Raw genomic sequence first — 128,998 nt, 5'->3', positions numbered from 1 at the left:
CGGCACTGCGCCGCTGTAATTTCAAATCACATGCTGTTTGCAAGCCAATCAGGAGCTTCAGTGACACCTGATTGGCTGCCGGTCCGCGAGTTCCATTTGGCTCGCAGACAGCGCCAGATTTGAAATTCCAGTGGCTGTTTCTCCATCCATGGATGTCTGCTGGTGCACCAGTAATCAGCTGGCGGCCAGGCACCAGATCTTTCGCAAGATGGACGTTACTATAGGGGATCATTGAGCTATATATATATTAAGTGCAGCCTCTATAAGAGCAGGGTACACCCGCTAAAATAATACATACATAATTTTAAATGTGAGAATACAGAGGTTGTATTGCCATATATTACCTTTATAGTGAAAGTGATCAATTATGGTGATGGATGAAGTCAGCTGGCAGTGTACTGCCCCCTGTGCCCAGTCTTTGCAACCCCCTCTGCATGAGGGCTTGGTCTGACACTAAACAGTAGGACAGTGTCTGTAGTGTAGTCTAATGGGGATGAAAAGCAAGGGACTGACCTGATTTAGAGGTCCAGTGTGGCTCCAGGATCACACACAGTCCGGGAGGGAGAGACTGAGTAGTCCTGTCTGCAATCCTCGCCCTGTTTCCCTGTCTCCTGCACTCTCTCCCCCTCCTAGTGACTGGCTTCTTCTTGTCATGTGGACATAATATTGATTATATTGTAGGCTCCTGATATGCAAAGAGCCCATTTATAAGAAGCTGAGGACACCACCTGGAACCCCCCCCCCCACACACACACACACACACACTACTGCCAGCACCACTAACAACCTCCGCCCCCTCTACTACTCCCACCATCACTAACCCCCCCTTCTCCCTGCATCACTAAACCCCCCATACTCCCTGCATCACTAAACCCCCCATACTCCATTCATCACTAACAACCCCCTTCCACTACTCCATACATCACTAACAACCCCCACTACTCCCTGCATCACTAAAGGAATCGGTATGAAATACCGGCTGACGCATGGCCGGCAGTTTGATTCCCGGCAGCGTCAGTCCGACAGATGCAGAGATCCCGGCAGTGGCAGCCCGACAGCGCTGGAAATCCCGATCGTACCTAGGTAAGTATAAACTAACCTAACCCCCCTAACCCTCCTTAGGGGTGCCTATCCCTAACCTCCCCCCTGTGCCTAACCCTAATCCTCCCTCTAAGTGCCTAAACCTAAACCCCCCCTTCCCTGCTGCCTAAACCTAAGTCCCCCGGGGGGGTGCCTAACCTCCCCCCGGGGGTGCCTAACCCTAACCCCCCCTTCCCATAGCCTAACCCTAACCCTCCCGGGGGGGTGCCTAACCCTAAGTCCCCCCCGGGTGCCCTAAAACTAACCCTCCCCCCCGCAGCTGTCCGCTTGTGGTGCCCGGCATCCCTTCAATCGGGATGTGGGCGCCGGTCTCCCGCCGCCGGCGTCTAGATTTAGGTGCCTGTCATTTAACCCTCGCCGGGATAAAGCATTCGGGAAACCGGCTGTCCGGCTTACGTCAGCCGGTTTCCCGATTGAATACCTCACTAACAACCCCTTCCCACTGCTTCCAGCACCACTAACAAAACCCCCCACTAATCCCAGCACCACTAAAACTCCCCCACAACTCGCAGCATTATTAACAACCCTCCTCCCCACCCCCACTACTCCCTGCTTTACTAACAAACCCCCCGCTCTACTCCCTGCATCACTAACCAGCCTCCACCGCTGTTGCTCTAAGTTTCTTTAAGGAGGAGACAGGAGCTGAGGAGGACCGGCGGTGAATCCAGCAAGGGACGCTGGCTGGAACAACAAAAGTGGAGGTGCAGTCACGCCACCAAGCACCATGGTTTTGCTTGGCGGCGCAGTCTTGCAGCAATGGCCATTCATGGTGGCTACAAAATGAGTTGGTGGTGTGGTGTACCAGCGGGCAAATTCTTAACGGTACATCGCACCCGAGCTTGGAACTTGTGAAAAAAAATAAAAAATGTTTAGTGCTTGAATGCCATTCCATTGCATACTGACACACTTTGAGCACTGAATGAATGTGTTCTAAGTAGAGATGTGCGTTATAGATTCCTTGGATTCTGAACCCAACCGAACTTTGGGAATCCGAGTGGATCCGAGCGGCGCTCGGATCGTCCTGTCTTCGAGGTAAAACGTCATCCTCATGGCATCGGATTCTCACGGGTTTTGGATTCTGTATAAGGTGCCACGGGCGAGTGCATTTCCTTGTTAAGCACACTGCTGTATGCTGTGCTTAACTCTGCTGTATAGGCTGTGTTGTTTAGTTAATGTGTATATATATATATATATATATATATATATATATTAGGGGTGAGCGGGTTCGGATTTCTGAATTCTGAACCCCCCCGAGCATCCCAATTGGAGGCTGATCCGAGTCAGGCTCGACTTTTCCCGCCTGACTTGGATCTGAAATTGAGGCAAACCGTCATCATCCCGCCTTCTGGGTCTCGAGGGTTTTGGATTCTATATAAGGTACCCGCGTCGGCGCCATTTTCTCACTCGGCTGTGGACAGTGAAGAGGGAGGGTGGGAGTTGGGGCTGGCTGGGCTGTGTAGTGTAGTGTAGTGTTGTGCTGTGCTGTGCTGCGCTGCTGTTGTCCATAGGGGCTGTGTCCACTCCTCCAAAGTCCATAGGGGCTGGCTGTGTTGTGCTGTGCTGCTGCTGTCCATAGGGGCTGGCTGTGTTGTGCTGCTGTTGTCCATAGGGGCTGTGTCCACTCCTCCAAAGTCCATAGGGGCTGGCTGGGCTGTGTTGTTCAGTCAGTTGTCCATAGGGGCTGTGTCCACTCCAAAGTCCTGTGCAGTGTCCCAGTCCTAAAGGGGTGCTGTAGTGTTGTCCAGGGGGTGCTCTGTCCATCAGGGGTGCTCCCCCCAAGTGCAAAAAAAAAAATAAATTCTGTGTTTGTGAATTGTGTGCGCAGTAGCCGCACGTGCATCAACAAAGTAGCGCCAAGCGTGCACCTGTGTCATAAGTAAAGGGCCGGCTGGCTCATCCATTAAAGGGTGCTGTAACCCCCAAAGTGCACTCCAAATAATATATATTTTTTTCTGTGTTTGTGAATTGTGTGCGCAGTAGCCGCACGTGCATCAACAAAGTAGCGCCAAGCGTGCGCCTGTGTCATAAGTAAAGGGCCGGCTGGCTCATCCATTAAAGGGTGCTGTAACCCCCAAAGTGCACTCCAAATAATATATTTTTTTTTCTGTGTTTGTGAATTGTGTGCACTGTACGTGCATCCTCAAAGCAGCAGCGCCAAGCGCGCGTCTGTCTGTTAAAAGGTGGTGTAACCTCCAAAGTGCGCTCCAACAAAAATAAAATAATCTTTTTTTCTGTGTTTGTGTGTGAAATGTATGCGCAGTGGCCGCACCTGCATCCTCAAAGCAGCAGCGCTAAGCGTGCGTCTGTATGTTAAAGGGTGGTGTAACCCCCAAAGTGCGCTCCACAAAAAATAAACAATTCTTCTTTTTTCTCTGTCTTTGTGAATTGTGTGCACAGTAGGCGCACGTGCATCAACAAAGTAGCGCCAAGTGTGCGCCTGTGTCATAAGTAAAGGGCCGGCTGGCTCATCTGTTAAAGGGTGGTGTAACCCCCAAAGTGCACTCCAAACAAAATAAAAAAATATTTTCTGTGTTTGTGAATTGTGTGCACTGTGGCTGCACGTGCATCAACAGAGGAGCAGTGCCAAGCATGCGCCTGTGGCCCATAAGTCTGTTAAAGGGTGGTGTAACCCCCAAAGTGCACTCCACAAAAAATAAACAATTCTTTTTTTTCTGTGTTTGTGTGTGAAATGTATACGCAGTAGCCGCACCTGCATCCTCAAAGCAGCAGCAACAAGCGTGCATCTGTCTGTTAAAGGGTGGTGTAACCCCCAAAGTGAGCTCCACAAAAAATAAAATAATCTTCTTTTTTTCTGTCTTTGTGAATTGTGTGGGCTGTAGCCGCACCTGCATCCTCAAAGCAGCAGCGACAAGCGTGCGTCTGTGTTAAAGGGTGGTGTAACCCCCAAAGTGCACTCCAACAAAAATAAAACATTTTCTTCTGTGTTTGTGAATTGTGTGCACTGTACGTGCATCAACAAAGGAGCAGCGCCAAGCGTGCGCCTCTGTCCCACAAAAAATAAACAATTATTTTTTTCTGTGTTTGTGTGCGAAATGTATGCGCAGTAGCTGCACGTGCATCAACACAGCAGCAGCGCCAAGCGTGCACCTGTGTCATAAGTCAAAGGCCGGTTTGCACATCTGGTCCGGACTGAAGAACGTGCCAACAATTTCTGACAAGTCTACTGTCACTGCATATGATACTGTCACCATTGACAGAATGGTGGAGGATTACATCGGTGACAGCATCCAAGTAGGCATGTCAGACAGTCCGTACCTGTACTGGCAAGAAAAAGAGGCAATTTGGAGGCCACTGTACAAACTGGCTCTATTTTACCTGAGTTGTCCCCCCTCCAGTGTGTACTCCGAAAGAGTGTTTAGTGCAGCCGGGAACCTTGTCAGTGAAAGGCGTAGGAGGTTGCTTCCACAAAATGTGGAGAAGATGATGTTCATAAAAATGAATTATCAACTCTTCCAGGGAGACCAGCCTCCAGAACGTACAGAGGGACCTGTGGTGGTGGATTCCAGCGGGGACGAATTAATACTCTGTGAGGATGAGGATGTACACAACACTGAAGAGGGTGAGGAATCGGTGGATGAGGAGGACTAGGACGACATCTTGCCTCCGTAGAGCCAGTTTGTGCAGGGACAGATTAATTGCCAGCTTGTTTAGTGGGGGCCCAAACGAACCAATCATTTCAGCCACAGTCGTGTGGCAGACCCTGGCGCTGAAATGACTGGTTTGTTAAAGTGTGCATGTCCTGTTTATACAACATAAGGGTGGGTGGGAGGGCCCAAGGACAATTCCATCTTGCACCTCTTTTTTTCTTTGCATTATGTACTGTTTGGGGCCTAGTTTTTCAAACTGCCATCCTGTCTGCCACTGCAGTGTCACTCCTAGATGGGCCACCTGTTTGTGCCGCCCACTCGTGTCGCTTAGCATAGTCATCCAGCTACCTCGGTGCAACCTTTTGGACATAAAAACACTATTGTGAGGTGTGAGGTGTTCAGAATAGACTGGAAATTAGTGGAAATGAAGGTTATTGAGGTTAATAATAGCATAGGAGCAGAAAAACCCACAAATTCTGTGATTTTAGCTATTTTTATGCTTTTTTCCAAAAAAATACACATCCAAAACACAAAACCCAGAACCCAAAACATGGAAGGGTGGTTTTGGCAAAAACAATACAGATCCAAAACACGAAGAAAGATCCAGATCCAAAACCAAAACACGAAAAGTGGCCAGTGCACACCCCTAATATATATATATATATAGGGGGTGCACGCTGCTGTGCTGTACTCTGCTGTATAGGCTGTGCTGCTTAGTTAATGTGTATATAGGGGGGTGCACACTGCTGTGCTGTACTCTGCTGCATAGGCTGTACTGCTTAGTTAATATGTATTTAGGGGGTGCACGCTGCTGTGCTGTACTTTGTTGTATAGGCTGTGCTGTACTTTACTGTTTAGATTGTTTCCAGACTCACAAGTCACAAGTGGCTGTGCTGCTTCATCAATGTGTAGTGTATAGATGTGATCGTGGCTGTGATTATGCACGTAGTCTCACTGCGATAGTATGCTAATCACTACGATCGCAGTGCATTCTTAGCAAAACATAAGGTGCTCGCTTCCCCTTACTCACATCCGTAATACTTAGCAAGTCTGTGAAAGCATCGGTAACATCGGATCCCCATGCACACTTGCACAAGGTCAGACCTTACTCAGAAATTACTAAGCTGATCACACGCACTGAAAGCCCAGGCTGCATATGGCATTGTAGCAGCTAAATAATGCATGCCCCTGCAACGGCGTTCAAACGCATTGACACGCCTGCGTTTTGCCGACCACCCACCCGTCACCACCTCCAAATGGTACTGCCTGTCAATCACTATGCGATGGGTCTGCGTAGTGACTGTGATCGCAGTGCCGATCGCAGTGGAGTTTTCACGCACGCACAAAGGGCCTGATTCAGACTTGGGAATAGAGTGAGATATCTCTCTCAACTGTGAACCTGAACAAACCATATTGCAATGCAAGGAATGTAAATACATACATATTTTTACATGTAGGGTAAATACTGGCTGCTTTTGCATGTAGCCCACAAATACTGCACAGCTTTATTATTACTCTACAATATAGATGTCAATTTGGACACATTCCTCCCAAATCTAATTCTCTCTGCACATTTTAAATCTGCCCCACCTGCAGTGCAGCATGCTTTCACCAAGATGACCAGTTGAGAGAGATATCTCACTCTATTCCCAAGTCTGAATCAGGCCCAAAAAATGCAAAAATCAGCTGATTGCGTGCATAATCGAACTTACGATCCTTGTTGAATCAGGCCCTGTGTCCACACTCACAAGTCACAAGTGGCTGTGCTGCTTAGTCAACATGTATAGGGGTGCACACTGCTGTATGCTGTGCTGCACTCTGCTGTACTGGCTGTGCTGTGTCCAGATTCCACCAGTAAGACATTCACGTGCATATATAAGCTCTGTGACCCCACATAGTTTGAATAGAGTTGCACCTGCAACATAAAAAAATCTAAACAATTGTATTGTTGTACTGTTTGTTGCACTTTGTTTTGCTCATGTGCATATTTGGCTCCAGTCCACGCAGGAATAGAGCTGCACCATAAAAAAAAATTGTATTGTTTGTACTGTTTGGTGCGCTTTGTTTTGCTCATGTGCATATATAAGCCCTGTGGCTTCAGTCCATGTAGGAATACAGCTGCGCCATTAAAAGAAAAATAATTGTATTGTTTGTACTGTTTTGGGTGCTTTGTTTTGCTCACATGCATATATAAGCCACGCAGTGATTTGCAAATTGATAAATGGATAACGTTCCATGTAGAGACGACGAGCAACCAAATACTGTTGCTGCAGCTGTTGCCACCAGTAATGATGACGATGCTAATCCTTCAATGTCATCTACTAAAGCCAATGCTCAAGGGCATAGAGGGTCTAAGTCAGAGCATCTAAAATAAAAAAAACAATATACAGTACTAAAGAAAAAAACACATCTAATAAAGGGAAAGTGTGGTGCAGAAAAACATAAAATTGGCAACATGCCACTCACCACACACAATGGCAAGGAAAGACTGAGGTCTTTATTTATGAGTGGTGGTTCTGCAAGTGTCAGTAAGGCAACTTCCACTGCCTCTCATGACGATGCAAGACCTTATCATTCAGTGTATAGAAGAGGTGTAAAAAAATGAAAACCACTAATGCAGAAGAAACAAACCGTGCGTTCAGAAACAGAAATGTCACAAAAAACAGGGTAGAGTCTAAGTGCGTCCACGAGTGCCATGTGTGAGCCTAACCTTTTTGATAGCGTTGTACTCACAGAGAAGCCACCATCCATTTCTGCTCCCTCTGCAAATATGGGGATGAGCAGCACAAATCTAGCTAATGACATAGAGATTGAGGATGCCACCGAGGAAGAGGAGGATATTTGTGGAGCTAACGCCAGTGCTAATAAGGATGTTGAGGATGCTGTTGTTTGTGTAAATCAGGTACCAGTGGAAGCAGCTCTTGGCCATGATAAGAGGAAGGCCATTGTCATGCCTGGGCATATGACCAACAAATGCACCTCTTATGTGTGGAATTATTTTTACCCAAATCCTGACAACAACTGTCAAGCCATCTGTAGCATTTGTAAAACCACGGTAAGCAGAGGTAGGGATGTTAACCATTTAGGAAACTCCTCCCTGTTACGTCAATTTCAGAGAACTCATGAAATGTTTTGACAACATCAGAAACTGGTGCTAAAAAATAACAGGCAGTCCAGCATCAGCTAGCTCCCTTCTCTCAACGAGATCACAGCACCTGCAATCTCTACCACCAACATCTTCTTCCTCAATATCCACAGTAATTATCAGTGGTAGTCCTGCATCCAATTTGTTAAGGCTAGGTGACTCCTCCCCTATCCAGGATTCCTCAGAAGAATCCTTCAGTGTAGGCCTGCTGCTGCTGCTGGGGATGGATCTTCATCCCAGAAGGGGACCAAGAAGACTAGTATTAAACAAAACATCTGACTGTGAACCATCCTTTGCAAGGGGAAGCAAGTATGATAGCTCTCAACCAGTCACACAGCAGATCACTGATGCCATCACGGCTATACTAGTATTAGTATATGCCATTAATGTAGTGGGTTTAACACAATTAATTGAGGTCCTGTGTCCGGGTACCAAATTCCATCTCGGTTCCATTTTACCTGAAAAGCCATTCCTCGGCTGTACCAGGATATTAAAATAAACTAATTATTGGCTTATAAAATGCCAATGTACCCACTGTCCACTTAACCACAGATATATATATATAAGCGGTAGTGGGCAAACTAAAGATTAAATGACTGTGACAGCCCACTGGGTGGGTGATTCATCAGTAGCAGCAGTAATAATTTATGCATGGCCATGCAATGGCATTGAAATGCACTGGCATGCCTGCATTCGCCCGACAAGCCCCGTCACCACCCACAAACAGCACTTCCTGTCAATCACTCTGCCATATGTCTGTATAGCCTCTGCGATTGCACTTCTGATCAGAGCGTCTGCCTGGCGGACGCGCACTGCAATGCATATGTATGCGCGCTGTGAATTAATCAACCGATTGTGTGCGTATAAGCAACTGCGTTCCTTGCTGAATCAGGCCCTAAGCACGCATAATTAAATCTAATGTTTTATGACTATTTGAGTCATTTAAATTATTTGTGTAATAAATGTATTGAATTCTTGACGGCACTATACTTTTCATTTTTTCTACTATTGTCTTTGTGGGGAGCTGAGCCCACTGTGTAAGCTGCCGTTTTGAATTCAGGGTAAATCTGGCTCGACACCAGCGCACCTACTTTTTTCCTTTTGAAAAATCAGCTTGAGAAATTGAAGGAAGAGATTAAACCAAACAATTTTGCTAAGTATGTCGGACTTGTAGATCAAGTCCTGTTTTTCGCTATGCCAGGATCCAAGAGTTGCCAATAGTTTTAAATCGGATAACTACATTTTGGCGACTGTGCTTGATCCTAGGTTAAAGTCGTGTGTCGTGTCTTTCTTTCCAACTGACCCAGATCTATCTGGTGAGCAAGGTAGCAGCTCAAGTGATACATGACACAACAAGATCTCCTCCTTCAGTTTCTCCAGCAGCTGCCAGGAAAAACTCAGCTTTCCCAAAAGACCCAGTGATGATGCAGAAAAGTCAGTTTGTTCCATCTGATAGGGTCACCATCCAAAGAAAGGTGGAGGATTATTTTCATGACACCATACACATAAGCATGTCACAAAGTCCCTTTGACTACTGATAAAACAAAAAGGCAATTTGGAGGCCCTTGTACAGACTGATTTTGCAATTCCTAAGCTGCCCAGCCTACAGTGTATACTCTGTGTATTTCAGCACAGCCGGTACCCTTATGGGAGATCATCGTAGGAGGCTACTTCCTTAAAATGTGAAAGAGATGATGTTCATCAAAATTAACTGAAAATTCCACAAGGAAGACCTTTACCGCCAATTACGTCAAAGAAATACAGAGGTGGATTCCAGCAGGGATGAATTAATATTGAGTGAGGATGATGTACACACTGATCAGGGTGAGGAATCAGATGAGAATGACCTATTCTAGCTCCAACTACAGAGAGGATTAACACAATACTGTTAGCTGGCTTATGGCCATTGGTAGCATTTTTTGTGGGAGCCCAAACAAACCAATCACTTCAGCCACAAGTGGCAGTCCCTGTCCCTGAAACGATTTGTTAAAAAGTGCGTGTCCGGTTTTATATATACGACAGAAGGGAGGGTGGATGGGCCCAATGACAATTCCATCTTGCACCTCTTTTCCTTGTATTATGCGCGGCCATTCTCCCAGTGACCAGCGCATCCTCTATAGACTCTGGGCGTACTCTAGTACCCAGAGTCTATAACTCCGGCGCTGACCGCGCACAGCTCAGTGTGCTGCCGGCCACTGGACAGAGAGAAGAGGGCTCGTGTTGAAGACTGCACACGGACCCCCTCCTCTCTAGAAACGCCCCTGCGCTGTGGGGCCTATTTACTAAGCCTTGGATGGAAAAAAGTGGACGGAGATAAATTACCAGCCAATCAGCTCCTGCCATGTCACAGGCTGTGTTTAAAAAATGAGTTAGGAGCTGGCTGGTTGGTACATTATCTCTCTATACTTTTTCTCCATCCAATGCTTAGCAAATAGACCCCACTGTTTGCTACTGCCGCACAGCGTCAGTCTGCTGCGTCAGCAATTTTTTTTTTATGTTAAGTACCCCCGAAAAATTTTCCCTGTCGCAGCGATGAACAGAAATAGAATAAAAAAAAATTTTTTTGGGGAGCGACTAAATAAATAGACCCTTAAGAGCGTTTAGCGCTGCTCTTGGATGCATTTATGTAATAAAATTTTTTTGCCATAATAATAGCGCTCGCATGGTGCTATGAGGTCACCGCCGGTCATACCTACCCCACCCGAACTGCCATTCCTGGGGTAACAGCAATAAACAGCAATAAATCAAAGAGACATTTCTGGAGAAATATTATTTATGACAGATACAATGAAAGACAGTATTATTGGTAAAAACAGTTGATTCCTTATAAGTGAAGTGAAGTTGGCACTGAACACTTGTTGTTCCATTTGTGGCCTATTTATACAAAACAGTGACGTTATTATGAGGTTCACTTCCCGGCTAACACAAAAGGACAGGAGCAGCACCACCTGTGAACACATCCCTACGCCATAAAGTGGCTGATAGCTGAGAACAACAACCTTTGGTCTATTGTGCAATACATGTAGATACAATGTCCGGGTATGATGACTTTTGCATATATACTTGTATATGTTAACAGTAGATTTTTAGTATATATCAGGTAGCGTGAAATTCAGGCTTATTCGTCTTTGTAATAAACACATGAACATTTCCTTGCGCGGCAAGTATATAAAATCACGTGTGCGCAACTCAACGGACTATCATCAAATAATTCTATAATATTGCTAGAGATGTGCGGCTCGGTTCTCCAGAGATCCGAATCCACCCGATTTCGTGCAGCCGGACAGATCTGTGTTGCGGTTCTAATCCTCCAGTGGTTTGGAATTCGGATTTTAAATCTGAATTTTGGGGTTTGGATTGCATAAATTACATGATTTTATCTATTTCTAATTAAAAAAAACCTAAACACAAAGATCATTTCAGATCCAAAACAAAAACACGGGGTTCAGTGCACATCACTAATTATTACTAATTTATCAGAAATAATAGGAGCAAAGGAAGCATTTCTATAGACGTTTAAGCAATGGACCTTCAAGGGAAAAAAAAAAAATTAAAAAGTATGAAAAGAGTGATAAAAAAATTGGGGTTGTGCTTGTAAGACACCATACAATCGTTATTATCAGTGCAATGCTATGTCGGTCCTGAGTACAAGTGCTTTGACACAGGGCCGTAACTAGGGTAGTGCGGCCTGTGGCATGGCACAGGGCACCGCAGGGCAGGGGGGCGCTGTTCGGGCCTGTCACTTTTCTGTTTATTATCAGTCTCACTTGTAGCTTCCTCAACTTTTATCCCCAGCATCTCCTGGCCTCCTCTATCTCTTCCCTGGCCCTTCCCCATGAGGCCATGCGCCTTTTTCGGGTGCATTTCTTATGTCCCTATTTGAAAAATAATGGGGGGGGCGGCAATGCTCTTTCTGGCACAGGGTACCAAAAAGTCTAGTTACAGCTCTGCTCTGACAATTGGCTCAAATACAGGATTTTTATTTGCGATACCACTTTCATAAGCCTTTCGTAGCTGGTACATGCCCTTCTGCAACCTATGCATTCAGGCATTCTTACGGCTTTCCAGACCTGCTTTTAAATCATCAGCCAACGTTGTTTGTCTTTGTTGCCCTGGAGCCAAGGCTGTTACATGGAGAATATTGTATCTGATGTAGAGATTATCATTAAGGACCGGATACAGAAAGTAAAAAAAATAAAGCAAGAACTAGAGCAATTTGCAAATTAGCAACCCTGTTGCGCTGCAGGTGGGGCAGATGTAATAATGTGCAGAGATATTTATACGCGGGGAGGCAGTGTGTCTTATCTTAATGTACATTTCAGTGTAACAACAAAGCTCCCCTGTATTTGTTCTTTACATTTTAAAGCAGTCTGTATTTACCCTGCATGCAAAAATAAAAAAAAATTATGTATCTGTACCCCTGGCATTGCAGCGTGGTTTGTTTCAGGAGCAAATTACTCCTTTGTTTGCTCATTTTAAAAAAAATTGCTTCTAACTCTGTATCCAGCCCATGGTGTGAGGCCACAAAAATAATCAACTCTGCCAGATGATATAAATACATTGCTAAAGAGACCAGAGCGAAAGTCTAGCTCTTGCCAAAAGTGAACAGATAGTAACTGAATCCAATCTATTGGAGGAATAGTCCTTTATACTGTGCGTGTAACATATATAATTCATGCCATACTCAGCGGTGATGCTTTATCCTCCATATAACATACTTTACAGTGTCTGGTCTTTCCATTGGATGTGCAGATTGATGATCACCCTGTGGTCCTGAAGGTGAGCTTACCCGTTAACGTGTAGACACAGTGGGGTGTATGTAAATTGTGCCCTTCATAACTCACCTTAATTGTGCTCAAACTATACTCAATATATTTATTTCAGCTGATGAATCGCAGGGTCATCCCTAGTGGGGATCGGTATGAAATACCGTCGGACGGCGGTTCAAATCCCGACGCCGGAAGACCGGCAGCAGTGAAGATCCCGACAGCTCCAAAAGGTACCTAACCCTCCTTTAGGGGTGCCTAACCCTAACCTCCCTCCCTAGTGCCTAACTCTAACCCCCCCTCTAAGTGCTCTAAGTGCTTAAGCCTAACCCCCTCCCCTGGGGGTGCCTAACCCTAACTCTCCCTTCCCCTAACCTAATCCTAACCCTCCCGGGGGGATGCCTAGCCCCAAGTCCCCCCAGGAGCCCTAAAACCCAACCCCACCACAGCTGTCCAAACCCGGTTTACCTTTGTTCGGTATGCCCGGTGTTGGGCTCCTGGCGTAGGTCTGACAGGCGTTGGAATTTCGATGCCTGTCATTAGTACCTTGCCGGTATTTGACAGTTGGGAAGCCCGGCGGTCGGCATTTCAACCGTCGGCTTCCGCTGAGCTGGGGGCTCAGTTCCTGCACTGAACGGTGCTGTTGAATTGACGTTACGCCAGATCGTGCACAGCATACATTGAGCAAACTCACATGTCGCCTGCTCTGAAAGAGAGCTGACACATACGTGTACATGCAGACTTGTGTGTATCTGGCACCTGTGGCTCCTTATAAATGGAGAAGCGGAGCAGGGGAGAGAAGGAGCGGTCTGAAGAAGGCTTAATACAGTAGGGGTGAGTTTATGCAAGGACGGCTCTTGCTGACCTGCAGAAACGGGTGTATGTGCCTATTGGGGGGAGTATTCTCTGCACCTGCTACATGGGAGGAGCACATGCACCGAATGATGAGGCCTCAGTGCTAGTGATGGCGACGCATCTGGAGATATATACTGTACGATTATGAACATGGGAATATCCTTTACTTTATGCCCATGTTTCTAACAGCTCTGCTGACGTTATCTCCTGCTGCACAGAGATAGCTACATAGACTTCCTCCTATCTCACAGGCTAAGCTCTGGGTGCTTGTAGTACTCAGCAATGGCAGCCCAGTATTATACTCTTCACCTGTGTGGTAATTGTGGGAGGGGCGGCCATCTTTGTTTTTATGTTCATCACGGTATTATGACTTTTTGGTTTTACTCCACTGTGCGCAATTTCCCTTCATACACAGGACACAGATTTACGCCATTTCTGTGTGTGGCACAAAGCACGCAAGGACCCGGCCTTATGAAGCCCAACACCCAGGAAAGAGCTTATTCATTGTTAACGTAGCTGTGTAACCAGCATCAGTCCATTTGCCCCCTACCTTACCAGAATACCCCACAGCACCGGTTCATTATCCCCCCCCCCCCAAAAAAACCTGAGATCTGCCCAACATCCAGCCGTTTCGCTTGTCCGAGCATCATTGCCCTGTAAAACTCTCTCTGCATATGTGGACAGACGGGGCTGCGCTGTGTGAGAGCTGATCAGACCCAGCAGACGTCAGGTAGAGTTCAGGGTGCATTTCCCGGTTTGGGAGGAGTCAGTCTCTTGGATGGGGTAACTTAGGTCTTTTCCCACCTCTTGCATGGGCAGGACAATTGTACAGGCATCGCTTCTCTGCTGTAAAAGGGGGTCCGCCTGGCATCCATTAGCACCTCCCCTATGCCCTGCAGATAAAATATAATTAATGCTGTGAATTTATGCAGAGATCAGTAAAACATTAATATGATGAAGCCAATAATTCCCTGACGTAACATAACCCCCACATGTACATCCCTTTTGGTTGTGACCTAATGTATGTAATATGGGATGGCCTCTAGAGGAATTTCAGCAAGCGGGAGACCATCCAATCAGGTGTCTTCATACTGCTCCTAACACCAGTGTAAGACGTTTTATCTCTGCGATGGCGGAATTCCACTCATGGAATTGGTCTCCAACGTTATCTGAGGCGTGAGCTACTTTAGAAAAATGAAACCTCCTTAAGAGTTACTAAAATTGTAGTAAAAGAAAAAAAAATCTGGCTAAAAAACCCGAACAATTGAAGGTAATTTAATGAAAATTAAAATAAAAATGCATTTAATTATTACAACTAGAGATGAGCGGTTCGGATTCTGTGGAATCAGTAATGCTCCGAACATAGGGGATCCGAGTCCACCCGAACCCTGTTCGGGTGTTCCCCGCCTGACTCGGATCCCCGTTCGGGGCCGAACGGCGGCTGCCTGATGTCGGATTCTCACTAGAGAATGCGACATCAGGGCTCCTCGAGTGTAGGGCAGAGCGCTGTGATAGCGGTCTGCCCTACACAGAACAAACACACAGCCGCCGGCGGCAGCTACGTGTTTGTTACAGCAGCCAATGAGAGTCACACAGACTCTCATTGGCTGCTGCACGGAGGGAGCCGGCTGGAGCTCACTCATGAGCTCCATCTTCCGGCTCCCTCCTCGTCGCATGGCAGCAGAGCGGACGGCGGCTGGAGCGGGGATACAGGTAAGTTTTTGTTTTTTTATGTGTGTATGGGAGCCTACTAATGGAGGGGCCTACTACTGGGGGGTGCATACTACAGGGGGCCTGCTACTGGGGGGCCTACTACTGTGCAGCATACTACAGGGGGCCTGCTACTGGGGGGCCTACTACTGGGGGGTGCATACTACAGGGGGCCTGTTACTGGGGGGCCTACTACTGGGGGGGCATACTACAGGGGGCCTGCTACTGGGGGGCCTACTACTGTGCGGCATACTACAGGGGGCCTGCTACTGGGGGGCCTACTACTGGGGGGTGCATACTACAGGGGGCCTGTTACTGGGGGGCCTACTACTGGGGGGGCATACTACAGGGGGCCTGCTATTGGGGGGCCTACTACTGGGGGGGCATACTACAGGGGGCCTGCTACAGGGGGAGCATACTACTGGGGGGGGCATACTACTGGGGGGGCATACTACAGGGGGCCTGCTACTGGGGGGCCTACTACTGGGGGGGCATACTACAGGGGGCATACTACAGGGGGAGCATACTACTGGGGGCTAGCTAATGGGGGGCATACTACTGGGGGCCAGCTAATGGGGGGCATACTACTGGGGGGGCATACTACTGGGGGGGCATACTACAGGGGGCCTGCTACTGGGGGGCATACTACAGGGGGCATACTACAGGGGGAGCATACTACTGGGGGCCAGCTAATGGGGGGCATACTACTGGGGCCCAGCTAATGGGGGGCATACTACTGGGGGGTCATACTACTGGGGGCCAGCTACTGGGGGCCTGCTTATGGGGGCATACTACTGGGGGGGCATACTACTGGGGGGCATACTACTGGGGGCCTGCTTATGGGGGCATACTACTGGGGGGGCATACTACTGGGGGGCATACTACTCGGAGGCATACTACTGGGGGGGCATACTACTGGGGGCCTGCTTATGGGGGCATACTACTGGGGGCCTGCTTATGGGGACATACTACTGTGGGGTCATACTACTGGGGGCCAGCTAATGGAAGGCATACTACTGGGGGGGCATACTACTGGGGGCCTGCTTATGGGGGCATACTACTGGGGGGGGCTGCTAATGGGGGGCATACTACTGGGGAGGGCATACTACTGGGGGCCTGCTAATGGGGGCATACTACTACTGGGGGCACTGCATAGGGGACCCTACTACTAAGGGTACTACATGGGGGCATTGTGTAAGGGACACTATTGCTGTGGGCATTGTATAAGTGGCACTACTACTGCGGGCATTGTATAAGGGGCATTACTACTGTGGGCTTTGTGTATAAGGGTCACTACTGTGGGCATTGTGTAAAAGGGGTCACTACTGTGGGCATTGTGTAAAAGGGGTCACTACTGTGTGTCGTAACATAAATAAGAGACACTACTTTATGGTGTAATGTGAATCAGGGACACTATGTGTGGTGTAATGTGAATAAGATTGTGCACTGTGACTCCTAGGGCGGTAGCCCACTTTGTAAACAAGTACTGTGACTCTGCTGGCCATACCCCACTGTGTGGGTGCACTACTTTTCATTTCTGCCACTGCTGTGTGGCAAATGTGTCATAGATGTGCTTTATACTGTGGTGTCTGTGTCGCTGCTCTGTCGCTTAGTAACCAGTCAGCTCACTGCAACCTTTGGCCAATAATGTTGAAAACAATATTATAAGCTGTGAGGTGGTCTAAATTGACTGGAAATGAATGTTATTGAGGTTAATAATACTCTAGGAAGAAAAATAAAGACCAATTTATGTGATTTTAGCTTTTTTTGTAAATTTTTGTAAAAAAATCCAAATCCAAAGCCAGTCACCGCAGTTTGGCAAATCCAAATCCAAAGCCGGACGACGAATTAGAACCAAATCCAAATCCGGCAAAAATGTTCCGGCTCACACCCCTAATTACAATGATATATTTGTGGGAGTTTGTAAATAAAATTTAAGCACAGGCAAATTTCACTGTTAATTACCAGCTCCAAGCAGGTACGTGCAATAGAGCAGTAAAAGATATAGGCAGGGTTGCTGTGTGATTTACCGGCAGGGCTGGAACTGCCAGGAGCTGTCAACCCCACCCTCCTCCGAGCAGTGTGGTGCGGCCCCCGGTTTTTGGGCACTGTCCCGCCACTAGCTGCAGTGTCTCGCAGGGAGGGGAGCACTTTTTTTTCTCACATCGGGTCTGGTGTGCAGAGCAGCAGGTGAATACTGTATATGCCATGCACACAACATCTATAAAGTGCGGGGAGAGCCCCCTTATTGCTAGGCCCCTTATCGGCACATACCCGGTGCCCTTAGACTCCCTACTTTCATCACCCAGATGCTGAGAGGTTATGCACCATGTCAGAGGGAGCACAGACAGTCAGACAATATTGTATGGTTTTACCATTTGTTTTAAATCTATTGGCCAAATCAAATACATTTTGCAGATGTCCACAACCCGCAGGCTATTACGTTTGGGTCATTGGGTCTGATAAATCAGTAGGTATCTACGCCTACATGGGACTAGTCCTGTACACTTATCACTGGTTACAGGACCTCATTCAGAGTCGGTCGCAAGCGTCGATGCGCTCGCAACCAATTCGATGGTTAGTCCTGCTCACGCGCAGCTGCCGCACTGTGTGTGCGCAAGCCCCGGAGCAACAGAGAAACTCTGTCGCTCCGGAGCTCTCTACAAAGGGGCGGCTGTCGATGTTTATTGACAGCTCGCCCCGTTTTGTAGGCGGGCCGGGGGGGTGGTTTCCAAAACGGAGGGGTTCCTTAACGAACGCCTACCGTTTTGTGAGCGTCCACACTGACATCATCAGTGATGTCAGTGGGGAGGTTCCTGCTCTTTCAAAGCAGGAAGCTCCCTGGGGCTTACGAGTGCCCAGACCCAACCTTAGGGTCTGGTCGTAAGCCCTGATGGTCGCGATAGTGTTCACCATCGCGACCATCAACCTGGTCAGTCATTAAGCTGTGGGTGGTAACCCACAGCTTAGCGATCGACAAGGAGGCGGTCGTTCAGGATGCAAGCGGCCGCCCTGATTCAGTGCGACCGCTTGCAACTAACGACCGCCTCTGAATGAGGTCCACAGTCCCTCCGCTACTCACAAAAAGGCCCTTGTCCATGTGGTACTAAATCCGTCCCTGATGTCCCAGATGGAATAAGACGTGCATTATATACATCATACCCCCACAGCTTTGCCCCTTCGCCTCACCTGTAGCCTGAGATTCAGTTGTTGATTCAACACATTTCTAAAAAAGGAAAAAAAGAAAAGATGATACAGTAGCAGACGGCGACCAACCTGACTCACTGGCAGATATCTTAGTAAATGTTGTATAAGCTGCCACTTCGGGAAGCCTTAGGCCCTCCACTGTAAGACAATCGGATACATTCACATTCACAAGCCCCCTAGGATGTTGGAGGATATTCATGAAAATTAGTGCACAGTAAGGTACTGTATTGTTTATAAGGGGGGCCGATTCAACTCAATAGCGCCAGGATGTTGTCCCGGAGCTACAGTATTTAGGGCCTGATTCAGAGCCGGACACTCTGACAGAGCGCTCGCTCTGAATCAGGGCCGGCCTTCTGTTTTTTTAGAGCGGCCTCCTGGCCATTCGCATAGCTGTGGGTGATCACCCCACAGCTATAGCGAGCGGCCAGGAAGATGGTCGCGATGATCAAGACCATCGCGACCATCGGGCTTGCGACAAGACCCTTGTGGTAGGGTCTCATTGCCGCAAGCCCAAGAGAGCTTTCGGCTCAAACAGAGCCAAAAGCTCTCCCACTGACATTACTTGTGATGTCAGTGGGGGCGGCCCCAGACGGTAGGTGTTCCCATGGGAACGCCTCCGTCTGGGCAGCCACGCCCACGGCCCGCCCACCAAACGGGGCATGCTGTCACTCAACATCGACAGCATGTCCCCTTTGGTATGAGACCCGGAGCGACAGGCTCCGTCGTGCGCATGCGCACTGGGCCACCATCGACCCGCTTGCGAGCGCATAGCGCTCGCGAGCGGGTCTGAATCAGGCCCTCAATCCACAGTGATGTGAAGTCTGACTAGAAGCACTTAAGTCGGAGAATGCCGGTTCTCGCGACTTAAGCAGGGTGTTAGTCACAAGTACCGTGCCGCCCGCGAGGCTGTTAGCGCCACGCTATGCCAGGCATACAGCTTTGCGGCCAGCACTTTAGTCGGATTTCTCATCACACCCTCAGGAGGGTGTGATGAGAAACCATTAGTCATACTAAACAATACGATCAAATGAATAGCGCTGGGAGCACCCTCCAGGCGCTATTCAATTCATGCTGAATTGAATCGCCCCCATAGTGACCAATCAGATGTCTGCAATCATTTTTTTAAAGTACGCTACAGAAATGGCAGCTAGAATAAATGTATTTCCTATCTTCACTACCAGTCTCAATATGTACAGATTTTCATCTAAGCCCGCGGGTTGTCACCCTGCTCCGTATGATACAATAACTGTATCTGCAACAATATTAAACCCATTTATTGCATGTTCATAGATCAATCCCAATATTGTAACATGTTCCAGTTTGTTTACATAAAAGGACAGATATAAAATTCTGACAGATCCAGCGGTGACACACTAGGGCCATGCTAGTTTAAAGCCATTTTATATTGAGCAAGGTAACAAAAGGGATTTTCCATAGACCCATAATGTACACACATGGAAGACAGACATTTTATAGTATGAATTACTATGTAACCAACTTTAATTATGGGCCTGATTCAGACCCGTTCGCTAGATGCGATCGCTCGCTCCCAGCGTATGGAAATTCGGCTAAGTGATGTCAAGGCAGCCGCTCGCATGGCAAGTCATAAGCACACCCACTTTGTTTTGGCGAGCGATCACTTTTTGCTTGTATGCGCCCACCAGCCTGTCTTAATACGCCCACTTGCGTACGTCATCTCCAGGAAGTGCAAGATACTATTGGTACATCGAGCACCATCGGATGCAATCGCAGCGCTTGAGGTTGACTATGCCGCAAGCACTGCGAGCACTTCAGTGTAGATTTCAAGCAAGTGACGTGTCCTATGACGCTGGCTGTTAATTATGCACGCCTCTAAAACGACATTGAATTTCTCCGGCACGTCTGCGTTCGTACCTCCACTCCCCTGTTTCCAGTGGCCCGCCCCTGTTACCACCCACAAACATCTTCTCCTGTCACTCATTCAGCTGGGCTGTCTATGCTTGGCGAGCGAGAGTTTCCCCATCGCACATACCAGTTCGCGTACGCGCAATACGAAGTGCACGCATACGCAGATTGAAAAACATCGCTCGCTCCGAGCGAGTGGCCGCTTGCGAGAGGGTCTGAATCAGGCCCTATGTGTGAGTGATGGGTACAACTTACCGGTGAACCATGTAATCATCACTGCAAACTATCATAGCCCAATATGCATACAGTATAAGCATTTCATCACTCAGGACAGAAACTCACCTGGAATTTTAACACACGACCTGGAAAACAGAGAACAGAAGAGATGTGAGTGACAGTGATACTCCTAAACACCGTATACCAGAGGTTTTCAACCGCTGTGCCGCGGCACAGTAGTGTGCCGCGGGCGGTTGTGAGGTGCCGGTCACATTAAAGAGCTGCGGCCCGGGCAGCGCTGCCACTGAGCTCCTCTGGGAAGCTCAGGGGCACACCCGGGCCGTGACCTGCCTGAACGCGGCACCGTGACATCACAGGTCACGCATGCCGCGTTGCCTGCCTGGCCTGCCTGCCCGCCCCAACAGAGTCTCAGCCAGTCCTTTCCTCCCGCTTGCGGCCAGCCAGTCCTTCTCTCCTTCCCGCCTGCGCCCAGCCAGTATTCCCACCTTCGCCAGCGGTTAGCCACCCCTTCACTAACTCCTGCCTGCGGCCAACCAGTACTACCCGCCCGCAACCAGCCACCCCTTCTCTCCCACCCGCCCGTGGCCAGCCAGTACATCTCTCCCTCCAGCGGCCAGGAAGCCCTTTCCTCCTAGCCACCCGCGACCAGCCAGCCTCTGCTGACAGCTCTGCACCGTGGGAACCTGCAGCCGATGACAGACAGGTAAGTCTAAAAAAATTTACATTTATTTTTGATGTGGTAGCCAGTATGATTTGATTTTGTGGAGAGCAATGTGTTGTTGTTTTTTTGTTTGTTTCTGTGGGGGTCCTTGTTATTTTTTTTTTCTGTGGTTGCCTATGTTATTTTTTTTCTGTGGGGGGTCTATTATTTTTTTTTCTGTGGGGGCCCATGTTATTTTTTTTGTGGGGGTCTATGTTAATTTTTTTCTGTGGGGGCCTATGTTATGTTTTTTTATGTGGGGGCCAATGTATGTGTGTGTTATATCTTTGGGGCCATTGTATGTGTGTTTTATTCCTGTGAAGGCCAATGCGTGTGTTTTTTTATGTGAGAGCCAATGTGTATGTTTTTGCATAGGTCGCGCACGCCGCATCGCCGGATGGTGTGCCTTGGCAATTTTAAAATCTTGCCGTGTGTGCCTCGAGTTGAAAAAGTTTGAAAATCACTGCCGTATACAGTAACCAGTTATCGGCTATAAGCACATAAAACAGCTATCTTTTCATGTAGAGATGTGCGCTTCGGTTCTCAAGAAATCCAAATCCACCCAAATTTTGTGAATTACATGATTTTAGCTGTTTTAAAAAAACTTAGATTTTTTTATTTTTTATTTTTAAACCAGATCCAGAACTGAAACACTTGAGGGTTGTTTTGCAAAACCAAGACACGAAGATGAATCTAGATCCAAAACCAAAACACGGGAGTCAAAGCACGTTTGACCTCAGCAAATCACGGCTTCCTATGATTAGTTTACATCTTTTGTTACAGTATATGCCTGTTGTCTCACCTGCATTCCTCCCCCAACTATGCGAAATGCTTCTAAAGCTGGGTACACACTTTTTCGATTGCAGGCTGATCAGGTAAAACTGATCAGCCGTGCAGTCTGTCCCCAGTGTGACCCTGTCAGCAACGTACATACTGTGCAGACATAGCACAGTGTGTACGGGCTTCTATGGGATCGGGAAGTCGAACCGATAAATATTAAACAGTACATAAAATGCGACCTCCCGCTCCCGACCGTTGGAGCGTTAAAAGCAGTTTATCGGCTAACGCTCCTGCATCGGAACAGCGTACACAGCTATACAATCCAATGGCCGTTCTCCGGATATTGGATGAGCGGCCCGATGATTGTATAGGTGTGTACCCAGCTTTATCCGGAGAAAACGCACACAAGGAAATGGTTTTATGGTTATTCTGTTTATTTATTTTATTTTTCACATTGCTCTTCCCCAATCACTAATCCTTTCCAGGTAAAAGTGATGAAGACGGTGTTGTCTGTAGTATTAATTGAGATCATTAAGATAAAATTCATGTGCAAATAGCAGTTTCCACATGACTAAAGTATTGGGTTATTTAACAAAATCCTGGTGCAGGAAATATAATAATAATAATAATAATAATAATAATAATAATAATAATAATAATAAAAAAATAATACATTTTATTTATATAGCGCTCTTTTTCCAATAGGACTCAAATATCAGAGATGTCGCATGGGTTAGGCAAACTAATGCTACAGACCACTGTACCCATATTATCAATTATCAAAGAGGATTGTGGTCTGGGCCAAATTATTAGGCCTTAAAAAGCTCTTAGGAGCTGGACCCCAATAGCTAACACTATCTTCAACTTATAGGCTACAGTGTCGCCAGATTGGGATCCACCCCTGGCTGCCTGAAACCGATGACCGCGTATGTGCAATCCAACCATCTCCTTCCCCACGCCGATAAGCCAGCAGTGAAGGAGGTTATAAGGAGGCAAAGTAATCTCCAAAAAGCCTCCCATCGGCAGGGCTGCCCTGGCGTGACATCTGTTATTTATGCCGATAGCAGCGATAGCCGATGTTATTTAACAAAATTATTAGCCTGCATTTAAAAAAAAAAAAAAACCACGATGACGCCCACTTACATAGACCGCCACAATTATGGGGGAATAGAGATTTACAAATAGGATAATAATATACCTACCGATCTTCCTCATTATGTCAGCTCTGTAGTAACAACCCACGGCCAAAATAATCGCAACCAATAAAAACATAGGAGGGATGATCCAGAGGGAATAATCTGTGCAGATGAGACAGGTAAAAACAGATCAATTCAAAAGCAAAGATGGTCAAATCAGGCAAATTCATTCAATAATATACATACTGTATGTGAGAGAGGGAGAATGAGAGATAAAGGGGAGACAGACACAGGGAGAATGAGAGATAAAGGGGAGACAGACACAGGGAGAATGAGAGATAAAGGGGAGACAGACACAGGGAGAATGAGAGATAAAGGGGAGACAGACACAGGGAGAATGAGAGATAAAGGGGAGACAGACAGGGAGCATGAGAGATACAGGGGAGACAGACACAGGGAGAATGAGAGATAAAGGGGAGACAGACACAGGGAGAATGAGAGATAAAGGGGAGACAGACACAGGGAGAATGAGAGATAAAGGGGAGACAGACACAGGGAGAATGAGAGATAAAGGGGAGACAGACACAGGGAGAATGAGAGATAAAGGGGAGACAGACAGGGAGCATGAGAGATACAGGGGAGACAGACACAGGGAGAATGAGAGATGAATGAGAGACACAGGGAGAATGAGAGATAAAGGGGAGACAGACACAGGGAGAATGAGAGATAAAGGGGAGACAGACACAGGGAGAATGAGAGATAAAGGGGAGACAGACAGGGAGCATGAGAGATACAGGGGAGACAGACACAGGGAGAATGAGAGATAAAGGGGAGAGACACAGGGAGAATGAGAGATAAAGGGGAGACAGACACAGGGAGAATGAGAGATAAAGGGGAGACAGACTCAGGGAGAATGAGAGATAAAGGGGAGACAGACACAGGGAGAATGAGAGATAAAGGGGAGACAGACACAGGGAGAATGAGAGATAAAGGGGAGACAGACACATACAGAATGAGAGATAAAGGGGAGACAGACACATACAGAATGAGAGATAAAGGGGAGACAGACACATACAGAATGAGAGATGAAGGGGAGACAGACACAGGGAGAATGAGAGATGAAGGGGAGACAGACACAGGGAGAATGAGAGATAAAGGAGAGACAGACACAGGGAGAATGAGAGATAAAGGGGAGACAGACTCAGGGAGAATGAGAGATAAAGGGGAGACAGACACAGGGAGAATGAGAGATAAAGGGGAGTAGTGGTCCCCCTTATGCATGCCCCAGTAGTGAACCCCCTTATGCAGTGCCCCATGTAGTGGTACCCCCTATGCAGTGTCCTCAGTAGGGCCCCTTAAACAGTGCCCCCAGTAGTGGTCCCCCCCTATCCAGTGCCCCTTATAAAGTGCCCCCAGTAGTGGTCCCCTTTATGCAGGCCCCCAGTAGTTGTTTATTATTATTATTATTATTATTACCAGTTATTTATATAGCGCACGCATATTCCGCAGCGCTTTACAGAGAATAGTTGGCCATTCACATCAGTCCCCCAGTAGTGGTCCTCTTTATGCAGGCCCCCAGTAGTGATCCCTCTTATGTAGTGCCCCATGTAGTTGTCCCCCCTATGCAGTGCCCCCAGTAGGGCCCCTTATACAGTGCCCCCAGTAGTGGTCCCCCTTATGCAGGACCCCAGTAGTGATACTATCCAGTGCCCCATATACAGTGTTCCCAGTAGTAGTCCCCCCAGCAGGGCTGCCATCAGGGGGGGTCTGCCGGGCCTGGAGTCCCGGGCCCGGAGAGAGCAGGGGCCCAGTGACAAGAGGGCAGTGAAATCGGGCTTCGGCAGCCTGGGAGAAATGGCGCAGCGCAGCCGCCAGTATTTGAAGCATGGCACCATCAGCGAGCATTACAGCTCGCGGACCGTTGGCCAATCAGGAGTGGCCGCTATACTGTACACTCTGTGGAGGAGAGAAGATTAGGAGATAGTACTGTACTTCTGTGAAGGAGAGAAGATTAGGAGATAGTACTGTACTTCTGTGGAGGAGAGAAGATTAGGAGATAGTACTGTACACTCTGTGGAGGAGAGAAGATTAGGAGATAGTACTGTACTTCTGTGGAGGAGAGAAGATTAGGAGATAGTACTGTACTTCTGTGGAGGAGAGAAGATTAGGAGATAGTACTGTACTTCTGTGGAGGAGAGAAGATTAGGAGATAGTACTGTACTTCTGTGGAGGAGAGAAGATTAGGAGATAGTACTGTACTTCTGTGGAGGAGAGAAGATTAGGAGATAGTACTGTACTTCTGTGAAGGAGAGAAGATTAGGAGATAGTACTGTACTTCTGTGAAGGAGAGAAGATTAGGAGATAGTACTGTACACTCTGTGGAGGAGAGAAGATTAGGAGATAGTACTGTACTTCTGTGGAGGAGAGAAGATTAGGAGATAGTACTGTACACTCTGTGGAGGAGAGAAGATTAGGAGATAGTACTGTACTTCTGTGGAGGAGAGAAGATTAGGTGATAATACTGTACTTCTGTGGAGGAGAGAAGATTAGGTGATAGTACTGTACTTCTGTGGAGGAGAGAAGATTAGGTGATAGTACTGTACTTCTGTAGAGGAGAGAAGATTAGGGGCACTGACTGTATGTCTATGGAGGAGAGAAAATTAGGTTCCCTATATATACTGTATTAAAATGGTCTGCAGCAGATATCAGAGATATCTGCTGCAGATGGGTTGGGGACGAGATGCTAGTGCTCGGAATCCCTTGGTCAGAATCCCGGCGCCAGCATCTTAACAGGTTCAGGATACCAAAACCTTTCAGTCGGTATCCTAACCCTTCCCCTCTCCCTAGCCTATCCCTAACCCTCCCTCCCCGGTACCTGAACCCAACCTCCCTACCAGTTCCTAAACCTAACCCTCTCCCCCTTAGTGCCCAACCCCTAACCCTCCCCTTAACCCCTCTGCTTACCTTCGGGATGCCGACGCCTGGATTCTGACATGTATTGTGATGCCGGCGGTGGCATTCTGAGTGCTGGAATCCCCACACTATAGAATTCTATAGTAATGCGATGTGCTGCTATGCAACCAGCTCTGTAAAGCTTAACTTTCCGGAGCTTGTGCCCAACTGCCAACACTCTATAGATGGCGTCGCCTATACAAGACTATGGGCTCATTAATGTAAAGAGTCCCAAGAGAGGGATCCAAAGGATCCCTCTCCCCCCCCCCCTTCCCCTGTGGCTTGCACCCAGTAGTCATAACTTCCCTGGGATAGCTCTACATCATCGGAGGGGCTGTCCCAGGAGGTAAGTATTCATGCATACTAGGGTTAATAAATGCCGGTAATAGGTAGTGGAAGGTATAGTATATGCGATATATAATACATCCCGCCCTAGGAGTACTTTTGTACTGTACTTTTGTGGGGAAGAGAAAAAAATAGGGGCATGTACTGTACTTCTGTGGAGTAAGAGAATACTGATAGTAAGTAGTGTACTTTTATATCAAGTAAAATAATGCGGTCAAACCTCCAAAAAACGCCTTTTTCGGAGGTTTACCTCAATAGATATGGTTCCCCATATGTATGGCCTGCAGCAGATGTCATAGATATCCGCTGCAGACCGCGACACAGCAGTCCGCAAAGAATTGTATGGGGATGCGATGTGCCGATATGCAGCAAGATATGAGTCTGGTAGGAAGCGCCATCTATAGATGGCATTGCCTGTAGAAGACTATGAGCATCTTACCGCAACGGGTCCAGTGGCTGAGGGCCACACATGCACTATAGGACACCTGGGTCCTAAACCTGGGAGTCAGTGCTTTGCCAAGACAGCTTTACAGTACATGAGAAGAGCTGTGCCGGGAGGTAAGTATTTATGCATACCGACGTCAATAAACGCTGGTATGTAATAGGGGGCGATATGTTTGCTACATCCCATCCACTATGAGCACTGATTTAAAAAGAAAAAGAAAACAGAGAAACTTCTGTATTTTTATAAAACAAATGCAGAATGACAATAGTAACTTTATATAGAGAACAAACCATTCATGGAAAAGCTGTACGGTATCTGCGTTGGTAGAATTTCAGTCGCCGCTGTGGCACTAAGCCCACATTCTGTGCAGGCGCCCAATCCATTGTAACTTGTACAGTCATACCCATCATTGCAGCCGCAGACCGTTGCGTTAGTGGCAGAACATTGTTCCTTCGTTACCAACCCTGGGGCTGAAATAGAAGAGTAGAACATAGAGGGATTGAGCTGCTTAGGCATCACGGAAACAGTGCTCATTTACTAACATTACATTTTACCGTCCCCATTTTCCAAAGAATTCCAGGCTTGGGCTGACCGATTTGGGGTGGGGGTAGTTAATGTTATAGCAGGAGGTTTTTACCGCATTTAAATATGTACTAAGCCCCGGTCGCCCGATTTTCAGTGCGGAGGAAAACACCCTATGGAAAACACCCGGGAAGGAGCAGCCAGAAAGTCGGCAGGTATGATATAAGGTGTGTGATATAAGTGTGAGTTGTGTATAGTGATCAGTGTATATTAAGTGTGTGGTATCAGTGTGACTTGTCTATAGTCCGAAGTGTGTATCCAGTATGTAATATTAGTGTCACCTGTGTATAGTGACCAGTGTATATCAGGTGTGTGATACCAGTGTGTCCTGTGTATAGTGACTTGTGTATATCAGGTGTGTGATATCAGTGTGACCTGTGTATAGGGTGAAGTGTGTATCAGGTGTGTGATATCAGTGTGACCTGTGTATAGGGTGAAGTGTGTATCAGGTGTGTGATATCAGTGTGACCTGTGTATAGAGATCAGTGTGCATCAGTTGTGTGTTATCAGTGTGTCCTGTGTCTAGTAGCCAGTGTGTATCAGGTGTGTGATTTCGGTGTGACCTTGTATAGTGATCAGTGTGTATCAGGTGTGTGATATCGGTGCGACCTGTGTATAGTGAGCAGTGTGTATCAGGTGTGTGATATCAGTGTGAGCTGTGTATAATGATCAGTGTGTACAGATGTGTGATAGTGTGACCTGTGTATGTCATGTGTTTGATATCAGTGTGACCTGTGTATAGTGATCAGTGTGTATCAGGTGTGTGATATCAGTGTGAGCTGTGTATAGTGAGCAGTGTGTATCAGGTGTGTGATATCAGTGTGACCTGTGTATAGTGATCAGTGTGTATCAGGTGTGTGATATCAGTGTGAGCTGTGTATAGTGAGCAGTGTGTATCAGTTGTGTGATATCAGTGTGACCTGTGTATAGTGGGCAGTGTGTCTCAGGTGTGTGATATCAGTGTGAGCTGTGTATAGTGATCAGTGTGTATCAGGTGTGTGATATCAGTGTGACCTGTGTATAGGGTGAAGTGTGTATCAGGTGTGTGATATCAGTGTGACCTGTGTATAGAGATCAGTGTGCATCAGGTGTGTGTTATCAGTGTGTCCTGTGTCTAGTAGCCAGTGTGTATCAGGTGTGTGATTTCGGTGTGATCTGTGTATAGTGATCAGTGTGTATCAGGTGTGTGATATCAGTGTGACCTGTGTATAATGATCAGTGTGTATCAGGTGTGTGTTATCAGTGTGTGCTGTGTCTAGTAGCCAGTGTGTATCAGGTGTGTGATTTCGGTGTCACCTGTGTATACTAGGGGTGAGCGGGTTCGGATTTCTGAAATCCGAACCCCCCCGAGCCCCCCTGATCCGAGGCAGATCCGAGTCAGGCTCGACTTTTCCCGCCTGACTCGGATTCTGAAATCGAGGCAAAACGTCATCATCCCGCCTTCCGAGTCTCGCGGGTTTTGGATCCCATATAAGGTACCCGCGTCGGCGCCATTTTCTCACTCGGCTGTGGACAGTGAAGAGGGAGGGTGGGAGTTAGGGCTGGCTGGGCTGTGTAGTGTAGTGTAGTGCAGAGTAGTGTTGTGCTGTGCTGTGCTGTGCTGTGCTGCGCTGTGCTGCTGTTGTCCATAGGGGCTGTGTCCACTACTTCAAAGTCCATAGGGGCTGGCTGTGTTGTGCTGTGCTGCTGTTGTTAATAGGGGCTGTGTCCACTACTTCAAAGTCCATAGGGGCTGGCTGGACTGTGTTGTGCAGTCAGTTGTCCATAGGGGCTGTGTCCACTCCAAAGTCCTGTGCAGTGTCCCAGTCCTAAAGGGGTGCTGTAGTGTTGTCCAGGGGGTGCTCTGTCCGTCAGGGGTGCTCCCCCTAAGTGCTAAAAAAAAAAAAAAAATTCTGTGTTTGTGAATTGTGTGCGCAGTACCCGCACGTGCATCAACAAAGTAGTGCCAAGCGTGTGCCTGTGTCATAAGTAAAGGGCCGGCTGGCTTGACCGTTAAAGGGTGCTGTAACCCCCAAAGTACACTCCAAACCAAATAACAAAATATTTTCTGTGTTTGTGAATTGTGTGCGCAGTAGCCGCACGTGCATCAACAAAGTAGTGCCAAGCGTGCGCCTGTGTCATAAGTAAAGGGCCGGCTGGCTTGACCGTTAAAGGGTGCTGTAACCCCCAAAGTACACTCCAGTCCAAACCAAATAAAAAATATTTTCTGTGTTTGTGAATTGTGTGCGCAGTAGCCGCACGTGCATCAACAAAGTAGTGCCAAGCGTGCGCCTGTGTCATAAGTAAAGGGCCGGCTGGCTTGACCGTTAAAGGGTGCTGTAACCCCCAAAGTACACTCCAGTCCAAACCAAATAAAAAAATATTTTCTGTGTTTGTGAATTTTGTGCGCAGTAGCCGCACGTGCATCAACAAAGTAGTGCCAAGCGTGCGCCTGTGTCATAAGTAAAGGGCCGGCTGGCTTGACCGTTAAAGGGTGCTGTAACCCCCAAAGTACACTCCAGTCCAAACCAAATAAAAAAATATTTTCTGTGTTTGTGAATTGTGTGCGCAGTAGCCGCACGTGCATCAACAAAGTAGTGCCAAGCGTGCACCTGTGTCATAAGTAAAGGGCCGGCTGGCTTGACCGTTAAAGGGTGCTGTAACCCCCAAAGTACACTCCAGTCCAAACCAAATAAAAAAATATTTTCTGTGTTTGTGAATTGTGTGCGCAGTAGCCGCACGTGCATCAACAAAGTAGTGCCAAACGTGCGCCTGTGTCATAAGTAAAGGGCCGGCTGGCTTGACCGTTAAAGGGTGCTGTAACCCGCAAAGTACACTCCAAACCAAATAACAAAATATTTTCTGTGTTTGTGAATTGTGTGCGCAGTAGCCGCACGTGAATCAACAAAGTAGTGCCAAGCGTGCGCCTGTGTCATAAGTAAAGGGCCGGCTGGCTTGACCGTTAAAGGGTGCTGTAACCCCCAAAGTACACTCCAGTCCAAACCAAATAAAAAAATATTTTCTGTGTTTGTGAATTGTGTGCGCAGTAGCCGCACGTGCATCAACAAAGTAGTGCCAAGCGTGCACCTGTGTCATAAGTAAAGGGCCGGCTGGCTTGACCGTTAAAGGGTGCTGTAACCCCCAAAGTACACTCCAGTCCAAACCAAATAAAAAAATATTTTCTGTGTTTGTGAATTGTGTGCGCAGTAGCCGCACGTGCATCAACAAAGTAGTGCCAAGCGTGCGCCTGTGTCATAAGTAAAGGGCCGGCTGGCTTGACCGTTAAAGGGTGCTGTAACCCGCAAAGTACACTCCAAACCAAATAACAAAATATTTTCTGTGTTTGTGAACTGTGTGCGCAGTAGCCGCACGTGAATCAACAAAGTAGTGCCAAGCGTGCGCCTGTGTCATAAGTAAAGGGCCGGCTGGCTTGACCATTAAAGGGTGCTGTAACCCCCAAAGTACACTCCAGTCCAAACCAAATAAAAAAATATTTTCTGTGTTTGTGAATTGTGTGCGCAGTAGCCGCACATGCATCAACAAAGTAGTGCCAAGCGTGCGCCTGTGTCATAAGTCAAGGGCCGGTTTGGACATCTGGTCCGGACTGAAGGACGTGCCAACAATTTCTGACAAGTCTACTGTCACTGCATATGATACTGTCCTCAAAGCAGCAGCGACAAGCGTGCGTCTGTCTGTTAAAGGGTGGTGTAACCCTCAAAGTGCGCTCCACAAACAATAAAAAAATTCTTCCTTTTTTTTCTGTCTTTGTGAAATGTGTGGGCTGTAGCCGCACCTGCATCCTTAAAGCAGCAGCGACAAGCGTGCGTCTGTCTGTTAAAGGATTACATCGGTGACAGCATCCAAGTAGGCATGTCAGACAGTCCGTACCTGTACTGGCAGGAAAAAGAAGCAATTTGGAGGTCCCTGTACAAACTGGCTCTATTTTATCTGAGTTGCCCCCACTCCAGTGTGTACTCCGAAAGAGTGTTTAGTGCAGCCGGGAACCTTGTCAGCGAAAGGCGTAGGAGGTTGCTTCCACAAAATGTGGAGAAGATGATGTTCATAAAATGAATTATCAACTCTTCCAGGAAGACCAGCCTCCAGAACGTACAGAGGGACCTGTGGTTGTGGATTCCAGCAGGGACGAATTAATACTCTGTGAGGATGAGGATGTACACAACACTGAAGAGGGTGAGGAATCGGTGGATGAGGAGGATGAGGACGACATCTTGCCTCCGTAGAGCCAGTTTGTGCAGGGACAGATTAATTGCCAGCTTGTTTTGTGGGGGCCCAAACGAACCAATCATTTCAGCCACAGTCGTGTGGCAGACCCTGGCGCTGAAATGATTGGTTTGTTAAAGTGTGCATGTCCTGTTTATACAACATAAGGGTTGGTGGGAGGGCCCAAGGACAATTCCATCTTGCACCTCTTTTTTTTCTTTGAATTATGTACTGTTTGGGGCCTAGTTTTTCAAACTGCCATCCTGTATGCCACTGCAGTGTCACTCGTAGATGGACCACGTGTTTGTGCCGCCCACTCGTATCTCTTACCATAGTCATCCAGCTAAATCGGTGCAAACTTTTGGATATAAAAACACTATTGTGAGGTGTGAGGTGTTCAGAATAGACTGGAAATGAGTGGAAATTAAGGTTATTGAGGATAATAATAGCATAGGAGCAGAAAAACCCACAAATTCTGTGATTTTAGCTGTTTTTATGCTTTTTTTTAAAAAAAATACAGATCCAAAACACAAAACCCAGAACCCAAAACACGGAAGGGTGGTTTTGGCAAAATCAATCCAGATCCAAAACACGAAGAAAGATCCAGATCCAAAACCAAAACACGAAAAGTGGCCGGTGCACACCCCTAGTGTATAGTGATCAGTGTGTATCAGGTGTGTGATATCGGTGCGACCTGTGTATAGTGAGCAGTGTGTATCAGGTGTGTGATATCAGTGTGAGCTGTGTATAATGATCAGTGTGTACAGATGTGTGATAGTGTGACCTGTGTATGTCATGTGTTTGATATCAGTGTGACCTGTGTATAGTGATCAGTGTGTATCAGGTGTGTGATATCAGTGTGAGCTGTGTATAGTGAGCAGTGTGTATCAGGTGTGTGATATCAGTGTGACCTGTGTATAGTGAGCAGTGTGTATCAGGTGTGTGATATTAGTGTGACCTGTGTATATCATGTGTTTTATATCAGTGTGAAGTGTGTATAGTGAGCAGTGTGTATCAGTTGTGTGATATCAGTGTGAGCTGTGTATAGTGAGCAGTGTGTATCAGGTGTGTGATATCAGTGTGACCTGTGTATAGGGTGAAGTGTGTATCAGGTGTGTGATAGTGTGACCTGTGTATAGTGAGCAGTGTGTATCAGGTGTGTGATATCGGTGTGACCTGTGTATAGTGAGCAGTGTGTATCAGGTGTGTGATATCAGTGTGACCTGTGTATAATGATCAGTGTGCATCAGGTGTGTGTTATCAGTGTGTCCTGTGTCTAGTAGCCTGTGTGTATCAGGTGTCTGATTTCGGTGTGACCTGTGTATAGTGATCAGTGTGTATCAGGTGTGTGATATTGGTGCGACCTGTGTATAGTGAGCAGTGTGTATCAGGTGTGTGATATCAGTGTGAGCTGTGTATAATGATCAGTGTGTACAGATGTGTGATAGTGTGACCTGTGTATGTCATGTGTTTGATATCAGTGTGACCTGTGTATAGTGATCAGTGTGTATCAGGTGTGTGATATCAGTGTGACCTGTGTATAGTGAGCAGTGTGTATCAGGTGTGTGATATCAGTGTGACCTGTGTATAGTCATACTTGCCTACATCCTGGCTGCTTCCTCCTGGAGGAAGCAGCCAGGGTCGCTTTAGCAGGGGGTCGGGGCCTGTATAGAGGGGCGTGGCCAGGCACATTACCAGTGATTGGGGCGGAGCCACAAGATCGCATCATTTAGACTCCGACGATATTTCCGGCATTGCGAGGCAGGGGGCGGGTTATGATGACGCGATTCAGCGCAAATCACGTCATCAGCCCCTCCGCAGCGGTGGTTTAGCACTACATTGCGGGGGGACTGGAGAAGTCGGGAGGCCTGCCTACTTTTCCGGGGGGCCGGGGAGGGGCACCCAATTTTCGTGAGGCTCCCGGCCAAATCGAGAGAGTAGGCATGTATGTGTATAGTGAGCAGTGTGGATTAGGTGTGTGATATCAATGTGAGCTGTGTATAGTGGGCAGTGTGTATCAGGTGTGTGATATCAATGTGAGCTGTGTATAGTGGGCAGTGTGTATCAGGTGTGTGATATCAGTGTGAGCTGTGTATAGTGAGCAGTGTGATATCAGTGTGAGCTGTGTATAGTGAGCAGTGTGATATCAGTGTGACCTGTGTATAGTGAGCAGTGTGATATCAGTGTGACCTGTGTATAGTGAGCAGTGTGTATTAGGTGTGTGATATCAGTGTGAGCTGTGTATAGTGGGCAGTGTGATATCGGTGTGAGCTGTGTATAGTGAACAGTGTATATCAGGTGTGTGATATCAGTGTGAGCTGTGTATAGTGAGCAGTGTGTATCAGGTGTGTGATATCAGTGTGACCTGTGTATATCATGTGTTTTATATCAGTGTGAAGTGTGTATAGTGAACAGTGTGTATCAGTTGTGTGATATCAGTGTGAGCTGTGTATAGTGAGCAGTGTGTATCAGGTGTGTGATATCAGTGTGACCTGTGTATAGGGTGAAGTGTGTATCAGGTGTGTGATATCAGTGTGAGCTGTGTATAGTGAACAGTGTGTATCAGTTGTGTGATATCAGTGTGAGCTGTGTATAGTGAGCAGTGTGTATCAGGTGTGTGATATCAGTGTGAGCTGTGTATAGGGTGAAGTGTGTATCAGGTGTGTGATATCAGTGTGACCTGTGTATAGTGATCAGTGTGTATCAGGTGTGTGATATCAGTGTGACCTGTGTATAGAGATCAGTGTGCATCAGGTGTGTGTTATCAGTGTGTCCTGTGTCTAGTAGCCAGTGTGTATCAGGTGTGTGATTTCGGTGTGACCTGTGTATAGTGATCAGTGTGTATCAGGTGTGTGATATCAGTGTGACCTGTGTATAATGATCAGTGTGTATCAGGTGTGTGTTATCAGTGTGTCCTGTGTCTAGTAGCCAGTGTGTATCAGGTGTGTGATTTCGGTGTGACCTGTGTATAGTGATCAGTGTGTATCAGGTGTGTGATATCTGTGCGACCTGTGTATAGTGAGCAGTGTGTATCAGGTGTGTGATATCAGTGTGAGCTGTGTATAATGATCAGTGTGTACAGATGTGTGATAGTGTGACCTGTGTATGTCATGTGTTTGATATCAGTGTGACCTGTGTTTAGTGATCAGTGTGTATCAGGTGTATGATATCAGTGTGAGCTGTGTATAGTGAGCAGTGTGTATCAGGTGTGTGATATCAGTGTGACCTGTGTATAGTGAGCAGTGTGTATCAGGTGTGTGATATCAGTGTGTCCTGTGTATAGTCATACTTGCCTACATCCTGGCTGCTTCCTCCTGGAGGAAGCAGCCAGGGTCGCTTTAGCAGGGGGGCGGGGCCTGTATAGAGGGGCATGGCCAGGCACATTACCAGTGATTGGGGCGGAGCCACAAGATCGCGTCATTTAGACTCCGCCCAGCTACACAATGCCGATATTTCCGGCATTGCGAGGCAGGGGGCGGGGTTATGATGACGCGATTCAGCGCAAATCACGTCATCAGCCCCTCCGCAGTGGTGGTTTAGCACTACATTGCGGGGGGACTGGAGAAGTCGGGAGGCCTGCCTACTTTTCCGGGGGGCCGGGAGCGGCACCCAATTTTCGTGAGGCTCCCGGCCAAATCGGGAGAGTAGGCATGTATGTGTATAGTGAGCAGTGTGTATTAGGTGTGTGATATCAGTGTGACCTGTGTATAGTGGGCAGTGTGTATTAGGTGTGTGATATCAGTGTGAGCTGTGTATAGTGGGCAGTGTGTATCAGGTGTGTGATATCAATGTGAGCTGTGTATTGTGGGCAGTGTGTATCAGGTGTGTGATATCAGTGTGAGCTGTGTATAGTGGGCAGTGTGTATCAGGTGTGTGATATCAGTGTGAGCTGTGTATAGTGAGCAGTGTGATATCAGTGTGAGCTGTGTATATAGTGAGCAGTGTGTATCAGGTGTGTGAGATCAGTGTGAGCTGTGTATAGTGATCAGTGTGTATCAGGTGTGTGATATCAGTGTGAGCTGTGTATAGTGATCAGTGTGTATCAGGTGTGTGATATCAGTGTGAGCTGTGTATAGTGGGCAGTGTGTATCAGGTGTGTGATATCAGTGTGAGCTGTGTATAGTGGGCAGTGTGTATCAGGTGTGTGATATCAGTTTGAGCTGTGTATAGTGAGCAGTGTGATATCAGGTGTGTGATATCAGTGTGAGCTGTGTATAGTGAGCAGTGTGATATCAGGTGTGTGATAACAGTGTGAGCTGTGTATAGTGGGCAGTGTGTATCAGGTGTGTGATATCAGTGTGAGCTGTGTATAGTGAGCAGTGTGATATCAGGTGTGTGATATCAGTGTGAGCTGTGTATAGTGAGCAGTGTGATATCAGGTGTGTGATAACAGTGTGAGCTGTGTATAGTGAGCAGTGTGTATCAGGTGTGTGATATCAGTGTGAGCTGTGTATAGTGAGCAGTGTGATATCAGGTGTGTGATATCAGTGTGAGCTGTGTATAGTGAGCAGTGTGATATCAGGTGTGTGATATCAGTGTGAGCTGTGTATAGTGAGCAGTGTGATATCAGGTGTGTGATATCAGTGTGAGCTGTGTATAGTGAGCAGTGTGATATCAGGTGTGTGATAACAGTGTGAGCTGTGTATAGTGAGCAGTGTGTATCAGGTGTGTTATATGATAGATTCCAATGTTGTTATTGTTTGAGAGTTTTTGTTGCCGCCCAGCCCTGGTTGTTGGGTTTTCTCCATAGTAATTTCTGGCTCTGGTCATATCCATAAATAGATTTGGGGATACGTTTACTAAGCGGCGCTTTTCAAAGCATGACCCTCAGCAGTTTCTGACATTGGGTTGAAAGGGGCAGAATAAATATTAAACATAAAACCGGGCGTATTTTGTATAAAAAATTATTGCCCCTTTAAATCCACTGGCTTTGAATAGTGACACCTAGTAAGTTTAGCTGTTAAGGTACGTACACATGTAACGATTTTTGTAATCAACGATTTTTGTTCAGATTTTCCCTTGAAAAATATGACGATTTTTTTTGAGTGTAATGAGCGATTTTATCAACGATTAACGAAGAACTCCTTTCCTTAATATAAATCGTCATTTTGGACAGTCAGAAGGGACGATGAATGAAAACTACAAACTACAAACGGTAGCGCGCATTGGTGATTTCCGTTCATCGTTATAACTCTGAAACTGAACGATTTTTTGAACTACTTAATGATAACAACGTCGTTAACAACAAGCCGTTCAAAAAATCGTTACGTGTGTATGCACCTTTAGTTTTACAAGTGATTAGCATAAATCCATGACCCAGGTCACCATGTTGGAAACAAAAAAAACTAAAAACGTATGGACGGCGAAAACCCTCCATAGGAAAAATTAAGTCTTTTTAAAAATATAACAAATACTAATTATTAAAGAAAATGTATAGAAGTTGGAATGAGATCTTACGACAAGGATAGCAGCGTCTGCATCTTTCAGCGTAGTTCCAGCTAGCTGCATACATTCCTTCACTACAGGGCAGGCATTGTGTATCAGATGAAGCCGTACATCTCTGCTTTAAGAAGAAACCTGTTGGAATAAATCAGTTAATTACTAAGATGTAAAATACATTCTCCTGTTATGTAACACCATATCAATAATTATATATATATATATTAGGGGTGAGCGGGTTCGGATTTCTGAAATCCGAACCCCCCCGAGCCCCCCCGATCCGAGTCCGATCCGAGTCAGGCTCGACTTTTCCCGCCTGACTCGGATCTGAAATCGAGGCAAAACGTCATCATCCCGCCTTCCGAGTCTCGCGGGTTTTGGATCCTATATAAGGTACCCGCGTCGGCGCCATTTTCTCACTCGGCTGTGGACAGTGAAGAGGGAGGGTGGGAGTTAGGGCTGTGTAGTGTAGTGTAGTGCTGCTGTTGTCCACTACTTCAAAGTCCATAGGGGCTGGCTGTGTCGTGCTGTGCTGCTGTTGTTAATAGGGGCTGTGTCCACTACTTCAAAGTCCATAGGGGCTGGCTGGACTGTGTTGTGCAGTCAGTTCTCCATAGGGGCTGTGTCCACTCCAAAGTCCTGTGCAGTGTCCCAGTCCTAAAGGAGTGCTGTAGTGTTGTCCAGGGGGTGCTCTGTCCATCAGGGGTGCTCCCCCCAAGTGCTAAAAAAATAATATATTTTCTGTGTTTGTGAATTGTGTGCGCAGTAGCCGCACGTGCATCAACAAAGTAGTGCCAAGCGTGCGCCTGTGTCATAAGTAAAGGGCCGGCTGGCTTGACCGTTAAAGGGTGCTGTAACCCCCGAAAGTACACTCCAGTCCAAACCAAAAAAAAATTATTTTCTGTGTTTGTGAATTGTGTGCGCAGTAGCCGCACGTGCATCAACAAAGTAGTGCCAAGCGTGCGCCTGTGTCATAAGTAAAGGGCCGGCTGGCTTGACCGTTAAGGGTGCTGTAACCCCCGAGAGTACACTCCAGTCCAAACCAAAAAAAAAATTATTTTCTGTGTTTGTGAATTGTGTGCGCAGTAGCCGCACGTGCATCAACAAAGTAGTGCCAAGCGTGCGCCTGTGTCATAAGTAAAGGGCCGGCTGGCTTGACCGTTAAGGGTGCTGTAACCCCCGAAAGTACACTCCAGTCCAAACCAAAAAAAAAATTATTTTCTGTGTTTGTGAATTGTGTGCGCAGTAGCCGCACGTGCATCAACAAAGTAGTGCCAAGCGTGCGCCTGTGTCATAAGTAAAGGGCCGGCTGGCTTGACCGTTAAAGGGTGCTGTAACCCCCAAAGTACACTCCAGTCCAAACCAAAAAAAAAATTATTTTCTGTGTTTGTGAATTGTGTGCGCAGTAGCCGCACGTGCATCAACAAAGTAGTGCCAAACGTGCGCCTGTGTCATAAGTAAAGGGCCGGCTGGCTTGACCGTTAAGGGTGCTGTAACCCCCGAAAGTACACTCCAGTCCAAACCAAAAAAAAAATTATTTTCTGTGTTTGTGAATTGTGTGCGCAGTAGCCGCACGTGCATCAACAAAGTAGTGCCAAGCGTGCGCCTGTGTCATAAGTAAAGGGCCGGCTGGCTTGACCGTTAAGGGTGCTGTAACCCCCGAAAGTACACTCCAGTCCAAACCAAAAAAAAAATTATTTTCTGTGTTTGTGAATTGTGTGCGCAGTAGCCGCACGTGCATCAACAAAGTAGTGCCAAGCGTGCGCCTGTGTCATAAGTAAAGGGCCGGCTGGCTTGACCGTTAAGGGTGCTGTAACCCCCGAAAGTACACTCCAGTCCAAACCTAAAAAAAAATTATTTTCTGTGTTTGTGAATTGTGTGCGCAGTAGCCACACGTGCATCAACAAAGTAGTGCCAAGCGTGCGCCTGTGTCATAAGTAAAGGGCCGGCTGGCTTGACCGTTAAAGGGTGCTTAACCCCCGAAAGTACACTCCAGTCCAAACCAAAAAAAAATTATTTTCTGTGTTTGTGAATTGTGTGCGCAGTAGCCGCACGTGCATCAACAAAGTAGTGCCAAGCGTGCGCCTGTGTCATAAGTAAAGGGCCGGCTGGCTTGACCGTTAAGGGTGCTGTAACCCCCGAAAGTACACTCCAGTCCAAACCAAAAAAAAAATTATTTTCTGTGTTTGTGAATTGTGTGCACTGTGGCTGCACGTGCATCAACAAAGGAGCAGCGCCAAGCGTGCGCCTGTGTCCCATAAGTAAAGAGCCGGCTGGCTCATTTCTTAAAGGGTGGTGTAACCCACAAAGTGCACTACTCTCCAGCAAAAATAAAATAATATTTTCTGTGTTTGTGTGCGCTTTAGCCGCACGTATATATATCAATATAACATAAATGGAGGACCAAACTTTCTCCGATAAAAATAAAATAGGGAAAGATCAAAAACCTCTTCCTCCTAGTGCTGTTGCTGCTGCTGGGAGTTGATCATCATCCCAGAGAGGAAGTAGGAACATCACTACTTTTACTAAACAATTGACCCTCCAACAGTCCCTAGCGATGAGGATGAAGTACGACAGCAGTCATCCTGAAGCAAAACGTATAACTGAGGCCTTGACTGCTATGTTGGTGTTAGACGTGCGTCCGGTATCCGACATTAGTGCAGTGGGATTTAGACAATTGATGGAGGTAGTGTGTCCTCGGTTCCAAATCCCGTCTAGATTCCACCTGCATCCTCAAAGCAGAAGCGACAAGCGTGCGTCTGTCTGTTAAAGGGTGGTGACACCCTCAAAGTGTGCTACACAAACAATTAAAATATTGTTCTTTTTTTTTCTGTCTTTGTGAATTGTGTGGGCTGTAGCCGCACCTGCATCCTTAAAGCAGCAGCGACAAGCGTGCGTCTGTCTGTTAAAGGGTGGTGACACCCTCAAAGTGTGCTACACAAACAATTAAAATATTGTTCTTTTTTCTGTCTTTGTGAATTGTGTGGGCTGTAGCCGCACCTGCATCCTTAAAGCAGCAGCGACAAGCGTGCGTCTGTCTGTTAAAGGGTGGTGACACCCTCAAAGTGTGCTACACAAACAATTAAAATATTGTTCTTTTTTCTGTCTTTGTGAATTGTGTGGGCTGTAGCCGCACCTGCATCCTTAAAGCAGCAGCGACAAGCGTGCGTCTGTCTGTTAAAGGGTGGTGACACCCTCAAAGTGTGCTACACAAACAATTAAAATATTGTTCTTTTTTTTTTGGTCTTTGTGAAATGTGTGGGCTGTAGCCGCACCTGCATCCTTAAAGCAGCAGCGACAAGCGTGCGTCTGTCTGTTAAAGGGTGGTGACACCCTCAAAGTGTTCTACACAAACAATTAAAATATTGTTCTTTTTTTTTCGGTCTTTGTGAAATGTGTGGGCTGTAGCCGCACCTGCATCCTTAAAGCAGCAGCGACAAGCGTGCGTCTGTCTGTTAAAGGGTGGTGTAACTCTCAAAGTGCTCCAAAAAATAAAAAACTATTTTTTTAATGTGTTTGTGACTTGTGTGCGATGTAGCCGCACCTGCATCCTTAAAGCAGCAGCGACAAGCGTGCGTCTGTCTGTTAAAGGGTGGTGACACCCTCAAAGTGTGCTACACAAACAATAAAAATATTCTTCTTCTTTTTTCTGTCTATGTGAATTGTGTGGGCTGTAGCCGCACCTGCATCCTTAAAGCAGCAGCGACAAGCGTGCGTCTGTCTGTTAAAGGGTGGTGACACCCTCAAAGTGTTCTACACAAACAATTAAAATATTGTTCTTTTTTTTTCGGTCTTTGTGAAATGTGTGGGCTGTAGCCGCACCTGCATCCTTAAAGCAGCAGCGACAAGCGTGCGTCTGTCTGTTAAAGGGTGGTGTAAGTCTCAAAGTGTTCCAAAAAATAAAAAACTATTTTTTTAATGTGTTTGTGACTTGTGTGCGATGTAGCCACACTTGCATCCTCAAAGCAGCAGCGACAAGCGTGCGTCTGTCTGTTAAAGGGTGGTGACACCCTCAAAGTGTGCTACAGAAACAATTAAAATATTGTTCTTTTTTTTTCTGTCTATGTGAATTGTGTGGGCTGTAGCCGCACCTGCATCCTTAAAGCAGCAGCGACAAGCGTGCGTCTGTCTGTTAAAGGGTGGTGACACCCTCAAAGTGTGCTACACAAACAATTATAATATTGTTCTTTTTTCTGTCTTTGTGAATTGTGTGGGCTGTAGCCGCACCTGCATCCTTAAAGCAGCAGCGACAAGCGTGCGTCTGTCTGTTAAAGGGTGGTGACACCCTCAAAGTGTGCTACACAAACAATTAAAATATTGTTCTTTTTTTTTGGTCTTTGTGAAATGTGTGGGCTGTAGCCGCACCTGCATCCTTAAAGCAGCAGCGACAAGCGTGCATCTGTCTGTTAAAGGGTGGTGACACCCTCAAAGTGTTCTACACAAACAATTAAAATATTGTTCTTTTTTTTTCGGTCTTTGTGAAATGTGTGGGCTGTAGCCGCACCTGCATCCTTAAAGCAGCAGCGACAAGCGTGCGTCTGTCTGTTAAAGGGTGGTGTAACTCTCAAAGTGTTCCAAAAAATAAAAAACTATTTTTTTAATGTGTTTGTGACTTGTGTGCGATGTAGCCACACTTGCATCCTCAAAGCAGCAGCGACAAGCGTGCGTCTGTCTGTTAAAGGGTGGTGACACCCTCAAAGTGTGCTACACAAACAATTAAAATATTGTTCTTTTTTTTTTGGTCTTTGTGAAATGTGTGGGCTGTAGCCGCACCTGCATCCTTAAAGCAGCAGCGACAAGCGTGCGTCTGTCTGTTAAAGGGTGGTGTAACTCTCACAATGCTCCAAAAAATAAAAAACTATTTTTTTAATGTGTTTGTGACTTGTGTGCGATGTAGCCGCACCTGCATCCTTAAAGCAGCAGCGACAAGCGTGCGTCTGTCTGTTAAAGGGTGGTGACACCCTCAAAGTGTGCTACACAAACAATAAAAATATTCTTCTTCTTTTTTCTGTCTATGTGAATTGTGTGGGCTGTAGCCGCACCTGCATCCTTAAAGCAGCAGCGACAAGCGTGCGTCTGTCTGTTAAAGGGTGGTGACACCCTCAAAGTGTTCTACACAAACAATTAAAATATTGTTCTTTTTTTTTCGGTCTTTGTGAAATGTGTGGGCTGTAGCCGCACCTGCATCCTTAAAGCAGCAGCGACAAGCGTGCGTCTGTCTGTTAAAGGGTGGTGTAACTCTCAAAGTGTTCCAAAAAATAAAAAACTATTTTTTTTATGTGTTTGTGACTTGTGTGCGATGTAGCCACACTTGCATCCTCAAAGCAGCAGCGACAAGCGTGCGTCTGTCTGTTAAAGGGTGGTGACACCTCAAAGTGTTCTACACAAACAATTAAAATATTCTTCTTCTTTTTTCTGTCTTTGTGAATTGTGTGGGCTGTAGCCGCACTTGCATCCTCAAAGCAGCAGCGACAAGCGTGCGTCTGTCTGTTAAAGGGTGGTGTAACCCTCAAAGTGTGCTCCACAAACAATAAAAATATTCTTTTTTTTTTTCTGTCTTTGTGAATTGTGTGGGCTGTAGCTGCACTTGAATCCTCAAAGCAGCAGCGACAAGCGTGCGTCTGTCTGTTAAAGGATTACATCGGTGACAGCATCCAAGTAGGCATGTCAGACAGTCCGTACCTGTACTGGCAGGAAAAAGAAGCAATTTGGAGGTCCCTGTACAAACTGGCTCTATTTTACCTGAGTTGCCCCCCCTCCAGTGTGTACTCCGAAAGAGTGTTTAGTGCAGCCGGGAACCTTGTCAGCGAAAGGCGTAGGAGGTTGCTTCCACAAAATGTGGAGAAGATGATGTTCATAAAATGAATTATCAACTCTTCCAGGGAGACCAGCCTCCAGAACGTACAGAGGGACCTGTGGTTCCAGCAGGGACGAATTAATACTCTGTGAGGATGAGGATGTACACACTGAAGAGGGTGAGGAATCGGTGGATGAGGAGGATGAGGATGACATCTTGCCTCCGTAGAGCCAGTTTGTGCAGGGACACATTAATTGCCAGCTTGTTTTGTGGGGGCCCAAACGAACCAATCATTTCAACCACAGTTGTGTGGCAGACCCTGGCGCTGAAATGATTGATTTGTTAAAGTGTGCATGTCCTGTTTATACAACATAAGGGTGGGTGGGAGGGCCCAAGGACAATTCCATCTTGCACTTCTTTTTTTTCTTTGCATTATGTACAGTTTGGGGCCTAGTTTTTCTAACTGCCATCCTGTATGCCACTGCAGTGTCACTCCTAGATGGGTCACGTGTTTGTGCCGCCCACTCGTGTCGCTTAGCATAGTCATCCAGCTACCTCGGTGCAACCTTTTGGACATGAAAACACTATTGTGAGGTGTGAGGTGTTCAGAATAGACTGGAAATGAGTGGAAATTAAGGTTATTGAGGTTAATAATAGCATAGGAGCAGAGAAACCAACAAATTCTGTGATTTTAGCTGTTTTTATGCTTTTTTTAAAAAAAATACAGATCCAAAACACAAAACCCAGAACCCAAAACACGGAAGGGTGGTTTTGGCAAAACCAATCCGGATCCAAAACACGAAGAAAGATCCAGATCCAAAACCAAAACACAAAACACGAAAAGTGGCCGGTGCACACCCCTAATATATATATATATATATATATATATATATATATATATATATATATATAAATATATATAGCAATTCCCTATATTATTTAATCTACACATTTTCTATCCCTCCACAGTGCAGTTCTCCCTACACATCTGTCCATCTACAGCAGTACAGTATAGTACTCCCTCCCAATCTTCTAGCACAATACATCAGTATAGAACAGTTGGCCATGATTCAGAGCCGGACGCTCTGAACGAGCGCCAGCTCTGAATCAGGGCGTTTTTTTTTGTTGTTGTTGCGGCCTCTTGACCGCTCGCATAGCTGTAGGTTACCACCCACAGCTTATGCGAGCGGCCATGATGATGGTCGCGATGGTCAAGACCATCGCGACCATCGGGCTTGCAACGAGACCCTTGCGGTAGGGTCTCGTGGCCGCAAGCCCCAGAGAGCTTCTGGCTCAGAGCCGGAAGCTCTCCCACTGACATCACTGGTGATGTCTGTGGGTCCGCCCACAAACGGCAGACGTTCGCATGGGAACGCCTCCACTTGTGAAGCCACCCCCCGCCACGCCTACAAAACGGGGTGAGCTGTCAATCAACATCGACAGCCGCCCCTTTTGTTGTGAGCCACGGAGTGAGATAAATTCTCTCTCGCTCCGGGGCTTGCATACGCGCAGTGCGGCCTCTGCGTGTGCGCAGAGCACACCATCGACCAGCTCGCGAGCGCTCAAGCGCTTGCGAGCGAGTCTGAATCAGGCATAGGAGTACAGAACAGTACTCTCTCCCAATCTTCTATCACCATACAAGCAATACAGAACAGTACTCTCTCCCAATCTTCTATCACCACACAAGCAGTACAGAACAGTACTCTCTCCCAATCTTCTATCCCCATACAGCAGTACAGAACAGTACTCTCTCCCAATCTTCTATCCCCAAACAGCAGTACAGAACAGTACTCTCTCCCAATCTTCTATCTCCATACAGCAGTACAGAAAAGTACTCTCTCCCAATCTTATATCCCCATACAGCAGTACAGAACAGTACTCTCTCCCAATCTTATATCCCCATACAGCAGTACAGAACAGTACTCTCTCCCAATCTTATATCCCCATACAGCAGTACAGAACAGTACTCTCTCCCAATCTTATATCCCCATACAGCAGTACATATTACAGAACAGTACTCTCTCCCAATCTTATATCCCCATACAGCAGTACAGAACAGTACTCTGGGTCTCATTCAGAGCCGCTCGTAAGCGGCCGTTCTCTCGTTCCGAGCGATGTTCGCACATCTGCGCACGCGTACGGTTTGTAATACGCATGCGCAAACCAGTCAGTGCGGCCGAAAATCGTTTGTTCGCTAAATAGCGAATGCCTGCTATTTTGAGTGACAGGAGGAGGCGTATGTGGGTGGTAACAGGGGAAGGTGCTTGAAAACGGGGAGTGGAATTCAGAACGCAGGCGTGCTTAAAGGTCAAAACGGGCGTTTTAAGGGAGTGCATAATTAATACAGCAGCGTCATCGACCACGTCACTTGGTTGTTTTATAGTCAGAACTGCTCGCATGATAGCGGTAGGAAAAACCAACCACAAGAATAGCGAGCAGTTCATACGCTGTTCGATGTACTCGATTAATCTAATAAATAGCGGACATGACGTATGGTGCGAGCGGCCAGGGGGCGTATCTTTCAAAATTACGACCGCATGTTTTGTTCGGTTCATTTGAATAGCCACCCCCTTTCTCTGAACGAGCGAGCGCAAATAGCGTCCGGCTCTGAATCAGACCCACTCTCCCAATCTTCTATCCCCATACAGCATGACAGAACAGTACTCTCTCCCAATCTTATATCCCCATACAGCAGTATAGAACAGTACTCTCTCCCAATCTTCTATCCCCATACAGCAGTACAGAACAGTATTCTCTCCCAATCTTATATCCCCATACAGCAGTACAGAACAGTGCTCTCTCCCAATCTTCTACCCCATACAGCAGTACAGAACAGTGCTCTCTCCCAATCTTCTATCCCCATACAGCAGTACAGAACAGTACTCTCTCCCAATCTTCTATCCCCATACAGCAGTACAGAACAGTACTCTCTCCCAATCTTCTATCCCCATACAGCAGTACAGAACAGTGCTCTCTCCCAATCTTATATCCCCATACAGCAGTACAGAACAGTACTCTCTCCCAATCTTCTATCCCCATACAGCAGTACAGAACAGTGCTCTCTCCCAATCTTCTATCCCCATACAGCAGTACAGAACAGTGCTCTCTCCCAATCTTCTATCCCCATACAGCAGTACAGAACAGTACTCTCTCCCAATCTTCTATCCCCATACAGCAGTACAGAACAGTGCTCTCTCCCAATCTTCTATCCCCATACAGCAGTACAGAACAGTACTCTCTCCCAATCTTCTATCCCCATACAGCAGTACAGAACAGTACTCTCTCCCAATCTTATATCCCCATACAGCAGTATAGAACTATACTCTCTCCCAATCTTCTATCCCCATACAGCAGTACAGAAGAGTACTCTCTCCCAATCTTATATCCCCATACAGCAGTACAGAACAGTACTCTCTCCCAATCTTATATCCCCATACAGCAGTACAGAACAGTACTCTCTCCCAATCTTCTATCCCCATACAGCAGTACAGAACAGTACTCTCTCCCAATCTTATATCCCCATACAGCAGTACAGAACAGTACTCTGGGTCTCATTCAGAGCCGCTCGTAAGCGGCCGTTCGCTCGTTCCGAGCGATGTTCGCACATCTGCGCACGCGTACGGTTTGTAATACGCATGCGCGAACCAGTCAGTGCGGCCGAAAATTGTTTGTTCGCTAAATAGCGAATGCCTGCTATTTTGAGTGACAGGAGGAGGCGTATGTGGGTGGTAACAGGGGAAGGTGCTTGAAAACGGGGAGTGGAATTCAGAACGCAGGCGTGCTTAAAGGTCAAAACGGGCGTTTTAAGGGAGTGCATAATTAATACAGCAGCGTCATTGACCACGTCACTGGGTTATTTTATAGTCAGAACTGCTCGCAAGATAGCGGTAGGAAAAACCAACCACAAGAATAGCGAGCAGTTCATACGCTGTTCGATGTACTCGATTAATCTAATAAATAGCGGACATGACGTATGGTGCGAGCGGCCAGGGGGCGTATTTTTCAAAATTACGACCGCATGTTTTGTTCGGTTCATTTGAATAGCAACCCCCTTTCTCTGGACGAGCGAGCGCAAATAGCGTCCGGCTCTGAATCAGACCCACTCTGCCAATCTTCTATCCCAATACAGCAGTACAGACCAGTAGTCTCTCCGAATCTTATATCCCCATACAGCAGTATAGAACAGTACTCTCTCCCAATCTTCTATCCCCATACAGCAGTACAGAACAGTGCTCTCTCCCAATCTTATATCCCCATACAACAGTACAGAACAGTGCTCTCTCCCAATCTTTTCTCCCCATACAGCAGTACAGAACAGTACTCTCCCAATCTTCTATCCCCATACAGTAGTACAGGACAGTACTCTCTCCCAATCTTCTATCCCCATACAGCAGTACAGAACAGTGCTCTCTCCCAATCTTCTATCCCCATACAGGAGTACAGAACAGTGCTCTCTCCCAATCTTCTATCCCCATACAGCAGTACAGAACAGTGCTCTCTCCCAATCCTCTATCCCCATACAGCAGTACAGAACAGTGCTCTCTCCCAATCTTCTATCCCCATACAGCAGTACAGAACAATACTCTCTCCCAAACTTCTATCCCCCATACAGTACAGTATTCCTTCCCATCTTCTATCCCTCCACATTAGTACAGTACTCTCTCCTAATATCCTATGCCTCCACAGCAGTACAGCACAGAGGGCCTGATTCAGAGGCGGACGCTCTGACCAGAGCGCTCGCTCTGAATCAGGGCCGGCCTACCTAAAATTGGAGCGGCCTCTTGGACGCTCGCAGAGCTGTGGGTTACCACCCACAGCTTATGCGAGCATCCATGATGATGGTCGCGATGGTCAAGACCATCGCGACCATCGGGCTTGCGACGAGACCCTGCGGTAGGGTCTCGTTGCCGCAAGCCCTGGAGTGATTTTGGCTCTATCAGAGCCAAAATCACTCCCACTGACATCACTAGTGATGTCAGTGGGGCCGGACCCAGACGGTAGGCGTTCTCATGGGAGCGCCTCCGTCTGGCAGCCACACCCCCGGCACGCCCACCAAAGGGGGCGTGCTGTCGATGGTGAGTCGCTCGCTGGGTCTCGCGCATGCGCACGACGGAGCTCCCTCCGTCGTGCGCATGCTCACTTGGGCACCATCGACCGGCTTGCAATGAGACCCAGTATTCTCTCCTAAGATCCTATCCCTCCACAGCAGTACAGCACAGTGGCCCTGATTCAGATCCGGACGCTCTGACAGAGCTCTCGCTCTGAATCAGGGCAAGGCTTCTTTTTTTTTTGGAACGGCCTCTTGGCCACTCGCATAGCTGTAGGTGACCACCCACAGCTATAGCGAGCGGCCATGATAATGGTCGCGATGGTCAAGACCATCGCGACCATCGGGCTTGCGACAAGACCCTTGTGGTAGGGTCTAGTGGCTGCAAGCCCCAGAGAGCTTCTGGCTCAAATTGAGCCGGAAGCTCTCCCACTGACATCACTTGTGATGTCAGTGGGGCCGCCCCCAAACGGTAGGCGTTCTCATGGGAACGCCTCCGTTTGGGCAGCTACCCCCCCGGCCCGCCCACCAAAAGGGGCAAGATGTCACTCAACATCTACAGCTCGCCCCCTTTGGTGCGAGACCCGAAGCAACGGATTGCCTGTCGCTAGCCGGGTCTCGCGCATGCGCACGACGGAGCCGGCTCCGTCGTGCGCATGCACTGTGGGCCACCATCGACCCGGTTGCGAGCGCTCAGCGCTTGCGACCAGGTCTGAATCAGGCCCACTATTCCTTCCCATCTTCTATCCCTCCACATTAGTACAGTACTATCCTATGCCTCCACAGCAGTACAGCACAGTATTCTCTCCTAATATCCTATCCCTCCACAGCAGCACAGTAAAGCACTTTATAATATCATATCACTCCACAGCAGTACAGTACTCCCTCCTCATGTCATATCTTTCTACAGTAGTACAGTACTCCCTCCTAATATTCTATCCTTGCATGGTAGTACAGTACAGCACTCCCTCCTAATCTTCTATCCCTCCATAGCAGCACTGTACAGCACTCCCTCCTAATCTTCTATCCCTCCATGGCAGAACAGTACAGTACTCACACCTAATATTATATCCCTCCATGGCAGTACAATACAGTACTCCCTCCTAATCTTCTATCCCTCCACGGCAGTACAGTACAGTACTCCCTCCTAATATTCTATCCCTCCATGGTAGTACAGTACAGTACACCCTCCTAATCTTCTATCCCTCCATGGCAGAAAAGTACAGTACACCCCCCTAATCTTCTATCCCTCCATGGTAGTACAGTACAGCACTCTCTCCTAATATTATATCCCTCCATGGCAGTACAGTACAGTACACCCTCCGAATCTTCTATCCCTCCATGGCAGAACAGTACAGTACTCACACCTAATATTATATCCATCCATGGCAGTACAGTACAGTACTCCATCCTAATATTATATCCCTCCATGGCAGTACAGTACAACACTCTCTCCTAATATTATATCCCTCCATGGTAGTACAGTACAGCACTCTCTCCTAATATTATATCCCTCCATGGCAGTACAGTACAGTACACCCCCCTAATCTTCTATCCCTCCATGGCAGAAAAGTACAGTACACCCCCCTAATCTTCTATCCCTCCACGGCAGAAAAGTACAGTTCTCACTCCTAATATTCTATCCCTCCATGGCAGTACAGTACAGTACTCACTCCTAATATTCTATCCCTCCATAGCAGTACAGTACAGCACTCTCTCCCAATCTTCCAATCCGCCACGGAGGTACAGCAGATTACTCCTTCCCAATACACTATTCATCCACAGTAGTGAAGTCCTCCCTCCCAATCTTTTGTCCATTTAGAAGAGTGAAAGACAGTGGTAAATCCCATTCTTCCAATTGTAAAGCGCAACAGAATATGCTGCGCTATATAAGAAATTGTTAATAAATAAATAAATCCTATACCTTCTTAGCAGTACAAGGCAGTGCTCCCTACTCATTTATCTAACCCTCCACAGCAGTACACATTACAGTGCTCCCTCCCAATATTATATCCATTTAGGGCAGTGCAGGACAGTGCTCCCTTTCTCCCAATCTACTAACCCTGCGAGTACATTACAGCACAGGACAGTGCAGCAGGGCTAATGCAACCCGTACTGACCACGTTTTTAAGTTATCTTCCCCGGCGGTTTGTCAGAGCAGCCGATGGTCAGCAGGTTTGATCGATACTTTCAAATCCTGAGCAAGCCTTGGTTTAGCACTTATTACAGTTGGTGCTTTAAATCCATCGGTCAAAGTCGCCACTTTTATATATAATAAAACATTTTCTGATGTCACTAATGTTACTGAATTAGGAATAACATGCAGATATAAGTGCGGTGCACAGCTCTGGTTTTTGAAACACAATTTCTATTCTTTGTCTAACACTTTCTATTATCTATCTTATTTTAACTATTTCACTGTCTGTCCCTATATTTTTAATAATACACTCAATGACAGCTATATTTTATGAACGTGCATTATCATAAGACAAATTTTTTTTCGCTTTTGGTTTTTACAATAAATTGTAACTATTTTATTTTGGCAGTGATAGCGCCCTAGAATTTTTTGACGTACATAAGGACGTATATTACTACATCAGGGGCGCATGGCCATGCGCTCCGCAAGGCCGCGGCCCTAATGTGTGCCCAATTTTGTCATGCCCCCCCGTTGTCATCATGGTAGGAGCTTGCCCAGCTCTCCTGGGGCTGCTTGGCAGCCTCCCAGCCAATCCCAGCGCAGTGGATGACACGCACACATAAGTGCGTCATCCATCAGCACTGCTCGACGGTGACACCATACGCGGGGGTGGCACTTGATGGGGCACGGACCCCCCCTGGTGATGCTGCTGAACACCCCTGTCCTCCATGAACATTTCACATTTCCTAGAATTGCAGGTCAAACCATTAAGTAGAAATGGAGATTTCCCCTTTCAGACTAGAACATAAGAACTCCCCGGCTTACAAAGTGTCCTGTTTCTTCATCGTCTAATACGTCAAAGTGACCTTTATAGTACAGTAGGTGTGTGACACTCTGGGGGAGATGTATCAAACCTTAGAGAGAGAGGAACTGGAGTAGGTGCCCATAGCAACAAGTCAGTTACTAACTGTCCTTTTACAGACTGTGCTAAATAAATGACAGTTACAAGCTGATTGACAGCTATGGGCACCTTCTTCATTTTATCTCTCTCTATGAGGGGTATTCAATATGAAACGTTAACTTCACTGTCGAAGTTAACGTTTCATATCTGAGTTTTTACCTGCGTTAAAGTATCGGGCGCGTGCCCGCTTATCCCCGTATTCAATATAAAATTAAGGAAAACGGGAGCCTCCGAAGTTGGATTTGCGTAAAGTTACGAATTTTTCCTTAAAAAAATTGTAAGACCCCCCTAAAGTTGTAAAAACATGGGGGATCACTATGGGTACCCCCGTTTTAGCCTTTAAATGAAAGTCGGGGATTTAAATAGCCGCAGCAGGTGTTTTTTCCCGACATTGAAGAAGTGATGCAGAAGAGCACTTAGGTTATTTTTTTCATTTTTTGAAGTGGTGCCATCAAATTTGGGGTACATGAAAATGGGTACTAGCATATTTTTAAGTCCCTAAAGTAAGTTTTTAAAAATTCTGCAATTGTGCACCTGCCGCTATAAATCTATTCTAGAAAGCACCTGCCGCATACTTGCAGAATAGCCCTGAACCTATTTCCCTATTGTTAATAATTATTAATTTTTTCACCCCAATTTTTAAATTAATTTTTTGGGGTGTCCCTATTTTTTTTTTAAAACTTTTTTTGACACAGTTCTTTTTTAAATGTCATTCCCAGGGGTGCAGGCTATTTTTTTTTAAGCCTGCACCCCTAAACCCCAATTCTGCACTTTTTTTCGACACCTATTCAATGGTGAAAAGTTATCTCCGTTTTTTATCAAAGACTTTTCAAAACTGCGATAAGTCTTTGAAATTGAATACGGTGTAAAACTAAAACCTGCGATAATGACGTCATAAGTGCGATATTAACGCAAAAATGATGTTACCGCTCCCATATTGAATACCCCTCTAGAGTGATAAGGTGCCAGCCAATCAGCTCCCACCTGTCATTTTTCAAACACAGCCTGTGAGATGGCAGTTGGGAGCTGATTGGCTGGCACCTTATCACTTTTCACTCTGTCTCCTAACACTGCTTAGTAAATAGACCCCTAAGGCTTGATACATCCCCCTTCAGTCATTTTTACTTCTGGAGAAAAGCCTGTGCTTGTAGTGGAGTCATACATATAGTCAGTCGCCGCCTTGCCCAGGGAATGAGGAAGTGACTGCACATACCACATGGGCGATGCTTACAGGCCACAAAAATCTGACATTAGCCCAATATCTGGGGGGGGGGAGAGTCATCGGTACCCAATGCTGGTAATACGTGCGTCATGTTCCTCTCACTTCTCTGTACAGCACTGCACAAGTGTTGGTCTTATATAAGCAGTGTGTCATAATAATTTCATAATAATAAACTTAAATTCCCCATTTTTATTTAGCCTTGTTGGGACACTCGCTGTTCTGCTTGTTGTATAGTAGTAATAGTGATACCTTTGTACATTCCGCTTTATTCCATTCCGACGCAGTGTACGGGAGATGTGAGGCGAGCACAAATCCCGTACATAGGGGGGGGGGATACATTTTGTGCATTTTCACACACACCCCTATGGGACTGTGAATTAAAATGAGCGATTTAGGAGTAAAATTGGGGCAACGCAGGGTGGCGCTGCCAGCGTTCCAATGCCGTTATAACAGCAGACTGAATCTACTTTATAATATTTACATGTACTGTACACTAACTAGAGAGGCATCGGTACATCATTACTGCTAATTATTGCAGTGCTTCCATCGATGTGTCTTACAGTTCACTCCAGTTGGGTCCAAATTAAAGTATACTAGTTATAGGGGCCAATACCCAAGGGTGTAGCTATAGTAGATGCAGATAGTGCTGCTGCTATGGGGCCCGGGTCGCCTCTGGGGCCCGGCCCTCTCCCTGCACAGAGTTACACTGACATCTCCAGAGCCCCGGATTTTCTATTCTCACCAGAGAGCTGCTGCAGGGCATCTGGGCCCAGAGCTGATCCAGGCTACAGTCGTCTCTAGCTGCTGCCTGCATGCATTGTGATGTCACAGTGCAGGTCACAGTCCTATATAAAGGATGCCCAGCTACTGGCAGCCATTTTGTGGCTATAGCCATCTCTAACTGCTGCCTGCATGCATTGTGATGTCACAGTGCAGGTCACAGTCCTATATAAAGGATGCCCAGCTACTGGCAGCCATTTTGTGGCTATAGCCATCTCTAACTGCTGCCTGCATGCATTGTGATGTCACAGTGCAGGTCACAGTCCTATATAAAGGATGCCCAGCTACTGGCAGCCATTTTGTGGCTATAGCCATCACTAGCTGCTGCCTGCATGCATTGTGATGTCACAGTCCTATATAAAGGATGCCCAGCTACTGGCAGCCATTTTGTGGCTATAGCCATCTCTAGCTGCTGCCTGCATGCATTGTGATGTCACAGTGCAGGTCAGAGCCCTATATAAAGGATGCCCAGCTATTGGCAGCCATTTTGTGGTGACATTTTGTCCTACATTGATACTCTGAGTAGTTCCTGCTTTATTTAATCAACTTTGGATAACGACTACTGATAAGGACTGGATGAAATCTTCCAATACGGTCTTGAACAGCAACATCTTCAGAAAAAGAATCCATACTTGCCTACAACCTGGCTGCTTCCTCCGGGAGGAAGCAGCAAGGTCGGTGTAGCAGGGGGCGGGGCCTGTATAGAGGGGCGTGGCTGGGCACTTTACAAGTGTTTAGGGGTGGGACTGGGGCGGAGCCACGCGATAGCGTCATTTAGGCTCCGCCCCCACAACGAAATGCTGATATTTCCGGCATTGCTATGCGGGGGGTGGGGTTATGATGACGTGATTCAGTGGGGGTTTAGCATTACATTGCGGGGGGGACTGGAAAAGTCGGGAGGCCTGCCTACTTTTCCGGGGGGCCGGGAGCGGCACCCGATTTTCGGGAGGCTCCCGGCCAAATCGGGAGAGTAGGCATGTATGAAAGAATCTAAATAACATCTTCAGGTAAGGACTAATTTTGGCCTGTCACCCTGCCCCCTTCAGACACCTCCCTCCATTTTATCTGCAGTTTTTCAATTTAGAAACGTATGATGGGTGCACATTTGTCCAATCCCCTGGGGATCCAACTCCAGACCAGACTGTTGACACAATCCTAATGGAGACCTGGACGCAGAATCAGCACCCAATATGTGTCTCTACACCTGTCCAAATTGGTGAAGATCTCAGATCTGCATCTGCTGAAAAAATCTACTGAAAGGATTGTGTCACCGTACACACTCGTCCAATCTCTGGCAGACCAACTGCCACTCACAGGCAAGGGTGTAGCTACAGTAGGTGTAGAGAATGGGGCTGCTACTGGGGCCCAGGCCGCCTCTGGGGCCCAGGCCGCCTCTGGGGCCCGGTCCTCTCCCTACATCCCTGCACAGAGTTACACTGCCATCTCCTGAGCCCCGGCTTTCCTCACCAGAGTCCTGCTAAGGAGCATCTGCTGTCACTGGCCCAGCCGCCTCTCCTCACTGACTGATTTATTAGTGAATCATAGCCTTCTTATATAGAGTCGATTATCGGATTCCTGAGTAACCCTATGGTTACACAGAATGGCCGCGTTATCTTAGACGCCGGAGCCATTTTCACTGCGTACGGGATGGCATTTGCAGGCCATAGTGATGATGCAAGTTTCGATTGTGCGAATGATGGTGGCGTCTAAAACGCCACAAGCTGTATCTCAGCATCTATGGACGCTGACAGTAGGCACCTCAGTTCTTGCACATTCTGACGCCCGGCTGTGCACCAGGGAAGGGTTTTGTAGCGGTGTTTGCATAAATTCGCCAAAGTGTAACCGCCAAAAAAAAGCAGACATGGCCGCGACTTCGTTGGAATCAGACCCTATAGGTGCGCTAGACAACAAGCCAGTTTCGTGTAAAGGTTCCAGCAGTTTCTATAGTATGCGAAGGCTGGATAAGCGTGAGAATAACTAAGAATACTAGGTTTTTTGCTGTTTGGTTAATGTCAGCCTTGTTGCTGGGCAGATTATAAGGCTGTCTGGTCAGCTGGTTGAGTGAGCCAATGATATTGCTGGAGGGAGTGGTCAGATGATCAGTATATATTGGCTTATGTGAACATAGACAGCCTCTTGGTTTCTAGAACTTTGAAACCCACCATCCCACCCGTTACTGTTTATGTTGTGTCATACTAACTATTTCTTCCCAATTCAGGGGAGGCGCAGCATGGCGGGAGTACGCTGCAGCTCAGTGGCTTTATGTGGCGTAAGATACGTTGTGGGTGCACTTGCCCTCGATGAACCTGGCGAATTTGTCCTGCTCCGCACGGGGGGACCCGGGCGCTTTTTGTACGGAAGCGTCTCGGATTGGCCCAGGAGGGAAGTGGGACCCTCGCAGCGTTAGTGCGTCTAGAGGGGGGACGTGTCAGTCGTTCCCCGAGTATTTGAGCAAAGTAAAAGCTAGAACTGAGCCCGCAGCGTCTCTTTGCCACCCTGGTTAGGTTAATTAATTATAAACAAAAGCTGTGACCTTTTAGCCAAGCTCTTGTTGTCTGTGTCGTTATTTATTAGTTTAAGTTAAGTAAGCTATACAAGGTTGTTAAGGGTTAGAAGCAATAAACCAATGTATATCTTATAGTACATGTGCACTTAGGTGCTGAAAGGAAAAGAGATACAGTAAATCCTTTTCTACTGGATGAAACCTGCGACACATCTCCTCAGACACAACTATAGGTCTTCTTCTTACCTGGGGGACAGCGAGCACAGCATTTATTCAGCTCTTCTTCATTGTACTGAGTCCCCTCGCATCGAGGTTGCTCTTCGGCTACTGTGAACTGTATGGAATAAAAACAAAATATCAGCCAATACTCACGAGGGTGCAACATACAGTATCATTCACAGTGCCTCATGCCTCAGTGATGTCACTAGTCATAGCATGGGTTATTAGTAGTCTGAATAGCAATTCAAAAAAACTGTATAGCCCCAGGCCCTTGGAAAGGAACACAATTTAAGCATCATTAATAATATTAAAACAATTCTTAAATAGATATTCCCTTGCTGCAGTTAGAAAATGGTTGCTGGCCAATATACATACATATAAAAAGGATAAAAATAACAGCGCTATAGATGTGTCTAGTGTGCGATCAGATTCAATTACTGTATGTTCATTCCAAAAACTGAAAAAGTCTATAGAATAAAAAACTTCTGTTTAATTTAATAATAATTCATATTCGTCTAGCGACCTACAACACAGTAAGTAAGGTGTGCATGCAAGTAACTAAAACAATGTATCAACACTTGACACAAAAAGATACAATTATAAATAATTTAGCTGCAAAATGTCCGTTATTCTGTAACACAACAGTTGCCTTTCGGCCTAAAAGGATCACAGTTCAAATTGAATGTTTATTAGTGCCCTAGTTGGGTGTTAACTTATATCAGATAGATTTATAATCCAATGCAGCCGTGTCCAGCTGCCAAAAGAAAATCAAATGGTTTTACTTTTACAGTTAAATTGTTTATTGAACTGGTAACAAAAACATAGTTTTGATCAATGCAATGAAATAATTATACAGTACAAACACATGAAGAGCATCCACCCGCTAGGCACAACTATAGGCCTAAATAGCATGAAGGAGAAAGATCGGATGCTGACTTGATCATAATTTGGACAACCAAATGGTAAGACAGAGAGAATTATTTCATGTCTCTAGCAGTTGATGCCTGTGGCTTGTCACGGTCCTCTGGCCCAATCAGGAGAAAAGAATAGAGGTAGGGTGGGTGCTGTTGCTAGGTGTCAATCCTATTCCCTAGAACAAAGAAAGTTTGCAGGTCATAGATTCCTGCCAACTACTGTTTGTTCGTTGGGAGATTTGCCGCCTAGCTACAGCTGGTGGGCAGACAACCACATACCTGGTGGTTGCTCGGAAGATCAGTTGGTCTCCAATAATGCTTGGCAAATGTATGCTCAGAGGACTAACAATTGGCAAACATTATGGAATGTAGGAACGTAACTTATGATACTGCACTAGAGGTGGCAACTACACAGATGAAAGTGTCCCTCAAAGGAGTTAACTGCAAGTGATAAATAACCTCGAAATAAATAACCTCACCTTTTAGTGGAGCAGTAAGTTCCAATTATGAGATAAGTTACCAAACGAAAAATTGGATTTGTCCCATCTTTGATCATAACAAAATCAACTATACGATTTTCAAAGGAGGGTGTTTTGGATCGGTAATATAAATTAAGGTTAGCCCAGCACCCCTGGCCCCTGAGGCTAAATCTAGTAATGCAAATTTTCTCAATAAAAGTACACTCTCTAAACTTGTGTCCAGGGCAGCTTAGAGGGTTAGAACAGGTTCTATATTCCAAGTACTAGAATACTGTAGATTAGAAGCGCTGGGCAGGAAATAACTCCTCTGAGTAAGCGATGGTAAAATGTCTTTTAGCCTTGGTGATGAAAAGGGAAGAAACCATAATAGCATATGGTGGCTGACACAAGGCCTGCATTATATTTGGCAGCCAGAAGTCACAGCGAACCGCATCATTGGCCACCTGTACTGCCCACTTAACTCAGAAGTGGGCGGCAGCGGCCAGGGAAGCAGCCGGCACCGGTAAACTTGGCTTCTTTTCCTGGCGGTCAGGAGCGCCATCCGATTTTTGGGAGCCTCCCGAACGTTACAGGAGAGTAGGCAAGTCTGGCCAAGTAAGTGAATTTTTACCTTGTCCCCGCAGTATTCGGGAGTCTCTCTCATCCACCCACCAGCTGTTGCTAGGCTGCAATCCTCCCGACAACCAAATGGCTGGTGAGGGATCCATGTAACAATATTATAGTATCCTGCGCTGCCTCTCTCCAGCATCCTGTTAGTAACACTGAGCCGGTGGTCACCAGGACCCATCGGGGCTCAGGGCCTCATTCAAACCAGCTTGCGTGCCCAGCAGCAGTGCCTGAATCAGGCCCTCAGTCCGAAGCGTCCCATCTGTGACATTCACTACTGCACATGCCTCCCGAAAATCGGGTGCCGCTCCCGACCACCCGGAAGGCAAGGCAAGTCTCCCAGAACCAGCCGCAGCCATCCCGCACCCCCCATTGCCGGCCACTTAGTATGCAGCCCGGGGATCAGATGACGCGATTCGCATTAAATCGCGTCATCGAAGCCCCGCCCCCCGCAGTACAGTGCCTGTATTACGGACTCTGCACAGCGGGGGGCGGGGCCACGATGACGTGTTGAGCCGTTACACCCCCCGCTCCGCCAACACCTGCTGTGCACAGAGTGTCATCCAGGCTGTCCCCTCCCGGAAGGGACAGCCTAAAGGTAGGCAAGTCTGACATGCGCGTCTTTACTACATCGCGTCCATCAGGACAGGAAGTACAGCCAGAGCCATTTCAGTGTCCAAACATAACCGCAAATGCCCTATACCAAAACAAATATACGTATAGTAGGATACCAGGTGTATTTGCCCAGCTTACATACGGGCCACTACAATACCCAGAATTACCCTAGATTCAGGCTGCTATATTTCACACAGATTACCTAACACTGTTACACCTGTGATATCCCTGTCATTTGTTACTTGCTGTTCTGCCAGATTACAATAGATCTAAGAACTGGTTAAACTGTACCACGTGTGTACTAACCGCCACCAGCACCAACACCCACATTACACACACAGTGCAATCAGTAACCTGGCCAATACATGTGTACCTGGGGTCAACTTCTTATCTGGAGGACTAATGCACTCAGCACATGCCACTGCGCATATCTGTGACAGTTTACTCTGCTACTACCTGCTATCACCATACTGCTCTGCTACTACTTTCTGGTGTCACCATACTACTCTCCTACTATCTGCTGTCACCATACTACTCTGCTATTGCTCTCTGCTGTCAGCCCTCTACTCTGCTACTACTATCTGCTGTCACCATACTAATCTGCTACTACTATATGCTGTCACCATACTACTCTGCTACGACTATCTGTTGTCACCATACTGCTATGCTACTACTACTATCTGCTGTCACCATACTAATCTGCTACTACTATATGCTGTCACCATACTACTCTGCTACTACTATCTACTGTCACACACACTACTCTGCTACTACTATCTGCTATCACACACTACTCTGCTACTACTATCTGCTGTCACCATACTACTCTGCTACCACTATCTGCTGTCACCATACTACTCTGCTACTACTATCTGCTGTCACCATACTACTCTGCTACTACTATCTGCTGTCAGCATACTACTCTGCTACTACTATCTGCTGTCACCATACTACTCTGCTACCACTATCTGCTGTCACCATACTACTCTGCTACTACTATCTGCTGTCACCATACTACTCTGCTACTACTATCTGCTGTCAGCATACTACTCTGCTACTACTATCTGCTGTCACACACACTACTCTTACAACACTTCCCCAATAATCTAAGAGATCGTCACGATCTTAATTTGTCACCCTCCCTAACCACAAGATTATCAGGAAAGGTTTTGCTAAGGGAGGTATAAAGGGTGACTTTGAAGATGTGAAAGTGAATCTTATTAGGGTGTATCCAGTTTCTGTTTTACACCAACAAGGTGCCAAGATCAAAGTGTATTAAATAGCCATAAGACGTTCGGCGTACGTGCTGAAAAATGTAAATTCAAGCGCTCGCTCGTAATTTCGGACGCAGCTAATCTTCCGCCCCATAGTCTCCCAACCCCTCCTCTAGCTAACGAGCGAGCCAAATTGCGATCATACATCTCCAATTTTGCATGCAGGGAACGCTCGCACAAGTCCAAACCGGAAGTGGGCCTGTCAGATTTCGATTACCTGCTCGTTCATTCTGCATACATCCTTTAATCGTATCATGCCAATCAAGAGATCAATTAGCTTAATTGCTCTTCACATGTTTGAAATTCGTTTTTTTTTCATTTTCAATAAACTTTACTCTTGTCTATGTTTGTTTTTTCACGCAGAATACGTACGGTTTAAACAATGGTTTCCTTTATCCGAAATACATGTTTTTGTCATTTTTCCTATTGTTTTCCGTGTTTTGTCTGACGCATATTTTACTTGTTTCATTTTTTGATTTAAATTAGCTAACGCATGTCACTGCATTAAGCCAATCATAACTCACATTAGATTTTTAAGCCTGTCGAACACATGACTCATACACTAACCAATAGAATGGTTCCTGTTAATTTTCCAAATACATTAGCCAATCAAAATTATTATCTTGTCTTTATTAAAACTGTTTTTTCTAAAATCCACCATTGCCATCATGAGAGCCTCTGCGTTCACCAGGCGGGAGCTTCCTGTACTGACGGAGGTAATGGACCGGCGGATAACCAGCCAGCCTCCCCCCATCAGCAACAGAGAGAAGCGATCTGCCTATGCGGAGGTTCGCCGCCGCCTGCGCTCCTTCGGCTCACGACGACAGATTGGCCAGCTGGAGCGCAGGTGGTCGGATCTTCAACGCCGCACGCCACGCTTGCTGGCATGTTTTAGACAGCGTATAGCTGAAAGTAAGATTTTTTTTTTTCGTTTTCCTTTTTTATTTTGCGGCCCTATCTGCGTGTGCATGTTTTCATTCTTGCCCTGTTTGTTTATTTACTACATATCTGCGTGTGCATGTTTTCATTCTTGCTGTTTGTTTATTTACTACATATCTGCGTGTGCATATTTTCATTTTTGCCCTGTTTGTTTATTTACTACATATCTGCATGTGCATGTTTTCATTCTTGACCTGTTTGTTTATTTACTACATATCTGCGTGTGCATGTTTTCCTTTTTTTTTTTTTTTTTGTTAATAATTTTTGAGGATGTTTTCAAGGTTAAAAATTAATCAAACCTTAAATTGTTATCCATCATTTAGGGGCAGAGCGCAGACTACGCTGTCATTGGCAGCGACGCCGTCGGCCACGTCCCCTATCCCCAACTCCCAGCCAATCCTCCTCTCCCCACCCTACCCCTAATTCACCCTCCAACCCAGCCTGGCCAGACCCAGACGCCCCTCCCTCTAGGATACTTCCCATCCCTCAAAATTCCCCCTCCCCTCAACCCCCTCTCTTTTCATCACCCTCCCCTCCAACCACCCCTCTCTTTTACACCCCCTCCCCCCCCTTCAGAAATCACCCCTCCTCCAACAGACCTGCATTGGCCTACCTCCGAGGAGGACGATGGTGGGGCTACAGGTCCAGGCGGCATTGTCAACGGTATGTTTCCCTTTTACCTTTTTTTTTTTTTTTTTTGGGGGGGGGGTGTTATCCTTTGCCTGTGCATTTTTCAAATTTTACTTATTTATAATGTTTGTTATATATATCTTGGTTTAAAAATGTCTATGATGTTTGCCCCTTACACATATCACACATGTCCAAACACTCATACTTGTATCTCTTGTTTACGGTACCCACCAAAGTAGTTTTTCTGCGTACTTCTCATTTTTTACAATTTTTAGTTTTCTGAGTCATTTTTGGGAATTTACTTGGGCCAAGAATGTTGGCTTTGAATTGTAATGTTTGACCAAATTGTCACTTTTTGTAAAGTTGCATTTCCTTTGGCAGTTGTTTGTCAAACAAAATTAAGTTTTTTTTTATTAAGCACCTCAATTTTTTAACCCACAGAGGACCAGAAGCGGCTGACGGAGGCAGCAGCGTGTGTGCAGAGGCTGAGGGGCCATGTTATAGGCATGCTGGTGGTCCTCGATCACATGGCGGGGATCCTGCGCCATTAATTTTTTTGTTTTTTCAAAATTTGGAAATTTTTTCAAAAAATAAAAAAACAAGTTTCGTTTAAAGTCTCATTCCTTCTCTGTAAATGTTATATTGTTTAACCTTACATAAGTCGACTATTGCAGCAAGTATTTTAAAGTAATGTAACTTAGATTGTAGAAAGCTGAATTATGTAAGCAGGCACATTCAACACCTAACAATACCAATAGGTTTGTAGAATATTCTTTTTTTTTTTTTTTTTTTTTGGGGGGGGGGTAACGTAAATATTAAATGAAACCTGTTTAGGCCGAGATTTGAAAACATACTGATTCACCATAATACCTTGGGGTGTTTGATTTGAGCCACTAAGCATGGTAAAATACTGCACAATTTAAATAATTACAGGATTAGCCCTTAAGCAAGTTTTCATTTTTTGAACCAGGTTACACTTGCATGTAATTTAGAAAGGAAATGTTTTTTTTAACGTAACAATAATTTATGTAATCAAAATTAAGAAACACAAAGTGATTAAGGACAATCAATACACACAGTGAAAACACTCTTCAAAAATCAGCCTACACCCAAAATATAAAAAAACAAAACAATCAAGAACTGTTTGACGAAGTAGCATGCCAACATGATTCCACAAATGAGTTGACGACAAATTTGGTCCAGAAGTTAAATCCAATGTGTCCACATGAAGTCAATTTTTACGATCAGGTAGTAGTCATGGTTTTCATGAAAAATATTATGGAATAAAACACACACAAAAAAAAAAGTTAAAATTGTTAATTACATTATTACATGTCTACATTGTGTCATCTAACTTCATTTGGGACAATAATTACCTAAAAAAAGGGCCACAACATCATCGCGTATGGCCACCCCACATACTGACCTCCGACCAACCTCGGGGGGGCCATCCTCAGGCAAGGCATCCTCTGGCTGCATTGGGACACCACTCCTTATGGCGATGTTGTGAAATATCCCACACAGGACCACAATTTTCGAAACCATATCCGGCAAATACATGAGCTCGCCACCAGAGCGGTGGAGACATCTGAATCGGCCTTTTAAAAGGCCGATAAAGCGCTCCACCACTTGCCTGGTGGCTGTAAGTGCGGAATCATACTCACTTTGTGGCCCTGGTGTGGGAGCCAAATAAGGAGTGAGCAGCCAGGGCGTGCAAGGGTAGCCACTGTCTCCTGTGAAAAAGAAGTTACAAAATCAGGATCACTGTGTATCAAGCTTTGCATTGGTATCTAAAAAAGGTCTCCACTTACCCAGAAGCCACGCATCACCAGCTTGTAGGTTGTTTAATTTATGCCAAATCCCTGATTGCCGGATGACGAATGAGTCATGTGCACTCCCGGGTAATTTTTCGATTCAGGGACAGGATCTGGAGGGAGGCATCACATACCACCATTACATTCAGTGAGTGATAGTGTCTTCGGTTCCGAAAAATGGCCTCCAGCCATGCTGGAGGCTGAAGTGGTATGTGAGTACCATCCACAACCCCTATGATATGTGGGAAGCCAGCTATTTGGTAAAAATTGGCCTTCGCCACACTAAGGGAACCCATATCCAAAGGCATTTTAATAAAATGATGGAGGTGCTTGAAAAGGGCCTCCATCACTGCCCTCAGGATCCTTGAAAAGGAAGATTGGGAGATTCCCGCAACTATTCCCACCGTGGTTTGAAAGGATCCTGAGGCACAGAAATGTAACACCGCCATAAATTGCGTAAGTGGTGGTATTGCTGTAGGACTGTCAATTTGCCGCTCAAGATCACTCTCTATTAATGAGAGAGTGTCTATGATGATTTGGGGCGGAAGACGGTAGCGCCTTAACACCTCATCATCGGGTATTCCAAAAAGGGTGACACGTGTTCTATATATCTGGGGCCTTGCACGCCTACGAGGCCTACGCCTGGGACGAGATTGAGGTTGGTCGGCTTCCGGCAGCATGGCCACAATAATACGACCAACATCAACCTGAAATGGTAAGAATTGTAGTTAAGGTATGTTGCCCGAAAAAAAGACAAAAAAATACTTATCTTTACGATAAAATCCAAAGATGCTTACATGCCGGGGTATTGTCATGATTTCAAAAACCTACATTTCAAAATACCAAAAAAAGTTTAGAATTTGGGGTGGCCATTTTGTAATCTTGTGTTTTTTGAAAATGGTCCAAAATAAAGGGGGGAAACACACATTTCGAACAATAGTAAACCTACATTGAGAGGACTTCCACAATTTGCCCAAAAAAAAAACAACCAAGAATTTGAACGCTAAATGGTTCGCATTTTTACAAGGGGAATAAAGCCTACAAAAGTGCGCTAAATGGTTTGCATTTTTACAAGAGGAATAAAGCCTACAAAAGTGCGCTAAATGGTTTGCATTTTTACAAGGGGAATAAAGCCTACAAAAGTGCGCTAAATGGTTCGCATTTTTACAAGGGGAATAAAGCCTACATAAGTACGCTTTTACAAGGGGAATAAAGCCTACAAAAGTGCGCTAAATGGTTCGCATTTTTATAAGGGGAATAAAGCCTACAAAAGTACGGTAAATGGTTCGCATTTTTAACATCTCCAAAAACCATACAAAAAACCTTAATGAGCCCAAAATATGCGAAGAACAATACATGAACATTTTACAATCAAGTTAAAAACAAAACTTACCAATACACGATAAATAAGTCACAGAACAAAAACGTCATTGGGGCACAGCCAAAAAAAACCTACAAACAAAAAAAACAAATATTATTTTTGGACCCAAAAAAAAAAATGTAGATCCATATTTTACACAAGGATGACGGGAAAAAACTTACACAAAAAATACACCACAAATAAAATAACCACACCAAAAAATGCAAACGGAAAGTTGGTTAAAAAAAACGCCTCGAACACACTCCAAAAAACCTCCTCCAAACACTACTCCCTCCAACAATACACTCTGAACCACGTAACCTCCAACAAACAACCCCGCCACCTCGACTCGAGTCGCCAAAAGCCATAGTGTTTCGTTTCCCGCTCAAATTAAGGATGGATCATAGGAACGCACAATCAATGATGCCTTCGAATAATAAGGACGCATGTATAAATACGTCACGGAAAAAAACAACGGAAAAAAACAAACGGTCTGGTGTAGTTCAAGTTTTTTCATGAAAAATGGCTACAGACCAGCCAAACAATGGCCAAGAGGCGGCCGGTAAGTATTTCTCTCATTTCTATTCAAGGATTATTTTGAACCAGAATATAGTGAAAGATTGACATCTAAATTTAAATTAATTTAATGTAAATAGGTGTTGAGGATGACATGGAAGAGGCTGCTGGGCCCAGTATTCCAGCCAAAGCTGGCAAAAAGAAAAGACAGCCACAATTCACAAGAAAGGAGATGGAGGTTTTGGTTCAGAAGTGTGTGGACATCCTGCCACAGGCAGACAGGAATATGGGTGTAAGCCAGAAGTGGAGAATGTGGGAGGAGATAGCCAGTGCTGTCAATAGGGTGGGTGATTAAGTCCGTCTAGCCCGGGATGTCAAACGCCGGTAAGTTAAAACTTATAAAAAAAAAATGGATACAGGGCCAAATAATGCAGGAATAATGCCAACTTTTTCACCCACAGATGGCAAGACTTCAAATATCGCCTTAAGCAAAAACTGGCTGACAGGGCTAGGCATGCAAGGGGGACAGGTGGGGGTCCCACCCCTGTGTCATTGGAGCTGACTGATTTGGAAGAGCTGGCACAGGGGTGTGTGCAGGATGTGGAGGTGTTTGGTGTGTCCAACATGGATATGGACATGCCAGACTTTGCGGCTCCTCATGTTTTCCCAGGTAAATGTTGTGATGTAACCAACTCTGAAATGTTATTGTGACAATATGTAGATTCTAATGTGACTCTTTTCTCTTTTTTCTCACAGAGACACAGGCGGATGAGTCTGCTACAGAGGAGAGCTTTGGCCGCAGAATTTCTGCTGGCTCTGCAGGGGAGGAACCAGTACATCCGGCTGAGGACCCTGCAGTAGCCAGTCCAGGGCAATCCCCCTCGCAGGCAGTGTCCCTCCTCACAGAACTCAATTTTAAATCGGATTACCATACGGAGATTCTGCAGAGGATGGACGCCAGTCTGCTACGGGTGGCTGAGGCCCTGGAGCAAAATGCTGCGGCCAACGTGACCATTGGTCAGGCCCTGGCTGAAAATACCAGGGCCAACATCAGAATAGCCAATGCCCTGGAGCAGCTCGTTTGCCAGCACATGGTGGAGCCGACCTCCCTTCCTGCCGGAACATCAGGATCCTCCACCTCTGGCCCAACAACAGCCATTCCTCCAAATGTGCCTAGCCCTGTGCCTAGTCCAGAGGCCACAACATCTGCCTCTGGACAGGCCAGCCAGAGGACATCCCGGACCCGGTCTGGCGCCCACCCTACCCCAGCCAAACGGGGAAAAAAACGATGACAGCACTGGCTACTTTTCCCACACTCCTTCTGTGCTTGCCCCATATTCCTTTAGGACCAAAACTTCCCTCTCCTTTCTTGTGAATTGTTTTTAATGTGTTTGTTTAAGTTGGCCAACACTGGTAATATGTTTGTCAGAATTATTTAAGTTATTATTGCCTAACACTGCCCAAAAAGTGTATTTGCAAAATGCACCAGAAAACTTTAAAAATGTGTGTATGAAACTAAAAATTTGACAAATGTTCTCCATTGTATTGTGACATTATTTTAAAAATGGTTTAGAGTTAATCCTGGCCCACAAGCCAAAAACGACATCCAAAAAAAAAAAAAAAAAAATGGGTTTTAAAAAAAAGGGTTCTTTAAGGAACACTTTAAAATTAAAAAAAGGATGCAAATTCTCCTGGCCAAAGCAAAATGGTAAAATACACACAAACATGATGACATTATTGTTACAATAGCACAAAACCAAAAAAAAAAAAAAAGAACATTCCTACAAATGTACGCTAATTGATTGTGTAATCCTGAAATTAGCAGCTATGATTTCCACCTGCGTACGGTTTTGTGCTAACCAAAAAAACTCTCTTTTCAAAACACATTACAAGCTGGTCCATGTAATGTATGCAGTATGTACAGTAGTTGTGGGCCTGAAGCTGAGATGCACGTTCCTCTGTGTACAGTGCGTGTTCTGTGTGACTTCTCCCTGCACATGCCCTGGAAATAAATGCACTGTACACACGTACGGGGGACGCAGGGTCATACACATTTCAGGAGCATCTCCACCAGCGGCAGAAGCTGTGTCACTGGTTGGTAAAGGGGTGTTCTCATGTAAGTTCAGTTAGAGGGTGCTGACACAACTGTGAGGTGACCAGGAGTAGATGGAAGCATAAAAACACCTGCGTTCCTGCATGTCATTAGCAGACAGCATATGCTGGTATAAGTCTGCATTGATGGTATGATCCCTCTCCTTATCAGACTCTCCACCTCTACAAAACGTCACATGGGCTCTCAAGACCCACTTATTGGCCTTCCAGTTCTCACCCCAACTCACTGCTCTATGCTCCTTTGCCCCCCTCTGTGTCACCCCGTCCAGGGGCATATCTATAATGGGTGCAGGTTGTGCAGGGAACACGGGCCCCTGGGTCCAGGGGGGCCCCGCACCTCACACCCTGCACCCATAATAATACTTACCTCTCCGGAGTCCCACGTCGGTGCGGGCATCCAGTGCTGTAAAACGACTGGAAAATGGCCGCGGAGGCCATTTTCCCGGTGACCTGTGCAGACACTATAGACTTTGGGCACACTCTAGTGCCCGGAGTCTATAACTCCGGCGCTGGCCGCGCACAGCTCAGTGCGCTGCCAGCCGCCGGGCGGAGAGGAGGGGGCCTGTGTCGGAGACTGCACACGGGCCCCCTCCTCTCTAGACATGCCCCTGTCCCTCCCCGTTAGAATGTAAGCTCTGATGAGCAGGGTCCTCTTCATTTATGTGTTCTTCCTTCCCTCACTTATACCATCATCCACCCCCCACCCCTCCTGCCACAAACACACTGCCTACAATGGCATCTATCCCTTGGCTTCTGCTGCCCAGTAGTGCATTTGGGTATTTTGGTATAAACCTTGTCCATGTCCTGCAGTGTTCTCTACAGTAAGTCACTTTTCTTCTTGTGTTTTTCACACTGTTTCTGTTTATGTACTTGGTGAGGCACTTGTAGAGCCCTTCTGGTGTCATATAAATATAGGATAATAATAATAAGTAGCAAACTATGCATATGGACACGTATCAGTCTGCATACCACCAAATATGCACATTTTTATCCACGTACGCAATGCAGAAGCATCTACGGACAGTTGGCGTTCAATGCACAATCATTCTTAGTTGAATTCCACGGGCAAGTTCCAAATAAACAACATTAGGAGGGGAGAGGAAGTATAGAGCAATTTCTCACCATGACATAAAAATAAGAGCTGTCAGCAAGTTATGTACCAATTACTTCCCTTTTTCCAAATACAAGTAGCTGAAAAAGAAAATTTGGAGGGTTTAACAAGAATAATAAGGGGCCTATTCATCATCACTTATTTTTCACAAAAGCATGTGACAATTAACAATTTCACATACGTACTTTAGTAAAAAATGAGTTTCAGGACTAGTCATCACGTTCCGAAAAAGCATTTCAGATGGCGTTCAGCCCCTTCACAGGCTGCCTGTTTACACGGCAGCCTGTGAAGATTTACAAGGCACCCACAGCAGGGGGATCTATTCAGATCCCTCCCCTGCTATGTCTGCACTGCAGAGCCCTAGAGCTGAGCGCTCCAGCACCGCAGACATGTGACCCGGACTCACAGAGAGAAGACAGGTGAGCCCTGGTCGGGAGAGGATGCGGCGGCGGGGGGGGGAATCACAGTGAGGGAGGGGGGGACGGGGAGAGACACACAGCGGTGAGGAAATCCTCGTGGATACCTCAGCTGCAGGGGAAAAAGTATCACTTTTCTGAAAAGCTGATGCCGCAAAGAGAGCGGTTTTTCGGAGGTGATACTTTTGTCAGGGAGGCATGATGAATGAGGCATGATGAATGAGGCATGATGAATGCCTCCAAAACATCTTTTAAACTCTCAGCGAGTTTAAAACATAATTATCACTAATGATAATTATGTCAGGATGAATAGGCCCCTAAGTTAGAAGAGAGCACACGAGCTGGAACAGGGGACAGACTAAGTAGTGACAGTAAAGTTCAGCTAATGTTTGGATAAACAGGGCTGACAGCTGTGTATGGCCCAATTATACATTTATCAGCCTCTGAATTCCAGCTACTTACTGAGCAGCAGAGATTTGCTTCAAGAATCAATGGATGAAAGTATTGTCTGCATTAGCCAGTATGGGCATAAAAAGCATATAATAATTACATGCAGGGGAGGGGGTGCAATAAAGATCAGGGTAGGGTGGGACGGGAGACGGGAGAACATTTAAACAGATGTTTTGAAATGAAAACTGCCATGTTACAACATATATATTGTGATATAGTCGGGGTAAGGGGTTCCTCTCCTGGGGTAGATGGGCACCTTCTTACACACAGCAGCCAGGAAACAGCACACCAGTCCAGGGTTTTCATGCAAACTGGTTGGAACCAGTTTTATTGTGCAATTTACACAACAAAATAAACAAAACATAAAAATAAATCCTAGCCCGTCTGGGCACTAACTAGACAGGTTATTCCCTCTCTACAAGTGGCAGGGCCTACTGCCTCACCACAAACACAGCACTTTCAAATATCACAGTGTCTCTGAACAAACCTCAGGGTCTGTTTCTCCCCAGGGAATGTGAGACACTGAACCCAAACCTAACACAGTTTATCTGAGCCACTTCCAGGTGCAACTACTAATCAGCATGCTCTCAGACTGAAAGGCCCAACACCTGGAATGGCCTGTGGATGGAACCCTCCCTTCTCTTCTCACATCCACACCCCTAGGATCCATTATCCGGCTTTTACCAAAAGCCGACACTTCTGGTCTGTTTGGCATAACAGACTTTTCCTGGGGTTTTTAAAACACATATGAAAGGAATCTGGGATACACATATATGGCATCCCAGACTTCTCCAGTGCTTCTACCACAATATATATATATATATATATATACACTATGTAGACAAAAGTGATTGGACACCCCCACATGAGTGAAATGGTGTGCTCTTGGACAGCGGTACAATGGCGGCGAGTGTTATGGAGTGACGAATCACGATTTACACTTTTCAGATCAGATGAACGTGTTTAGGTATGGCGATTGCCAGGAGAACGTCTGATGCCAGATTGTACAGTACCGACAGTAAAGCATGGAGGTAATGGCGTTATTTTGCTGTGGGGCTGTTTCAGCTGGTTTGGCATGGGTCCACTAGCTGTAATGCATGGTCACATTAACTCTGAGAAGTATAGAGAGAATTGGAGTGATGGGTGCGTTCTAGGCCAACTCGACCTTCTTCAGTGTCACAGTTGGTCACTGTACATAAGGCGGAAAGGCAGAACATGGCGCCTGCTGCTGTCCAGGAACTTGTGGACAGTTTGCCAAGAAGGGCATCTGCAGTATCACTGCACGTGGTGACCTACAAAGTACTGACGTCAATAACATCCCGTTGATCTATTTGCTGTCAGTGTCCAATCACTTTTGTCTACATAGTGTGTGTATATATATATATATATATAATATATATATATATATGTATATATACTGTTTATATGCAATGTGTAAGTAAATGACAAAAACACATATGACAGTAAGTAAAGTCTGTAGTCATCTAATGCTGCTTTGCCAGTGTTCATCTCCTCTGTGCCCCCTTCTATGAATAAGGAGACGCAGTGAAAAGCCCCTTTATCACTGTAAAGAGGGATTATCACTGCTACATTTCTCCGCTGCTCTGCATAGTAGAATAATGGTAAATGGGTTCTAAGCGCATGTGTGCGGCATCCAATCACAGCAGAGAGAGGCTGGGGGTAGCCCGAAGCTTGGGGATTGTAATGAGCAATGATGATCCATGAGCAGTCACAGTATTAATCATTACTTATTTTTGTATTATTTGTGCTTTACGATCTGCAGTGGACAAAACAAAGGGCCTGATTCACTACGGATCGCTATTCTGCTTTTATGCACGCAACGCAGTTGCTAATATCAGCGGTGACATGTAAATGTTTGCATTCGCATTGCGATCGTAGCCTGACATAAAGACGCCCACTTCCCCTTACATCCGTATACACAGCGAAACAATCGGTAACATCGGACAGTTAATGAAGCTCAGACCTCACTCAGGAATTGCTTACTTCAGCGCACACTATGAGGCCGCAGGCAGCGTCTGGTATCGCAGTGGCTAATTTACGCACGCCCCTGCAACGGCGTTGATACGCACTGGCACGCCTGCGTTCGCTTCGTCACCACCCACAAACGGCACTTCCTGTCAATCACTCTTCCACGGGTCTGCGTATACTGTGGGATCGCAGTTCCACTCGCAGTGGCTAGTTCGCGCACGTGCTCTGTGATGCATTCGCAGAACGCAACAATCGCCGGATTGCGTGCGTATAAGCAACTGCGTTTTTTGCTGAATCAGGCCGAAAGGCCGCTGAGAATCCGTGGTGCCTGTGCTAATCACCTTCTGCTGCTATAGCATTAGTCATCAATGCAAATGTCAAACCGCAGGATGATCCCAGTGACCTCTTTTCCTGCTGTAATATATCTGCCAGATTTCCCTAACAGGGGGATTTTCACATAACGCTCAGAGACGCAGCATGACGGAGAATCTCCCATAAATCTCTCGCATTTATCTTAAAGGGGACGTCTGTATTTTTTTTTTTTTTTAGGGCTTCTAGAATTTACAGTTGAATGAAACAATATTTGCTTCCTGGGTTCTCAGCATGAAAACACCAATCTGACGGTCACACTGCGGCACTGCTATATCATCTTCCTCATTCTTATCTATATTGGATCAGGAAGACGACAGCATGAAGGATACAGGGGCCAGAGGGGAAATTGTCCTTGGCCCACTCTTCTATTTGTAGAGGTGATTACTCCACATTCCGTACAGTACTTCATTTATTGTAATGAGCAGTGGGCCTGATTCAGAGCCGGATGCTCTGAACGAGCGCCCGCTCTGAATCAGGGTGTTTTGTTTTTGTTTTTTGTTACCACCCACAGCCTATGCGAGCGGCCATGACGATGGTCGTGATGGTCAAGACCATCGCGACCATCGGGCTTGCGACGCGACCCTTGCAGTAGGGATCTCGTTGCCGCAAGCCCCAGAGTGCTTTCGGCTCTAACAGAGCCGGAAGCACTCCCACTGACATCACTTGTGATGTCAGTGGGGCCGGCTCCAGACGGTAGGCGTTCCCATGGGAACGCCTCCGTCTGGGCAGCCACACCCCCGGCCCGCCCACCAAAGGGGGTGTGCTGTCACTCAACATCGATAGCACGCCCCCTTTGGTACGAGACCCGGAGCGACGGTTTGGCCGTCGCTATCCGGGTCTCGCGCATGCGCATGACGAAGCCGGCTCCGTCGTGCGCATGCACACTGGGCCACCATCGACCCGCTTGCGAGCGCATTGCGCTCGCGAGCGGATCTGAATCAGGCCCAGTGCTCAGTATTAACCCATTAATAAATGTCACTTGCTTATATTAAATTAAATACGGAAGATCTAATCAGAAGGATCCAGATGTAACAGTCATCGCCTTAGTTATTTGCAGAAGGCTCCATTGTTTATACACCTGAATTCCAAATAATTCTCAAACAAATCCCACTTTCCTACCATATTATCTCCCCTTTGGGAAATCCAACCAGCAGGTGAGAGCGTGGCAGCGCGTTTCGCCTGGGCATAGCCCCCTCCACCCATTTCACCAGGGAAGTGGAAGAGACGTGAGAGGGTTCTCTGCTTGTCCAGGAGGACTCCCCGAAATTCACCTGCTTTCTGCAGCCATTTAAGCTTGGCCAGCATAAATATATGCCACTGTAGTTGTTAATGCAGCTTTAATTTGCAGCCATAAAGAAAGCCTGGGGCAGCGTTTATGACATAGAGAACGTACAAGTGGAAGAGTGTGTTACAGCATATGTGCTGCATTCTCACAGCTTCCTTTTGGCAGAAGGTATGAAATGATGACGTGGGTAGGGCGAGCGCCATCAAGCATAAGAAGCAGCTGTCACTGAGGTGGGTGGGGCTACTGACAAAGTGACATTATTCCCGCCCACATTGGGTGAGTGGCATTCAGGGAAAGCTGCCTGGTTTCCCAATGCATTAGGAGTCACCTGGGGATTATGAGGGAGTAGGCATTAGTGGGTGACAGTGTTTTATTTAAAAACCAAGGAAACCCTACTCACCGGGCGGCAACTCTCCAGGGCCTCACGCTATCGTATGCAAAACACATGGCGCTGCTGACTATGGGAACGTCATCCGTGCTTACAACACTTGTCAAAAGTTACCTGCCCTAATGATGGAAACGTTCCGTGATATAAAGAAGCATAAAGCTGTCCTAAGTCCTCACATACAGCATTTGATCTTACATTGTAATAAACAGCAACTGTGCATAGAACTGCTACTGTATATATTAGTCTATGGGACTATATACATTACATTCTGTCTGGAATACATAATTACAGTGATTGGGACACTGCACATTATAACTACTGTACCAATAAGTAACATTACTTATGTTTTAAGAGATCTATTTAGGAGAAAAGTTGTTTTTCCATCATTTTCACCAGGGATTCATTCAGCTTCTCTCAATTTATCCAAAAAAGTTTACACTGGAAATCAGAGATTTCTTCTTTGATACTTAGAGATGCTAAGTGCTGTCCTCATATACCCCCATATACCTCTATGGGGACCCGCTGACTGACTTTGCTTTTCACCGATAGCTAATGGCGCCTTAGGAAGGCATCAGCCATACCAGGTAATGGGGGATCAGCAATTCCAGAGAGGCTTCACTGGATCCCCACCAAGTCATACCTTATGTGCGTGCAGAGTCACTGATACCGCTGGGCTCCAGACTAATAGATAGCTGAGAAGCTGCTTTCTGCATCGTTGCGATATACCACTGAACAGCTAATGAGAGCCCTAAGGGGTATATTTATCAAAATAAATTTGCGGGATATCCCTTGTAATATTTACCTAGCTCCGGGAGTTATCGCCATCTGGGCTAAACCACCATACATTTTTTAGAACAGGGATCCTCCGGATCCGCAACCATCGATCCCCGCTGATGCATGTGCAGCCCAAAAACCAATCTCAACCGAGAAGCACAAGGATAGAGGTACTAGAAGTGGTGTAACTACAGAGGGTGCAGAGGGTGCAGTTGCTATGGGGCCCGCCGCTTGGGGGGGCCCGAGATCCAGCATCTGCATTTTTTTTTTAATAAGGTTTATTTAATCTGGGCCGGCTCTGTACCCTCTGAGTTACGCAGGCGGGCCCTCTGGCACTGCTTTTGGGTCCATCTCACTCTCACTGTGAGACGGGCCCGTTATCGCACTAAGGAGAGCCGCCCGCAGCAAGACTCGCGAGAGTCATGTGAGTGACAGTCAGTGTAAAGGAAGGAAGAAGCACAGCGCCCGCCGCCCAGCATTCAGGTAACACGTGGCGGCGGCTGCTGCGTCCTCCTCATTCTCTTACATTTGCAGACTGAAATTACCCGGTGGGAGGGGAAGTTGGGGAGCCGTCCAGTACTACCGGTAGGCAGCAGTGGGGCAGGCCGCGGCGGGGTAGCCGGGTTAGAGCACTGTGATGTGGGGAGTGGTTCTGGCAGACAGCACCCGGGCGGATGAGATACAGTGCTGGTATAGAGTGTATAGGAGACTGCCTGTGGCTGTGCTATTAGTGAGTGGTGTAGGGGATGCTATACTGCTGGTATACAGTCACTCCTCTCTATACCAGCAGTATTCCATCCCCTACACTACTCACTAATAGCACAGCCACAGGCAGTCTCCTATACACTCTATACCAGCACTAGGCATTACCACTGTGGTGGAAACCTGACCTGGGGGGCCCCTTAGAAATTTTGCTATGGGGCCCTCAAAGTTCTAGTTACGCCCCTGGGTACTAGAGCTATCTAATCATTGACCAGGACAGGGTTTGTGCACAAGTTCTGTTCCCAGTGACCAAAGGATGCCAATTGCAAACAGTTATTTTCATTACCAAGATTGTGACTATCTCACCTGTAACAAATTTGTCTAAAGGAAATGATCATATAATAAAATACACGTTATTTCTGAAAAGGAATGCTAAGCAGTTCATAAACATCTAAGTTATATAATCTAGGAGGACTGTAAACTACTTGTACTGGAATGTGCGTTTGAGCAGAACGATATTTCACTTCCTTATTCGAGGTGACAACGTCCAGAATGTGACCTCAGATGTTCACACCTGTAATATCACATAGGCTGCAAAGCAGGCAGAGGCCGCATGTTACTTCCCAACTATTGTGGAACTACAGGTGTCATGTGGCTATCAGGGCATACTGGGAACCACGGGCTGTCTTCTCCTTGCTAGAGGGATTTTATCTTATTAACTAGGATTATGTAAAATATGCCATTTAGATTGTTGCAATTATAGCATCCAAATATTATGACTATGGGGCATATTATGACTATGGGGCATATTTATTATAAAATCCGCATTGCCCCCCAAAAAATGTAGATTCCTTATAGCCGCATTATCACAGAAACAAGGAAATCTTTTTTCGATGGAATGTACTAAGCGATGGTCACCGGATCACAGGATTTGTAGCTGCCAGGTCAGTGCAGCAGGAGGGTGGGGGCGGCTAAATTGAGCGGAACGGGTGCATGTCAGTGTGATCGCATCATCGCGGCTCCACCCCCCGCTTTATAATGCCGGTATTACCGGCATAATAAAGCAGGGGGCGGGGCTACAATGACGCGATTCAGCAATCGCATCATCGCTCCCCCGAAAAGCCAACTTTCACGTGCGGGTGGTCGGCGGTCATTGCGGGGGACTTGCCTACTTTTGCGGGATGCCGGGAGCGCCACCCGATTTTCGGGAGGCTACCAACAGTCCTGGGAGAGTAGACAAGTATGCTACAGAACCTATTCTATTAAACAGCTTACTTTGCACAGCCTTAATTGGTTACACTCTTAGCTGACCCAGCGGTTGTCCCACCAACTGAATTATACGGTCGCTCGATATGTCTGACCAAACTAACTGGTCGAGCACTTATATTTGCCTGCCTAGTTGCGATGTCAGTGTCGGCAGGTACCCGCGGCCATTGTATGGGCGGGCAGTGGGACGCCCGTACACACAGGCAGATATATTGATATATCTGCAAGATATATCGGCATTGGCTGTACTGCAGGGCCGACCTGATACGTCTATGAACGACGTTGGTCACAGACATATCATCTGTACACACCGGCAGATGCACTATGGTATATGCCGTTCGTCGGTTGTACAAGCAACATATCGCATAGTGTGTACCCAGCATAAGTCTATCGGCCAACCTATAACGCACTAAGCCCAAGTGATTTTATTTGTATTATTTTCAATTATTACTATCCTTTATTTATATGGCACCACAAGGGCTCCGCAGCGCCTAACACTGTACATAAACAGGAACAGTATGAACAAAACAAGAAACAAAAAGTGACTCACAGTACAAAGCAATGCAGGACATGGACTAGGTATATAAACACTGCTGGAGAATCAGTAATAATACCCAAATAAGCAGCGAGACAGCTGAACCCAAAGGCTTGGTGCTATTGTTGGTAGTGAGAAGGAGATGATAGTATAAGTGAGGGAAAGAAAAGCACAAGAGGGAAGAGGGCCCTGCTCATGAGAGCTTACTGTCTAAATGTAAATGTACTTCTCATTTAAATGTTGTTTACCAAAAATAATTCAGTGTGAGACGCTGATTAGAAAAATGATTGCATGCAAATGAAAGGTGCCAAGCCCATTACTTCCTTGATCCCAAACAATCATTAATGCACATACAGTAAGTAAATAAGAGACTGGCACAAAGGTCAGGTAATTATCATTCCTAGTATACACACCTGGATGGCAGGAGGTGGGAGCCATAGGTGACAATTCCATAATAATAGAGAATTATGCTACCGCAGCATTGCAGGTTTTCCTGTACAACTCTATGGGGCGCAAAGGATAATAACAGATATTAATGACAGTGAGTAGCCGGAGAAACATTCAGCCGACAACTCGCAGTCATCACTCCCATAGGGGCTGATTATTGGCCTCACGTATTGCCGAAGTTGGACGCAGTTGAGCTATGTTATTCTACTGTGCATGCATTTAAGTGGCACGGTGCAGGCCTAACGCATAATCCTGACAATTATCTTCCTTTCGGAAAATCCAACCAGAAGGTGAGAGCATGGCAGCGCGTTTCGCCTGGGCATAGCCCCCTCCACCCATTTCACCAGGGAAGTGGAGGAGACGTGAGAGGGTTCTCTGCTTGTCCAGGAGGACTTCCCGAAATTCACCTGCTGTCTGCAGCCATTTAAGCTTGGCCAGCAAAGATATGTGCCACTGTAGTTGATAATGCAGCTTTAATTTGCAGCCATAAAGAAAGCCTGGGGCAGCGTTTATGACATAGAGAACGTACAAGTGGAAGAGTGTGTTACAGCATATGTGCTGCATTCTCACAGCTTCCTTTTGGAAGACGGTATGAAATGATGACGTGGGTAGGGCGAGCGCCATCAAGCATAAGAAGCAGCTGTCACTGAGGTGGGTGGAGCTAATGACAAAGTGACATTATTCCCGCCCACATTGGGTGAGTGGCATTCAGGGAAAGCTTCCTGGTTTCCCAATGCATTAGGAGTCACCTGGGGATTATGAGGGAGTAGGCATTAGTGGGTGACAGTGTTTTATTTAACAACCATGGAAACCCTACTCACCGGGCGGCAACTCTCCAGGGCCTCACGCTATCGTATGCAAAACACATGGCGCTGCTGACTATGGGAAAGTCATCCGTGCTTACAACACTTGTCAAAAGTTACCTGCCCTAAAGATGGAAACGTTCCGCGATATCAAGAAGCATAAAGCTGTCCTAAGTCCTCACATACAGCATGTGGTCTTCCATTGTAATACACAGCAACTGTGCATAGAACTGCTATTGTATATATTAGTCTATGGGAAAAAATACATATGTTTACAGTAGGGGTGAGCGGGTTCGGATTTCTGAAATCCGAACCCCCCCGAGCCCCCCCGATCCGAGTCCGATCCGAGTCAGGCTCGACTTTTCCCGCCTGACTCGGATCTGAAATCGAGGCAAAACGTCATCTTCCCGCCTTCCGAGTCTCGCGGGTTTTGGATCCTATATAAGGTACACACGTCGGCGCCATTTTCTCACTCGGCTGTGGACAGTGAAGAGGGAGGGTGGGAGTTAGGGCTGTGTAGTGTAGTGTAGTGTAGTGCTGCTGTTGTCCACTACTTCAAAGTCCATAGGGGCTGGCTGTGTTGTGCTGTGCTGCTGTTGTTAATAGGGGCTGTGTCCACTACTTCAAAGTCCATAGGGGCTGGCTGGACTGTGTTGTGCAGTCAGTTCTCCATAGGGGCTGTGTCCACTCCAAAGTCCTGTGCAGTGTCCCAGTCCTAAAGGAGTGCTGTAGTGTTGTCCAGGGGGTGCTCTGTCCATCAGGGGTGCTCCCCCCAAGTGCTAAAAAAATAATATATTTTCTGTGTTTGTGAATTGTGTGCGCAGTAGCCGCACGTGCATCAACAAAGTAGTGCCAAGCGTGCGCCTGTGTCATAAGTAAAGGGCCGGCTGGCTTGACCGTTAAGGGTGCTGTAACCCCCGAAAGTACACTCCAGTCCAAACCAAAAAAAAAATTATTTTCTGTGTTTGTGAATTGTGTGCGCAGTAGCCGCACGTGCATCAACAAAGTAGTGCCAAGCGTGCGCCTGTGTCATAAGTAAAGGGCCGGCTGACTTGACCGTTAAGGGTGCTGTAACCCCCGAAAGTACACTCCAGTCCAAACCAAAAAAAAAATTATTTTCTGTGTTTGTGAATTGTGTGCGCAGTAGCCGCACGTGCATCAACAAAGTAGTGCCAAGCGTGCGCCTGTGTCATAAGTAAAGGGCCGGCTGGCTTGACCGTTAAGGGTGCTGTAACCCCCGAAAGTACACTCCAGTCCAAACCAAAAAAAATATTATTTTCTGTGTTTGTGAATTGTGTGCGCAGTAGTCGCACGTGCATCAACAAAGTAGTGCCAAGCGTGCGCCTGTGTCATAAGTAAAGGGCCGGCTGGCTTGACCGTTAAGGGTGCTGTAACCCCCGAAAGTACACTCCAGTCCAAACCAAAAAAAAAATTATTTTCTGTGTTTGTGAATTGTGTGCGCAGTAGCCGCACGTGCATCAACAAAGTAGTGCCAAGCGTGCGCCTGTGTCATAAGTAAAGGGCCGGCTGGCTTGACCGTTAAGGGTGCTGTAACCCCCGAAAGTACACTCCAGTCCAAACCAAAAAAAATATTATTTTCTGTGTTTGTGAATTGTGTGCGCAGTAGTCGCACGTGCATCAACAAAGTAGTGCCAAGCGTGCGCCTGTGTCATAAGTAAAGGGCCGGCTGGCTTGACCGTTAAAGGGTGCTGTAACCCCCAAGTACACTCCAGTCCAAACCAAAAAAAAAATTATTTTCTGTGTTTGTGAATTGTGTGCGCAGTAGCCGCACGTGCATCAACAAAGTAGTGCCAAGCGTGCGCCTGTGTCATAAGTAAAGGGCCGGCTGGCTTGACCGTTAAGGGTGCTGTAACCCCCGAAAGTACACTCCAGTCCAAACCAAAAAAAAAATTATTTTCTGTGTTTGTGAATTGTGTGCGCAGTAGCCGCACGTGCATCAACAAAGTAGTGCCAAGCGTGCGCCTGTGTCATAAGTAAAGGGCCGGCTGGCTTGACCGTTAAAGGGTGCTGTAACCCCCGAAAGTACACTCCAGTCCTAACCAAAAAAAAATTATTTTCTGTGTTTGTGAATTGTGTGCGCAGTAGCCGCACGTGCATCAACAAAGTAGTGCCAAGAGTGCGCCTGTGTCATAAGTAAAGGGCCGGCTGGCTTGACCGTTAAGGGTGCTGTAACCCCCGAAAGTACACTCCAGTCCAAACCAAAAAAAAAATTATTTTCTGTGTTTGTGAATTGTGTGCGCAGTAGCCGCACGTGCATCAACAAAGTAGTGCCAAGCGTGCGCCTGTGTCATAAGTAAAGGGCCGGCTGGCTTGACCGTTAAGGGTGCTGTAACCCCCGAAAGTACACTCCAGTCCAAACCAAAAAAAAATTATTTTCTGTGTTTGTGAATTGTGTGCGCAGTAGCCGCACGTGCATCAACAAAGTAGTGCCAAGCGTGCGCCTGTGTCATAAGTAAAGGGCCGGCTGGCTTGACCGTTAAGGGTGCTGTAACCCCCGAAAGTACACTCCAGTCCAAACCAAAAAAAATATTATTTTCTGTGTTTGTGAATTGTGTGCGCAGTAGTCGCACGTGCATCAACAAAGTAGTGCCAAGCGTGCGCCTGTGTCATAAGTAAAGGGCCGGCTGGCTTGACCGTTAAAGGGTGCTGTAACCCCCAAGTACACTCCAGTCCAAACCAAAAAAAAAATTATTTTCTGTGTTTGTGAATTGTGTGCGCAGTAGCCGCACGTGCATCAACAAAGTAGTGCCAAGCGTGCGCCTGTGTCATAAGTAAAGGGCCGGCTGGCTTGACCGTTAAGGGTGCTGTAACCCCCGAAAGTACACTCCAGTCCAAACCAAAAAAAAAATTATTTTCTGTGTTTGTGAATTGTGTGCGCAGTAGCCGCACGTGCATCAACAAAGTAGTGCCAAGCGTGCGCCTGTGTCATAAGTAAAGGGCCGGCTGGCTTGACCGTTAAAGGGTGCTGTAACCCCCGAAAGTACACTCCAGTCCTAACCAAAAAAAAATTATTTTCTGTGTTTGTGAATTGTGTGCGCAGTAGCCGCACGTGCATCAACAAAGTAGTGCCAAGAGTGCGCCTGTGTCATAAGTAAAGGGCCGGCTGGCTTGACCGTTAAGGGTGCTGTAACCCCCGAAAGTACACTCCAGTCCAAACCAAAAAAAAAATTATTTTCTGTGTTTGTGAATTGTGTGCGCAGTAGCCACACGTGCATCAACAAAGTAGTGCCAAGCGTGCGCCTGTGTCATAAGTAAAGGGCCGGCTGGCTTGACCGTTAAGGGTGCTGTAACCCCCGAAAGTACACTCCAGTCCAAACCAAAAAAAAAATTATTTTCTGTGTTTGTGAATTGTGTGCGCAGTAGCCACACGTGCATCAACAAAGTAGTGCTAAGCGTGCGCCTGTGTCATAAGTAAAGGGCCGGCTGGCTTGACCGTTAAGGGTGCTGTAACCCCCGAAAGTACACTCCAGTCCAAACCAAAAAAAAATTATTTTCTGTGTTTGTGAATTGTGTGCGCAGTAGCCGCACGTGCATCAACAAAGTAGTGCCAAGAGTGCGCCTGTGTCATAAGTAAAGGGCCGGCTGGCTTGACCGTTAAAGGGTGCTGTAACCCACAAAGTACACTCCAGTCCAAACCAAAAAAAAAATTATTTTCTGTGTTTAGCCGCACGTATATATCAAATCGATATAACATAAATGGAGGACCAAACTTTCTCCGATAAAAATAAAATAGAGAAAGATCAAGAACCACTTCCTCCTAGTGCTGAAGCTGCTGCCACTAGTCATGACATAGACGATAACATGCCATCAACGTCGTCTGCCAAGGCCGATGCCCAATGTCATAGTAGAGGGCACATACAATCCCAAATGGCAAAGTTCAGGAAAATGACCTTGAAAAAGACATTTAAATCAGCTGAAGAGAAACGTAAACTTGCCAATATGCCATTTACGACACGGAGTGGCAAGGAACGGCTAAGGTCGATCCCTAGTATGTTCATGACTAGTGGTTCAGCTTCACATGACGATGGAAGCCCTCCTCCCACTAAAAAAATCAAAAGAGTTAAGCTGGCAAAAGCACAGCGAAGAACTGTGCTTTCTAAGAAGATATCACAAATCCCCAAGGAGAGTCCAAGTGTGGTGGTGGTTGCGATGCCTGACCTTCCCAGCACTGGACGGGAAGAGGTGGCTCTTTCCACCATTTGCATGCCCCCTGCAAGTGCTGAAAGGAGCACCCACAGTCCACTTGCTGATATGCAAATTGAAGATGTCACTGTTGAAGTACAACAGGATGAGGATACTGGTGTAGCTGGCGCTGAGGAGGAAGTTGGCGAGGAGGATTCTGATGGTGATGTGGTTTGTTTAAATCAGGCTCCGGGGGAGACAGTTGTTGTCCGTGGGATGAAAAAGCCCATCACGGTCATGCCTGGGCAGAAGACCAAACATTCCACCTCTTTGGTCTGGCAATATTTCTATCCAAATCCGGACAACAACTGTCTTGCCATATGTACCATATGTAAAGGTGAAATAAGTAGGGGTAGGGACGTCAACCACCTAGGAACATCCTCCCTTATATGGCACCTGCAGCGCGTTCATAAAAAGTTACTGTCAAGTTCAGAAACTTTGGCTAAGACCGTAAGCAGTCCAGGGACACCTAAATCCCGTTGTCCTGTTGTATCCAAGCGCCTGCAAACCACACCGTCAACTCCCTCCTCGTCAATTTCCTCCTTAGTCAGGATCGGAAGTAGTCCTGCAGGCCATGTCACTGGCATGACTGACTCTCCTATCCGGGATTCCTCTGGAGGATCCTGCATTGCTACGCCTACTGCTGCCGCTGCTGCTGTTGCTGCTGCTGGGAGTCGTTCATCATCCCAGAGAGGAAGTAGGAACACCACTACTTTTACTAAACAATTGACCCTCCAACAGTCCTTAGCGAGGAGGATGAAGTACGACAGCAGTCATCCTGAAGCAAAACGTATAACTGAGGCCTTGACTGCTATGTTGGTGTTAGACGTGCGTCCGGTATCCGCCATTAGTGCAGTGGGATTTAGACAATTGATGGAGGTAGTGTGTCCCCGGTTCCAAATACCGTCTAGATTCCACTTCACTAGGCAGGCGATACCGAGACTGTACAGAAACGTCAGAAAAAGTGTCCTCAGTGTCCTGAAAAATGCCGTTGTACACAATGTCCACTTAACCACGGACATGTGGACAAGTGGAACAGGGCAGACTAAGGACTATATGACTGTGACAGCCCACTGGGTAGATGTATCACCTTACGCAGCAACAGCAGCAGCGTCACCAGTAGCAGCATCTCAGAAACGCCAGCTCGTTACAAGGCAGGCTACGCTGTGTATCACCGGTTTCAGTAAGAGGCACACCGCCGACAACCTCTTAGAGAAACTGAGGGAAATCATCGCCCAGTGGCTTACCCCACTTAGACTCTCCTGGGGATTTGTGATATCTGACAACGCCACCAATATTGTGCGGGCATTACATCTGGGCAAATTCCAGCACGTCCCATGTTTTGCTCACACAATAAACTTGGTGGTGCAGAATTTTCTGAAAAGCGACAGGGGCGTGCAGGAGACGCTTTGGGTGGCCCGAAAAATTTCTGGCCACTTTCGCCATTCAGCGACTGCGTGCCGAAGACTGGAGCGCCAGCAAACACTCTTGAACCTGCCCCGCCATCACCTGAAGCAAGAGGTTGTGACACGGTGGAACTCAACCCTCTATATGCTTCAGAGGATGGAGGAGCAGCAAAAGGCCATACAAGCCTATACATCCACCTATGACATAGGCAAAGGAGGGGGTATGCACCTGACTCAAGCGCAGTGGAGAATGATTTCCGTGTTGTGCAAGGTTCTCCAGCCCTTCGAACTTGCCACACGTGAAGTCAGTTCAGACACTGCCAGCTTGAGTCAGGTCATTCCCCTCATCAGGCTTTTGCAGAAGCAGCTGGAGAAAGTGAAGGAGGAGCTAAGACGGAGCGATTCCGCTCGGCATGTGGGACTTGTGGATGAAGCCCTTCATTCGCTTTGCCAGGATTCCAGGGTGGTCAATCTGTTGAAATCAGACCACTACATTTTGGCCACCGTGCTCGATCCTAGGTTTAAAGCCTATGTGGTGTCTCTCTTTCCGGCCGACACAAGCCTGCAGAGGTGCAAAGACCTGCTGGTGAACACACTGTCAGCTGAAGCGGAACGTGACACGTCAACGGCTCCTTCTTCATTTTCTCCCGCAACTGGGGCTGCCAGGAAAAAACTTAGGTATCCTAAGCAACCCGCTGGCGGTGATGCAGGGCAGGCAGGACCAAGTTTGGACATCTGGTCCGGACTGAAGGACCTGGCAACAATTTCTGACATGTCTACTGTCACTGCATATGATACTGTCACCATTGACAGAATGGTGGAGGATTACATCGGTGACAGCATCCAAGTAGGCATGTCAGACAGTCCATACCTGTACTGGCAGGAAAAAGAGGCAATTTGGAGGCCCCTGTACAAACTGGCTCTATTTTACCTGAGTTGCCCCCCCTCCAGTGTGTACTCCGAAAGAGTGTTTAGTGCAGCCGGGAACCTTGTCAGCGAAAGGCGTAGGAGGTTGCTTCCACAGAATGTGGAGAAGATGATGTTCATCAAAATGAATTATCAGCTCTTCCAGGGAGACCAGCCTCCAGAAGGTACAGAGGGACCTGTGGTGGTGGATTCAAGTGGGGACGAGTTAATACTTTGTGAGGATGAGGATGTACACACTGAAGAGGGTGAGGAATCGGTGGATGAGGAGGATGAGGATGACATCTTGCCTCCGTAGAGCCAGTTTGTGCAGGGACACATTAATTGCCAGCTTGTTTTGTGGGGGCCCAAACGAACCAATCATTTCAGCCACAGTTGTGTGGCAGACCCTGGCGCTGAAATGATTGATTTGTTAAAGTGTGCATGTCCTGTTTATACAACATAAGGGTGGGTGGGAGGGCCCAAGGACAATTCCATCTTGCACCTCTTTTTTTCTTTGCATTATGTACAGTTTGGGGCCTAGTTTTTCTAACTGCCATCCTGTCTGCCACTGCAGTGTCACTCCTAGATGGGTCACGTGTTTGTGCCGCCCACTCGTGTCGCTTAGCATAGTCATCCAGCTACCTCGGTGCAACCTTTTGGACATAAAAACACTATTGTGAGGTGTGAGGTGTTCAGAATAGACTGGAAATGAGTGGAAATTAAGGTTATTGAGGTTAATAATAGCATAGGAGCAGAAAAACCTACAAATTCTGTGATTTTAGCTGTTTTTATGCTTTTTTTTCAAAAAAATACAGATCCAAAACACAAAACCCAGAACCCAAAACACGGAAGGGTGGTTTTGGCAAAACCAATCCAGATCCAAAACACGAAGAAAGATCCAGATCCAAAACCAAAACACAAAACACGAAAAGTGGCCGGTGCACACCCCTAGTTTACAGTAGGAATGAGTGGGTTTGGTTCTCAGAGAACCGAACCCACCTGAATTTCGGGGATCCAGGAGCGATCCGAGCCAAGCTCAGATCTCCCTGCCTGCCCCGGATCCGTCACCCGAGGCAAAACCTCACAATCCTGTTGTCGGGTCACAAGGTTTTGTACTGAGCGGTCTTAATGCCGACTGGCTGAGAGAGAAGTCTATCACAGTTCTCAGCCAATCAGCGTTAAGCCCATTTAATATGCACACAGTCAGGAAGCAAAAGAAGATGGCGCCCGTCATCCCCCGCTGCCTGACACTGCCGGCACCCCCCGCTGCCGACACCACCGGCACCCCCATTGGCAGCATCCCCCACTGCCGACACTGCCAGCACCCCTGCCCCACGTGCTGAGGACACCGTCAGCAACCCCACATTGCCGACACTGCCAGAACTCCCACACTGAGGACACCACTAGCACCCCTGCACTGCCGACACTGTCAGCACACATGCACTGAGGACACCGCCGGCACCCTGCATTGAGAACACGCCTGCACTGCCGACAGTCGGCAAACCTGCACTGAGGACACTGCTGGCACCCACACTCTGCCGGCACCCTGCATTGAGAACACCCCTTCACTGCCGACACAGTCAGCAAACCTGCACTAAAGACACCACTGGCACTGCTGACATTGCCGGTAGCCTTCACTGAGGACACTGCCAGCACCACAGCACTGCCATTCCATGTACTGAGGACACCTTCAGCAACCCCTGCACTGCCGACACAGCCAGCAAACCTGCACTGAAGACACTGCTGGGACCCCCGCTCTGCTGACACTGCCGATACCCTGCACTGGGACACTGCCAGCACTGCAGCACTGCCATTCCATGTACTGAGGACACCATCAGCAACCCCTGCACTGCCGACACAACCAGCAAACCTGCACTAAAGACACTACTGGCACTGCCGACATCGCCGGTACCCTTCACTGAGGATACTGCCAGCACCGCAGCACTTCCATTCCATGTACTGAGGACACCGTCAGCAACCCCTGCACTGCCGACACAGCCAGCAAACCTGCACTAAAGACACCGCTGGCACTCCCACTCTGCTGACACTGCCGATATCCTGCACTGAGGACACTGCCAGCACCGCAGCACTGCCATTCCATGTACTGAGGACACCGTCAGCAATCCCGCTCTGCCGACACTGCTGTCACAGCAAGTGCACTACTGTATCCGTGTTGGAAATTGGAAGCTGAACTGCCACATGTTAGTGCCGCCCACTGTCACTTAACTTAGTCAGCCAGCTAGATGGATGCAACCTTTTGACCTTAACTAGATGAAAAAAATAATATTGTGAAGTGGTCAAAATTCATTGGAAATTACTGGATTAAATGTATTGAGGTTATTAATACTGTAGAAACAAAAAAGGGCAATTTTATGTGATTTTAGCAGGTTTTTTTTATTTTTTAAGAAAAATCCAGATCCAAAACCAAAACCCGAAAACAAAACACGGAGGTGAGGTTTTGTCAAAACCAATCCAGATCCAAAACCAGGGGAGATCCAGAGCCAAAATCAAAACACGGGGGTCAGCGCACATCCCTAGTTTACAGTCTGTCTGAAATACATAACTACAGTGATTGGGACACTGCAGCACAATATAACTACCAATAAGTAACATTTCTTATGTTTTAAGAGATGTATTTATGAGAAATGTTCTTTTTCTATTGTTTTCACCAGAAAAAGGGATTCATTCAGCTGCTCTCATTGTGATGCATGTGCAGCCCAAAAACTGATCTCAACCAAGAAGCAGAAGGATAGCGGCAGGTGCTTATCTGCCCCTTGGCCAGGATGGCACTCGCCAGAGGCACCGGCCGAGGGGGGATGCTGTCTGGCGGTACCACCTGTGGCCAGGGGGTAGAATCAGGACGGGACTGCCAGGACTGGAATCTCGGGCCCGCCCCTCATTCCTATGCAGCGCAGATGTCCAGGGCCAGACTGACACTTGCACTTTCCGGCGGCTGCCTGATTTATTGAATAAAGTTGTTGTTTTCTTCTTTGAGACAAGGCTCGCATGACGGTCGTGACGTCTCGTGCGCCTCATCACTGCACTGAGGAGCCGGCCGCCACAGCTGCACTCAGAAGATTGAAATTATGTAATGTGCCTCTGGTCTGCAGGGGCTGGAGCTGGGGAGACAGAAAGGGGACTGGCTGGTCAGACAGAAAGGGGGGGGGGTGAGGCTGGCCTCAGTAATGCTCCTGGCACACTCCGGTGTGGTCCGGTGGCAGTGAACTCCACTCCGCTCCATTTCTCCTTGTTGGCCCCATCTTGGATCCTCTGTGCTCTGGATGCTGCAAGCTCCTGTGCTGCAGTGCTGAGCCTCCTGATTGTTGACTGGTTGTCTGGTGAGCTTGTCCCGGGGACTGGTCACCTCCTGGGAGTTTGCCTTCATCAGGGCCGGATTAAGGATCTGGGGACACCCAGGTCAACTAAATTGCGGGGGCCCTTCAAGCCACACGGAGCTTCCCCCCTTCCCCCTAAGCCTTCTGCCCTCCCACCCCCAAAGCCTCCGCCGTTGACTTACCTGAGTGCCGGTGTGCAGGCGTGACCTCCTCCCGGCAGAGCTGCTCCCTGGTCCTCTCATCGGCATCGCGGATGTAATGTGTCACGTGATGCCGGTGAGAAGACTCGAGAGCCGCTCTGTGCCGATGCATACATTAATAGCGAATCGCGGCAGTGAGCCTCAATCCGGGAACAGGCAGTGGCGGAACTCCTGGAGACAATGGAGTCAGTTGCCGCTGGGCGCCCAGCCCTGAAGGGGGCATCTGGCTGAGCTGGCTCCATTGTCTCCAGGGTCCCGGCCGTTCCACCGCATCTACACCTATACCGCTACCGCCGGCTTCGTTCACTACTTCACTTCTACTGTAAAAAAAGAAATCCAGAGAGAGGAGCCGCTGAGCTGAGCGCCAATCAGCATCAGCGGCGCTCCTCCTCCAGCTCCACTACACTCTGTGGTCTCGGCGAGCTGCAGACGTCACGTATCATGTGACCGCCCGCGACCTCACCCTGTGCCTACCCCGTGCTCATTACTCTGAGGAGCCTCCGACACTGCAGACCCGACCGTGGTGGAGACACTGTGGAGAGTGCGGCCGGGACCCGGGAGAGAGAGGATCTGTGTGGGCAGCGCAGCGGACTGTGGCACTGTGACAGTAACAATCAATACAGTAAGTCTGTCTGTCACACAGTGTCTGGCAAGCCAAGCCTGATGAAGGTGGGGTGGGGTCGTTGCCTGGCATTGCACTCGGTGTGGGGGGGAGGGTAGGTGCTGAGGGAGGGGGGGAGATGATATATTTATAAAGCATATATTTTATCACTCTGCCTTGCTAGGGGGGGGGGTATATTTAAAGATCATACATTTTATCACTCTGCCATGTTGAATTATTTAACATGGTAGAGTGATAAAACATATGCCCTTTAAATATATCACACCCCCTAACATTACAGTGATAATAAAACATATGCTCTATAAATATAACACCCTCCACCTTACATGACATAGTGATAAGATATATACTCTTTAAATATATCACCGCCCCCCAGCACCTACCCCACCCCGTAGTCCCCCAAATTAATGATACATTTAAATTTAGAGCAAGATCATAGTGTCTTTAAAACAAATCAGATACACCTCCACCAGTGCTTCACACACTATATATATATATATATATATATATATATATACACATCCGAACAGGTGTCACTAGACCTGTGCCCCCCCTTAATCCAGTCCTGGCCTTCATCATCTGTATCTCTCCTCCCCTCCGCTCCTCCTTCCTGTTGCATGGCGCTTGCTGGGAGTCAGGGCATTGCTGGGCTGCACTGGTTGAATATCTGCACTAGCTGGCTATCCTGCAGTGAGCAGTGCTGTGCGGCTGGGGACTACTCCTCTCTGCAACTATTTGGTGTGCACCCTGCTGTATTCCATCTTCTCCAGTGTGTCTGAAATAATGTAAAGGGTCTCTGGGATGCTGGGGGCCGGGGGTTGGAGCTGGGGAGACAGAAAGGGGACTGGCTGGTCAGACAGAAGGGGGGAGGGGGCTGGCTTTGTAGACATAAGGGGTGCTGGCTGAATTGGAAGGAAGGTCCCTGGGGAATCCGACTGGGGGAAACATGAAAAGGTTACTTTTTTGTTTTTATTATTATTATTATTGCCGGGATGTACTAAGGTTGCGGTGACCATTCCGCCAGTCACCGCAACCTTACTAATCGCATATGTACTAACATATGCAATTAGTATCGCAAAGGACAGCTCTTGCGATAAGAGCTGCCCTTTGCGAAGCAGCCGATGCCGGGTGACGCGGTCTCCGTAGGACCCCGCCCCCTCCGAGCCCGGGAGCTTCCTGCTGGTCACCTGTGCAGGAAGCCCTGGCTCCTCCTCCTCCCTGCACCCAGAAGAAGATTAGGAGGAGGCGGAGGACCCAGGAGGAGCGCGGGCCGGCGACCATGGACAGCAGGTGATTGGGAGCCAGCGCTGGGCGACGGCGGGGCGGCAGTGAATCGTCGGGAGCCAGGTGCGGTAAGAAGCCCATAGGCTTCTATAGGGTAACACCAGGTTTTTCTGGCGTTACCCTCTGCACCGATAAAAGTGCGGGGGTCTTAGTACATGCAGTAAAACCCCGAAAATGTTTTTTACCGCATTTTTCCTTTAGTACATCCTGGCCTAAGTGTAATTCAGAAAATATGGGGGGGGGGGGAGGTGCCTGTCCATGACTTTGCCAGTGGCGCTCGGACCCCTAGATACACCCCTGGTTAGCGGTACAAGAGCTATCTAATCATTGGCCAGGATAGGTTTTGCTCGCAAGCTCTGTTCCCAGTGACCAAAGGATGCCACTTGCAAACGGATATTTTCATTACCAAAATTGTGATTATCTCAACTGCACTGAAAATGCAGGATGTAATACATATACCCCTAAATGTCTAAAGGAAATGATCATATAAAATACACGTTATTTCTGAAAAGGCATGCTAAGCAGTTCATAAACATCTAAGTTATATAATCTAGGTGGAATGTAAACTACTTGTACTGGAATGTGCGTTTGAGCAGAACGATATTTCACTTCCTAATTCGAGGTGATGACGTCCAGAATGTGACCTCAGATGTTCATACCTGTAATATCACATAGGCTGCAAAGCAGGCAGAGGCCGCATGTTACTTCCCAACTATTGTGGAACTACAAGTGTCAGTATGTGGCTGTCAGGGCATACTGGGAGCAGCGGGCTGTCTTCTCCTTGCTAGAGGGATTTTATCTTATTAACTAAGAGAATTATGTAAAATATGCCATTTAGATTTATGCGATCATAGCACACAAATATTATGACTATGGGGCATTTTATTATAAAATCCGCATTGCCCCAAAAAATTTTGATTCCTTATTGCCACAATTCACAGGACAAGGACTGTTCTAAGCGATGGTTCCCGGATCACAGGATTTGATAAGAGTCCGTCCCCCTGAAAACGCTCTGGACAGTGATATACTTCCCGGTGCTGGTGGCCCCGCCCCCTTAGCGTGGCATTATGATGTCATGTGTTCAGGAGGCGGAGCCGTCTCAGGGGGCAGTGCTGCCCTGCTCCTGCACTGTTCTGGGGATATTTAATTCTTACAGGAATTTCCCGCAAAATATTGTTAATAAATAGTGTGATTTACATAGGTCCAGTCCAATGTTTAGGAACAGCTCATGGTGTGTGACTTTAACCTACTGTACTCTCACACTGACGGCATCCTTTACTGCATCATAATTGCCCCATAGTTTTTATATCTATGGGAGCAGCCAGATTATTTCTTGTGCAGCAATTACAATAACGTCTGACTGTATAAACAGAGGAACACTGCCCAGAAATACAACTATGCATAGAGACCTAGCTCACTGTGTACAGACAGATCACGCTAATCGTGTCATCATGGCCACACCTCTAACGGCGAAAATGCTGCAAGCAGCGAGGTAAATATGGTACAAAATAAATGCATTTTCCAGCTATTCACCTTTATGCTTATACTGTATATATTAGATAGAAAGCAAATGTAATATTTTAGTTTAATTCTTATCAGACTTACATACACTGCAGAGCCTAATCTCGTAACCAACTTACACTACAGAGCCTAGTCTATCAACCAATTTACACTACAGAGCCTAGTCTATCAACCAATTTACACTACAGAGCCTAGTCTATCAACCAACTTACACTACAGAGCCTAGTCTATCAACCAATTTACACTACAGAGCCTAGTCTATCAACCAACTTACACTACAGGGCCTAGTCTATCAACCAATTTACACTACAGAGCCTAGTCTATCAACCAACTTACACTACAGAGCCTAATCTCGTAACCAACTTACACTACAGAGCCTAGTCTATCAACCAACTTGCACTACAGAGCCTAGTCTATCAACCAACTTACACTACAGAGCCTACTCTCGTAACCAAGTTACACTACAGAGCCTAGTCTATCAACCAACTTACACTACAGAGCCTAGTCTATCAACCAATTTACACTACAGAGCCTAGTCTATCAACCAACTTTCACTACAGAGCCTAATCTCGTAACCAAGTTACACTACAGAGCCTAGTCTATCAACCAACTTACACTACAGAGCCTAGTCTATCAACCAATTTACACTACAGAGCCTAGTCTATCAACCAACTTACACTACAGAGCCTAATCTCGTAACCAATTTACACTACAGAGCCTAGTCTATCAACCAACTTACACTACAGAGCCTAGTCTATCAACCAACTTACACTACAGAGCCTAATCTCGTAACCAATTTACACTACAGAGCCTAGTCTATCAACCAACTTGCACTACAGAGCCTAGTCTATCAACCAATTTACACTACAGAGCCTAATCTCGTAACCAAGTTACACTACAGAGCCTAGTCTATCAACCAACTTACACTACAGAGCCTAGTCTATCAACCAATTTACACTACAGAGCCTAGTCTATCAACCAAGTTACACTACAGAGCCTAGTCTATCAACCAACTTACACTACAGAGCCTAGTCTATCAACCAACTTACACTACAGAGCCTAATCTCGTAACCAACTTACACTACAAAGCCTAGTCTATCAACCAACTTGCACTACAGAGCCTAGTCTATCAACCAATTTACACTACAGAGCCTAATCTATCAACCAACTTACACTACAGAGCCTAGTCTATCAACCAACTTACACTACAGAGCCTAATCTCATAACCAACTTACACTACAGAGCCTAGTCTATCAACCAACTTTCACTACAGAGCCTAGTCTATCAACCTGAAAGACTGAATGTCTAGCGTTCACCCCTTCAGGTCGCCGAGGTGCGGTGCCCGCACTGAACGGCATTCACTGAACGTCATTCAGTGCAGGAGCCCGGCCTCCTATCTCTGAACATGCCGAACCTGACGAGCGTCATCAGGTTGACGGGCATGTTCAGTAGATAGTCAGGGTCGGCAAGGACCCAGCGTGCACGCGCATCGGATGGATAGTGCCCTTTACACTACAGAACCTATTGTAGTGAGTGACTTATACTGCAGAGCCTATTCTAACTGCAGACTGCAGTGTAAGCTTGGCACTAGAATAGGCTCTGCAGTATAAGTCACTCACTACAATAGGTTCTGCAGTCTGCAGAACCTATTCTATCAATACACTTACACTGCAGAGCCTAATCCAGTAACCTACTACACTAGAGTGTAATATGTCAACCGACTTACACTATAGAACCAGGGGCTTCTTAAGAGAGGAGGGGGTCCGTATGCATTCCCCATGCTGGACCCCTCCTCTCTCCCCAGTGGCCGGGAGCTAACTGACATGGCTGGCCGCCCACCGCAGAGTCAGTAGACTCTTGGCACTAGAGTGTGCCCAAAGTCTACTGTGCATGTGCAGAACGCCGGAAAAATGTCCACGACGGCCATTTTCCAGCAATGACACCAGACGCGGGACCACGGACAGGTGAGTTTTAGATAATATGGGTTCAGGGTCACCGCACACCCTGCACCCATTGTAGATACGCCCCTGTATAGAACCTATTCTATTGAGTGGCCGACTTGTGGAGCCTATTCTATCGACTGAATTACACTGCAGGGTATGTTCTAGTGACATAGGGGCCTATTCATCATCGGGGGCTGTATGGTCCCTGATGATTAAGTATTGATCTCGCTGCGGGGGTCATTGCTCCAGTGCAGGGACAGCTGCTCCGAAAAGCAGTTGCCCCCGTGGTTAGTATCGCAGCTACAGAAGTTACTTACCTCTCCCCGTCGGTGCGGCTACGCATGTGTGATCCGAGATCACGCATGCGCAAAGCCGCCGGGGAGGAAGTGAGCTGCCGGCGGATCCGTCTTCGCATCACCTGGAACTCCATCCCATAGGAAGAAGTCGGGATCCGGGATAAAGCGCCGTTCTTTCAGTTTTTGGAGTTTGCTGAATATCAGATGGTCCTATTTGGACCCCTGAAGATGAATTACCAGGTAACCTAAATATGCAGAGCTAGCGATTCCGCATGGTTACCGGGCCATTTATCAATGATGATTAGGCCCCATAAAGACTATTCTAGTGACCAACATACACTACAGAACCTATTGTAATAAACCGCATATTTTGTACAGCTTAAACTAGGTACACACTTAGCTGACCCAGCGGTTGTCCCACCGACCAAACTATACGGCCGCTCGATATGTCTGACCAAACTAACTAAATTTGCCCGCCTAGTTGTGATGTCAGTGTGGGCAGTGGGTCGCCCGTACACACAGGCAGATGTATCGATATATCAGCAAGATATATCAGCATTGGCTGTACTGCAGGGCCGACCTGATATGTCTATGAACGACGTTGGTCACAGACATATCATCTATGGTATATGCCGTTCGTCGGTTGTACAAACAACATATCGCATAGTGTGTACCCAGCATAAGTCTATCGGCCAACCTATAACACACTAGGCCCAAGTGATTTTATTTTTATTATTTAAAATTATTATTATCCTTTATTTAAATTGCTCCACAAGGGCTCCGCAGCGCTTTACAAAGTACATAAACAGGAAAAGTATGAACAAAACGATATCGTACCTGATATCGTGCTGCGCACTACCGTGGGATCGTAAATCGCATCCCCAGGTCTTCCTACATGTTCATCTGATCTGGGATGCGATGTATGATCCCATTCAGATGGAGGAGGGGGAGTCAGCATATCGTGTGGTCAGCAGGGACCGCACGATTGCCGGCGGTGACAGCACGATCCGTCGGATCGGCAGTCGCGCTACATGGTGCCACCTTTACAGTACAAAGCAATGCAGGACATGGACTAGGTATATAAACATCGCTGTAGCATCAGTAATAATACCCAAATAAGCAGCGAGATAGCCGAACCCAAAGGCTTGGTGCTATTGTTGGTAGTGGGAAGGAGATGATGGTATAAGTGAGGGAAAGAAAAGCACAAGAGGGAAGAGGGCCCTGCTCGTGAGAGCTTACTGTCTACATGTAAATGTACTTCTCATTTAAATGTTGTTTTACAAAAATAATTCAGTGTGAGACGCTGATTAGAAAAATGATTGCATGCAAATGAAAGGTGCCAAGCCCATTACTTCCTTGATCCCAAACAATCATTAATGCACATACAGTAAGTAAATAAGAGACTGGCACAAAGGTCAGGTAATTATCATTCCTAGTATACACACCTGGATGGCAGGAGGTGGGAGCCATAGATGACAATTCCATAATAATAGAGAATTATGCTACAGCAGCATTGCAGGTTTTCCTGTACAACTCTATGGGGCGCAAAGGATAATAAGAGATGTTAATGACAGCGAGTAGCCGGGCTCCGGAGAAACATTCAGCCGACAACTCGCAGCCATTGCTCCCTTAGGGGCTGATTATGATTCTCATGCATTGCCGAAGTCGGACGCAGTGGAGCCATGTTATTCTACTGTACATGGATTTACGTGGCACATGGCGCAAGCCTAACGCCATAGTCGCAGTACTGATTCAGGCACACGGTGCCTGAAGTGTATTAGAAATGTATCGGCGTTCCTGAAAGGTGACGGGGGGTGGCTAATCAGACGCGTGGAAATGCTGTGTGCTATGGGAGTGTCACAGACGAGGCACGGCGCGTCATCGTGGCCCCGCCCCCTGCTTCGCAATGCTGTTTATTCCGGCATTGAGAAGAGGGGGCGGGGCCACAATAGAGCGATCGTCCCCCCCGGCCCTGCCCCCAAAACGTCATTATTGCCTGGCCACACCCCCCGCTGTAAGCAGACATTCCGCTCCCTCCCGGAAGGAGGGAGCTGAATGTTGGTAAGTATGTTGGAGAGAGATGAAGTGGTCGGATATAAAATACCAACCAATCAGCTCCTATCTGTCACTTACAGGCTAAGGCCGGTATCCAATTAGCAGCGCTACTTGTAATTGATCGTCGCGGAGCTATCCAATAGCCCCGAAGTAGCTCCCGACAAAGGCACTTGTCGGGGATTTTTTTCAGGGCCTGATGTTTCCCAAAATATAATCCACAATAAATGCTGTTTTTTTCTCTGCCTCAATGGCTAAAACACATAGGTCTGTGAGCTTATCATGGATCCTGTGTTTTCGGGGGAAATATCCTTTTATTTCGTCCAAAATAATAGTATGGGGGGGGGAAACATTGTCAAAAAAAGGGGATAATCGTCGTTTTTTGCAGATCGCAGCTAATTAGGTACCATCCAAAACATACGCTCGTTTATTTGATAAAAACGCCCCCTGGCCGCTCGCACCATACGTCATGTCCGCTATTTATTAGATTAATCGAGTACATCGTACAGCGTATGAACTGCTCGCTATTCTTGTGGTTGGTTTTTTCAACAGCTATTTTGCGAGCAGTTCTGAGTTAAAAAAAACCACTGACGTGGTCAATGACGCTGGTGTATTAATTATGCACTCCCTTAAAACGCCTGTTTTGACCTTTAAGCAAGCCTGCGTTCGAATTCCACTCCCCCGTTTTCAAGCACCTTCCCCTGTTACCACCCACATACGCCTCATTCTGTCACTCAAAATAGCAGGCACTCGCTATATAGCGTACAAACGATTTTCGGCCGCACTGACTGGTTCGCGCATGCGTACTAAAAACCGTACGCATGCACAGATGTGCGAACATCGCTCGGAACGAGCGTACTGCCGCTAGCGAGCGGCTCTGAATGAGGGCCAAAGTCCCAACCAATCAGCTCCTAAATGTCATTTTTCAAAAGCAGCCTGTGATATAGCCGTTAGGAGCTGATTGCTTGGGACTTAATTTCCATCCAAGGCATGTTAAATAGACTCCTTTATCTCCCTCCAGTTTATCTCTCTCCAAGGTCTGATTCAGCCCCCCCACCAGTGTGCTAGAGGAGGAAATACCCTTTACATTGTCACCGGTAGGTTAGGATTACAAGAGCCTGAACGCCATGGCCACAAAAATCTCTCATATGAGTCACCTGACTAAACAGACATGAAACCTCCTCACCTCAGTCACCTGACCAACAAGACAACAATCTGCGTCACCTCAGTCACCTGATGTCCCTTAGGAGTGAGCGCTACAGTGAAACTTCACTTATCGAAAGACAAACATTTGCCTTTTATTGTGTTGTACTGCTGCCATATGAAAACTGGAAACACATTCTGACTACTAATACCATAACAAATCCCATTTTGTGCTGTGAGTGGGGGGAGGGGGTCCCTGCAGGTGATCACCTGATCTGAGTGCGACAGCCGCTATAGCTCCGGAGTTGAATTGCTCACTTGAGCGCCTCCGTTGAGCTTTGTGTACCATCTGACACTGTGGGGTCTATTTACTAAGCAGTGTTAAGAGACAGAGTGAAAAGTGATAAGAAAGTGATAAGGTGCCAGCCAATCAGCTCCCAACTGTCATCTCACAGGCTGTGTTATGAAAAATGACAGTTGGGAGCTGATTGGCTGGCACCTTATCACTTTCTTATTACTTTTCACTGTGTCTCTTAACACTGCTTAGTAAATAGACCCCTGTAGCCGCTGGAGCTCCGGAGTGGGAACTGCTCAGCTGAGCGCCTCCGTAGAGCTCCCCTTACCATCTGGCTGGGACCCGGCACACAAGTCAGCCGTTCCAATGAACCAGCAGTCGGACAGCATACAGCAGAGACGGGCCAGATAGGCAATATTCACTCGGTGAATTTGCTCACATTACACCACGGAAAGTCTGAGGGCCTGATTCAGAGCCGGATGCTCTGAACGAGCGCCCGCTCTGAATCAGGGCGTGTTTTTTTTTTTCCTTCCGGCCTTTTGGACGCTCGCATAGCTGTGGGTTACCACCCACAGCTTATGCGAGCGTCCGTGATGATGGTCGCGATGGTCAAGACCATCGCGACCATCGGGCTTGCGACGAGACCCTGCGGTAGGGTCTCGGTGACTGCAAGCCCTGTAGTGATTCAGAGCCAAAATCACTCCCACTGACATCACTAGTCATCCCATGGGAACGCCTCCATCTGGCAGCCACGCCCCCGGCACGCCCACCAAAGGGGGCGTACTGTCACTCACCATCGACAGCACGCCCCCTTTGGTGCGAGACCCATAACGATGGCTACCCCGTCGTCATTCGGGTCTCGCGCATGCGCACTAGGGCACCATCGACCCGCTCGCCAGTCCTCAGCGCTCGCGAGCGGGTCTGAATCAGGCCCTGAGTCTGGTCACCAGGTGAGCTGATTATCTGTCCATTTTCTTACATCAAGCTAATAAGCGGGACAATAAAGGACATGATGTTCGGCCCTCACCTTTTAAATATATAATCTATATGGGGAGATGTCACTCTAATTAATCTCCTAAAAAGATCCAGATCTTTGTGGATCATCAGTCATATTAACTTTACATACTCAGGTATCTGGATTACACTAAGGATTGGTCGCATTTGAGTATCATATTATATTCTTGTGGAAAGGATACTTACTACAAGGATATACAACTTTGTTTCTGATGTAAAGTAGATACAGTTTTACTGTTTATAAACAGGGCACACAGCTGGCGCCATTTTTTATAAGTGTAAACTCAGGATATTTATCCGTTGATATCAACAGAGTATATGTCATTGTATTATTGCCGGCAATATTGATTGGTATCAACTTTATGGATATAACTATTCTATTTAAAGAATATATTTATACGGAGTGTTTTTGCATTATAATAAAAATAAAAATTATTCTATTAATTGGATTGAGTGTCTTCTTGGTCCGGGTCAGACATTGTGGCTCTATCCTTCATCTATCTAAAAGTCTATTTGCATTAGGGTGTTGGGAGACCCCTAGGAGAGCTGCCTGTCATTTATTCCATTGCAGACAGGTGGGCGCCCATATACATTTCTCTGTTTAATCCCTGCAGGTGTAGTAGACTTTAGTTCACCACCTGAACTACACAGAATATCAATGCTGCGATTCATTCTGTAAAGGTCAATGGCGCGCTCCCTTCTAATTGAAGTTAATTGAAACGGCCAAACGAATTGCTTCAATCCGCATTGGTCCATCTGTACTAAGGGGCCCAGGGATCACGTCTTCAGGTGGACCTGTGAATTACGCAAAGCGCAGGCAGCCATTTTGTAAGATGAAACAGTACAGACAAATGCAGCCTATTAATGCTTCAGTGATGTCACTGGTTGCTAATATATTGATCGATCGGATTTTGTATTACTCAGCCCACATTATGTCTGTCTCCACTGTGTATCGGTGACCGGTGCATATAAATCATTAATATGCAGATACTGTAAAGTATGTTCTATGGTTTCCATTCTGTCTTTTGTGAAACAGTGAAAATTAGGAGAAATCCTGGGCCTGATTCAGACCCGCTCGCGAGCACTTAGTGCTCGCAAGCGGGTCGATGACCAGGCAGTACACACGTGCGGCCTGTGCACTGCGTGTGCGCGAGCCCCAGAGCGAGCGAGAAATCACTCGCTCCGGCGCTCACATCCAAAAGGGGCGGCTGTCGGTGTTGATCGACAGCTCGCCCCGTTTGTTAGGCAGGTCATGGGGGTGGCTGGCCAAATGGAGGCGTTCCCGAAGGAACGCTTGCCATTTGGGGGCGGCCCTACTGACATCACGAGTGATGTCATTAGTGAGCTTCCAGCTCTATTAGAGCCGGAAGCTCACTGGGGCTTGTGGCAGATGAAACCCTACCACAAGGGTCTCGTCGCAAGCGCAACCATCGCGAGCATCACCTGGCAGCTCGCAAAAGCTGTAGGTGGTCACCCACAGCTTAGCGAGCGGCCAGGAAGCCAGCTCCCAAAAAAAAAAAAAAAGCCGCCCCGATTCAGAGCGAGCACTCTGAAAGAGCATCCGGCTCTGAATCAGGGCCCCTTGTTGCTTACTACTAAGCAGCCAACCAGGCGTCGTAACTAATGAGAACTTTAATAAATCCAATAGATGCCGCCATTAAGGCGCACATCCACTAGCAGATGAGGTAACGACAGTACAATTGCGACATCGTAATCGTACCATCGTTCCCCATCCCCTGCTGTGCCTATACTGAACGATTAGTCGGTCAGTGTAGGCACCCTCTATCATCCCTGAACATGGGCAATCTATCATTATTGGTAGATTGACCGGCATGTTCAGCCGATGATTGATGTCGGAAACGGCCAGTGGGAGCGCGCATTGCTGGTTGTTTCTGACATTATAGTGCACGATTAATGAGTGATTGCACGATTACAATCGCTCATTAATATCTGCGCCTAATATGTGCGCCTTTATTCTTCATATCTGAGAGATGGGATATGTGGAGTTTTGTATAAATATTTAAAATGTTTCACTTTAAGGGGTCTATTCATTAAGGATTGAACTCAGGAGCTCATTCAGACCCGTTCGGTAAGACGCATACTCTCGCTGCTGCCGATGGTACGCACAGTGTATGTATCGCAGTGCGCAGGCGCATACCTTAGCGAAAGTTCACAATGCGTTCGCTCGCTGCACATTGACAACCCAGCAGAGTGAGTGACAGGGGAAGCCATTTGTAGGTGGTAACAGGGGCTGGCCATTAAAAATGGGGGAGTGAAGGTGCAAACGCAGGCGTGGCTGGGCATCTCAACGGCGTTTTAGAGGTGTGCATAATTATAAGACAGCATCATAGTACACGTCACCTGGCTTGTTTTTACACTGAAGTGCTCACAGTGCTTGCGGCAAGGTATAGTCAACCTCAAGCGCTGCGATAGCATCCGATGTTACCCGATGTACCGATAGGCTGCATACACTTCCTGGACATGACGTGCACAAGTGGGCGTCTTAAAACAGGCTGGTGGGTGTCTGCATACACGATGTGATCGCTATTCAAGAAATACTGGGCGATAGCACTGCCTACGCAATTTGTATACACATCGTGCGACCGGCTCTGAATCAGGCCCTCACTGCGAGTTCAATCCTAGTATTGGAGGCATTCATTATGCCTCCTATTCTTAATTATCACTTCCGAAAAGCTGTTCCTTCTGCGGAGACAGCTTTTCGGAAAAAGGGGATTTTTCTCCGGCTTCGTTGTCTCTTCGCAGCCTGTCTTGAAGTTGCGCAAGCAAAGCCAGAGGAGTCCAGCCCGCCCATCCCCCCGCTTGCTCTAGCGCATTTCCCCGCTCACCCAGGGCCAACCCCACTGATGGTGCCCCCTGACCTCCCGTCTCCAGCGAGCTGCAGCCGCTGCGGGAGTCTGTGACTCCTGCTGAGACCGTGCAGCCCAGCAGCGCCTGCCCAACGCCGCCACTGCTGTGTCCTCCCTCGCCCCGGCTCACTGGAGGAGAGCTTGGGGGGCCAGGGGGGAGCTTTATTAAGGTAAGAGGAAACAGCAGGGAGGGATCTTTTCTCTGCCATATTGGATGCTGTACGCCATCTGAGAGTGGCGTACAGTGTCACTGTAAAAAAAATGCTTTTTCGGAAGTTGATGAATTTCAGAATTTCCACATCCCCATACTATAGTATAGAGGGTCTGATTCAGACCCGCTCACAAGCGCATAGCACTCACAAGAGGGTCGATGACGGCCCAGTGCTCCGTGGTTCACTACAAAAGGGGCGGCTGTCGGTGTTGATCGACAGCTCGCCCCGTTTTGTAGGCATGGCGGGGGGGTGGCTTCACGAACGGAAGCGTTCCCATGTGAACGCCTGCCGTTTGTAGGTGGCCCCACTAACATCATCAGTGATGTCAGTGGGAGAGCTTCCGGCTCTATTAGAGCCAGAAGCTCTCTGGGGCTTGCGGCCACAAGCCCCTACCACAAGGGTCTCGTCGCAAGCCCGATGGTCGTGATGGTCTTGACCATCGTGACCATTATCCTGGCCGCTCGCATAAGCTGTGGGTGGTAACCCACAGCTATGAGAGCGGTCAAGAGGCCGCAACTAAAAAAAACAGCGCCCGCCCTGGTTCAGAGCGAGCGCTCGCTTTTTACGAGCGCCTCTGAATCAGGCCCACTATTCCCATACATACTATAGTAAGAGGACTATATAGTACTATATATAGTATGAGGACTGTGGGAATTATCGGGTGACAATTGTAACCAGGAGACATCACTGATATGATGATGAATTACCCTGGCATTTCATTTCTACAATAATAGGTGAAAATCTTAATTTTCACCTACATTTGTAGAAATTAAGTTATGATGAAAAGACCCCTAAGGGACATATTTATTAAACAATATTTGTGGGGGTACCCGCAAATATTGAGAATCTCCAGGATTTCAGAAGGACGGACTGCAGAAGATAACGGACCTTCCATTTACGACAGCCAACATAGCCCTCTTAGGATGTCGCTTTTACCAAGCTTGGCATTATCCCATAGTAACCTATGGGCTACTCCATCACCGATCATTTTAAAGTGGGATTCTCTCAATCCCTGTCCATTGGCCCCCACTGATGCATGAGCAGGCTGAGGACTGAGCATGCGCAGTGTGCTGGCCGACATTGAGACCTTTGCCGGGGTGGGCTCGTCTGTGTCCTGGCGAGAGAACAACGCTGCATTTCAGTGAGATTTTTTATTTTTCAATTTGCAAATTTAATCAATATTATTATATCTACACTGCATTTAAAATGCTGGGGGCGGGATGTACTAAAAGGAAAATCTGTACCAAGCTCTGGAATTCGTGACATTTCGGAGCTTCGTCCTGGTGATCAACGCCATTTTTAGATAGCGTTAGCCAATAGTAGCCTACAGGCTTCTTTTCGTGTTCTGCACTGAGAGTGCTCCAATCGGATCTCTCCCATTGTCCCCTCATACGACGCATGTGCAGAGAGGCTTCTGGGTCATAAACCCGGAAGTCCTTCTATCGCAAAGGACAGCTCTTATCGGGAGAGCTGTTCTTTGCGCATTTCTAGGTACACACCGGCGTTGTTAACGCCGGTATTTACCCGACAAGTGGTGGGATGCTGTATCCCACCCTGGATGTGATAAATCGGTCACTAAGGAGCTCATTTATCCACAAGTTTTAAAACTCGCTGCGTATGATAAATGGTGCTCTAGCCACTCAGGGGTCTATTTACTAAGCAGTGTTAGGAGACAGAGTGAAAAGTGATAAGGTGCCAGCCAATCAGCTCCCAACTGTCATCTCACAGGCTGTGTTTGAAAATGACAGGTGGGAGCTGATTGGCTGGCACCTTATCACTTTTCACTCTGTCTCCTAACACTGCTTAGTAAATAGACCCCTCATCTGTTCGAAAAACGAAAGTTGGGGGCACCATGTAACATTTAAAACTTGTTGCGTATGATGAAACTCCTTGTTAAATGGGCACCTTAGTTTTGGTTTCGGTTTTAAGTTTTACTTGTTAGCCATAAAAATCTGAACCTTAAGAAGCTTTTTCTTCTAACCTATTCTCATGTTTTCATTTTATACATGTTAATAAATGCATGAAAGCCACAATAAAAAAAAAAGGTCACAAAAAAGTCAACGGTACTGTTTCCAACATCTATTTATCATAAATTAATTGGCGCAACCAATACAACAGATGGTATCGGTATAACTGCAGACACGAAAACAGCATTCAAAACGCTTTAATACATGCCTGTTTAATTAAAATGTGCCTAAAGCGTGTTAGTTTTCAGGATGTTTTACTAATTTTCCCAGTGAATGTGTGTGTGACTGAGCCCTAAAGACTGCAGGTAGGCAACACGAGATTCTCCCTCTGTTGTACAACTACAAAGCCTAACCAGACATCAGGAACTTGTAGTTCCACAAGAGCAAAGAACCTTACACAATATGTGTAATCATGAAGTCTACAGCACTAAATTATTCCACACTGCAGTGGAATTCTGATGAATATCTATGAGGTTTTTTTACTAAACCTTGGATGGAGAAAAAATGAACGGAGATAAAGTACCAACTAACCAGCTCCTGTCATTTTTCAAACACAGCCTGTAACATGGCAGTTAGGAGCTGATTGGCTAATACTTTATCTCCGCTTAGTCAGTAGTCCCCTTTGTCCGCAGTGAGGCAGTAATTTAGAACTTTACACTTCAGGATTGTCATATTAGTTTTCTGATCCTACATTCATAGCTCAATCAGAGTTACAGAAACTGTGAACAATCCACATGCAGGGAATACAAGCGCCCCCTCCCCTCCCTTTACCTGATGTGTATTCCCCAAAATAGTTCCCAGAAGCAGGAAACAGAGACACATTTTTGGCAGACTCTTCATGGTTCCAGATTTAAAAGGTCACATTCTTAGATGTCCACATCGACGCTTTAACCTTCCAGCTTAATCTTCCTTAAACCCACAAGAAGCTGGCTGTGCGGTCAAAGCTCTCCAAGATGAGTGGTCAACAGCTCCAGGACCCCACAATTAATACCACCTTCCACTTCCCAGCTATCCACCAGGGTCTCATGCAAAGCTCGCTCCCACACGGTTAAGTTTTACTCTGCCACAGGCTTCAGAATTGTGGAACAGACTGTCTTGCTGTACATTCCCATTACTGACACATTTACTGTTCCTGTTATTCCAGTAAAGTACAGAGGGGAGGGCTGGGGGGAGGGAATAGGAGAGGCCATGAGAACCTAGTAGCAGGAACTGTTTCATAGGGGCAGTTCCAGCACTCAGAGAGCTCATGCTATGAAGGCAGCACATGATCCAGTACATTTTTAAATACCAGTGAGTTAATGGGAGAGGGCCATCTAGGGAGGATGAGGTAGATCCCCCTATCATGCGACGGGCGCAGGACAGATCCTGCCACAAACCACCTGTAGCTGGATTAGGAAACCTGCAAGGAGCATTTTAAGAAACAGAATGGGGTCCTGCAGAGCCGTAACTAGACTTTTTGGTGCCCTGTGCCAGAAAGAGCATTGGCACCCCCCTCAGTTTTCAAAGGGACATAAGGCACCCAAAAAAGGGGAATGGCCTCATGGGGCAGGGCCAGGGAAGAGATAGGAGAGGCCGGGAGATGCTGGGGATGAAATAAGAGGAAGCTACAAGAAAGAATGATAATAAACAGGAATTTGACAGGAGTTTGACAGCGCCCCCTGCCCTGTGGTGCCCTGTGCGATGGCACCGGCCGCACTACCCTAGCTACAGCCCTGGGGTCCTGCATCCTGCAGGTGCTGTTATAACGACACAGGTCTGCTTTATACGGATGTTTCTAAAGAATTGCGCAAGGCCTGGTGCAGAGCAATGCAGAGAACGCCAGTTTTGCGTAGGGCGAAGTTGGCTCTCTCACTGCAGCAGCAGATATGATATGATGTGACCACATAAGACGAGAGCCACAAAAATATGGGTTTCCAATACAAGATACTTAAATGAGGTGCATGGAATGATTTTATGTATGGTAAGTGGGTTTCAGATTTTGAGGGTCTTTCTAAGTCAGACCAAATGGCCAGGAACTTGCACCGCAACGGAGGGAAATTTGACAGAGCTACTTACAGACATAAGTTCACAGAGATTTGGGGCGGATGTAGAATGTAGGCGTAAAATACTTCCTGAAAAAATATGTCTATTGCACAGTGTGCTCAGCCGCAGGCATTGCAATCTCAGAATACAAATGTGTCCCCCATACACCTAGTGTCGATACGCCATATGGGGCAAGACGCCGGCGTGACTGGAGAGGGGTAGAGCACCATCTTTTTTTGCATCTTATTCGCATCGCAGAAGCAGCAAAACACCGCTCGCCGTGCGCTACAGACGCTGGGCTGGGACTTTAACTGCACAGGAATTACTTTGAAACAGGCGCAAAGTCGCAGATGAGGCACAACGGGACTGGGCGTGAGAAAAAGCCGTGGCCGCGGCATCATAGCACCTCGACACACATTTTGACCCAGAAAATGCGGACAATTCGCCCCGAGACCTGGTATGCCGAGAGGGGTGTTTTGCTTGACTGAAGCCAATGTGCATGAGGAAACAGCTGTATGTGCTAGGTTCACTCCAGAAGACAGCATTATTACTAAGGGGTCCATTTACTAAGCAGTGTTAGGAGACAGAGTGAAATGTGATAAGGTACCAGCCAATCAGCTCCCAACTGTCATCTCACAGGCTGAGTTTGAAAAATGACAGTTGAGAGCTGATTGGCTGGTATCTTATCTCCTTTCACTCTGTCTCCTAACATTGCTTAGTAAATAGACCCCTAAATCATATGGGTACAGTTGGATGCAAGGGCATTCTGCGCTTTTTGTAGCTGTAATTTACACTTTTTCTCCTGCGCATCAGAAATTCTTATGTACCCTTACCCGCGTCAAATGCCAATTATGATTCATTATGCAGCCCCTTTCTTACTCTGAGGGGTTCAATATATTATCTTGACATCACATCAACATAAATGACGACATGGTTATGGCCATTATGTCAACATTGACCATGTCATCATTCATGTCGACACTGATTAAATGTTGACATGGTAGGAATGTTGACAAGGTCTTTTTCATGTCAGTCTATCCCTAATGGTAACCCTAACAGTAACCCTGAGCCTAACAGTAACCTTATGCTAAGCCTAATTCAAATATCAACATGTTGATCGTGTCGACACTGTTTGTATGTCAACATTTTGTCCATGTTGATATTTGCCAACATGTATGATTGTACCCATTTCAACACCATTAATGTTGACATTCTGGCATCGACATTGTCACTGTCGGCTCCATGATTGCATCCCACTCGGAGGGCCGGTTGGTGAACGATGCCATTCCGGAGACCCTTTCCAGGGTTTGCTATCAGTCTTTTGATGCTGCCTTAGTTATTGTGTTTGGTTCGGGGGCCCCTTTGAGTAAAATGAATATTGAATTGGCCTCTCGTCTGCTGCCTCTCTCATCCTCATTTGTTTAGGTTCATGGGGTTCATCCTGGAGGACGGTTTCTACATAGATAGATGCCTGCTCATGAGTTGTGCGATCTTGTGCACATATTTTGTTTGTTTTTATCTCCTTCCTGCAATGGTTTTTTTATGCTGAAATCGTGGAGTCGGGGGTAGCTCACTACTTTTACAACGTCCTGTGTGTTGGACTGGCTGGTTCTCCCCACTGTGCTGACTTTCTTTTTCACTTTGGGCCAGTTATTTCCTGAGTTTGGTGTTTCACTTTGGGCCAGTTATTTCCTGAGTTTGGTGTTCCTATTGCCTCTGAGAAGTCATATCTGGGCATTGAGATTGATACGGCCTTATGCTGTTGTTACCAAGTTACATGCAGGGGCGCCGAGAAGGGGGGCGGGTACTATTTACCTGGGCCTGGGCTTGCTAGAGGGGCCCACCGGGGGCCCGGGTCCGGCGCTGCTCTCCCCCTCACTCCTCCCACCCACACAGCAGTCCAGCCCACATCGTGTGCTGGCCGGCAGTGGGAGACTGCTCGCGGCTGCTGTGCAGCAGCCACAGCAATCTCCTATGCCTTTGGGGGGGAGCGATCACACTGATTACGCCCCCCCTTTGGCTTTGCGCTGGGCTGAGGGGCTCACACCGCCCCCCTCCCCAGCGTGCAGCACCACTTGGCGCTGCAAAAGTGTTTTTATTTCTTTGGTTTAAGGGGACGTGACCACGCCTCCCGTGATTAGGCCACGCCCCCTTCACCTGGGCCCGGACGGGCTCTCTACGCCCCTGGTTACATGAGGCAATCGTGTTGACTTCAGCTACCTATAAGGTGATTTACTGACAAGTGCAGTCTGTGCTGGAGCTTTTTCATTTTGCATGTCAGGTTATTCTGTTCACAAGCTGGACCATGCAACGGCAGGTATTCACAAGTCACACGATTTCATTAGGCAGCCCACGAAAATTCAGAGGGATGGCCGGGTGTGGGACGCCATTTTGCCACATTTTAAAATAATTATTTGTTCAATGCTCAACTCCAACTTTTCCTGTATGCAGTGGGTTCATCTGTCTTTAGCACGTATTTGGAAGGTTCTTTGGTCAGCTTTTGCTTGGCCAGCAGATTGGGATGCTAAAGTCTTACCAAGAATTTTCTGCTGTTGGAACTTTTCCTTATAGTATTTGCTTTGCAATTATGGGGTGAACGCTCACGTAACAGGAATATCAATCATCCTCTGGTGTGATAACTTGGGAGTGGTGCAACTGATTCATTGGCAGTGAACTTCTTTGCTGCTGGTTCTTCGGCTTCTGGCACAACTTATCCTCTGTTGCTTGGCCTGTAACACTTGCTTTGCCTATGGGCATGTCCCTGGCTTTAATAATTCCATCACTGAAGCGCTCCTGTTTTGGTGGTTGGCCACTCCTTTGTTTATTGAGCTGCCTCCTTTGGAGCTTTAGTAATTCAGTTAGAGGAGGGGATGACTTAGGATCCAGGTCATCTCTTGGTTCTCCAGTCCATAAATTTGAAGCTGTTGAAGGTTTGTGAGTCCAGTGTTCTAGTGTGTGATAGTCCATTAATCCCTATCGCTACTAGCATAACCACCTTGGGGTCATCGATATGGACAAGTCACGTAGGCATTGTGACTCGGAGCATTGTTGAGTTAGGAGGCTTCCCCACTGATATGTTTTAAAGATGCTCATTTATTTAGGACTGACTTTACTGATGAGGGTATTTTTCTTTTACTTGAAAGCATTTTTAGGGTTTTAGATGGTAGTTTGGTTTAGAGCAGGGGTCTTCAACCTTGGCCCTCCTGTGTGGAACTACACATCCCAGCATGCACTGCCATAGTTTTAGCATGCTGTTATATCAAAAAGGTGGCAGTGCATGCTGGGATGTGTAGTTCTACAGCAGCTGGAGGGCCAAGGTTGAAGACCCCTGGTTTAGAGTATGGTGATGGGCTCAGCTCCTTTAGGGGTACCATGTGTGTGTGCAGTCCAGTGGACTTTTCTCTGCACTATGTTTAGGTGTGGTCTCCTTCAGTACACTGGGTAGGTTGATTTTGCCCCACTGTGGTCAGTGGCACCGACTGGCTGATCGGGCCTTCAAATGTATTGGCATCAGCGTTGGAAACCTTATACTTGCTGCCGGGAAGAGCAATTGGTCCTGTAAGTTGTTGACATTTTTTTTGGCCATAAGACGACTGATCTTTTATTTTATCTCCTTCCTGCAATGATGTGTATGTGCAGGAATCGAGGAGCCGATTGGCCGTTGTTTCTTTCGATCACCATATTTTTTTTAAATCTATAAATAAAAAGGCTGACCTCTGCAAAGTTAGTATGTTAGAATATTTATTGTATATTCTTGTGTGGAAGCCGCAATTTCCCGGACAACACTTAAGACTAGGAAATTGCCTTCTTCATTGAACATTACTGTGTTATGTGTGAAAGTGCAATCTTCAGATACACACATAAAATTTCCACTGATTATCGCATTATGCTCCTTAGGGATATCTGTTCCCGAGCAGACGACAGGAACCTAGATGCGAGGCATTTCCTGCTTCGGCCAAATGGCGCAATGTGTATCCTCCGAGTTTCAATAACCAGAAGTCTTTGAGACACAAACGTTGGCTTATACTTGTACTCCTGAGAGGTCTCCTTGTTTCCTGTCAGGATTAAATACAGAAGATTAAACTTGCTTCAGCCTTCCAGCTTCTGTCTGTGAACAAAGTTGTATCATTCTAAAGTATACCGGTATGATTAGAAATGTCATAGGGGTTGGATTATGAACCAGTTTTTCACATAACTGACACATATTATTTGCTAAACCATAAGTAGAAATCTTAAGCCGGGTATACACTACCGTAGATGATGTCTAGTGTGCCTGACACCTTTAGCGGCGGGGGAGCCGGCATTGATAATTGCATACACACTTGCCGATGCCGGCAGGGATGGCAGGGTCCATGCTGCATTCAGCAGCATAACCCTTCGCTAACGATATCCCCCGTCGGACCTGCATTCAGGGCCGATGGAGATTGTCGCTGACGACACGTTGGAGCATGAGGGGCCGATGTTACCGATGTATACGCAGGATTGCGAGGTCTTACTGATGTGAGAAAGCGATAGTGGGCATCTATGCTGGCTGAGCAGTTGCAAACAGCATATTTTCGCAGCAGAACTGCATGCGTAATCGCAGCTGCGATCACAATAGCGATCCGTGATGAATCAGGCCCATAGATCGTAAGCTCCACTGGGCAGGGACTGATGTGATTGACTGAAGTACTCTCTATAAAGTGCTGTATAATATATATATATATATGTGCATTATATACTGTAAATAAATAGGGTTAATAAATATACAGTATGAGGCAGTTCATACATCCAACTCAGTAAATGGGTCTATATGCCAATCAATAGTGTTACATCTACTCTGGGGGTTCCTATGCCAACCCAAAATCATACGTTCTCAAATTTTGCAGCAAGTGCGGCAGGACAGGCAAGCATATATGCTGCAAATCTGCAGTGAATGAAAGATAATGGGGCGTGGGCTCGCATCACGGGAGCACGCGGATTTCTTCCAATGCTCTGGACCTCCCCCCATCCCATTATCTTTTGCTGAAGTTTCCTTTAATGCCCCGCACACCTGGGCATAGCCAAGTAGCAGTGAGCAAGAAATATCTCCCAATTGTTATCTTGTCCTTCTCAGGAGCTATCAGCTGTTCCACTGCAATCTCTCTCTACCACCTTATCACACAGGTCAACTGGTAAGTCATAGGGATAGTCACCATTCAGGGGCAAATCCAGGAAAAAATGACAGGGGGGGGGTACCATGATTGACGTGTGTGGCCAGTTGTGTGAGGGACTGTGGCCCATGTGCTCGCTGTGAATAAACTGTCTGTCTATAGTGAATTGTGTAAAATATCAAAGCATATGATTTACAGTTGTACTTTTATTTTGAACAGCTCTGTAGATTAAGGGCCTGAGTCAGACCCGCTCGCTGCCGGAGGCAGCTCGCAGGTCTGATGGGCGTTTTTTTTTTCATCAGGCCGCTCGCTAAGCTGTGGGTGACCACCCACAGCTTTTGCGAGCGGCCTGGAGCCCATCGCGTTTATCGAGACCGTCGGGCTTGCGAGGAGACCCTGTGGTTAGGGTCTCAGCTCTCGCAAGCCCGAGTGGACTTCCTGCTCTAATAGAACAGGGAATCCACTACTGACAACACTAGTTCCTAAGGGAACGCCTGCGTTTGTGTAGCCACCCCCCCCTCCCCGCCTACAAAACAGGGTGAGCTGTCAATCAACATCGACACCCGCCCCGTCTGGTAGCGAGACCCGTAGCGACGGAGCAGCCGTCGTTGGACGGGTCTCGCGCATGCGCACGCCGGAGGCGGCACTTGCGCAGTGGGGGATCATTGACCCGCTTGCGAGCGCTGTGCACTTGCGAGCGGGTCTGAAGCAGGCCCTAAGTGGGAAAGTAGATTTGCTGGTATGGATATTTAAAGTGAAGGGCCAGGGGTCTGAGGGCTTTGATAGTGTGAAATTAAGTTTAGATGTTTTTTTAAAACTCCTTCCACCAGCTAAAGCTCTAATATTAGGCCACTTAAAAATAAATATAGCTACCTGCTTTTATTAGCCCTCTACAAAAGACATTGGGCTATATTTACGAAGCTTCGGTTTGCTTCCTGGCAGGTTGCAGAAAATGTAAATGCCACCCGCAGTCACTGTAAAGCAGGCCAGGTTTTACACACTGAATGTAGGTGACATTTTAAAATTTCACCTGCCACCCACCAGGAAGCAGCCAGCTGTGACCCGGGTCACAGAACACTGGTTGAAGCCAGGGTTTTTTGTACTCACCCCCATTCACATCAGGAAGAAGACCAGGTTTATTCCCAGGTCGTCACCCTTCATACTGGATCCAGGTCTTCCAGGGACCCAGGTCTTCCGTCTCCAGTGAGGCACTTGGAGATGATGTCATATCCAAGCGCCCACTGTATTCTGCAATTTAGTTATTTTAGGCAAGGCTTATGTCTGAAACGGGTATAACACAAGTCACATAGCCACCTGAGAAGACCTACCAAGTCCATGTCATTATATATAAAACCACTACATAAACAATGTTGTATCCGCCATACAATGCAGAGAACATTGTAGTGACAGCAATATAATAGGGAGAGGATATTAGATACTACCATTTAAAAAATACCATACTAGAGACCTTTATACAACATACAGTGCATCCCAATGACTGATATACCAAGCTGTAACTAGACATCTTAACGTCCTCCATATCTACTGCTCCCTAGTGTCCTCCCCATTTTTTTTGTTGTGCATATCCATATACCCTCTCCAAACAAATAGTAGCTTATACTACAACAAAAATATGGATCTACTTAAAATGTCACCTAGCACAAATCACCATCTACTATACATCATACATGCCGACATTCAGCTCCCTCCTTCCGGGAGGGAGCTGAATGCCTGCATACAGTGGGGGTACGTGGCCAGGCTATGATGCCGTTTTAGGGGCGGGACCACATGATTGCATTATCGTGGCCCCGCCCCCTCTTCACAATGCCGGAAATAAAGGCATTGTGATTCAGCGCGAATAGCGTCATCGGGCCCCCCCCCGCCCCGCTGCGGGGGATTCTAGTAGTACTCCAGGGGCCAGGCGGCAGCCGGGAGGCTTGCCTGCCTTCCCGGGGGGTCGGGAGCGGCACCCGATATTCGGGAGGCTCCCGACCAAATCGGGAGGGTAGGCAAACCTGCTATACATCCTTATGTGCACTGTGAGATGTAAATATTTACAGGCTTCAAGGCAGGAGGCCCTAAAAATATTAACGTTCTGGCTACTACTGCAGGGGAGTAGAAAATAGCACCACCCACTTGTAATTTGAGGCAGCTCCCAGTGGCAAACGCAGGATTTCTAGAGGGGGGTTTCCAAATGCTTGATTTTAGAGTGAGTGTGGCCAGTCCATGAAGATGGTAGAATTTCCACTTAACCAGCTTTAATATGCGTCATACAAAGTATATTGTGTGTCATAATTCCAGCATTACAGGACCAGCAATCACAGTAAGCCATTAGATGTGGCAGTAGGGCAATCCTGACTGAGCTGAATGTATGTATTTTAGATGTGGGCACCATTCCAGAGTATTAGAGCAAGTCCGGGAGTCTGGGGGAGCAGCAGAAGAACCTAGCACTGCCCTGGACATATATGTACATATTGGGCTCTATAGCAGCATATCCCTAACAGTGAATTTTTTCCAGATCTCCTAGTTGGTGCACAGGTTATTTATTACTGACTGATACATGTTAAAAGATCCACAGGTGGTGTAATTATTTAATTTGTGATACTGTTAAGAACATGCAGCACTAGTAAAATTATATTACATTACTATTTCTATTGTGGTCATGGTGTGGACTGGGGAGGGGGGTTTCCAGGCAGATGGAAAACCCCCTGCGTTTGCCTATGGCTCCAGTGCAGGAGGAATGACATGAGGAGCATAGAAGTCTTCAGTAAAGGAGGAGCTGCGGGGTCTTGAGATCAAAGCTCCACCAATCAGTGACTGTCAATCCCCCAGGAGGCAGGAGTGCAAAAGACAATATATTCATAGGGAGGCTATGAGCTGGCAATCACTGACAGTCAAGGCACATCAGCTGTGCATTGATTGTTAACAACTGACAGCTCTGTACCAGCATATGAATATACAGTATAGAGTTTTCTTGCTGCAGTGGCTGTCATCGATGTCAGGCTCAGTCATGACTCCAGCCCTGCAGTGTGAAGGGGCAGAGCAGTGGTGCTGTTTTGATGCCCAGTAGCTACTGTGGCACTGCAGATTAAAATCGTGGGTGCAGGGTGGGCAGAGGCTGGCTGGCAACTTTTAGGGGTCTATTTACTAAGCAGTGTTAGGAGACAGAGTGAAAAGTGATAAGGTGCCGGCCAATCAGCTCCCAACTGCCATCTCACAGGCTGTGTTTGAAAAACAGTTGGGAGCTGATTGGCTGGCACCTTATCATTTTTCACTCTGTCTCCTAACACTGCTTAGTAAATAGACCCCTTAATCTGGGGGTTAGACAAGTAAGTGGCCAGGATTTTATACTAGCGCATTGCAATGGGGAAAGACTTGTAACAACCTCTGTAGGTGTAGTTTGTCTTATGTGGGTGTGCTTTAAATAGCCAATTAAATACTCGTATATTAAAAATTCTTATGTGAAAGAGCTATAAATAAATACACCTACAAGCCCCATCTGATAAAACGGAGACCATTCTAGTGACCTCTACAACATGCACACAGCACTCTAGTGACAGATATACAATGCAGGAACAATTCTAGTGACCAATATACAATACACAGGGAGCATTCTCATGACAAATATACAATACAGGGACTATTCCCGTGGCCGATATACAAATCCGGGACCATTCTAGTCACTGATATGCAGTATAGGAGACATTCTAGTGACCAGTATAAATTGCAGGGACCATTATAATGACCGATATATAACAGGCACAATTCTAGTACCAGGTATATAATACAGGGACTATTCTAGTGACTGTTATACAATACAGGGACCATTCTAGTAATCAGTATGCAAGGAGTTAGCAGAAGTCACCCAACTCCAACATCCAGTAAGTAGTGTAATTAATATCCAATCCATTGCAGGAGCCCTCTCACCCTAGCAGATAGCATGGGAGCGGAGCGGATACTGAGGTCCAGACAGGGGTGAAGCTAGGCTTTCTGTCACCCAGTGCAAAGACTCGGCTTGGCGTGCCCCTTCCTTGTAGATAGTAGTCAGCATTGGCTACTTGGATACAGCTGTCAACATTGAAAAGAATGAAATGTATGTAGGAAAACCCCATTTTTAGTCCTGTTACATTAACATGCCAGGGACTGCTGCATTTATTCTACAGCTCTGGGGTTTCTACACTTTCCAGTGGAGCATGCAGGGTCCACTGTCTTTAGGCTCAATGGCTAAGTATTGCTACCTGTATTACACTATCTCACCCATCACAGAGCATTACAGTGACTGTCATACTGTACAGCAGGCATGCCGACTTTCTGGCTGCCCCTTCCGGGAGGGAGCAGCCAGATCGGCATTACAGGGGGGCGTGGTCATCTTGAGGAGGCGGGGCCGGCCAGGTGATGCACGTTTGTGGGTGGTAGCGGGGGCGGGGCCACACAATCGTGTCATTTTGGCCCCGCGCCACTACATAATGCCGATATTACAGGCATTGTGAAGCAGGGGGCGGAGCCAAAATGACGCAATTTGTCGTGAATCGCGTCACGGCCCCCCTCGCTGCGGGAGTTTCTAAGGTAAGTGCGAGGGGGTTAAGAGGGGTGGGCGGCAGCCAGGAGGATTGTCTGCCATCCCGGAAGGTTGGGAACAGCACCCGATTTTCGGGAGGCTCCCGACCAAATCGGGAGGGCAGGCAAGTATGCTGTACAGAGAGTATTGCAGTGATCGCCATATAATCGAGAGTCCAGCAGTGACTGCCATGTAATGCAGAGAGCGTCACAGTGCCTGCCATGTAATGCAGAGAGCGTCACAGTGACTGCCATGTTATGCAGAGAGCGTCACAGTGACTGCCATGTAATGCAGAGAGCATTGGCCACCATATAATGCAAAGAGAGTCACAGTGACTGGCATATAATACAGAGAGCAATGCAGTGACTGCCAGATAATACAGAGAGCGTCGCAGTGACTGCCATATAATAAAGAGACCATCATTGCCCACCATATAATGCAGGGGCCATCAGTGCTGCTGATCTAATACAGAAAGTATAGTAGTGACCTCCATATAATGCAAAGGGGAGAATTCAATTCAATGTGATGTTGAATAGCTGTGGGAGGAGCTCCCGAAGCTTTTCAATTCAATGCGGTGTTTGGGTGAGCTAAGGATTTCTTCTCGCACCCCCCCCTGGGGATGCGAGGAGAAATCCGACAAAAATGCCAGGCGCGCAGCTGTTTTCCTGCTTAGCGTGGCGCTAACAGCTGCACGCCCGGCACTTTTGTCAGAGAATGCCTGCTCTCACGCCTAAACAGCCGAGTTAAGTCACGAGAACTGGCATTCTCCGACATAACAGCGCGCTGAATTGAATAGCTCCGGGAGCTCCCTCCCGGCGCTATTCAATTTGGTTTGAATTTAAATCCGCCCAAAGAGCATTGCATTGAAAATCACATAATGTAAAGTGCATTTCAGGGACCGCATACAATGCAGAGACCATTGCAGTGACTGCCATATAATGCAGAAAGTGTAGCATAGACCGTCATATAATATAGGAAGTGTTAGCAGTGCAAGAAAAGAGGCCAGAGTTACAAACCAGTATACATATGTTCGCATGCGCTCCCTGGATCCAGAGTACAGTCATCACCAGATGACTGGTAGAGTACAGCTTCTGCTCTCTGGATCAGGGGAGCCTAATTTATACAGTCAAATTATGGGTGTGTATAATAGCAGGCTGTGTTGTCTTCCATTGGTCCAGGGGCGGGACGTTTCCAGTTCACTGGGGGTCATTGGTTGGTTCAAACAGTGGGCGATGCCTAGGCTCAGGACGCTGTTACTGGAGTTCACCTCTGGGTTCCCTCCGAAAACTAGCTCAAATCAACCATTGTTATATGCTATTATTAAACGTAAATCCGTCATTGCCAATATCTGCTTGCCGCAATGTGCGACAATCTATTCGCAACCACCAGATTACTGCTAACACAATTCTGTACATTATGACCCCAAACATGATGTTAATATGCGGTACCATCCCTGGACTATATGTATAGCTGTTATTCTTCTCTTCAATATATATATTTGTATTTTTGTGTACACCGTTGGTTATATGTGTGACTACTATGTGTAAGTTATTGGGTAGGAAGCAGGTTTGCATTGTGTGAGCCATGAAAGCCGGGATATATATAATACATTATTAATTCTAAGGGCCAAATGTAATAGGGTGAGAGTTTAGAAAATGTGAGAGTTTGGCAGTAAACTCTCACATTGGTTGAGTTTTATCTTCAAAATGGGAAAACATCTGAATGAGATTTTAAATCGTGAGAGTTTTTTAAGTCTGAAAAAACATGCAAGTTCACTCTCTTACTTTGTTTTTGGACTTACATTGGCAAAGTTTAAAAAGTGTCAGAAACTCTCACTTTTCTAAACTCTCACCCTATTACATTTGGTCCTTAATGTCTAATCCGTTCTATATATATTGTTATTTTGGATAGACTGTATAACTATATATGAGAAATAGATTAAATAGGTTTGAACATACTGTATAAGCCAAATGTTTAGTAGCATGCATGTAGATGTATTTATTTTACAATGAGACTATGGGTCATTGTATAAGAGACAGGTTTGTTTCCTGTTTAGATCACAGATAGTGGTATGCACAGGGAAGTGTACATACTTCAAAGTCCACAACAATCTGCATACCTTTAGCAATTGTATGTTATCTGGCCTATTGTTCAGAGGAATTTTACAACATAAGATCAATTGAACCACAGACCAAGTTCCAATTGTTGATGTTTACACTCCAAATGAGCAGAGGAAAACATTTGATGAGCTATCAGACTTTATGACTCCAGCAAACATCTGCTCGTCACCTTTAAGCAGAATAATCTGACATGTTTTATGACACCTTGGAATATGGCAACCCTAGGATTCTTATCTATGAGAATATGCCAGTTAGTGGTAAAATATGGGATATAAGTTATTTTGTAGTGTATCCAATATTTTTTTCTGACTTTGACAGTCCAGCCTTTGATAGTCTTCATAAACTATCACAAAAAAATATATATATATATTAAATACCTACAATACACTAATTGATAACTTGGGTATATGTATACATATCTATATTGCAAGACTGACATTGACTATTCAATTTGTGTCGGGGACTAATGGGGTAAAGGTAAGTCAACCTTTATATGCAATCAGCGGGTCCTCTGGGGATCATTGGTAGGACGTGGGAAGTCATCTAAGGGATCAGGGTGTTCCCGTGACTGTGCAGGACAGGACACCCCAACACCAGGTCATGTATTCATGTACAGTGTACCTCGGAGGTTGCATCCTTGTTTGATTTGCATGGCATGTTAATAGCACACCTCGGTACACCCTTTCATTGCCAACATGCTAAATCTGATTGACTTATATATTTTGCAGGATAATACCGACGGTGGCCATTAGGATTCACCCTTTCATTGCCTAGCATTCCCCTGTTTTCTTCGATAAGAACAGGGTTTTTTACACCATGTATACAGAGATTATTTTATATTGATATATAAGCTGAATTACACTGATGATCAGCTGATTCACATTGCTTCTTGATAAGAATGATATATATAATTTTGGACCATCAATCACTGGTCATTAATTGATGTATAATATGTTCTTTTAGGTATAGCAATTTGTGCTGATATTAACAATATCCTAGATTAGAACATTATTTTGGTTATGTTAATGTGTAAAGGATTACCTTTGCATTGGACTGATAATGACACATGTTGTTCTAATCACCATCAGCGACATATTACTGATGCCTTAATATATTGGGTTTTAGGTACAACCTGACTGGATATTAATACTGCATTTAATTGAGATATACCCTTGATGCATCCTTGCGATCAATACAAACTTTGAGATCACATCAACATGACCTTTTGCGTACACCAGTGATAATCATTCTACTAACAGATTTAGTGTGACTTTGTTATCTAAGGCCCTCATTCAGAGGCGGTCGCAAGAAGCGATCGCTCTCTCTGAATGAGGGCGGCTGCTTGTTTTTGTAAGTGCGGCCTCCTGGTCGCTAGCTAAGCTGTGGGTTACCACCCACAGCTTAGCGACTGACCAGGGTGATGGTCGCGATGGTCAAGACCATCGCGACCATCGGGGCTTGCGACGAGACCCTAAGGTTGGGTCTCGGCAACCGCAAGCCCCAGGGAGCTTCCTGCTCTGATCGAGCAGGAAGCTCCCAACTGACATCACTGCTGATGGCAGTGCGGCCGCCCACAAAACAGCAGGCGTTCGCTTGGGAACGCCTCCATTTGCGTAGCCACCGCCCCGCCTACAAAACGAGGTGAGATGTCGATCAACATCGACAGCCACCCCTTTAGTAGTGAGCTCCGGAGCAAGAGAAATTCTCTCTCACTCCGGGGCTAGCGCATGTGCAGTGCGGCCGCTGCATGTGTGCAGGGCCTTAACATCGACCCGGTTGCGAGCGCTCAGCGCTTGTGACCGGGTCTGAATGAGATCCTAAATTCCAAGAGGCTCCCATACCAACCTGATAATTCACTCATTTGTTGTCCAATGCCGGCAGGTATGATAAACTAACAGCAGAAATTGGGGTTGATGAAGGGAACCTCTTCTTGACTTTTTTCTATCGGGACTACTACACTAGCAGACCTCTCACTCCTCCTCCTCTGCAAATTAGCATGAAACCAGGCAGCAGAGCCTGATTGTGGAATCTTTAGCCCCTACTTTTCTATCACACTGTTAACTGTGGTTTCCTAAGCTTTAACATTATTTTTCACTTAAAGGCCTCTATTTCTATAATACAAGGTTGTGATATAATCTACATGATCATTCACATCTAAGAAGTAAACCATTTACCTGTTATACTGAAAACACTTCCACTGTATCTTATACTTCCCAGTGGTCCCCATTTCTTACTATCTATTCACTCATTTGCTGTCCAATGTCATAGATATGACAGCAGACAGTAGTAATTGGGTTTGATGACCAAGACCACTGTTGACTAATGATCCTTAGGGGTTACGATGCTGGCAGATCTCTCGCTCCTTTTCCTCCACTTATTGTAAGTGTGAAAGGAGCAGCAGAGCCCGGCATTGAATTTGATGCCCCTAATTTTCTATTTTTCTACCTTTCTCTGATAAACACCCCTCGCTGGCAACAAGAGAGTAACACTGTTACCTTATATGATCTTCTATTTTTAACATCAACTGACCTGGTGTTTTTTATTTTATTACATGTTTCATGTTGTATTGTCCAGTATATGTTTTTCCATATTTCGCCTATTTTTCATCCAGGTTTTAAAACCTAGATTCACTCTTTTCACAATTCTTTGTCAGATTTCTTGATATCTGTGTAAGTCCCTTTACTGAATTGTTACATGTATTAAACGTTATGTTTTAAATAATGCAATTTGAGCTTTGATATAATTGAAGCTATTTGAGTGCACCTTTTACAGAGTTCTTGGTCGAGGCTCTTTTCTTTGAACCAACACCTATTGCTTTTCATTACCCTATTTATTACTCTAGGTAGCACCACCACCCGACCATATAAGAGGCATTACTAATACCAGAACCCACATTGGAGGCGGTTATAGCATTTTCGTTACAACCAGGATAAACCTAATTTTTGTCTACTAAGATCCATTTTGGATCAGTGCGGTGATATTTATCCCCCTTCTCCTTCCCATTATTTTCAACTCATCTAACCTGTAAAGAGTGCTTGGGGAAATTAGGACTACATTTTCTATGATGTCTGCTGTAACATTTACTATACATATAATTAAACATGACTAAACCTATTCACATTTCTATTACTTGATTGTGCTTTCGATTTCAGGATTATACACCAAATCTGCCAGATTTTCAACACTGCCCCTCCTCAGACTCATTACATTTGTATTTCTGGTTGCCCTCTTTCGTCGGGTCATAATTGGAACACATTCGAATATCAGGCCAATAAGTATGATGACACCCAGGATACAGAGTAAAAGTTTCCGTACATTCGTCATCATTTCTTGTGCCCACTCTCCTAACCCAGAGAACCACTTGAGTGGGTTCAACCAGTTGACCCATCCAGTTAATTCCTTGCCCACGGCAGCTAAAGCGAGGTTGTGCTTCCTCCTAAATTCCCACTTCAGCTGCAGTATTTCGTCCATTTTCTGCTCAATCACCTCCGTCGGATCATCTGTACTATTGGTGATGTAAGTGCAGCATTTTACTCCATACTAAGTTGCTAAGGTTACACAGTACCCACCCGTTACAACTGTGGCATAATTCAAAACCATCCTGTGTTGCATAAGCTCTTTCTTGTAGGTTTGCAATTCCCTACCAGTAAACCTGAAGGTGTCATCATACATCTCAGTGATATTATCAATCAAATTTGCCAATGCTTGGATGTACCTATAATTTATAACTCCTCTGGCCCTAAGGGTGATATCTAAGGCAATGAGGAATTGAATCCTGGAGGATTCCTGTATCAAATTTGAGGATAAGGGGTCTCCCCTGTCTATGAGGTGTCTTTTATAAATGTGTTCATAATGAGTATGGGTATAAGGAGGGAGAGAGTTGTAGTGAATATCTCTTATTTTATCATGTGTAAGGGTCATGATTTCTGGTAGTACCCTTCCGAGATAGCATAAACCTTCAGAGTTCAGAGAGAGCCACTTGTACGCTTTCCTTCCACATATGAAATACACATCATCTGGGAGAACATAAGGAACAGAATGCATCACTATCATTGAACACATTATTCTGACAAAGAATCCTGTCCCCATCTCCCCCATTTGACTGGTACACGTTTCCGTTTGTATAATATTTGCACAGTACCCTAGTAATACTCTGCCAACCATTACTTTGTCGTATCAACGCGTGTACCTATATCGGAAGTATCTCCCACTTGCAATAATTCTGCGTACAAGTTCAGAATCGATAGGCTCATTATCAGCTCTGTGTGAATAGGTCATTGTCTGATTGCTCACTCCACACTTAACTAAAATCTGTAATCTCTCTTTCTCTACTGGTATCTTACCATCACTGTTCAAGCATGCAGTGATCACTCCCATTTTGAAAAAACAAAATTCCGACTCTAACTCTCTCTCAAATTACCGTCCTATCTCCCAGCTACCTTGCCCCTCCAAGCTACTGGAGAGACTTGTCTACACGCGCCTCACACACTTTCTTAACACCCACAACTTATTGGATCCACTTCAGTCCAGCTTTCGTTCCCAACACTCCACTGAGACAGCACTGACTAAGGTAGTAAATTATCTGGTCACTGCCAAGGCTAAAGGCCATTATTCACTTCTAATTCTTCTAGATCTCTCTGCTGCCTTTGACACTGTTGACCACTCTCTTCTCATACAAATTAGGGATGAGCGGGTTCGGTTCCCTGAGAACCGAACCCACCCGAACTTCGGGGATCCGGGGCGATCCGAGCCCAAGCTCGGATCTCCCTGTCTGCCCCGGATCCCTCTCCCGAGGCAAAACCTCGAGATCTGCTGTCGGATCTCGAGGTTTTGCCTCGAGCGGCCATTTAAAAAAAAATGCCTTTGCCTTTAATGGGCAAAGTGCTGATTGGCTGACAGAGCCGTCTGTCACGGCTCTCAGCCAATCAGCATTATGGTGCTCATTTGCATGTAGCACGGACTCGTGAGATCCGTGCTACATGCATCTGTGTGATTGACAGTGACACAGAGCACAGATGGGTCAGTGAGACCCGTCTGTGCTGCTGTGTATTTCAATGACACAGATGCACGCACGGACCAGGAGATCCGTGCTACTTGCATCTGTGTCATTGACACAGAGCACTAACGGGTCCGTGAGACCCGTCTGTGCTGCTGTGGTAAATAAAAAAAAAAAAACCTGTGTAAAAAGAGAAAAAAATGGCGTCCTCCCCCCCAAAAAAAGAGCAACCAGCCCCGGGCATTAGTGACCCAGTGCTGGGTGTGCTTAAATACAGGGGACAAATGACATAGGGGTCCCCTGTACTTAAACACAACCAGCACCGGGCTAGTCAGAACCAGAGCTGGTTGCCAAAATACGGGGGACAAACGACGTAGGGGTCCCCCGTATTCTGCGCAACCAGCTCTGGGCTCTGATCCGGTCCTGGTTCTGGAAATACAGGGGAAAAAAATGAGTAGGGTTCCCCTGTATGTTCCAGAACCAGCACTGGACTTTTTCTAGCGGGGGGCTGATGCCACAGCCAGGGGAGCCCTTTCACCGGGCCCCCCAGCCGCAGCATCAGCCCTGACCGCTAGTCAGCCCAGGCCGGGGATCCCTGGAGAGCTGGGGACCCCCCCAATAAAGGGGTCACCCTCTCCAGGGCACCCCAGGCCCAGGCTGATAGCCCGGGGCTATCCCCGCCACCCCTGGTGGCGGTGGGTGGCGGGTTGATTGTGTGGTGTGGTGTAAATAAAGAATATCAAACATTGTCTTTACAAGTAGAACTGCAAGTCCCAGCAAGCCTGCCCCGCATGCTGGTACTTGGAGAACCACAAGTACCAGCATGCAGGGCATTAAGGGCCCACTAGTACCTGTAGTTCACCTGTAAAAAAATGTTTAAAAAAAACACAGGACACACACACCGTGACAGTATAAGTTTATTAAACATACATACACACACACACACACACACACACATGTACACATACTCACCTATGTAACCCTGTAGCATCGGTCCACTTGTCCGGTAAAGTATCCATAGGGGACCTGTGAAAAAAAACATACTCACCATCTCCTATGCGAGGTTCTGTCCTCTTCGTTCCAAAGTAGGCATCCCCGGACTTGGCAAAAAAAAAAAAAACGAAAACGCGATCCACGAACTTAGTACCGTTCTATAGAACGGTACTTCCCGAATGAGAGCTTAGCGGCGGGGTATCACCATGGAAACCCCGCTGCTAAGCGTTCATTGGCTGAGAGAGGCCATCTCCCGTCTCTCTCAGCCAATGAACGGCTCCCTCCATTGTAGTCAATGCTGGGAGCCGCAAGGTTATTAAAGTTTACCCTGCGGTTCCCACCATTGACTACAATGGAGGGAGCCGTTCATTGGCTGAGAGACGGGAGATGACCTCTCTCAGCCAATGAACGCTTAGCAGCGGGGTTTCCATGGTGATACCCCGCCGCTAAGCTCTCATTCGGGAAGTACCGTTCTATAGAACGGTACTAAGTTCGTGGATCGCGTTTTCGTTTTTTTTTTTTGCCAAGTCCGGGGATGCCTACTTTGGAACGAAGAGGACAGAACCTCGCATAGGAGATGGTGAGTATGTTTTTTTTCACAGGTCCCCTAGGGATACTTTACCGGACAAGTGGACCGATGCTACAGGTTACATAGGTGAGTATGTGTACATGTGTGTGTGTGTATGTATGTTTAATAAACTTATACTGTCACGGTGTGTGTGTCCTGTGTTTTTTTAAACATTTTTTTTACAGGTGAACTACAGGTACTAGTGGGCCCTTAATGCCCTGCATGCTGGTACTTGTGGTTCTCCAAGTACCAGCATGCGGGGCAGGCTAGCTGGGACTTGCAGTTCTACTTGTAAAGACAATGTTTGATATTCTTTATTTACACCACACCACACAATCAACCCGCCACCCACCGCCACCAGGGGTGGCGGGGATAGCCCCGGGCTATCAGCCTGGGCCTGGGGTGCCCTGGAGAGGGTGACCCCTTTATTGGGGGGGTCCCCAGCTCTCCAGGGATCCCCGGCCTGGGCTGACTAGCGGTCAGGGTTGATGCTGCGGCTGGGGGGCCCGGTGAAAGGGCTCCCCTGGCTGTGGCATCAGCCCCCCGCTAGAAAAAGTCCAGTGCTGGTTCTGGAACATACAGGGGAACCCTACTCATTTTTTGTCCCCTATATTTCCAGAACCAGGACCGGATCAGAGCCCAGAGCTGGTTGCGCAGAATACAGGGGACCCCTACGTCGTTTGTCCCCCGTATTTTGGCAACCAGCGCTGGTTCTGACTAGCCCGGTGCTGGTTGTGCTTAAGTACAGGGGACCCCTACGTCGTTTGTCCCCTGTATTTAAGCACACCCAGCACTGGGTTACTAATGCCCGGGGCTGGTTGCTCTTTTTTGGGGGGGTGCACGCCATTTTTTTCTTTTTTTACACAGGTTTTTTTTTTTTTTTTTACCACAGCAGCACAGACGGGTCTCACGGACCTGTCATTGCTCTGTGCCAATCACACAGATGCATGTAGCACGGATCTCCCGGGTTCGTGCTACATGCAAATGGGCACCATAACGCTGATTGGCTTCCTGTCTGCCACTGCAGTGCCACTCCTAGATGGGCCACGTGTTTGTGCCGCCCCCTTGTGTCGCTTAGCATAGTCATCCAGCTTCCTCGGTACAACCTTTTGGCCTAAAAACAATATTGTGAGGTGTGAGGTGTTCAGAATAGAGTGGAAATGAGTGGAAATTAATGTTATTGGGGTTATTAATAGCGTAGGAACAAAAAAAGGCCCATTTATGTGATTTTAGCGGTTTTTTTTTATTTTTTAAGAAAAAATCCAGATCCAAAACACAAAACCCAGAACCCAAAACACGGAAGGGTGGTTTTGGCAAAACCAATCCAGATCCAAAACACGAAGAAAGATCCAGATCCAAAACCAAAACACAAAACACGAAAAGTGTCCGGTGCACACCCCTAATACAAATACTACAATCCCTAGGTCTTCAAGACACAACCCTTTCTTGATTCTCATCCTACCTATCTAATCACTCTTTCACTGTTCGCTTTTCTGATTCTATATATATATATTGTTATTTTGGATAGACTGTATAACTATATATGAGAAATAGATTAAATAGGTTTGAACATACTGTATAGGCCAAATGTTTAGTAGAATGCATGTAGATGTATTTGTTTTACAATGAGACTATGGGTCATTGTATAAGAGACAGTTTTTTTTCCTGCTTAGATCACTTAAAAATGCACACAGATAGTGGTATGCACAGGGAAGTGTACATACTTCAAAGGCCACAAAAATCTGCATACCCTTAGCAATTGTATGTTATCTGGCCTATTGTTCAGAGGAATTGTACAACATAAGATCAGTTGAACCACAGACCAACACCCAATTGTTGATGTTTACACTCCAAATGAGCAGAGGAAAACCTTTGATGAGCTATCAGACTTTATGACTCCAGCAAACATCTGCTCATCACCTTTAAGCAGAATAATCTGACATGTTTTATGACACCTTGGAGTATGGCAACCCTAGGATTCTTATCTATGAGAATATGCCAGTTAGTGGTAAAATATGGGATATAAGTTATTTTGTAGTGTATCCAATATTTTTTTTCTGACTTTTACAACACACTGCTATGTATAATGGTACAGAGTATACACAGTGTATAGTGATTACATTGAACTGTACAAACTGCTATGTATAATGGTACAGAGTATACACAGTGTATAGTGATTACATTGAACTGTACAAACTGCTATGTATAATGGTACAGAGTATACACAGTGTATAGTTATTACATTGAGCTGTACACACTGCTATGTATAATAGTACAGAGTATACACAGTGTATAGTGATTACATTGAGCTGTACACACTGCTATGTATAATAGTACAGAATATACACAGTGTATAGTGATTACATTGAGCTGTACAGACTATACACAGTGTATAGTGATTACATTGAGCTGTACACACTGCTATGTAAAATAGTACAGAGTATACACAGTGTATAGTGATTACATTGAGCTGTACAGAGTATACACAGTGTATAGTGATTACATTATTAACTGTTGTTTCTTTAACAATTGAATTAAGTAAATCTGTTCCCCGTGGGGATTTCCAATCTTCCCAAGAGAGTCCATGAGCATGACCTATTATATCAATGATTGCATAACAGGCAGGTAAACGCGGAGTGGGAGATTAATGAAAGGGTGAACGTAGTTCTGATATGCATACAGGCTTTGGCATACCTTGTGTACAATTTCCTGGCGTAGTACCTATATCTACAACGAGTAACCGAGGGACACAGCTAGGCTTATTTTCCATTGACTTAGTTACCTTAGCTAATATTTGCAAGTGTTTCTTTGTATACTTATTTACTATATCCAGTATCTGATTCTCAAGGCATTTAAGAACTGTCAGGGAATTAATGTTCACTGCCTTGTGTGATGTCACACCATTCATGCACAAATTTTATACAATCGGCACCATACCTAGCAAACCTGTATCACATTTCCGTCCCTTCAGGACATCTGGAACCTGTTGCTTCTATCTCTATTAAACCTTCTATCGGATGAGGTGTTGTCATGTGTGCAAACCACTTATCATACTAACATAAAATAAAGACACTGAGACGTGGATTTGGCAGATAACTTGATGGCGATTTATTGGAGCAATAATAATTATTATTTATTTAAGGATGTATGGTGGCAAAGAAAGGACGGCCAGAAATCAGCCAGATCTGCTATGCCCACACACAAACAACAAAAGGCATAGCAGGCGTAGATCGCCCAGAGTGCATACACATAACCATGTAACTCATATCATCAACAAAAGGTAACGCTCACCCCCATCTTGACTTCCCACCCGTTTAGGTGGTGATACTGCCCCCCGTTAGGTTGGTACAGCCAACTACCAGTCAACGAAGGGAGCGCCCTTAAATCATAATTGCACCCGGACTGGCGACCTGCCGTTCTTTCCCGCCACCCAAAACCAAACCCACAACATACCAAAATTTATAGGGGAGGGAGGGTGGGGAATCTGGAACAAAGAGGCTTTGGCCCACACTTTTATCCCACTATATAATGTTCCTGTTACAAACCCGCCCCTGCTTGCCATAGGCTAACTCCCACAAGTAATTTGCATACATGCCTGCCCCCATCCTAGAGGTTTAAAACACCTCTTTTCTTATGCAATCTTTCGGTTTCTCTTACAGTACAATAACAAAACCTTGTTTATCTCTAATTGCCTCGCTCGGTGTCTATCAGATAATATTTCTGCACATCCGCAGAACACTTATTCAATGCTCATTTAAGCATACCACTTTAAAATTCAGTACTATCATGACTGAACAACCGTCTTTTTCTCAGAAAGACACAAGTCTAGACGTTGTACCTTAGTACCATAAAAGCATAAAGGGGGGTATCCACTAGACGATTAAGTTGAACGATAACGATAAAATCGTTCGATAATCGTTTGAACATCGTTTGAAAATCTTTTGAAAATTTGGTCTTTTAGACATCTATCATCGTTCAAACATGCTGGTCAACCTGACGATATCGTCAGGTTCAGCATGTTTGCAGATGATTGATTGTGCCTGCACTGAACGACATATCATTCAGTGTGGGCACCCTGCAGTGTAGTGAATGACTGAATGATAACGATATCGTTATCGTTCAGTCTTTTCACTGTCGGGTAGTCTCTGCAAGCAGTTACTAAAGCCAACAAACAATTACCGGTAATACTTGCATATAAACCATCACACAGAGGGTCTCATTCAGACCCGGTCACAAGCGCCGATGCGCTCGCAACCGGGTCGATGGTCCCCACAGAGAATGCGCTCGCCGGAGCCGGCTCCATCAGGCGCATGCGCGAGACCCGGCTAGCGACCGGAACTCCGTCGCTAGGGGTCTCGCGCATGCGCCTGATGGAGCCGGCTCCGGCATTCTCTGTGGGGACCATCGACCCGGTGGGCCGGGGGCGTGCCCGGCCAAACGAAGGCGTTCCAGTCAGAACGCTTGCCGTTTGGGGGCGGTCCCACTGACATCATTGATGATGTCAGTGGGGAACTTCCTGCTCAAACAGAGCAGGAAGTTCCCTGGGGCTTACAAGAGCCCAGACCCAACCTTAGGATCTGGTCGTATGCCCCGATGGTCGCGATGGTGATGACCATCGTGACCATCACCCTGGTCGGTCGCTAGAGCTGTGGGTGGTAACCCACAGCCTAGAGATCGACCAGAAGGTGGCACTTAAAAAAGTAAGTGTCCGCCCTCATTCAGAGCGATCGCTTGCAGCAAGCGACTGACTATGAATGAGATCCAGAGAACATTGAGGGAGTTTCCCTCATTAAGTAATATAGCAATATGGATAAAACAGAAATGCTTTTGAGAAGTCAGATAGTGAACGTTGGTACCAGTTTGTAAAAGGGTCAGTGACAGTTTTTTTCATGTTCATTTTATTCTACTAATATTTAATATCATATCCTTGAAGCAAATATTCTATTTTTATCATTTAATAACAGATTAATAACTATTTATAAACCATTTAATAACCTACTTGCAAGTTTACCCAAGATTACTGTATATACATTTTAAATCATTTGGATAATTAATTCATAAATGAGTACACACAGGTATGAAAATAAAGGAAAGGAAAGTATATTTCAATAACAATTTATTATTCAATAATATTCACATATATGTAAAACAGTATTATCCATGCTTGCCAACACTCCCGCATCTGTCGGGAGCCTCCCGTTTTACCCACCAGCCTCCCGCTGCCCCGCAAAGTCCTTCCAATCCCCCGGAATCCAGCAGCCCCGTCTGAAATTTGCACTGCGCATGAGTGATCAAGGCGACAGGGGTGGAGCATGGCGTGAGCATGTAGAAGAGGCCACGCACCGCGGGCTCTTGGCAGGCAGGGTTGGCCGCCCAGCTCAGCAGAGCCTGTGAGTGCAGGGCAGGGCGGGCTTGAAGACACTATAGTGTCTTCTTTCTCCAGCATCAGCGGCTATGGCAGAAGCGGTGGATCCCCCCCCTCTCACCCCTGCATGTGGCGGCTGGGTCCCGGAGCTCGGAGGAGAGGCTGTAGGAGAAGTGCCTGTGCCCAAGGTGAGTGTCTGTACTCTGTGGTTCTACCTCAGCAGCTCCATAGACAGGCACTGACAGTGTGTGTGGCACTGACTCCTGTGTGACAAGTGTGTGTGTGTCTAGCACTGACTCCTGTGTGACAAGTGTGTGTGTGTGTGTGTGTCTAGCACTGACTCCTGTGTGACAAGTGTGTGTGTGTCTAGCACTGACTACTGTGTGACAAGTATGTGTGTGTGTGTGTGTGTGTGTGTGTGTG

At 46.6% G+C, this 128,998-nt stretch overlaps 1 protein-coding gene and 1 pseudogene across 1 annotated transcript; both read right to left on the bottom strand.

The window, feature by feature from the left end:
- Nucleotides 1–14,084: 14,084 nt before the first annotated feature.
- Nucleotides 14,085–103,926, bottom strand: LTBR (lymphotoxin beta receptor). The gene is made up of 8 exons (XM_088480932.1): nucleotides 103,593–103,926; nucleotides 55,786–55,873; nucleotides 37,111–37,230; nucleotides 27,162–27,341; nucleotides 23,196–23,291; nucleotides 20,619–20,638; nucleotides 18,375–18,411; nucleotides 14,085–14,368 (listed from the first exon to the last, which is right to left on the bottom strand). Exons 1-8 carry the CDS (start codon nucleotides 103,659–103,661, stop codon nucleotides 14,202–14,204), a joined length of 777 nt encoding a protein of 258 aa, XP_088337058.1. The 5' UTR covers nucleotides 103,662–103,926; the 3' UTR covers nucleotides 14,085–14,201.
- Nucleotides 103,927–119,779: 15,853 nt separating this feature from the next.
- LOC148514801 (uncharacterized) lies at nucleotides 119,780–126,118 on the bottom strand (annotated as a pseudogene).
- Between the last annotated feature and the right edge of the window lie 2,880 nt (nucleotides 126,119–128,998).

Source organism: Taudactylus pleione, unplaced genomic scaffold, assembly GCF_031769625.1.
Source record: "Taudactylus pleione unplaced genomic scaffold, aTauple2 ptg000258l, whole genome shotgun sequence".
NCBI classification, from domain to species: Eukaryota; Metazoa; Chordata; class Amphibia; order Anura; family Myobatrachidae; genus Taudactylus; species Taudactylus pleione.
Note: the sequence above shows the minus strand (reverse complement) of the source record. Positions and strands in the feature narration are given on the sequence as shown.

Coding starts and splice junctions, on each gene's coding strand:
- LTBR (XM_088480932.1), bottom strand. CDS start 103,661: ATGAAGAGTCTGCCAAAAATGTGTCTCTGTTTCCTGCTTCTGGGAACT. Junction 27,342..37,110: donor CAGACGCTGCTATCCTTGTC/GTAAGATCTCAT, acceptor CTTCTATTTCAG/CCCCAGGGTTGGTAACGAAG. Junction 14,369..18,374: donor AACTGAATCTCAGGCTACAG/GTGAGGCGAAGG, acceptor TTTTATCTGCAG/GGCATAGGGGAGGTGCTAAT.